General features: G+C 46.4%; 6 protein-coding genes across 13 annotated transcripts; 3 read left to right on the top strand and 3 right to left on the bottom strand.

Annotated features, from left to right (window-relative positions):
* Positions 1-53,581: 53,581 nt before the first annotated feature.
* On the top strand, positions 53,582-58,159 carry zc3h15 (zinc finger CCCH-type containing 15). Its single transcript, XM_086175420.1, has 11 exons — positions 53,582-53,793; positions 55,046-55,147; positions 55,219-55,330; positions 55,402-55,554; positions 55,995-56,086; positions 56,227-56,412; positions 56,581-56,661; positions 56,751-56,816; positions 56,903-57,013; positions 57,143-57,275; positions 57,363-58,159. The coding sequence occupies exons 1-11, from the start codon at positions 53,719-53,721 to the stop codon at positions 57,557-57,559; spliced, it is 1,308 nt and encodes a 435-aa protein (XP_086031546.1). The 5' UTR covers positions 53,582-53,718; the 3' UTR covers positions 57,560-58,159.
* A 1,882-nt stretch (positions 58,160-60,041) lies between these two features.
* Positions 60,042-65,719, bottom strand: LOC147236889 (uncharacterized). Of its 2 annotated transcripts, none has more exons than XM_086175345.1 (7): positions 65,408-65,719; positions 65,114-65,201; positions 63,958-64,077; positions 61,261-63,870; positions 60,994-61,048; positions 60,764-60,885; positions 60,042-60,184 (listed from the first exon to the last, which is right to left on the bottom strand). In XM_086175345.1, exons 1-7 carry the CDS (start codon positions 65,450-65,452, stop codon positions 60,156-60,158), a joined length of 3,069 nt encoding a protein of 1,022 aa, XP_086031471.1. In that variant the 5' UTR covers positions 65,453-65,719; the 3' UTR covers positions 60,042-60,155. The 2 variants fall into 2 exon arrangements, with proteins under 2 accessions (XP_086031471.1, XP_086031476.1); XM_086175350.1 differs by having other exon boundaries at positions 63,979-64,077.
* Positions 65,720-66,605: 886 nt separating this feature from the next.
* On the bottom strand, positions 66,606-110,315 carry itsn1 (intersectin 1 (SH3 domain protein)). 5 transcript variants are annotated; one of them, XM_086175373.1, is made up of 46 exons: positions 110,175-110,315; positions 102,916-102,970; positions 102,108-102,200; positions 97,150-97,213; positions 96,902-97,062; positions 95,004-95,180; positions 94,714-94,792; positions 94,527-94,627; positions 94,389-94,452; positions 94,147-94,284; positions 93,969-94,063; positions 92,086-92,225; positions 91,866-91,988; positions 91,644-91,793; positions 91,420-91,560; positions 91,221-91,308; positions 90,998-91,137; positions 89,843-89,926; positions 86,326-86,462; positions 85,949-86,244; positions 85,703-85,857; positions 85,504-85,518; positions 84,144-84,397; positions 83,860-84,034; positions 83,675-83,761; positions 83,396-83,571; positions 83,236-83,315; positions 82,983-83,155; positions 81,456-81,501; positions 81,259-81,380; positions 81,010-81,133; positions 80,627-80,821; positions 75,339-75,460; positions 75,122-75,228; positions 73,931-74,114; positions 73,759-73,857; positions 73,591-73,674; positions 73,426-73,509; positions 73,089-73,220; positions 72,947-73,027; positions 71,467-71,588; positions 71,308-71,390; positions 71,126-71,209; positions 69,736-69,800; positions 68,885-68,993; positions 66,606-68,796 (listed from the first exon to the last, which is right to left on the bottom strand). In XM_086175373.1, exons 2-46 carry the CDS (start codon positions 102,941-102,943, stop codon positions 68,648-68,650), a joined length of 5,406 nt encoding a protein of 1,801 aa, XP_086031499.1. In that variant the 5' UTR covers positions 102,944-102,970; positions 110,175-110,315; the 3' UTR covers positions 66,606-68,647. The 5 variants fall into 5 exon arrangements, with proteins under 5 accessions (XP_086031499.1, XP_086031514.1, XP_086031524.1 ...); XM_086175388.1 differs by lacking the exon at positions 85,504-85,518; XM_086175398.1 differs by lacking the exon at positions 89,843-89,926.
* Positions 110,316-111,303: 988 nt separating this feature from the next.
* Positions 111,304-120,931, top strand: cryzl1 (crystallin, zeta (quinone reductase)-like 1). 2 transcript variants are annotated; one of them, XM_086175321.1, is made up of 13 exons: positions 111,304-111,536; positions 112,024-112,101; positions 112,410-112,482; positions 112,577-112,621; positions 114,024-114,092; positions 114,178-114,311; positions 116,414-116,525; positions 116,663-116,683; positions 118,631-118,729; positions 118,825-118,937; positions 119,100-119,205; positions 119,306-119,351; positions 119,820-120,931. In XM_086175321.1, exons 1-13 carry the CDS (start codon positions 111,471-111,473, stop codon positions 119,917-119,919), a joined length of 1,062 nt encoding a protein of 353 aa, XP_086031447.1. In that variant the 5' UTR covers positions 111,304-111,470; the 3' UTR covers positions 119,920-120,931. The 2 variants fall into 2 exon arrangements, with proteins under 2 accessions (XP_086031447.1, XP_086031455.1); XM_086175329.1 differs by lacking the exon at positions 116,663-116,683.
* setd4 (SET domain containing 4) lies at positions 119,555-126,978 on the bottom strand. Of its 2 annotated transcripts, XM_086175300.1 has the most exons (13): positions 126,925-126,978; positions 126,071-126,148; positions 125,749-125,844; positions 125,264-125,301; positions 125,080-125,168; positions 123,433-123,669; positions 123,296-123,355; positions 123,096-123,225; positions 122,850-123,024; positions 122,680-122,758; positions 121,248-121,328; positions 120,670-120,793; positions 119,555-120,588 (listed from the first exon to the last, which is right to left on the bottom strand). In XM_086175300.1, the coding sequence occupies exons 1-13, from the start codon at positions 126,974-126,976 to the stop codon at positions 120,445-120,447; spliced, it is 1,383 nt and encodes a 460-aa protein (XP_086031426.1). In that variant the 5' UTR covers positions 126,977-126,978; the 3' UTR covers positions 119,555-120,444. The 2 variants fall into 2 exon arrangements, with proteins under 2 accessions (XP_086031426.1, XP_086031435.1); XM_086175309.1 differs by lacking the exons at positions 119,555-120,588; positions 120,670-120,793 and having other exon boundaries at positions 121,305-121,366; positions 126,925-126,971.
* Positions 126,979-127,011: 33 nt separating this feature from the next.
* On the top strand, positions 127,012-134,965 carry cbr1 (carbonyl reductase 1). Its single transcript, XM_086175287.1, has 7 exons — positions 127,012-127,129; positions 128,831-129,053; positions 130,291-130,460; positions 130,957-131,064; positions 132,467-132,675; positions 133,299-133,352; positions 133,424-134,965. The coding sequence occupies exons 2-7, from the start codon at positions 128,941-128,943 to the stop codon at positions 133,595-133,597; spliced, it is 828 nt and encodes a 275-aa protein (XP_086031413.1). The 5' UTR covers positions 127,012-127,129; positions 128,831-128,940; the 3' UTR covers positions 133,598-134,965.
* Positions 134,966-141,847: the final 6,882 nt, after the last annotated feature.

The raw sequence follows: 141,847 nt of genomic DNA, 5'->3' as shown, positions 1-141,847 counted from the left end.
TAATGCTCAGCGAAGGTTACCGCGCGCTCGGCGCTGACTTTGTTTATGCAGAGCGGCAGAGCTAACGCGGCGAGCTAATGCCACGGCGATCTGAGTGTGAGAGGAGCTAACGCGGCGAGCTAATGTCACGGCGATCTGAGTGTGAGAGGAGCTAAAGCGGCGAGCTAATGTCACGGCGATCTGAGTGTGAGAGGAGCTAAAGCGGCGAGCTAATGTCACAGCGATCTGAGTGTGAGAGGAGCTAAAGCGGCGAGCTAATGTCACGGCGATCTGAGCTTGAGAGGAGCTAACGCGGCGAGCTAACATCACAGCGATCTGAGTGTGAGAGGGGCTAACGCAGAGAGCTAACGTCACAGCAATCTGAGTGTGAGAGGAGCTAAAGCGGCGAGCTAACATCACAGCGATCTGAGTGTGAGAGGGGCTAACGCAGAGAGCTAACGTCACAGTGATCTGAGCGTGAGAGGAGCTAACGTGGCCAGCTAATGTCACAGCAATTTGAGCGTGAGAGGAGCTAACGGGCGAGCTAATGTCACGGCAATCTGAGTGTGAGAATAGCTAACGCGGCGAGCTAATGTCACAGCGATCTGAGCGTGAGAGGAGCTAACGCGGCGGGCTAACGTCACAGCAATCTGAGTGTGAGAGGAGCTAAAGCGGCGAACTAACGTCACAGCAATCTGAGTGTGAGAGGGGCTAACGGGCGAGCTAACGTCACAGCAACCTGAGCGTGAGGTGTTAGCTTGCCGGTGGAAGGTGGCGAGGGTCGGGGTCGTCTCCGTCAGGAAGTGAACGGTTGGACGATGCGTGATGGACAAGCCCCGCCCCTTTCACCTCAGCGTCAGCCGTGATTGGCCGATTAACGTGGAGCCGCCATCGCGGTGGGCTCCCGGAGAAGCTGAAGTGAAGAAAATAAAAAAGGAAAGATCAAATGCTCCTGTTTCCACTGGAGGGTTGAGAACAGAAGATGATTGAAAGATGAAGAACTCTGCACGGCTTCTCTGTGGAGAACATGTTCTCCTGTAATGAAAGCTCTTTATTTATTATCGACATCGTTGTGTTTCTGGAACATCCAGGGTCTTTTCAGATGCCGCTACGCTTAAGAAGACATAACACACACACACACACACACACACAAAGCGGATGTTTTAAGGAAAAGAAACCGGTCATCTTTGAATTTGAAAATGAAAAACGGGGGAAAAAAAAAACGCAGCTAACACTTTCTTTTTTTTTAAAAGTGTAAATTTGAGCTAAAAAGAAAAAAATAACTACAAATCGCTCTGAGCGCTTAAATGTAGTGTTGAAGGTGATCCCCGACCCCCAGGACCTTCTGGCAGATCTTGGTGGATGGGAGGGTTTGGAGATGAACGTCCTGCAGCTCAAACACGTCTGTTATCCTGTTTTAAAACCTCCCCGAAACAACATGAATTAAATCTTAACGTTCAAAGTAAGACGGCTGGAAACAAGACCCTTCACGGAAGTGAGCGCTACCCTGGTGCACTGGGACAGCACAGGAGCCACGGACAGAAGCTTCTAGAACCTTCTTCTAGAAGCTTCATTGGAACTCATGTGACGTTGGTGGAACTCAGAAGCCAAGATACTTGCATTGGCCTGGTCACTGGTCAGCTGATTCCTTGGAACAAGATGGAAGGTCGTAGCTCCTCTGGCCTGCTACGCCTCAGAGGGACTTCCAGGGCTCGCAGAGAAACATCTACATTTTGGACCAAATCAATTAGCTAACGGGGTTCTTCGCATGGCGACGCAGTGCAAGGTAGGTTCACGGTTGTTACTCCATGAACTCTCCATGATGTTCGTGTCGTCTTCCTGTTCTTCTTCTGCGGTTTGTTTTTTGAGTGTGAAACTGGAGGCGCCTGCCGTCACCGCAGTCCCTGCCGTGGTCCCTTAATGCTATGTGGGAATTATCTTCTTCTGGGCTTTTCCTTCCAGGCGTCACCACAGCGAATCAACATCCTCCATCCAACCCTGTTCTCTGTGAAACAGCATACGACCGGATGCCGAGAAAAGAGCTCTGGCATTGTATGAGTAGTAGCAGAGAGGTATGTTAAATTGGTGCAGGACATGTATGCTCACTGTGAGACAGTAGCGAGGTGTGCTGTAGGTGTAAAAGAGAAGTTCAAGGTGGAGGTGGGACTCCATCAGGGATCAGCACTGAGCCCCTTCTTGTCTGCAGTGGCGATGGACAGGCTGACAGATGAGGTCCATCTCCATGGACCATGATGTTTGCAGATGACATTGTGATGTGTCGAGAGAGCGGAGAACAGGATGGGGAAAATCTGGAGAAGCGAAGGTATGCTCTGAATCCTTGCTAAAAAGGTTCCCCTGGAGGTGGAGGCTACTTCCTGGAACCAAACTTGAGCTGGGTAGTCCTTAAAACGGAGTTCTTGGAACCGTTCTGTCCAAAAGTATCTTCAGAGAGGGATCATTGCTTCCCACCCACCGCCGGTCATGTCACTGTGATTCTCCCTCCCGACAGAAAATAAAGCCAAAGTCTAACGCAACTCCAGAAGGTGTTTGGGACTGAAAACCCTTGCAGGTCTTTGGCGGTCTGCTCATTCACCCCATTTCTTTTTGGGGATCAGTGGGTTGACTTTAAGGGGAATCGGACGAGCGGCCACGGCTCCGCTTTCCATCCTCACCGCGGAGGAAAAAAAGGGAAACAAATGTAACGACCCGATTAATCCAGATTAAATATCGGTTTCCAGAGGCCGGCAGGAGATTAAGACGATTCCTGGTTTGACAGGCGTCTTTGCGACGCTTCAAACACACACTCATTGGGGAAGAAAATCCATCAAAGACCAGGACGGGTTGTAAAATCCTCCTGTGGCACGCCAACTCAAAGCAGGCTACGACGCTGCCAGGAAACCACTTAAGACTCGCTTTTGGACATAAAAAAAAAAATAAAAAAAATAGAAGAAGAAGAAGAAAAGCCGCTCTGTCTTGCTGCTTTTTTAGCCGCGGAGGCTAAAAAAGCAACAAGTTCACTCCGTTTGCCTGGAAGTGCTGGCGGAGCGGCTGAGGAAAGCGGAAAAACGCGAAGCGCAGCCTGACGAGGCAGATGGAGAGAAAATTAGCTCTCTAAAAGTCTTTTGTTGTGAAACGGCAGTATTGAATTTTTATGGGGTGACATTTGGTCGCGGGCGCAAAAAAAAAAAAAAAAAAAAAAAAAAAATCGCGCTCGTAACGCAGAGGAATGAGCCGACTGCCATCACAACTCACCCGGCTTTCACTTTTCTCAAACACACACACACACACACATTTATATATATAAAAGAACCAGACCCCTGAGTGGCAGCCAATCAGATTCCTCGCTCACATGCACCAAACCGGTGCTCTTTCCATGGCAACCGTATCAGTGGCTGTTTGGCAGCCGCCCGCCGTGTACCAACCAAATGACAAATCAACAATGTTGATTCCATCGTTTCCACATGAGATGCCTTTCATTCTCCCAGCGAGCTTCCCGCGTGCAGCCGCTGCCGCTCCAGATAGAGCCCGGAGAAAATAAAAAATATAAAATAAAAAAAAAAAAAAAAACATCACAAAGCCAACACGGGCCTGGGGATTAAAAAAAAAAAAAGAAAAGAAAATGTTCTTTCGGCTTCAGGAGGAAGATAGACAGGTTAAATGCATCTTTTCAGCCAAGAAAATATCACAAGAGTGCTTTTAGAAAAAAATCCACAGCCCACCTTCTCATCGTCCGGGTCCAAAATCACGGCTAGCATCCCTTCCAGATTCTTTTTCTTTTTCTTTTCAAATGAAGAGTTCTCTCTCAATAAAAACCTGGATGCCGCCGCCGTTTCCATCCCCCGTCTGGTGAAGTACGACGCCATTAAAACAGGATGCAATATCGATACGTCTACTCTTTACCTCCGCAGAGTCACAACCAATGTCACCGGTGGCTGTTTGCTGTGATTGACGGCGCAACATGCTACGTGTCAGACCCAGTCAGACCTAGCGGAGGCTAACACCTGGTCCGATCATCGGGGAATATTAAAGCACATATTAATTCATTTCATAATAAAGGGGACGTTAGCGAGGCTTTGCTCGTTGCATGTTTTGCTAAGCTGATGTTTGTTTCACAAACAAGGGTAAATACAGCTAGCTATTTATGTAGAATAGTCCGTTAGCGCGCTAATGCTCTAAACCTGAACATAGAGTTGTAGCATTTTGAACTGGCGAGTCCAAGTAAGACAAATCTATTGTCAGTGGCGACACAAAAACGTACGACAGACCTCTAGTTAGCTTCAGCTGCCTCTCCAACCGATGCCTCATTGCCACCTTTCAGGGTCCCCAGACATACTTTTCCGCTGTAAACAACAATCTGGTGGACAAAAAAGAACAAACCCAAACATCCAGCCGAAATAACACGGTGTGAAAACCGTCTATTTCTTGCGAGTGGGTACGTGCAAACATCAGCTGCATTTGAGGGATTTTTTTTTTTTTTTGGGGGGGGGGGGGACCCCGCCGAGCCCCCTGCCGCTCGTCTTCTGCCACCGCGCCTCGTCTGCAGCTAGCGCTTTACGCTACGTTGACAAAGTTGCGAAAAAAAAAAAAAAAAAAGTGATGATTTGCTAAAAAAAAAAACCCTCACTTTGGGGAAAGTTCTCGTTCCCGGTTCTGTGTTTATTTATTTTTAAATATATTTTCTCACCAGCGAACACGGAGGTGGTGTCAAAACGCTGAATCACCGCCCGGCGTCCTCGGGTGCCACGGCGAGGACGTTCCGGGCGGAAGCCGGCGGCGCCCCGAGGCCGACGATCGCAGCGGCGGCTCATTAGCCGGAGAGCCGGCGATGTGAGACGACGCTAGCGGCGGCGGCGGCAAGCCGGGAGGCGGCGAGTCATTAAAAAACCCCGCCGCTGATGGACTCGGGAAGAGGCCGGACGCGTGTCGTTCTTCGCTCGGCAGGTAATTACACGGCGTGAAGCGGCGGGGCGGTGAAGCCGCCCGGCTCTTTGATGAACTGTAAAAACCCGGCGGATCGGCAGGTAAAGTGCTCTTTAAGAGACGCGTGAGAACAGCATTTAAATGGCTGGCAGGTGACATTCATGTCTAGATGATTGTGAGGAAGCTTTGTGATACAAAGGCGAGTTCACTTGTCTCCTTTCTTTCTCGCTGACAATCTGCATTCCAGGCGAGGGGGAAATTACAGAGTGGGCACTTGAGATGACTTTCAGCAACCAAATGAAGGTACAAGGATAAATGTGATATGGTTATAAAAAGATCAAAATCTATAGGGGGGGGGAGAAAAGGAAAATGTGGCCTCTTTTATTAGTGTTATCAGATAAAAAGATTTTCCTCTGTTAGCAGCGGTTAGCGCTTCGACCGCGCAGCAGGGATCGCCACTACTGTGTGGAGGCTGCATGTTCTCCACGTCTGCGTGGGGTTCCTCAGGGTTCTCCGGGTTCCTCCCACAGTCCAAACGCCTGGCAGAGGTTCTTTAGAGGCCGTTGATTGCCCGGACATGTGAATGCGAGGGTGTCCGTCTCTATGTGCGGCCCTGCGATCGATCCTCGAGAAGGTCAGAGAAGTCCGACTGAGATGGTTCGGCCCTAAACGGAGGAGGGGTAGTGAATATTTTGGTAGACGGATGCTGGAATTGGAGCTGCCGGGCAGGAGGTCTAGCGGAAGACCAAAGAGAAGATTTATGGACGTAGTGAGAGAGGATGTGAAGGCAGATGGTGTGAGAGACGAGAAAAGGGTTCGATGGAGAAGGTCGATTTGCAGTGGAGACTCCTGGAAAAATCCAAAGGAAAAGAAGAATTTGTCACAGGGGTGCAGGACATGTATGACCGAGACAAAGTGATGACTAAGATGGTTTGGACATGAACACTCGTCTGTTCATGTCCAAACCATGGAGAATAGGGTTAGATAGAGAGGGTGGATTAGCTGTGGAGACCCCTGAAGGGAGAAGCCCAAAGGAAAAGAAGAATTTGTCACAGGGGTGCAGGACATGTATGACTGAGACTTAATGATGACCAAGATGGTTTGGACCTGAACACTCCTCTGTTCATGTCCTATCCTTGGACAACAGATTAAGATGGAGGAGGTGGATTGGCTGTGGTGACCCCTGAAGGGAGAAGCCCAAAGGAGAAGAAGAATCTATGGGACACATACATTAGCAAAAAATTTGCATGAGAACGAGCAAGAATTGCGAAATCGAGGGTGAAACGGTTGAGAAAATTATAAAAAAAAAAATTAAAATGCAAAGAAAAAAGATGACGCAAAACGAAGCGGCGCGACGTCAGCAAATAACTTAGTTTTCAAAAGTAAAAAGTACAGATCAATTTGCCGAAGGAAAAAAATAAACGAATAAGCAGCGGGAGGCGAGTGAAAAGTGACCGGCGGTTAATCTGGAAGCGAAAACAATAAAACTGATGCCTGATGTTTCCAGGTAACCACCGAAGCTCATCTTTTCTATTTTCATCTTCCCTCCGACGTGACACATCGCCGGCCCCTGAACGCCCCGCGGCTCCTCCCCTCCTCGTTAACTCCTAACGAAAGCTAATTTAGAATTTGGTAAGTTAATTATTTTTCCCTCTGTGTGATCCTCCGTGTTTGCTTCTCCACGCCGGCGGCGCCGCGCCGCATCACGCCGCGCCGCTCCTTCTCCGCCGGCGCTTTCCGTTCGCGACCGCTGACATTTTGCTTTTCGTCTTGCGGCCGATTGCTACCATGGCAACAGCGAGGGTTCAAATCCCGCCCTCCTCCTCCGCTCTGGATCCAACCTTCCCTCCCAGTCAAACCATTATGAGCTCAAAGCCCCTCTGGGTTGTTGTACCGGCCCAGCTCACATTATACACACACCGAGTCCCAGGCCTAACACACACACACACACACACACACACACACACACACACACACACACACACACACACACTTGTATACATTCACAATAACAATCAAGCACTAATAGCACAGATGCTAGATAACTTACACACAAAACTTAGCGTGGACACACACGCAGTGACCAAAACACACACAGAGTAACATGTAAACGCACACGCAACGTACGCTTATGCATGATAGTATACCTGCACACACACACACACACACACACACACACACACACACACACACACACAGAGTGCCTGGAATATCAACACACAGAAACAATAACATACACACAGGAACACAGCGACGCATATGCAGAATAACAACACACACACACACATTCACACCTCCACCTGGCAACACACACACACACACACACACACACACACACACACACACACACACACACACACACACACACATATACATTCACAATAACAATCAAGCACAAATAGCACGGATGCTAGATAACTTACACACAAAACTTAGCATGGACACACACGCAGAGTAACCTGCAAACGCACACGCAACATAAGCTTATGCATGATAACATACCTGCGCACGTGCGCGCACACACACACACACACACACACACACACACGCACACACACACACACGTATACATTCACAATAACAATCAAGCACAAATAGCACGGATGCTAGATAACTTACACACAAAACTTAGCGTGGACACACACGCAGAGTAACCTGCAAACGCACACGCAACATAAGCTTATGCATGATAACATACCTGCGCACGTGCGCACACACACACACACACACACACGCACACACACACACACGTATACATTCACAATAACAATCAAGCTGTAATAGCACAGATGCTAGATAACTTACACACAGAACTTAGCGTGGACACACATGCAGTGACCAAAACACACGCAGAGTAACACGCAAACGCACACGCAACATACGCTTCTGCATGATAACATACCTGCGCGCGCACACACACACACACACACACACACACACACACACACACACACACACACACACAGTGCCTGGAATATCAACACACAGAAACAACAACATACATGCAGGAACACAGCGACGCGTATGCAGAATAACAACACACACACATTCACACCTCCACCTGGCAACACACACACACACACACACACACACACACACACACACACATAGACGCTGACACCAACACACACACAGTGAAACAAGAACACACACGGAGCGAAATGGACATTCCAGCTAAATGAGTGCAATTGAACTAACAGTCCCTGCTGACTGCCCTGCTCCTTTGGTGTGTGTGTGTGTGTGTGTGTGTGTGTGTGTGTGTGTGTGTGCGTGTGTGTGTGTGTGTGTGTGTGTGTGTGTGTGTGTGTGTGTTACACTGATAGCGGGCTAGCAGGCTGTCCCTTCAGGTAATGTCATGCTTGACTAGAGAGACAGCGAGAGAAAGAGATGGGAGGCAGAGGGAGAGAGATTGAAGGAGTGGGAGGAGGAAGACATGGACAGACAGAAGAAGAGGGAGGAGAAGATGGAGAGCAGCATGGAGAAGATGGAGAGCAGCATGGAGAAGATGGATGGCGCTGGAGAAGATGGAGAGCAGCATGGAGAAGATGGAGAGCAGCATGGAGAAGATGGAGAGCGCTGGAGAAGATGGAGAGCAGCGTGGAGAAGATGGAGAGCAGCATGGAGAAGATGGAGAGCGCTGGAGAAGATGGAGAGCAGCATGGAGAAGATGGAGAGCAGCATGGAGAAGATGAAGAGCAGCATGGAGAAGATGGAGAGCAGCATGGAGAAGATGGAGAGCGCTGGAGAAGATGGAGAGCAGCATGGAGAAGATGGAGAGCAGCATGGAGAAGATGGAGAGCGCTGGAGAAGATGGAGAGCAGCATGGAGAAGATGGAGAGCGCTGGAGAAGATGGAGTGCAGCATGGAGAAGATGGAGAGCAGCATGGAGAAGATGGAGAGCAGCATGGAGAAGGAGAGAAAGCGACGAGCTGGGGTGGAAATAAAGGTGGAGAAGATCCGGGTTCTCCAAGCTGAGATGTTTCCACGGGTTCTTCTCACACACACAACTTTGTGAAATCAACCGAACCCTCCATCCCTGCGGATTTTCTAATATTTTTGCTTTCTTTGTTATCTCTATCACATTTTTGATTAATAATTATTGTTTTTTTGTTTTCTTAAATGATGTTTCTGGCTAATCTGATGATCTTTTTTTTTTTTGCTGTTATTTTTTTATAACCCCTCGCTCTCTGCAGTCGCTTTCATTTCCTGTCATGTATGAACCGGCAGGAAATCACCGAAAAATATCCACCAAAATAATAATTACAAAAAAAAAAAAAAAAAAAAATCAGAAAGAAAGTAAAATATTAAAGAAAATAACCCCATGTACAAGAGGAAAAAGAAAAAAAAAAAAAATCGCAAGAGGCCGTACATCTGATGCGTCCTGCTCATCCTTCTCCATCGGCGGAAAACAATATGGCGACGAGCTGCAGGGGCAGGGAAACACATTTAATACAACACTTTTCGGTTGCACACAGAAGTTGAAGTCAGTTGCTTTACCCTGGTGCATAGACCATAACAACAATGGTGGACTACGGAGTACTCCAGGGTACTCCAGAGTACTCAAGAGTACTTGGACTACCATGACTCCCAGAAGAACAATGGCGGACTCCAGAGTACTGCAGGGTACTCCAAGGTACTCAAGAGTACTCGGACTACCATGACTCCCACAACAACAATGGGGAACTCCAGAGTACTCCAGAGTACTCAAGAGTACTTGGACTACCATGACTCCCAGAAGAACAATGGCGGACTCCAGAGTACTGCAGGGTACTCCAGAGTACTCAAGAGTACTCGGACTACCATGACTCCCACAACAACAATGGGGAACTCCAGAGTACTCAAGAGTACTCAAGAGTACTCTGACTACAATGACTCCCAGAAGAACAATGGCGGACTCCAGAGTACTGCAGGGTAATCCAGAGTACTCGGACTACCATGACTCCCACAACAACAATGGGGAACTCCAGAGTACTCCAGGGTACTCAAGACTACCATGACTCCCATAACAACGATGGGGGACTCAAGAGTACTTTGACTACCATGACTCCCATAACAACAATGGCGGACTCCAGAGCACTTGGACAACCATGACTCCAATAACAGCAATGGGGGACTCCAGAGTACTCCAGGGTACTCCGGAGTACTCGGACTACCATGGCTCCCAGTCCATATGCTCTTGGAATTGCCCTCCTTGTGGTTCAGGGTCTCCAAGCAGCAACTCTACCTCGCTATTGTTGATGTTTCCACTCTCGCCCAGACAGGAAGCGTCTCTACACTTAGCACAGTCACAGCGCCACCTACTGGTCTGGCATCATGTACTGCAGCATATGTGGCGGTTGCTATGGAAATGGTGTTGAAACGTTAACACAATGACCAGGACAGACCAGGACCTGGAGGAGTGAGATCCCTCAGATGCAGGCTGGAGCAAAAAGGAGTTGCAAATAACACAAATTCAACTGGGGATAAAAAAAATCAGAGTTGGAGAGAAAATAAAAAAATAAAAAAATAAAAACAGGGGAGATAACAGGAAATAAAGCTACCATTTTAATATGAAGAAATCAACTTGAGAAACGAATGATTTGGTAGTAAATCAGGTAAAAAATGAAGAAATTGTAGCCTTCTAACAAACCCTGCATTCTGCGTCTGGTTAGCAGTTAGCTCTGGGACGAACATGTAGCTTGATTGCGTTCTGTACATTCTGCGCGCGCACACACACACACACACACACACACACACACACACACACACACACACACACACACACACACACACACACATTAAATGGTCCAGTAACAAAGGGAAAGCCTGACTCTGGGCGGCACCAGTCACATGTGGAGACAGCCATTGCGGTGGGAGGATGGTGGAGTGAATATGATATCTCAACATGTTTAAATATTTAAATCCCCAATAGTTTCACAGCTGGTGCCAGCAGATAGTGAAATCAAACACACACACACACACACACACACACAGATTCATCTATATATCCTTTAGAGGAAATTACAGAATGTTTGCATCAGCAGGCTTTAATGAATATTTAAAGGCGTGGCGACCTATAGAAATGGTTTGTCACAAATAAAAATAAAAGCTGGAACAAAAAAAAAAAAAAAAAAGAAGAATTATCAGTCAGATTAAAGAGGAAAGTTGTCTTGAAGACAGAAATGATTTTATTCCCTCTGTTCTTTGTTTGTTTCCCTTTCAGGTTCCTTTTATCGTCAACTTCTTTGTGACATTTTGCTCACGGCGCTAATGTGATTCTTAAACCTCTGCGATGAATCACCCGAAAAGACCTGCGTGGAGACGGCAGGTCGCATCCCGCGAGGAACCTGAGGAAACCGCCCGACAAGCGGCGAGAAATCGCTTCTGAACGTCATCGGAGTCGAGACCGAAGAAGTCCAGAAGTCCTGGGAACGGACTGGATCAGCGTAGAAACCCAATGCACGTCCTTCAAACTGAGCTTGAAGGACACTCATGACGGCTAGAAGACAGTTACATGTTGTCCAGTCAAGTCTTCTTCTTCTTTCGGCTTTTCCCTTCAGGTGTCGCCACAGCGAGTCACCTTTCTCCATCCAACCCTATTCTCTGGATCCTCCTCTCTCACACTAACTACCTTCATATCTTCTCTCACTAAGTCCATAAATCTTCTCTTTGGTCTTCCTCCAGACCTCATGCCTGGCAGCTTCACCTTCAGTAACCTTCTACCCAGATCTTCACCATGGTTTGGACATGAACACTCCTTTGTTCATGTCCAAAACATCTCAATCATCACTTTGTCTCGGTCATACATGTCCTGCACCCCTGTGACAGATTCTTCTTCTTCTTTCGGCTTTTCCCTTCAGGTGTCGCCTCAGCAAGTCAACTTTCTCCATCTAATAATAATAATAATAATAATACATACGATTTGTATAGCGCTTTTCACGGTACACAAAGACGCTTTACAAGTTGACGACAGAAACCCTGATCTAACCCTATTCTCTGTATCCTCCTCTCTCACACCAACTACCTTCATATTTTCTCGCACGACGTCCATGAATCTTCTCTTTGGTCTTCCTCCAGACCTCTTGCCTGGCAGCTCCAATTCCAGCATCCGTCTACCAATATATTCTCTATCCCTCCTCTGTCCATGACCCAACCATCTCAGTCTGGCTTCTCTGACCTTCTCTCCAAAACATCTAACATGTGCCGTTCCTCTGATAGACTCATTCCTGATCCTCTCCATCCTGGTCACTCCCAAAGAGAACCTCAACATCTTCATCTCTGCAACCTCTAGTTCTGCCTGCTGTCTTTTGGTCATTGGAACAGCTTCTAGTCCAAACATCATCGCTGGTCTCACCACTGTCTTGTACACCCTTCCTTTTATTCTGGCTGATGTTCTTCTATCTCTTGGTACCCCTGACACTTTTCTCCACCCATTCCAACCTGCTTGGACCCGTCTCTTCACCTCTTTTCCACACTCTCCGTTGCTCTGGACTGTTGACCCTAAGTACCTGAAATCCTCCAGCTTCTTGATCTCCACTCCCTGTAGCCTCACCGTTCCACCCGAGTTCCTCTCGTTCACACACATATATTCTGTCTTGCTGCGACTAACTTTCATTCCTTTCCAGAGCATACCTCCACCTCTCTAGATGTTCCTCTACCTGTTGTCTGCTCTCACCACAGATCACAATGTCATCCGCAAACATCATGGTCCATGGGGATTCCTGTCTAACCTCATCTGTCAGCCTATCCATCACCATTGCGAACAACAAGGGGCTCAGAGCTGATCCCTGATGGAGTCCCACCTCCACCTTGAACTTCTCTGTTACCCCTGCAGCACACCGTACCACTGTCTCACAGCGAGCATACATGTCCTGCACCAGTCGAACATACTTCTCTGCCACTCCAGACTTCCTCATACAATACCAGCGCTCCTCTCTTGGCACCCTGTCATATGCTTTTTCTAGGTCTACAAAAACACAATGCAGCTCCTTCTGGCCTTCTCTGTACTTTTCTATTAGCATTCTCAACGCAAATACTGCATCTGTAGTACTCTTCCTAGGAATGTCCAGTAAATACTCACTGAGATATATGCTAACAATTCCAAACAAATGACGAATCTAGACAGCTTAGGATCTCCAATGACTGTGGCAGGAAACCAAAGAGCCTGGATGAAACGTGCAGGCATGCGGAGAACATGCAAACTCTTGGAATCCAACCAGGGACCTTCTTGCTGTGAGAACCATGTGCTGCCCTGGTGTTAAAAATCAAGAGAAAAGAAGCTATAATAAAGTCCAACAGCTAGGTCCGAAAAAAAAAAAAAAAAAAGGAAAGAAAAATCCTGAAATTAGCATCGGTAATGCTAAACAAACAAGAAAACACATTTAATTCGGGAAAAAATCATAACGATATTATTTTGTAATCAGTTCGGAATTTTTTTTTAACCTCATGACCCCGCCTGAACAATCATAAAAAAACAAACAAAAAAAAAAACGAGAAAAACACGCAAGAAATGCTTCATAATTAAGCTAGTGATGGTTTTGAAATTAGCAGCAAAAAAAAAAAAAAATCCCTATAAAAACCTGACAATGTGTGAAAACACACACGTTTTCCGACCCGTGTTCTTCGTCTTCTTCCTTTTTCTCGGTGACATTTCGTTTCCGCTCGCTGATTGGATTCCAGGAGCTCGGCCGGCCGACAAGGTGATTATTCACGGCGACAGTTTGATGGGCCGAGTCGACGGCGGCTGTTTTCAAACATGGCAGATGACAATTATGGTACAAACAGCTGGGCGGGAGGCAGCTGTCACAACCGGCAGGGTCGGGGTAATTTCTGTCACCGCGGGGGTGGGGGGGGTTCGGCCCGTGCGACGGCCTCGGCGTAGACGGGTCCGAGTTAATTACACACAAAATGCTAACATCCCCGCTAAGAGCGCGGCGGCGCGGTGTTCCGACTGCGAGCGGCGCCGTGACCATTAACCCCTCGGGTGGCTGTTCGGGGGGAAACTGCAAGAATTATAATAAAACAGAGATGAATGTTAGCTTTGAAAGCCTTCGTTTATTTAGTTGCTCCAGAATCGGCGCTTTTAACCGACAAATTTTTGACGGCGACCGCATCTTTTCTGGATCAGGATCAAACGCCGTACGAGGGCGGTGGCAGAAGCGAATGCCCGACGGCGGGGGCCGATGGCGGACAAGCGAGGGGTGACGAGAAGATAAGTGACCATCAGGACGGGCGGTGACTTCACCGCAACACCCCACGGCTGCGGCGTGACAGGACGCCGAAGGCAAGGTCAAACATGGCCGCCGCCGCCGCCGCCTGAAGAAAGCCGCTTGGAGAAGCTCCTGGCAAGGCAAACCTCTAGGCTTCCCCTGTCAGTGCCGTCCTCCTTTTTTTAGAAACGTCGATGTTGGATAAACCCCTTTGAAACGACCTTAAACTCAGAGGGAAATTGTCCAAATACATTTAACTTTAAAACGGAGGAGCAGAAAGTCCGTCTCGGACGATGTTTGTGAGGTGGCGTGGCGAGAACGGCCTGCTTGAGGAGCAGGTGAGGACATGGTATCCCAAGCATACAAGTCCAGTATATGGACAAAAGTATTGACTCATCTGTCCAAATAATGGGAATCAGGTTTTCCAATCACTCTCGTGGCCACAGGTGCATCTCGGCATGCAGAATGTTTTCACAAACATTTGTGAAAGAATCGGTGATAGGATGCCACCCGTGCCACAAATCTAGTCGTGAAATTTCCTTGCTCCTGGCCACGTAAAGTGACGGAGGGGGGTCAGCAGATGTTGAGTGGTGTGAAGCACCCCAACACCGGACTCTAGAGCAGTGGAGACGCCTTCTCGGGAGTGACCGATCACGCCTCACCATCTGGCGATCTGATGGACGAGCCCGGGTTCGGCTGTCGTCCGGAGAACGCCACTTGTCTGACCGCATTGTGCCGAGTGTGAAGTTCGGTGGAGGGGGGATTATGGTGCGGGCTTGTTTTTGGCCCCTTAGTTCCAGTGAGCGCTTCAGCATACCGAGACATTTTGGACAATTCCATGCTCCCAACTTTTTGGGAGCAGTTTAGAGTTGGACCCTTCCTTCTCCAGCATGACTGTGCGTAAGCAAGAGTCTGACTGTCCTGCACAGAGTTGCCGCAGAACACCTTTGGGATGAATCAGAGCGGAGACTGAGAGCCAGGCCTTCTCGTCCAACGTCAGTATGTGACCTCACAAATGCGCTTCCGGTCAAAAAACCCCATAAACAGAGTCGTGAACCTTGTGGACGGCCTTCCCAGAAGAGCTGAAGCTGTTGGACCCACGACATACTGAACCCTACGGATCAGGAATGGTTCATTTGCGAGTCGAGGCAGGCGAGCCAATCCTTTCGGCCGTACAGTGTATCTATAGTGCAGGCTTGGTGCTGGCTTTACTTCCTGAGGAGGCATCATCATCTTCTGTGCCGTGGATCTTCAGGGCTTCTAGGTGTTGGGGCAAACAGACTGAACAAGCCGGTGAAGACGGCAGAGTTCGCGGATGCCTCTGAGCCTCCCACCCCTTCCAGAAGACCACAGCTTCAGCAGCAGACTCTTCTGACACCACAACGTCACAGGGTTCCTGCCTGGTGCCTTCAGACTCTTCTGCCAGAGCTGGAGCACCTTCATGAACTCTACCAGTTTTGCTTTTTCGGGGAGGGAAGTTACACTTTCTGACCTTATTGTTTTCTATCTATCAACGTTGAGTACTTTATTAGCTAACAACTAGCGCTGGATGCTAACCCCGCTCCTCTCCAGGGGCCAAAGACCGGTTTTAGACCGGCTTTATTTGCATTTTTTTTTTTTTTTTTTTGGCTGTACTTGTTTGGGCCGTGACGCCGGAGACAAACGCTCCCCCCGAGGTGGCGCTTGAAGGGAAGAGTTTGAGAGCCGGCTCGGCGTTGAAGTCGGCCGGCGCCTGTCACTCCGATCGCGGAAAGGTTTGAAAATCCTGCGGCAGCTCCAGACATTATTTGTCTGACATGTTTTACTTTTTGGTTTGTTTGGGGGTTATTTCGGCGTGGAGGCGAGAACGTCTTCTCCGACTGAACTTAACGTTGATGTCTGGCTGTCAGCGCGGCCTGACGGTGTGTGTGTGTGTGTGTGTGTGTGTGTGTTACAATCAGACACATCAATACGTTGAAATTGATGCACAAACATAGAGGAAAGATTCAGTATCCCGCTGATCGACGGCCACAAATGACTCTTCTTCCTCTACGACACTTCAAGATAAACAGAGGCGGGGAGGGAAGGGGATTTTGACGGTTACCAAGGTAACCTGTCCCGCAGCATCTCCAGACCGCGTCGTGATATCGCAAAAACACACCTCCCTATAAAGTCCGGGAACACACACACACACACACACACTTGAAACAAATGCCGCGGCGCCTTTTCTCGCCAAAAAAAAAAACGGGTCTCCGTTAATTGGAAAAAGATTGAATTTCGCAGCGAAACGTCTCAGGAAAATCGCCCGAACCGACCCTGTCGATTACGATGCCTTTTTTTGTTTTTTTTGAGTAAAACCGTGTTCATTTGCCGTTTTTGTGACGTTAAACAGATCCGTCCTCGGGAATAATCATCATCCGGACGAAACCGCGGATCCGCGGGTTTCGACCACGAGGAGCGTTTGCCGGAAAAAGGCGCACGCCACTTTACGAATCAACCCTTTTTGAATTGTTTATCCATAAACAGCGGCGGTTCTGAACGGCCGGCGTACCGGACGTCCCCCCTCCTCCCTTAAACCATTAGTAACCGGCGGAGGCTGTAATGGGAACCATTAAAACCCGCCAGACGTGGCGAAGACCGAAACCCAGCCGCAAACCCCGGGATCCGATCGGACCAAATGGGCTCTGAAGGTTTTTAGCGGCGAGGGCCCGACTGTTTTAGTAACCATGGCAATGGCAAAAGTTCATCTAATGGTTCTCCCAGGATTTTTCCCTCTCTTTCTACCGCCTTAAATTTAACCGCAGCGCTGCGAAGTAAAGAGGGGGAGGACAAAGCAGGCGGCAGACTGGCATTTAAGAGTTAAGGAGATGCAAATGTCTTTTTCTCTTTTTTAATCCCTCGACTGGAAGTTCCGCCGCTAATGCACATCTGACACCTGGAAACAAAGCGCCGGCTTCTGGAAACATCCGGCCAGACAGTTTGGATTATCCATCCCACTTTGTTTAAGTTTTTTTTCTTCCCCCTCCCTCGTCCTCGCCGCCGCCGCCGCCGCCGCCCCCAGAATGGACATCCAAAGTTAGAGATAAAGCACTCTGAGTGTCACTTCAAGGTAGAAAAGCGCTTCGTAAAAGGATTCCATTTAGCTTCTAAAACAGCCAGTAACTTTCTTTTTATTGCTCTTTTTTTTTTTTTTCCTTGCAGGTGTTTACCGAACTGGGTTTCCTCGGTCATCGGCCGGCGATTTTACAGCCTAATCAGATGTCGCACTGGCCGACGCGCGGGATTTCACGGATCGATATTTTATACGTTTAGCATCCGTTTCCCCCGTTAAAACGGCTTGCGTTATTTAGATTTTAGCATATTTAACACCGTCATAAATGAATCGCTTATAAGCTAAATAATGCGGAGATCATTTTGAAAAATACAATCTGACTTTTCTTTTTTTTTTTTTTTACACATAACATGGATGAAAACAAAAAAAAATGAAAAATTCTTTTTCACTCCAAACACAGCAGCCTAATTCTTCAATACGGCGCAACGTTGTTATGATTTTGGCCTTAAGTCGTAATTCACGGCGGTAAAATCTGCAGAAGGTAAAAACAAAGCTGTCGCGCGGCGTATTCGTCCGTTTCCGCTCGCAAACAAGCTGCGGCGCGAAACTTGGTTTAACGTCGCAAACGGCAGGCGTCGGAATGACGGAACGAGACTTTAAAAAACCACGGTATGCATTTTTAGAACGGACTGCCCCGACGTAGAGGTTCGATCACCCCGAGACGGTCGGGTCGCCGCTCCAACGTGCCAATTCACCAGCGGGATTCGCCCAATGAATGATGTTTGCTAATCGACAGCGCTAAAATGTAGCATCTATACTTGAACGTTTCCTCCAGCTGCAGGGAGCGGCGGGTCATTACAAGCGCCGCCTGAAGATAATCTGCCCTGCATCCGCTAATCCAGTGTTATCAGTCGCAAGCTAACAAACGCTAATGATTACAATCTATCAACGACAGGGGGGGTTCTCGTAGAATGGCCGTTGTTTTCTGGATGTTTCCGTGCCGCCGGTGGAGGCGGAAGATTTAGAGGCCGCTGCGGTGCTAAGGGACGAGGCGAGGGGGGCCAACCCGACTTATCGTGCCTCTTCAAGACAAATTCTGGGGGCAGAAGGTCACGGCGTAACACACCGACACGCCGCAGGGAAGCCAAACTCCGGTTTGGGAATGTCGGTGTAACACACACACACACACACACACACACACCTCCTCATTCTTTATTCCTGCAGCCTGCCGTCTGGAAGTTATCGATGGCTGATCAATACGCTCTGATCGATAGCCCCTATCACTATGGCAACCACCATTTAGACCACCATCTTTGGCCATTCATTAGGAAAGCCATTAAGCTGAGAATATGCGTCCGTGTGTGTGTGTGTGTGTGTGTGTGTGTGTGTGTGTGTTTGTGAGTTATTGGGACCATTAGAGAGGACAGCGCCGATGCTTACAGAATCACAACATTGAATTCAGCAACTTCCTGCTAAACATGCCGTTTTACACACACACACACACACACACACACACTAACCAAAGTGTGTCACACATCTCCATCAGCCGGTCGGATTCCTAACGAGCATTAATGAATCTGTCTTACCAGCCCCCATCATCTGAGCTCCGCTGCTGCTTTTCTTACTTGTTTTCAAAAATTACATCACTTTTCTCAGAGTGGGAGAAAAAGAAAAAAAAAAGAGAGAACAAAAGGTTTTCTCATCGTCTGTTAAACCGAGGTATTAATTTCACTTGTTACAGGAAAATGTCCGGGCGGGTTTGTCTTCAAGTCACCACGTGGTAACAATCCAACCACAACCGTCCGATTGGACGTGAGAATCCCGAAGGTTTTGTTTCCATCGAAGATCCGACTGTTGTTTTCTGGTGTTTTTGTCGTTAACTAAATTATAATATCTTCCATCTCTGCAGAATATTTGTAATATTACCCTGGAGCTGGAGACGAGGGTCCCGGCTGATTCCGGTGCGCCAACATCATCAACATCCGGTTCTGTCCAAAGGTTGCGTTTTAAAATCCCATCTCACCAGGACTAACCGGCGGGATAAACCGGTCAAAGTAGTAGAAACCGGCCTGGAAGTCGAGGGTGTGATTTGGGGGTTTGCGTTTTTTTTAAAAAAACAGCGTCCGTTGATCCCAGAAGATCCAAAACAGGAAGTCGATTTCCATAATCAATGTGACATTTGCACTTTTTCCTGCAGGGCGGCAGGTAATTGGCCCGCTGACCCTTTTGTCAACCTAAGATTTAAGGACAAACACTGAGACGGAGCTCCGCCGTCTTCATTTTCCAATTCAGCCTTGCTTTGTTCGACTTATTTTCGGGGATCGTTTGCAGAAAAAACTTTTTTTCTTAAGCTTTTGGCAACTTTAGAGGCGGAGCCAATGACCCGTCAATCACAACATCTTCCACGAAGCCACCTTCTTGTACCTTCTAGCGAGTGAGAACCGACCGCAGGAGGCCATTAAACCACCGCGCTAATATTTCCACTTTTTCCATTAAAAGTTTTTAATGTCACGCCCAGATTGCTGTGACATTTGCTCGGCACGTCCGCGGCCGCCAGGGAGGACGGAAGCTTCCGGTTTCCTGCGGCTCCCCTGTTGTCTCTTCACTTACCGCGGGAATATTAGCCGCTAACGTTCTAAACAAAGTTCAGGCTGATCTTTATTTTCGCCGGAGTGGAGAGAGAACGTCCGTAACCTCACAGCGGGTGAATTTTATCGACCGAGACGCAGGGTTAGCTTGAGCAGCGCATGAAAACAGCAGTAACGACAACAACAACCAAAAAAAAAAATAAACCATTTACTTCAGTTCTCTGTTTTCACAAAGGGGACATTTGATGTTAAACAGACGCTGGAAAAAAAGAACTTGAAGAGAAACGGACTCAAAACAAAAAACAGGCACAGCTGAAATTGAAAATTGTGTTATTCTAGAGTAATAATGCTATTAATGATAATACCTGCATAATATCCTGACTTTTCTGATGCTAAGTAGGAAAAAGAAACAGCACATCTAGTAATTGCTAAAATTTGATAAGATTATTCCCAAAACATATATATAATTCATGCAGCAGAAACTACACAAAAAAACTAAAAAAAATACATCAAAATATCTCTCAATCCGCCAGAACATACCAGAAAAAATACGAAGCAATTACCCCCCCAAAAAAAAACCTCTGAGTATAAAACCTCTGTCCTTTTTATAACTTTGACGGAAATATTTTTAAAATTCACAACTTCTACGAACTTCCGTCGCAGAGGATTTTTGTAATTAAATGAAATGTACTTTAATTGCATTTCGATGACACGAGAAAAGCTAGAAGTCGGGCTAATGAGTGAATCAATACACATCAACTCAAACGTCAACAACTTCCTCCTTTTTCCAAGTTAAACACAACAGCGGCGATTCTGACTGCCAATGCCAAAGTATTGATCGGCTGCAACTTTCTCAAACATTGACGAATGGAGAGAAAAAAAAAAAAAAAACGCCAAATAATCTTATTCGGCCTGAAAACTGCCTTAAACATACCCTGCACAAAAAAATAAAATAAACAGACGAGCAGAGGTCGAGTGATTTCCAGTCCTCACCAGAACTTCTTTTCCTTCCCTTCCATCCTCCGACAGCCTCTGGATTTATTTGACAGACTTTCTGGGCGGCGGTTGGTGATTTGCACCTGTTCTGATACCTTATCTTCTACCACGGAGAAGAGAGTAGCCTACAGTCCTTGGCAATCCATCTCTCCAGTGAACCGGTCAAGTATTTTCCCCCCTGCCGGGGATTTGGACGTTTTATTTCTGAATTTGAACCCTGGCATGTGGCTGACGCCATTAGCTTTCGCGGCAAAGTAAGCGCGCTTGCGCCGATGCGATTAGCGTAGAGACGCTAACACAGAATTAGAAAACAACGTAATCTGTACGTCTGGAATTTGTGCAAAGATTAAATTTGATCAAATTTTGTTTGTGATTTAATGATGAAACACAAAGTTAGCGCGCTTGCGCCGACGCGATTAGCGTAGAGACGCTAACACAGAATTAGAAAACAACGTAATCTGTACGTCTGGAATTTGTGCAAAGATTAAATTTGATCAAATTTTGTTTGTGATTTAATGATGAAACACAAAGTTAGTGCGCTTGCGCCGACGCGATTAGCGTAGAGACGCTAACACAGAATTAGAAAACAACGTAATCTGTACGTCTGGAATTTGTGCAAAGATTAAATTTGATCAAATTTTGTTTGTGATTTAATGCTGAAACACAAAGTTAGCGCGCTTGCGCCGACGCGATTAGCATAGAGACGCTAACACAGAATTAGAAAACAACGTAATCTGTACGTCTGGAATTTGTGCAAAGATTAAATTTGATCAAATTTTGTTTGTGATTTAATGATGAAACACAAAGTTAGCGCGCTTGCGCCGACGCGATTAGCATAGAGACGCTAACACAGAATTAGAAAACAACATAATCTGTACGTCTGGAATTTGTGCAAAGATTAAATTTGATCAAATTTTGTTTGTGATTTAATGCTGAAACACAAAGTTAGCGTGCTTGCGCCGACGCGATTAGCGTAGAGACGCTAACACAGAATTAGAAAACAACATAATCTGTACGTCTGGAATTTGTGCAAAGATTAAATTTGATCAAATTTTGTTTGTGATTAAATGATGAAACACAAAGTTAGCGCGCTTGCGCCGACGCGATTAGCGTAGAGACGCTAACACAGAATTAGAAAACAACGTAATCTGTACGTCTGGAATTTGTGCAAAGATTAAATTTGATCAAATTTTGTTTGTGATTAAATGATGAAACACAAAGTTAGCGCGCTTGCGCCGACGCGATTAGCGTAGAGACGCTAACACAGAATTAGAAAACAACGTAATCTGTACGTCTGGAATTTGTGCAAAGATTAAATTTGATCAAATTTTGTTTGTGATTTAATGATGAAACACAAAGTTAGCGCGCTTGCGCCGACGCGATTAGCGTAGAGACGCTAACACAGAATTAGAAAACAACATAATCTGTACGTCTGGAATTTGTGCAAAGATTAAATTTGATCAAATTTTGTTTGTGATTTAATGATGAAACACACGCAAACCTTGTATTTAAAAACATATATAAATAAAAATCCACACGCATGGATATGAAAACTACATTCAGGGTGATTTCAATACCGTCGGTGTTGAGGATTTTGTTTTTCAGAGTTTAAAGGTGCTGGAAAACAAACTTTAAATGGAATTAAAACGATGATGGAGAAAAAATAATGTGTGAAAAGTTAAAAGTCAGCGAGTGCGCGGGCTGCAGAGGAAGCGAGTCTGAGGAAAGTTTCTGAATTGAGACACCAACTGGGCTGGTTGGTGGAGGCGTAATCCTGGTTTAATCTGAGTGCGAAGGTAATAATCTTCGGAAGCGAAGCTCCTCGTCGCCTCGGGGACGATTCTGTGCGCCAACACACCGGAAAAAAAATAAAAAATCTCATTTCTCGCTCGCGCAACTAGTTTCACAGCGAAACACAACTCTACCCTGGCTTCGGCTGAGAGGTTCAGGCACCTTTTAAAACAATGTAAACAAATACCAAATTTCTTTTTTTTTAATGCCACTTTCCTGATTAAATTGTTTGCTCATGATTTGAAAAATTTCTCAATTTAATGATATGCAACTAATGAAACCAGATTGCGCTGATCAAACCCCGCTGATGTATAAATAGATCATCGCTGTTATTTTGATTGATATTATTTCATTTGTGATCATAATAAGTGCGCAGCTCTTTGAAGTATTCCATTTTTTTTTATTTTTTTTTCAGGGGAAAATACAATTGTAAGTAGAGGATTAAACTAAAAAAGCTCGCGTGACATTAAAGGGATGAAAAAGTGACAAAATTGTGAGAGAACAGGATGTGTTTCTGCATTTATCTCGCATTGTTCTCCCCAAATAGAGCCTTCTTTCAACCCCAAATACGATCCTGAGAGAAGTGATTTTTAAATATGGCTGGGAGGCAGGAGAGAGTGATTCACAAGAGAGAGAGGGGGAGGTGGAGAAACTATGAAAAAAAAAAAAAAAACGAGAGAAAAGCCTGGATTGGCCTGTTTCTCTGTCTTTCTCCCACACACACACACACTAACACACACACTTTCCATGTCCTGATAAACACTCGGGATGATGACTTTTGATTCGGGTCATCAAACCTAGAAAAAAAAAACAATATTTGCAATCATTTCCTTGTTTTTTTTTTTAAAAAAAAAACACATCCGTCGGTCCAGCCGAGTGTAAATACGAGATAAACCGTGCGACTTCCTGTTTGTCGGACGGTTCGACGCTGACATTCAGGTTGAAACCCAAGTGTTAATCTGTGGAATAATAATAATAATAATCTCTCCGGTAAAACCAGACGCAGCTGGTGGACGGAAGCCGGCTGGAGGCTTTCACCCCGCGTCCTTGCCGTTTAAAAAAAAATAAACAAAATAATATATATATATAAAAACACCCAGCTGCCGTGATGTTTTTATACCGAATGAATATTTGTGAGGTGGCAAATACGACGTCGTGTGACGGGAATTCGACTGAATTCATGAAACGCTGACATGAGGACGGGATGGCATTTAGTCTCTGCTGCAGATCAGGCCAACTGGACAAGCTGGCAGCCACCCAGCGGGGGGAGGAAATGTGTGTGTGTGTGTGTGTGTGTGTGTGTTATTGCGCAGTGGGAACACAAATCAGTCCGCATACTAACTGCCGTCTCTATTTTTGGTCCGAAAAGCCACGGTCACAATTATTTCAAGGGTTCGGCTCAGGTGAACTTTGTCGCTCGCAAACCGAATAACATTTGATATTTATTTGTTTTAGTTTTTTTTTTTTTTTCCCTGCACATCAGCGGAGAGATATTAGTCGAGTCCCAGTCCAAATTTCAAATTAATTTTCAATCGACCAGCGTGAGATAACGTCCGTCCGCTGATATGAAGCAGGAGAATAAACAGCGGGCGTCGCGTCGCGGTGTTAAGATCTATTTTTCCCGCCCGTATGGGTGATTTTCGCAAACTGAATCAAGCACAAAACAGGTGGATCGAATGCTGTAAGCCGGCATGCCAATTCTGCAATCAACTTGAATACTCACACACACACACACACACACACACAGAGTACAAATTGGTAATCCCGCTAATGTAGCGTCGGGTGGGGGCTACGCCGCCATATCCACTGTGTCCAATCAGACTCACTTCCAAATGAAAGGAACTTGCAACTCGGAATTATCGTTTCGCATCATCTGGCGACCGAACGCCGAGTTTCCCGTGCGTTCTAAACCACAACCGCGCAGGAAATTAAAAAAAAATATATACAAACAGCGACGTTATTCTCTCGAGACTCCGCGATAATGCGCGTATTATCCGACAGATGGGAAGCATCGGGATGCTAATGCGGCTCATATCCTTTCGCGTACGCTCGCGTGGCGTCCGCCGTGCGACGGGTAACGTGAGGTCGGCGCTTGATTAATGTTATTTGTTTCGTCGACACGTCAGCGGATCAGGGTGACGTGGGAAAAAAAATCAGAAATCCAGATTTTCATGTCGTTCGGCGGGAAAAAAACGCAGGAAAAGCCTCCGCTGTGATTGACAGTTAGCCGCTAATCTCGATTTCTGCAGGTAGCACTGGTTACCACGGTAACAGGATCACTGTGGCAAAATATATGTGGTCACATTTCTTTTTAAGCGCCCGGGTAATTTTCCAAGCGGCGGGTGACGTTTCACCTGCTGGTTTGGAACGGCTGGAGATGATGGTGATGGTGATGATGGGATCTTCTCAGACTGGACACCACACTAGATCTGCTGCTGCTAAGAAGTTCTCGCTCCATCCTGGATGTTCTGGTGGCTTTTGAGGAGGTCAAACACGGGTTGAGAGGTTTGCTCGAGACCGAATGTGCGTCTTTGACGTTATATAAAAATATTAAAGTGTATATAGTTCAAATGTGTGTGTGTGTGTCTCAGCGGGAGCTTGTCATGCCCAGTTGTCTGTCCAGCAGATTTTCTCCTCCTTGCAGGGCAAACACACTGAGGCCTGCACGTGTACGTACATGCACGCGCGCGCACACACACACACACACACACACACACACACACACACACACACACACACACACACACCTGCTGACACCGCTCTTTAATATTTCATTGCATGCAGGGATAGCCATATGCTGCCCTGTTAGACACCACACACACACACACACACACACACACACACACACAGACACACACACACACACACACAGACACACACACTTGCACGAGGACATGCGACCAAAGGTCTGAATGGCGGCTTCGGTGAAGACACTTTGCCGTTTCGAAATCAGCATTTTTACATTGAATTCGATTTAAAAAAAAAAACGCTTTTTAATTCAAACAGGAAAGAGGACGGATGCACGTTTGGATGCAACTTTAAACAAATCTGCATTTATTTCAAAGCGGTCAATGAATTTAAGAAAAAAAAAAAAAAAAAAAAAAGGCCGAATTGTTATTAAACTGCAAAGAAAATGGGTAAACGATGCGAGAGGAGGTGTTGTTATGTCATCTGTCAGGCATCATATGGCGGGGCAGATGGTGCGTCCGCGGCTCTACGAGGCCGGCGGTCGGTCGGCTAAAGTCGCCCCTTTTTATTTTTCCCTCCCCGAAGCTAATCTCCGGCGTCCCGAGGCCAAGGTGACGAGCCCGAGCGCGGACACGCGGCGACATTGTGCTGTCGCTGCATCTGCATCTGGGCTCGCTTCGCCCCGTCGCCGGCTGACTCAGCAGCGTCTCTTAACCCGTGGGCCGGTCCGGAGGGCTCAGCGCCTTCTTCCCTCCCCCTCCGTCTCTTAAAGCCACGGTCGGAGGAGCTCCGGCTTTCGTTTCCGATTGATTCGGGCGACCGGAGACATCCGGTGGTGTCGTTACGAATTGCAACCCGGTCCAGTTCTGGGTTTGAGAAAGATTGACCCGGACGTCGTACTTGTAGTTCCCCCATCCGACCACCGGGGGGCGCGAGCGAGCGGCCGAGGCGAACCGAGAAGTTCGTTACGTTTTCGGAGACGGAAAAGCCATTAAAAACAACGAGGAGCAGGCGGCGACGGTTAAAATTTCATCTCGCGAAAAAAAAAAAAGCGCAACTTGTGCATCAATTATTGATAGCGGGTCGAGTCAGTTGGAGTTTGTAGCTAAAAAAAAATATTTTTTTTTTCTTTAAAGAAGCAGCTGTTTGCTTCTCCTTCTCTAAGCCTCAGTAGAGAAGCTGAACCCCAATAACCTGAAGACAAGCTCCTCATCGGCGCTCCCGATGAAATAAACGTAATCAATCGTATTAAGGGGATTACGATCGCGGCGCTTGTGGACGAGGAGGAGGAGACCTGCTGCCGCCGAGGTCAGCTGGAACTGAATTATGTTAAAAAAAACAAAAAAAAAACCTGGTTCTCAGAGGATCTCGGAGGCGTAATTCGCTCCGGTCCGTCCAGGAAGGAGACTATCTCCTCCATCGGGTCAGAAGATACAGGATGACGGACAGGAGTTCAATCTGGAGATGTCTGCAGTCGATCCCGATAGGCGGCGGGTTCGAGAAAACACACGATCACTCCGACAAAAACAAACCTTGACTTTCGCATTAAAAGATTTAAATGTGCAACTTTTCTCCAAATGTTCACTTTGTCTTCCGGAACCCGGCAAAGGAGGAGAAAGGAGACAATCGGGAGACGGAAGATTGAATTCGGTTTTAAAAGCTTGTTTGTATTTTGAATCCGATCCAATGTGACGACGGCAATGACAGATGATCTGGGACCTGCTGGGTTGCAGGTCTTTGAGGAGCCTCCAGCAGGTGTTTCTGGACTACTGGAGAGCACCGGAGAACCGGGAGGAACCCCACGCAGATACAGGGGAGAACATGGAGGCTCCGACCAGAAGTGTCGGACTGACCCAGGAAAGGCGGCGAGATGCCTTCAAGAAATGCACCTGAACCTGACTTAAGAGAGTCTCCAGTAATCACCTTGAAGGAACCTCTGAGGAACCTGAAGGGTTTCCTCAGAGGTTCAGGTCTAAAGCTTGGGTTATACTGCAGCGTTGAAGCTGAAGGGCGGGGAGGGCCTTTCCGCAATGTGTGTGCGTGGAGCAGAAATGACGTCTGCGAAAGATGAGCTGGCAGCGGGACTTAAACGACGCCATGTTGAGGTTCTTAATGCAATTACAGCGCAATCACCGCTGAAACCTAGAGGACCGTTCGGGAGTCGAAGCTCATAAATTGTGATCGCTAAGGAGCTCGGCCCGGAGACGACGGCGTAGAAGCGTAAGGAGGAGGAACCGAGGAACCGACTAGCGTGTCGCGCTAACGGCAACGGTATCCCCGATAGGGTCGCCGAGCGGCGGCCATGTTGAAATCCCGGACGAACCGACGCGAATTTCAAGCGGAACCTCGTCCTGGTTCCCACCTGCCGTTTGCGCTTCTGGAATAAGACGGGTTTGAGCTGTCAGATTTTTTTTTTTTTTTAAGCTTTTTTTCCACCGCCGTCCATCCGGGCTCGATGGGAATAAACGGGTCAAGCAATCTGATGATGCAACAACTTCAACCGCATCTAAATTAAAATCTTCCACGCCGTTGGCAGATCCATTTTCTCTTCCTCGACACGGCGTTGACTCTTTTTCGTCACTTCCATTCGCTTTCCTGCGTTCTCTATCATCTCATATCTTGCCTATTATTTTGCCCTATTATATACCAATCAGTTCCGCTTTAATTGGTTTTATTTTCCGCGTCTGGGTGTTTTTAATTGTTGTTCTTGTGTACTCGGGCTGCAAAACCAGTGATTGTTTTATTACAGATGATCTGCTGATTACATACTTGACTAATCATTTGTGAATGTCCGGGAAATTACACGTCGTCCCGACGATTTCCTAAAAGGCGACGCCCGGCTTTCGGCGAACCGACCTTCGAAAAACACGCGACGCGTCGATAAAAGTCAGCCGAAATGGGACGATAAAACACCTGCGATGATTGATGTTTAGGACGGTTCCTTTATGTTGATGACGTGAACGTCAATCTTGGCGATTCTATTGACGGACGGACTTTGACGGCTTCCTATAAATAACTAAAGCTTCTTTTGGGACGGCAGGTTGATTGCTTTTAAAAAAGAAAACAGGAACGTTGCTCCGATGACACAAACCTTCATTCGTCCAAAAGTCGGGACATTACGTTTGGAGAAAATAACTGATTTTACATTAAAATGCATGTGAAATATAGGGTTTCGTTAAATCCCCGTTGAGTGGGTCGGCCACTTAGATCCTTATATTTTGATTTAAACGGCTCAAACCTTGACTAATTATCGATATTAATAAAAATAGAAGTGATAGAAGTCAACTCCGACAACAACGCCGGACCATATTAAAGCTGCAACTCCGCAGGAAATCAACATAAATATGAGATTTAAAGGGGCAAATAAAAAAAACAAAACAAATATTTAAAAAAAAAAAAAAGGAAATCGGCGAATAAAAAATGGTTCGGTTTTTGCTGCTTTCCACCCCGAGACGCCAAGATCTTTCCGCTCGGACGCAGGAGTTTTACGGTCACATTTCTGAAATGGCGAAACGTGTTTCGGTGCATTTTTTTACGCGACGAGTATCGAACGACGTCTAAATCGTTATTCCCGCGGTATCAGCAGAAAGATATTTCCAGCTATTGTTATTCACCTGCGGAAACTGGGCGAGAGGCGTTGAACTCTGATCGATTTCGTCCGTCGGAGACGGCGCCGCGCATCTTTCACGGACAAAGTCTGGGAGAGGTTACGTCATGCTAATATTTGGGGTTTTATTTTGAAGGATCGCCGGCGTGAGGCGAGGTGAGGAGAGAATTCACCCTCTCCAAACACTAAATTCTTTTTCCGTCAGTCCCGTCATGCTCCGTCTTTTTTTATCAATCTTTCATTGAGTCTCCCGAGGTTCTCTTTTATCTGCCGCTTTCACAGCCTCACTCTAAAAGACAGAAACAGCCCGAACAGCATCGTTAAAAATCTGCTCCGAGATCAAACAAAGGGACCTGAATTCTTTCTGCAACCAACAAATCCTCCGGAAAGCCGCCGGTGTTTTGTCTTCTCCTGTCCCTGCCGGTGGATTCTCCCTCTGCTAATGTTGCTGTCATCTGGAATTTGATCTTTTATTTACAAACCCCGTCCAGTTTGTGTATTAACTTGATTTCCCGGAGACCTTTATTGCGTTAACCTCCCCCACGTATACGTCTTTTATGGTTTTCCGTGGATGACGGGCGACGACGCGGGATTCACAAAATTGTCTTTTTTTTTTTTTTTTTTTGGGGGGGGGTCTTGGAAGGAGCGATTCTAACTGTATGAAGTTGTTTGCGTCCCAGCCGTTCGTTCGTTTATTTGGAGCGAGAACATGCTAAGCGCCACGCGGAAATCCAACCGGGGACCCAACAGCTGCTCGGCGCTAACCGTTACATTTTTTTACATTCCGGTCATTTAGCAGACGCTTTTATCAGAAGCGACTCACAAAAAGTGCATCGAAGGTCCGAAGTATCAGTAGTTGGAAGTCAGAAGCGACCACTCTACAGAATGGCCATCTCAGAATCATGTACACACATTCATTTCTTCGTTGTTTTTTTTTCCAGGGGCTGGGGGCTCAGTGCGATTAGTAAGGTGGTGCGAAAGATGGGCGGCTTTTTCTCCTTTTTCGGGAGTTCGTTCCACCACCGAGGAGCCGAGACCGGCTGGATCGGCGGCTCTGAGTGACGGGGTGGACGTTCGCCGAGAGGTGGCGGGTCGGAGGGACGGGTCGGGACCGGAGATAGGATGGGGCTGATCTTGAACTTGATGCGGGAAATACCGGGAGCCGGTGAAGGGACGTAAGAAGGGGAGTTGAACGGTTGAACATCAGGCCTGCTGCCGCTTTCTGCAGAAGCTCCAGAGGCCTGATGGTCACCGCTGGGGAACCGGCAAGGAGGGAGTTGCAGTCGTCCAGACCAGAGACGACTAGACACTGGAGGAGTATCTGCACTCCATGAGGAATCTCCCCTGATCCGCTAAGAACGACAGTCGGTTGTCCAGGACCGCACCCAGGTTTCTCGTGTTGTTGAAGGTGACGGCCAGGTCTCTAAGAGCAGCTCAGAACATGCTAAGCGCTACGCGGAAATCCATGGGAATCCAACCAGGGACCCGCTAGCCGCTCGCCGCTAACCACCATCCCTTCCAATAACCACACTATGCTGCTAAGTTGCTAAAAAGTAGCGTAGCGTTGCTTCGAACACCCACCGGGTTTTGCGTCCGGTCACCAACCCTCCACGGAATATCAGCCGTTGTTCCACCTGACGGCCGCGGCTGGAGAACATCATCTCCGAGACGGTTGGAAAGCCGCGGACGCGAGCATTACTTAGCGCCGCTCAGCTATGTGTGACCGACGGCTACGCTGGCAGCGGGTTGGCAGGATAGAAGGGGGGGAAAAAAATGTTAAACCGGTGTTTCAAAGTAATTTGTTGGAAGGACTTTAAAAAAAAATAGCAGCAAGAGATTAGCTACATATGCTGTGAAAATATCCGCTGGTAAACAACCCCCTACAATAAGCCACAAGACATGACGTCAAAACAAGCGGCGGGTCTTAAAAAAAAAAAAAAAAAAAAAAAAGGGGAGAAAAAGCCTTATCTCTGTAACAAAACACCACCAAGAGATCTGGAATCTTCAACATTTATATAGATGCCCAGGGACTTGTTGGCAAATTGCAGTTTCAGTTGTTCGGCATTGAGATGTGTTTTTTCCAATTATTCATGACAGTCAGAAGTAATAACCTCCAGCAGAATGCGGCATGTGTTACTACAGTACAGGAAATAAACATACAACCCAGAACTGTCAGCCTCCTAAAAAAAGACCTACGCAAGGACGCCTGAAATAACCGAATGCGACGTGGCAGCTTAAACAGCCTGTTTATTGAGCGTTTCCTCTCGGCCTCGCCGCCGCCGCCGCCGCCGCCGCTTTGACTGATGGCTGTACAAATGACGCAGAAAGAGGATAAGAAAACTCCCAGCTTGCCTCCCGCTCTCATGCCGAGGCCAAATAAATCGCACAAAATGACATGAGCTTGTCATAAACTTGACTCTCTGCCTCCTGTCAAGTGCGTTTAATCTGATTTTTTTTTTTTTTTTTTACACGCCTCCCTAATAGCGAGTGGCCGCAGAGGGGGGGACGGGGAACAATAATGGCTCCCGCCGTCACAGCGTCGCCTCCCGTCAGGTCGCGCTGTTTTCATCCTGGTTAAAATTCACACGCTGGTTCTTGACGGCGCCGACCGTTTCATCGGACTGTTAATAAAATTCCAATCAATTTCTCGTCTCTCATTGTTGCCGTCAGGGGCGGCTCCGCCAGAAACAACACAGGATATATGGATTTATTTGCGGCGGCGTGCAGCGGAGCGTTTATTTGGGTTTTTACGGTGAACTCAATATGCGGCTGCGTATTCTTTTGAAACATTTTTGTTAAACACTGATTTGCTTTCATGCAGCGAGTGCACGGAAATCCATATCGATGGCATTTACTTTGCTGTAAACCCACACGCACGTTGAAAAAACAACAACTAAATGCATGCACATGATAGCAGCGACCAGAATATCTGAAAGGGAAAACAAAAAAAAACACTGGCTTCAAAATCGAGAAAATCAACACCTTCTTAAAATCCGTATTCAACATATGGCTCCGTTTTTTTGAGTTTTCTGAAAAGCTAGAAGGCGATGAAATGTAAGATAGAACCTGGAACCTGGGTTACTCGAAAATTCTCAACAAAGCGCCATAAAATCGACGGGGGATCAAAAAAGGGAAACAGCACAAATATCCTGGGGGCACATTAATGTGACAATTCGCTACTGATATCTCCAAAAAAAAAAAAAGCATTTGCAAGAAATATTTGTAAATTGGTTCCACTATTTTTTCCAAAAGCGGGGAAACGTCGTCATGATTGTCACAAACAGGGTTTACAAACTAACGCGCGCCGTATTGATTTGTCACGGCACTTTTTTCGGGATCACAGAGTAGAAATACAGTAAAACCTTGACATACGAGTGGAATTTGTTCAAAATTCAGTTCAAAATTGAACCCGCTCTTATATCAAATTAAACTCCACCCATTGCAATGAATTGAAACTCTGCTAATCCGTTCCAGGCCCGCCGAGTCTGGTTAGCTGCTTTTAAATAAGACAAAAAAAAGTACTTCATAAATCACAAGTACTGTATAAAAGCTAATGTTGTGCGCTGTTCTACTCTAGCCGAGCTCGGGGCACCATATGTGGGCGGTGAGCGGACCTACAACTAGTTATTGATAACTAACAATTATCAGTGATGATAGATATCGATCAAAGTTCTTGGTCGGTATCATTATCATTAACTCAATAATGATACCAACCTTTGTTGGGGGCAGCAAAATAACTAATGAGTCTCAAGAAATGGGTATTTATCTAAAATGTCAATATCTAACGATGACATTTTAGTTGAATAAGGCACGAGTCATGCAGTCTTCACAATATTTCCCACACAAAATACCCAGAAACTCCCCTTCTGAAATATAATAAAGTTTATTTGACGATCCGAGACGCGGGTGTGTGTGTGTTGAGGGACTACAAAAATGGCGGCAGCCTCAGAAAACTACCAAAATGGTGGCGGTTGTAGTCTGAAGGCTACCACCTGGTGCGATGGCGGGACCAGGGTCGGAGGGCAGAGAGAAATGAATGGAACGCCATTATTTAATGTCCCGGATGTGCGTTTGTGTTCAGAAAAGAAAGTTGAGAGTTGGACGAGCAGCAAGTTGACAAAGAAACGATAGCGATGGCGTTTACCATTTCCACGCGGTGCTCTATCACAACTCAGTGGCGACATGCTAATGCTACCACGTGTTGCTAAATGTAACTTATGCTAGGCTACTCATCCCAACTCAGATCCAGCTCCACTCGCTGAGCGAAACTCGTAAAAACTCCTTCGCCGACGCACTCGTAAGTCGAGGTTCCCGCGTTTGAATTCGGCGCCCCGATAAAAGACGCTTGATGATGCGTTCCGCTTCACCTGCGCGCCGCCGCCGTCTAAATTTACAGCCTATATTTTATCATATTTATCACACTCATAACACTACGACTAACCTCGGCTGACTTTGATAACTCTGCGTGCTACTCCAGAGTCCGTGTGTGTGTGTGTGTGTGTGTGTGTGTGTGTGTGTTTGACTTTCAGAGCATCTGCTGGCTGCGGACATGGCAGGGGGGCACAGGTGGTATATTGTTTGTACCTGCGCTCTCACTGACGAGGCTCACAGATGCTGACCTTGTACTCGGCCGGGGTCTCCCGGACTGTCAGCGTTTGTCACGTAAACGCCGAAACACTGACACACACACACACACACACGCCTCCCATCGGAGTAGGTCTAAGTGCGCGGAGGTGGGCGTACTGATGAATAATACTGCGAGTAATGAGATGGGTGACAATGGGTGCCGACAGACAACAGGGGAGGTTGTTTATAGGTACTTTTTCGGGGGTTGGAGGAGGGAGGGGGCACCACGAGGGAGACAGCGCTGAGTCAAAAAGGGAAATCACTCACACACACCGAGCAGGGGGTTATGATCTTAAAAGCGCTCTCAGATAAGCGCCACATTACACCGTGACAAAAGCTTCCCGCGTACAATAGCGGGAAGGCGATCAAGGGGAACGGCGGGATTCGAGATTGCGGTATTTGCCGAGATTTCCCTCTCAGGAAGACGATACATGTGCCGAAACAAGGATGATTAAGTTTTTGAGCCAGCGGGTGAAAATATCAGCACCTGTGTGAAAACTTTCTTTCAAATGTGAACAATGGGGGAAAAAAAAAAAAAAAAAAAAAAAAAAGGCATCAGATCAGTTTGAAAGAAAAGAAGTTGCTGAAAGACGGGGTTTGTCAGACACAATACAAGGACGGGGGAAGTTAAGCGGCGGGAGCGTTCGTCTTCTCGCCAAATGGATTTTTTATTTATAAAGGCCAAAACTAAGAGCGCGTTTTTCCTCACAGGGGTTTTTGCGAGTAGTTTCGTAAACGCCGGCCTCCGTCCTCAGACCCTCCGCGGCACCGAGGAAGAAAAAAAAAAAAAAAGAAAAGAGATTGTGAGTAAAACCTCGAGAGGAAGCAGGACAAACTCAAGATCGACAAAATATCGGTGGGAAAAATCTGATACCGACAGCGTGGAGCGTTAAAAATACACCCGAGTCCAAACACTTTTACATTTGGGGTGAAAACGTTCACATCCAACTCAAATCCGAGATGAGAAACATGAACTAGAGCATTCCTGCAGAACAGCTGAGCGTCGCGGCGGCTTGCTGCAAATCTATTGTTCCTGCGGGACTTTTTTTTTTTTTATTTTACTACGGTTGTTTCTTGGCGACTTGTGTTGCCACGGTTATTTTAAATATTCAAACAAAAGTCGCGCAGACACTTGTCCCGGTTAAGAAGCACATTTTGTCGTACAAATTGTCCGGCTCCGTGGCGAACCCCAGGGGGAGCAGATTATAATAAATACGGAGAACAACAATATGCGGCTGCGCTGCTTGATCACTGCGGGTACATAATTAATGTGGGATTAATGTCAGAAAACGCTGCTTTCTCAGACAAATGAGGTTTTGAGGGGACTCAAAAAAATAAAAAAAAATGCAGACAATGGTTAGAAACATGCTGAAGTAGTTTGGGATTTATCTTCATTTATATTTATGTCACTTTAAGCTGCGAACACTGCGAGAGTTGGCGAAAAGGATAATCAACAACAACTTATTGGACGATTTAGTGAATGGTTAACAAACATCAGTTCAGCAGGAATTTAGCTGACGATCAATATGTGACGGCATGATTTAAAAGACAACGGTTGGGAGAGATAATCATTTTTACACCACGTCTTCTCACTCCTCTGACAGACCGACACTGGATTTCTAAAACGGGATTCCAAGAAGACCCTAAACAGTCAGAAACATGAAATAAAACCCGGCCTGCAGCAAAGCGGCCGCAGCCTTCGGCGAAACCTGAGCCTTTCAATTACACACCATCGGGTAAAGCAAGCCGTCCTTGCAGACGAGAGTGAACTTTACAACCACTACACATTTATTAATTTACAAGCATGTGAGAGAGTGAGTGAGTTAGTGAAAGAGTGAGACTCAGACCTTGTTAGATGTGCACTACTCGCTCTCAAACACCCACGTCACTATTGTTTTTGTGCCTTGGTACTGAACCAGAACTTGCCCGGTTTGGCCTTGTAACCTTTAGTGTGTGTGTGTGTATAAACACACACATATATGTGGGATTATGTTTCATTGTTTATCTTTCTATCTCGTGTTCCGGCGGAGAATAAGCCTGTATTTATACAGGACAGGGGAGGCCGGTCAATGCAGAGGCCCTGCAGTGTAGACACAGCACAGACAGCATCATGTACAGACACATGGATTTATCATTAAAACAGTGAGCCGATGTTCCAGGCAATTCTAAAACCACTCTCTCTCTCTCTCTCTCTCTCTGCTTTACGTTTTCACCGATAACACTGTCAGACCCCGGTGAGATAAAGAGTAAAAATTGAGGCAGAAGGAAACCAGAGCAGGAAACCCAGCAGCACAAGCAGAATTATCAAATGGTTTGACATTAAGTGATGTTGGACAGCTAAACAGACGCGTCCCATGACTGCAAACTACACTTGAGTTTAAAGGATTAAAAGATAAATGAATATCAGCAAACCGGCAGCAACGCAAGTAGAAAAACAAGTAACCTACTTTTTAAAAAAGCCAGTACGTCAATCTAAGAAAAATATCGTTACAAGGGTTTGACTTACCCAGGCGTCACTCAGCAGCTGTTAGCCGGATAGTTGTTGGTTAGCAAGTGTTGCTCCATCCAAAAAATGATTGTTTTGTTTAAAAATATAAAAGGTCACGGAATACAGTGTTGCAAACAAGAAGCGTCTGAGATCTGTTATCTTCATTCGCGCTCATTATCTTCATCACCATCCTTTTCTTCATCTTTATCCTTTGCAGCTAGGCTAACTGTAAAGTTTAGCGAGCATCTTCCTGACGCGCAGCTTTGCCGCTAATTAGCTCTGATTAACAATGCGGCTACTTAGCTAGCTAGCTAGCAAGAAGGTAAACGTCTAGAACAAATTTGTTCCGGCGCGGCGGGCCGACACTTCCCCGCGGTCTCCCGCGGTGCCCACACCCACGGCGATGTGTTTTCTCACGGCGTGAACGGATTGAAAACGCCGCCGCGACGTAACTTGCCGGCGGGCACGTCGAAGACCGAGCTAGCGCTAGCATAGCGTACACCTGTGTGCAGCACGACCCAGCGACATTGAATGAGACATGCACTGACCAATCGGGATTCAGAATCTAAACGCGCGGGTCTCGAAGACAGTTTCCCATTGGTTAATCGACACAAGAGTCATAACACGGAAATAAATTAATAATCGATATTGCAAAGTATCGATTAATAGGACATACTTTAGTATCCATAATATATGTATATGATTACATTATGAAATGTCTATTTTTGACCAATAAAAAATTTTTGCAAACAACACCAACTTTATTTTACCATTATTTTCATCATCTGCAGTGTCATAACAGGAATAAAACACTTTATTATATTTCAATGAATGAATTGATTTTTTTATATCCATATTTTCGAGTCCAGGGGGAACCTCGCCCCTCGCCCGATGACATCTGGGATTGTCTCCAGCAACCCTGACGTTACGATCAGAGTGAATGAATAAATAATTGCTTTTAATGACTGAATTTTTCACACTACATTGTAAATATGTTTATATACTTTTTAATACAAAGTGAGACCGCAATAAGCCTGAACAAATATCAGCACTGTACAATCGCTCTGTAATATCTTTATCCGCTGTCATTTATTAAGTGTTGCCATTGTGTAAATTATAATAGGCATCTTCCAGATTTGTGATTTTCCCCCCTTTGAGGGTGTTGAAAAAAAAACAAACACATCCAGTTCATAAAAAAAAAAAAAAAAAAAAAAAAACTGACAAATTAGTCTTTTGTCTTTTTACTCACCTCAACAGCGACTATAAATGATTAACGAAAACAGGAGATCAGAATTTTCCGCACTGCCTCAGCCGAGATTTGATGGCTTCCATTCAAGAGAGAAACTTACATTTATAGTTTATGTCAGCGAGCAGAGGCCGGCTTAATGCAAGGTCATTGTTTGACTTTAATTACGGGAGCGAGGGAGAATACACAGTCGTCAGCAAACTCTGACCGAGAATGAATATCCCTGAGAAAATGTTTTACAGGCGGCCGGTGTTTCGGCCGACCCTGACTCATTCATCTGCCAAAGACAAACTTAACTGCCATTTCCCTCCTGATGGGCTCTAATTTGATCCTCCCCTGTAACCAAGAGTGTAATTAACGCGTCTGATTTACATCCCGCGCCGTAAAAATGATGTCCGCCGCTCTGGTGGTATTTCGGATAAGGACGCGGATCGATGGGTCGTTAAAACGGCGGTTGCGTGGCGCTCGCATGGTGCACCGGGGTGACGTTAAATCCTAATTAACTTAAACTTGTTACTTTGAAAACAAACACAAGAAAGTTTCATCCGCACAAGGCGGAAATTGCACCTCGAGGACCACTCGTGGTTGTCCCGGTAGGCCGGGAGGAGCCGCCGAGGGCTTGCAAACTGAAATACGCGTCGGCTAGCGTTCGTTAGCGGGCCATGTTAGCGAGGGTACGCTAGGACACCACAAGGGTCTCAGCTGCATTTAAAAGGGAACGATGCTACTCGAAGCTACTTCACGGTGGGGTTTTCTGCAGCGGTATCGACAAAAACGAGTCGTAAGGAGTCCTCCAAGATGGGATACCTCCAGTTGCAACGAGCTCAGGGCTCCACCTGGTTCGGCGTTATGGTAGGTAGATATCGGCGCGATCATCCTTCGGGAGTTATTAAAAGTGAAATTGGTCTCTGGCACTAAAAAGGTCAGGGACAACTATCTCTCATTACTATTGGGCAGATGAGATCCGGTACAGCGATGTTCTACCCGTCTCCTTCCTCGGATCATGGCTAAAGTCCAGGGGACATGTTGGATGGGGGATGGAGACCTTCCTTACCTGGAGAGGTTAATCCTTGAGCACGAGTAAAGACACTCCATACTGATGGCTGCGGAGGCATTCATGCCCTGGCTATTTTGCATTTTTTTTGTAAGTCAGTTCTAGCGATTTATCTTTCTTTAGCGTTTTTTTGCAGTATTTGATTTTTTTTAGGTGATAAAATAGTCATATTCCAGCCTGGGAAGAAAAAAAAAAAACAGTAAAAATACAGTAAAAAAAATACAGTAAAATTCAAAAATTATAATACAATATAATATAGTAAAAAATACAGTAAAATTTGTAAAAAAAATACAGCAAAATTCAAAAATTATAATACAATACAATATAGTAAAAAATGCAGTAAAAATTAACTAAAATTCATTTTATAAAATCAAAAAAAATATAAGATCTCCTTTGCTAAACAAAGATACCCATCCTTACACGTGTAATGACGATAAAGTTGAATTTAATCTAATCCAAGAGGAAGAAATCAAGCTCCAACGACTTGCAGCCACGACAAAAAGCCCGGCGAAACACGTCGCGAGATCGGGCCGACGATACGGTTCGGTCGGTCCATGTTTGTAACTTGACGGACGGGGCCGTGGCGGTTTATAAAACCATTTTTAAACAGGAAGCAGAGGCAGCAACTGCCTATAACCATGTTTCTGAAGAATAAAACGGCAGTCAGGGAGGTTCATAAAGTGTTGGGTTTGAGTTATAAATCTGTAAATAATATCGAAATTATCTATTTTGCGGAAATTCACTTTTTGCAGGGGATCTTGGAACAAAACTCCAGCAAAAAGTGAGGGTCCACTGCACAGTAATCAAAGGAATGATCGATTCATCGCTGATACAAAAGCGCTGTCAACATGACAAACCGATCGGTATATTGATCGGCGGGGCAGGTATTGGCGTTTCCCCTTCCAGCAGCCTCTGTGATTCGTTTCCTCCTCCAACAACATCCTTGAGCTGAGTCTCCCACTTTGACTGGGAACGCCTTCAATAGCGTCGCCACACACACACACACACACACACACTCCGACTGCGGTCTGCACTGGGAGGCATGAAGTAACTTTAATCCCGACTATAAATTATACATCGGCCCTGGCGTTTCATCACAGTACAATGAAGTGTCGGTGACAGCTGTGCCACTTTGAGCACGACCGGCTTCCAATCAACAAATTACTGGAAATGGATTTGGCAGCCCTTCGGTCAACCGATAGCACTTAGTGAAATGCAGAGATCGGCCCAGATATTGACCCCCGGGCCGATCATATCTGGGTTTGAAAGCCCGGGGAGCCGCCCCGCGTCGCCCCCCCGCCGGGCGGCGAGCAGCTTCGGAGCAGCTGGAGGTGAAATGGCCTATTCGAGACAATCCAAAACAATTTACGAGGGACACATAAACAAGGGGATCGAGAGGGCGGGGAGGGGAAAAAAACAAAAAAAAACAAAAAAAAAAAAAAAAAACAGAAACCCCTCCCCTTCCACACACATAATAGATTTAATGTTGTGTCTACCTTTGGTGCTGAATTTCTACATTTCTCTCCCTGGCTGGCCGGCGTTGGAATAATCAGCAGCTGGAGTTGCTCCGTAGCCCCACGGTGGATTGGATTGATTTTTTTACAAAAAAAAAAAAAAAAAAAAAAAAAAAAAAGAGGAGTTGCATTTCTAGGACGTGCAGTCCGCCAGGGGTTTCGACGCTCCGGACGCTGGAGTTAACCTTCAGCATGCTCTGCTGAAGCGGAGGAAATAATGTGCTTGTACACCAACGGCTAGCGGGGATTTTAGCTCAATTATGCTAGCTAGCTACGACACCTATATGTTTTTTTTTTTTCCCGTTTTTCGAGGACGTTTCCGGTCAGATCCGGACGGGGGAGTCATGGCAACCACATTGACCCGCATCACCTTTTTTTTTTTTACCTGTTTCTAACTCCTGTTTGGTTTGGAGACGCCTCCGTGTGCTCGGGCCAATCCCCCATTTGTACACATTTCTGTGCAAATAATCCAGATGAAAATGAACGCTTGGCGTGAAACAGCTTCAAGCGTGTTTTTTATTTATTTTTTTTCCAAAAAGCGCTTTGAGAGGATCACGGAATTCTCGCACGTCCTGCTATTTCTGTGACGGATATCAATCAATTGCATTAAAATATCAGGGCCGATCAGTGATTAAAAAGCTTCTGATAATAATTTCCATGCAACGTGAAATAAATCGCAGGACGTCGCTCCGCTCGAGTGTCTCCGCGCATCACGGAGCTCACCTTCAGACGTTCTCCTCGTATGGAGTCTTCTCTGCCCTGAGGGGGGATAACACTTAAGCAGGAGAGGGGCTGATCATTCTCAGAAAGACCTTGATTTCAGCAAATTTCCCCCTGCGGGAATATAACTTTGACTAATGAAATCCTCTCCTTGCAGAGTTTGCCGTCTCTCTGAAAATCATGCAGGACAAACCCCAACGCGTGGAAATCCCACCTTTTCTCCTTCAGCGAGAAGCTATAAATACCCGCGGAGAACACACACATCCTTGTGTTTTCAGGGCTGAAATCATTCACGCTTTCACAATCGGTGATCTTATACCCGCCCATTCACACTCGGTAAAAGCACGCGTGAGTGTAGCGCCCAGAAGCTAACCGCGGCTAATGCTCCGGTTGACATTCATAGAAACGGGTGATAAGCTAACGCTAGCAACAGCGCTAAGGTGACTCGGAACATTCATTCATTCATTCGTCCTGCGCTCAGGGTTTATAAAGAGGCACAAAACCATTCACGTTTGGAATAATTTCGGATCTCTACTGAACCTCCAGCATGTGTTTGGACTGGCGATCATCTCAAAGGGTGGCGGTCCAGACCAAATTAAACAAAACTCCCGTGGTCTCAGAGAGGCGCAAAAGGAAGTAACGATGCGGCTCCAATGTTTTGCAATCAAAGAAATGTCGGGGAAGTTTAGAAAAATAATTGTAAGAAATAAGAGTAATCAAAATATCAGCGAGAAATCGTCCTAAAATGGAGAAAGAATAAAATAAAATAAAGATTTCCAGACATACCCCGCTCTGTCCGGTTGCTGTAGATCGTCTCCGAGGGCGACGGTCCAGACCTGATCCACATGGAAAGGGTCTTCGGACACCTGGGTCGGGATTTGGTACCAGATAAATAACAACCGCCTTAATAACTTAGGCAACAGCTCACCATGTATTTTTAAAATTGCAGCAAATTGGATGAATATTAGCATAGCATTACCTAGAAATGATCAAGATGAGATGTTTCAATTTGGACTGAAAAAAAAATAACAGCTATAAAAATAAGAAATGATGTGAAAATGAGCTGAAAAGTCCATCCGAACAAGAATATCTTTGTATATCGTGAAAATAAACGCATAAAAAAATGTACCGGAAAATGTTCATTCATTCATTCTTCATGTGGTTCCTCCCGCTCTGAAGGTGGCCAGGGGGCTGCAGTGATTGGCCGAGAGGCGTTCACCCTGGACCAATCACGGGGCCACATATAGAGACATCCAGCCATTCACGTCATGCGGAGATTCAAATATTCACCCTCTCGTTCCAACATCTGAACGACGTAGCGTCTCCATGAAGCTCCCGCTTGGACTAGCGCTAACCGCTAACTGCAAACCGCTAACATCAAGACCAGGATAGCTAATATTCCAGAGCTAACATTCAACAAAGGGGGCTAGCTGCTAATGTTAGCATCCAGCTGATTAGTATTGCTGGTATTAGACTTGCGGACACGCTCTGTCTGCGCAGACGGACGCAGGCGGGATCGTAATCGAGTGCACGAGGCTAAATTTGCTGATTTTTCCGCGCGTGGCTAATTCCCTCGCGGCTCTTTTATTTTTATTTTTTGCTGACGCTTTTAAATGTCTGACGTGGTGAGTCGGGCCGCAGGCGCCGCCGAGCGCCCTCGACACGCTAGGCAGCAGCGACGGGGGTGCCTTGCTAAAGGACACGCCGTAACTTACCGTGAAGTGAACACACACACACACACACACACACACAAGCGCTCAAACGGCGAACTTGCAACAGAAGCGGAGGAGATTGACGAAGGCCTCTCACACATAATCGATACAGCGGTGTTCACAATTGCACACGGATAGGTGAGCGGCTCACACACACACACACACACACACACACACACACACACACATGCACACACACACGCACACATTCCCACAGTTATTCAATGGGGTTTTGATCGCCTCCCCTTTGTCAGATCAATGCATCCCTTATTAAAAGCCTTTTGCTTCACTTTCCTCCTGTTTCCTCTCTTCTTTTTCCCTCCATTTTTTTCCTGGCTTCCCCCCTTCCTCCTCCTTTCCTCTCCTCCTCTTCTTCTTCCCCCCTTCTTCCTCCCACTCCTCTGTCAGAGAGCAGATCTGCCTGAATAATTTCTTCCCCTTGGACCAGCTCTGCTCTTTAATTCATGAGCCAGAGTGCAAGCGAGTGTTTCTGTGTGTGTGTGTGTGTGTGTGTGTGAGAGTGTACGTGCGCATGTTTGTGTGTGTGTGTGTGTGTGTGTGTGTGGCCTGCTTTCAACTGCACTTGCGGGGTCCGACGTAAAAGCGCACGTGAGCGCGACCCAACTCACTCAGTTTAGCCTTTCAGTGTTTTGAGTTTGTGAGCGAGTCACGATGGCGGGGGTCAAGTGTTCCGGTCTGCGATGTGTGTGTGTGTGTGTGTGTGTGTGTGTGTAGCCCTGATTTAACTGCACCTGTGGGGTCCGACGTGCACGGCAGAGCCAAAAAGTCTCAACCCTCGACTTTAACCCCGATTTTCTGTCCGTGGGTTGAGGTCAGGGATGAGAGTTTCAATAAGTGGTCCCCATGTGGATAGGAAAGTCTACTTGTGGATGTAGAGGGGGGGTGGAGGTGTGTGTGTGTGTGTGTGTTGGGACACACACACACAAGTGTGTGTTTGTGTGTCAGCAAGTGACAAGAACAAAAAGGAGAGCAAGTGACAGTTTTCCTTTTCCTAAAGTGGAGGGTTTAAAAATGCAATTTAAGGTCCTTGCATTCCTGTGTGTGCGCGTGCCTGTGCGTGTGTGTGTGTGTGTGTGTGTGTGTGTGATCCTCTTCAAGCACAGAAAGTCTATTTTTAACCGCAGGATGAAAGTAGCTCCGAGTCGTTTGGAAGCGACTCCTTTTGAATGAATCTCCTGCTTCCATTCAGCGCTAAGCTCCTTCCCTCCACCTCCGATCAGATTTATCATTCACATCCCAGAATTAATCCTTCGGGGGGGGCCTTCTAGCTGGCCTACTGGCTGGCTTGGGGTGGGAGGGTTTCTTTTCTTTTTAATTTTTTTTCCCCCTCAATCGCCTCCGAATGAATGCCGTGCGTTCGGGAGGGACGGGCTGCAAATTGAGCCGTCTTAGCCGACGGCGTTAAGCGAAAGCGTCGGATCAATAACGCGGCTCCACGTGGACCTTCTTATTTATCCGGGACGCGTGCGTGAAATCATCAAACCCCCGGCGTGGCGGCGTGAGACGTTCACCTGTTTTGTTTTGTTTTTATAGCCAATAACATCAGCCGGTCGTGAAGTCCGGGGCTGATTTACAACTTTCATTTCAGCCGCCGATAAATTCCTTTTTTTTTCTCCTTCCCCGGCCCTCAACTGTCTCAAATTCACCTGTTAATATTTCAGAGAGCGTTTATTAAGTCCTTAAATCGTGACAATTTGCCGGGAGAGATGGCGACGCGACCTCGCCGGCGCCGCTGACAGCCGGAATCGCCCGCCGCCGCGGGAGAGAAAACGCCGCCCTTTACTCCGGACCTCATTTCCGATTCCGGGTTTTTATAATCTTTTTTATTCCATTCACTCACCGGTGACGTGACGCAGACAGGAGGAGGAAGGAGGAGGAATCAAACCGCCAACCTTTCCGGCTCAGTATTTGAGTAAAAGGCTTCCAGCTGCTTTAAAACAACTTCCTTTCATCTAAAAGCGTATCGAATAAAACTCCCGTGGTCTCGGAGAAGCACAAAAAGAAGTAACGATCCGGCTGCAATGTTCTGCAAACAAAGAAATGCCGGGGAATTTAGACAAATATTTGTAAGAAATAAGAGTAATCAAAATATCAGTGAGAAATTGTCCTTAAATGAAGAAAGAATGAAATAAAATAAAGATTTCCAGACATGCTCCGCTCTGTCCGGTTGCTGTAGATCGTCTCCGAGGGCGACGGTCCAGACCTGATCCACATGGAAAGGGTCTTCGGACACCTGGGTCGGGATTTGGTACCAGATAAATAACAACCGCCTTAATAACTTAGGCAACAGCTCACCATGTATTTTTCAAAATTGCAGCAAATTGGATGAATATTAGCATAGCATTACCTAGAAATGATCAAGATGAGATTTTTCAATTTGGACTGAAAAAAAATAACGGCTATAAAAATAAGAAATGATGTGAAAATGAGCTGAAAAGTCCATCCAAATAGAAATATCTATTTTTATTGTGACAGAATTGGATAATAGTCGTGAAGAAATGTACCGGAAAATGTTCATTCATTCATTCTTCATGTGGTTCCTCCCGCTCTGAAGGTGGCCAGGGGGCTGCAGTGATTGGCCGAGGGGCGTTCACCCTGGACCAATCACGGGGCCACATATAGAGACATCCAACCATTCACGTCATGCGGAGATTCAAATATTCACCCTCTCGTTCCAACATCTGAACGACGTAGCGTCTCCATGAAGCACCTGGTTGGACTAGCGCTAACCGCTAACTGCAAACCGCTAACATCATGAAAAGACCAGGATAGCTAATATTCCAGGGCTAACATTCAACAAAGGGGGCTAGCTGCTAATGTTAGCATCCAGCTGATTAGTATCGTTGGTGCTAGACTTGCGGACACGCTCTGTCTGTTTGCGCAGACGGGCGCAGGCAGGCGCTAACCGCTAACTGCAAACCGCTAACATCATGAAAAGACCAGGTTAGCTAGAAAAGACCAGGAACCTTCTAGCTGGGAGCGCTAACCGCTGTGCTGCCGACAACAATTTTTTTTTTTTTTTTATTTGGTGAAAAATTAGCAATAAATTCCCCCCAAAATCTGGCTGGGAAAAAAAAAAAGTAAAATTATGCAGAAAATCCCCCAAAACGAGGCGGAAATTAGCAGGGTTAGCGATGATTAATCGCGCCGCCGCCTCCGTCAGCAGCCGCAGATCCATCATACCTGAGCGTCCACAGCTGAATGGATTTTACCGCCGGGCTGAAAGGTTAGCAGACAAAACCCGCCGCACGCGAATCACAACAATCCCATCAATCCCCGGGTGCGGCTCGAGGAACGCCGCGCCCGCTGCTACGCTGCCTTTTTATCATTTCTCCTGCAAACAATATAGAACAGCCGCTCTTATATTAAAACGCTGCGCTATTAATGTTCCTGCGCGCCCTCCCTCAGATGGATTTGCTTAGCAGATGGAATTAACCATAAAAAGCAAAAAAAAATGGAAGAACAGGAAACAGAGGAGGCGCGATAAAAAGCTAGGCAATAAAAGACGGATAGCGAGAAGCGGAAGCCCGACCGGCGCTAACGGCGGCGGCGGGCCGGAGGCCGTGCGGGGAGCAAAGGCTCCCAGGCGACGAACAAGGTTTAAGATCGGGTTTTAAGTCGAGCGGCAGACGTGGCGCGGTGCACCAACCCATAAACTCATAGCCTTTGTAGCGCTGTAGCGTAGCAACAGTCGGGCGTGCTACGATTCATTCATCTACTGTTATGGCGCTTTACGTCATTTTTTTCCAGTAAGCTAGCTGTCATTATGGCTCCCAAAAAGGTTAAAAGTTAAGAATACCAGTGGATCTGAAGAAGCTAATATTAGCTAAATGTGAGAACGGCGTTGGCGTTACAGATCTCGCCAAGTACTTCGAAACGGCTAAGCTAATCAACTCTGTACCATCCTGAAGGACAAAGATGCGCAAAAGACGGCTAGTGTGGCTAAAGGGGCGACTATGTTAACCAAGCAAAGGTCTTAAGTGTAAGAATAAATAGAAACGTGATTGTTGGCTTAGCAGACAGCTAGCTGGAGATAGCGTTAGCGTTAGCGTTAGCGAAGGACTCATCGGCGAGAAGGCTTTACTTTTGCTGATTTAGAGAAGGAAATGCTAAGTACAAGTGCTAGCAAGAAGAGAAAGAACAGACAACACTACACAACACTACACCGCCAGACACAAACACACTACACAAACAGATGGAAAACTACACTGCAGTGCAACACACAACACAAAGATATAACACAAAACAACATTGCATAAACAAAAATGTGGAGAACACAACGCTGCACGACACAACACAACGCAAACAGAATATAACACAACACTGAACAACATAACACAAACATAGAGAGCAACACAAACATCTAGAGCACTACACAACAGAAACATATAGAACACCACACTGCACTGCACAACATAACACAACACTGAACAACACAACAAAACATAGAACGCAACACAACACAAACATTTAGAGTACAATGCGACACAAACAGACAGAACGCAACACAACACTTAACGTAACACAAACACAGAACGCAACACAAACAAATACACCATAACACAACAATAACTTACAGACGACTTGAAACTCTGGCATGACAATTTCCTTCGGGATAAATAAAATTGTTCTTTATTCTTATTTTTACTACAGTAAGAATAAGAATATAACAACACAAAAATATATTATATATATATATATAATAAGAATAACAACACAAAAATATAGAACAGTACACTGCACTGCAAGACACAAAACAAACATTTAGAACACACATGCCACAACACTACACTACAGCGCACAACACAACACAAAAATGTAGAACACTATACAAACAACGCAAACATTTACAACGCAATGCAACACTGAACAACACAACATAAAATTTATAACACAGCACAAACATCTGAAACAACACAAAACAACGCAAACAGAACATAACCCTATACTACACTGTAACACAAACAAACAAACAGAACACACACTAGTGGGACACACAACTTTTAGGATGCTCCTGCGAAAAAAAAGAAAAAAAAAAAAAAAAAATTTCAAAACAACCAAATCGTAAAAACACCGACCTCAAGATTACCTAAAACCTTTGTCATAAAAATAAAAATAAATCTATTAATTAGAACGAAGCATTTAGAAGACGGTGCGCTTTTGAAGAGGAGGAGAAATAAATTGTAATAAAAGGGTAAAGTAAGTGATTAATGGCTGGCGAGGAATCGCTGTTAAATAAGTGATGCTGATATAAATAATACGGCGGCAGAGCAAAGGATAACATCAGGAATAAAACAGCCAACGCTTTAGTTCGACTACTGCTAATTAGGGCTGGATGTGTGTTCTTCCCCGTCTGCGGGGTTAGAGGTGCGTGTGTGTGTGTGTGTGTGTGTGTGTGTGTGTGTTTGGCGCAGATCGATGCTCGTATGAATATGAAGGAGGTGTAACAGAGAAAAGGTTCTGGCAGCAGATATAGTGATTTATTATCTTGCCCTGGATGATGGGGGCGGGTTGGAGGGTGTGTGTGTGTGTGTGTGTGTGTGTGTGTGTGGTGGGGAGGGGGTCAGTTAGGAGAAACTTTTTGCTCCAGGCAATGTTTCCCACCTCTGTTGTCTTAAAAAGTGGTCCTCGGCCGAGCAGCCGGGACCTGCGTGTCAATAAAGGTTATTACCTCGCAGAGATGAGGAAAGTTTATTTCATCAAGTAAGTAAAAGTTCAAGCGGGTTTTTCCTCCGCCGACACTCATCGCACCTGTGGAGGGATGTTACTCTTCGGAGCTGAAAAGCCGTACGCATCCAGAGGTGGAACTGATCAACGGGGTGGAAATTTTAAAAATATCGATGTAAGTGTCCTCAGCCGGTGATGTCATGAAAATCAATATCATACTGCGTTTTAAGGGACAATATCAATGAACGGGTCTATTTTCACACATAAACCGCCTGCGAGGGTTTAAGATCGAATTTGAATCGAGCCGCGAACGGACACACAAACTCACAGGCTTTGTGGCGATGTAGCGTAGCAACAGTCGTGTGCGCTGCTATCCGTTGTTCGACGGTGAGGACGCTTTTCCGGTAAGCCGGCCCTTATTATGGCTCCGGAAAAGGTTAAAAGTGCACGAGAAACAATGAAATAATAGCTAAATGTGAGAGGAACACTGGCGTCACAGAGCTCACCAAGCACTAAGACATGGCTAAGCTAACATACTCCGTACCATCCCGAAGGACAAAGATGAGCTAAAGACGGCTAATGTGGCTAAATAGGTGAATACATTAACCAAGCAAAAGTCTCACGTCTCAGAAGAAGTAAAAAAGTGATTGTTAGCTTAGATGAATGACAGACAGCTAGCTGGAGATAGCATTAGCATTAGCATTAGGGCGGAAATGAGTACAGATGCTAGCAAGAAGAGAAAGAACAGTAGAAACAGTCATTATAAGGGTTTGCTTTAATTCCTCTCAGTATTTTTGCCACAAATAAACCCATAAAAAGGTTTCAAAGAGTGTCCCACTTCACGTCACAATTACATAGAACACGACACAACGCTACGAGACACAAACACACTACACGATGCAACACAGCACAACACTGAACAACACAATCATATAGAATCCAACAGTCATGCGTGCTACTCTTTTTCCAGTAAGCTAGCCTTCATTATAGCTAACCAAAAGGGTTAAAAGTGCTAGTGCTAATGTTGCAAAGAAGAAGCTAAGAATTCTAGTGGATCTGAAGAAGCAAATATTAGCTAAATGTGAGAGCGGCGTTGATGTTGCAGATCTTGCCAAGCACTACGACAATGCTAAGCTAACCAACTCAGTACCATCCTGAAGCACAAAGATGCGCTAAAGATAGCTACTGTGGCTAAAAAGGTGACTCTGTCAGCCAAGTAAAGGTCTTAAGTTGGAGAAAAAGTTTAAAGGCGCATGTTTTAAGGCGCAAATACTGCAAATTTTGCAGTATTTGACGCTTTTTCAGGATGAAACAGCCATATTCCAACCTAGGAAAAAAAAATAGCAAAAAAATATAGCAAAATTAAACTCAAATTCATTTTGCAAAATAAATAAAATATGAGATACCCGGCATCGCCAACTCTCGCTGTGCCGTTGTACCCACGCCAGATTTCGTACGGAACAACAACACGCTCTACGATGCCTCCTAAACGCCCGGCATCTGCACAAAAGTCTGCTTTAGACCCCGAGCGTAGCGGGAAGTGTTTAGCGTGCTGTATAAGAGTGTGGGAAGCGTAATCCAGTGGATGGTGGGTTGATTACAGTTGGTGGGAGGTTGGGAAAGGGTTGAGTGAGGTTGGTTAAGGGTTCATATATCTGGAAATACCATCAAAATTATAATGTCAACTTTGCAGAAATTCACTTTTCGCGAGGGGTCTTGGAACGTAACTCCCACGAAAAGTGAGGGTCCACTGTAAGGCTAGCGAAAGTCAGTTTAGTCAAACTTTATTCATCTCATTCACCGGTTCATCTTCTGCCTGAGTTTGAATTCCGCTTCTCTGATTGGTTTACGGTCGCCAGCGATAGCAGACACCTGACGTTAGCGTGAAGTTGGAACAACGTTGTTTTCCAGCACCACATCTAATTACCTTGCGACCCATATTCAACCAACGAATATGGGTCCGACAGTCAAACTAAAATATTTTCCCAGATGTTTGAGCGCAGTGTGCCACATAAAACTGGTTGGAGGTCAGTAAGCACAACAAGAATTCATACAAATCCTCAAAAAAGAGATTATTTCCATGGTGTTCAACAGTAGATATGATGACGGTGCATGTGATTTCTGCACAAACGGATGGTTGGATGGTCCAACACAGGAGAGCCACCACTTCAGGACAGGACTTGGGGATCCACCTCCACCTGAAGGACAAGACCACGTCCGTGCTCTGGCCAGAGAAGTCAGATGCTTCGAGTCGAAAAACCAGAAACCATCTCTGAGCAGAGGAGGAAGCCTCAGACACCAGTTTCCACAAACGTCCGACGCCGTACCAAAACCATACCAAGACGGACCGGGACCTTCTGCACCCTCCAAACAACCAGGAAGGACCCACCACCAGAACATACAGGTTTCACTCCTTTGTTTAGCTGCACCTTTTCACATCCCAGTCCAGGTAAATCCCCAAAAGTTGCTCCTTTGTCCCCAATGAACGACACCCCATTAGCATAGCGACCCTCTTGGACCTACAGCAGCTTCTGCACATCAACTCTCCCACCTACACAACAAGCCACCATCACCTGGACCTGCACAAAACCCTGGCAGTTGTTTTGGAAACACTGAACGTCTTCGAGTAAAGAAGTCCAGATGCCACGACAAGACAATTTGGACAAGAAAATAGGATTAAAATGAGTGTGATAGTCTAATGCCGGGGTGTGGAGCGTATGGCCAATCCGGCCCGTGGAATAAAGCTACAATTTGAAAAAAAATACATAGAAATAGAACGACTCTTTTAAAAGAAAACGCAGTTCCTATATGGTATCCGCCCCTGTTTGGGGAGAGCGGTTCCTTAGCGGGACGCTAACACTCAGGTGTCCTGTTGGTCCGGTAAACCGTTCGTCTCGCTGTGGGACTCATTAAGACTCCTGACCCGTCGTGTCATTAATCGCCGTCCCTTGACTTTATGGGAGCTCATGAAAACACATGAGCGGCCCGAGGGGACGCCGCCTGACCTATTTGTGCTTCTTCTTTCCCCGTCCCGGGAGCGATGGGGACGGGACGTGGACGAGAGCCACGCGCCGTCCAACGCGCCAGATGAAATCACATTGCGAACTTAAGTGAAGTCTAATTACATCACATTGAATCAGCAGCTGAAGCGGTGAAACCCCTGCTGGTTGGATCGACGCCCGGCGACCCAAAAAAAAAAAAAAAAAAAGGCAGCGCCGGCTTCTGGGTACGAGACCGGGTCCAGACACAAAGAAACAAGCGGGAAGGAAAGCGTTGCAGAGCAAAATGTAATCTGTCGCAAGCTAGCAAACATCCGCCGCGAATAAATAAGGGGAAAAATAGGTCAAATATAGAGGATGAAATTAAAAAAAAAAAAAAAAAAAAAACATTTAAATGCATACAAATCAACATTTGCGGAAATAAACAAAATGTATTCATTTGCGTGATTCTGCAAACAATAGATGCAAACGAAGCACCCGACCATCTCTTCGACCGACCTGCTGATTGATTTGAAAACTGAAAACGTGGACGCCGCACCGCAACGTGGCTCATTTAGCCCGAAACGACAAGGTGAAAACAGATTTCCATCACACCTCCAGAAGGTCTACGCGGCCCCTCGCCGGATCCCGGGGGTCTCACAGTCCAGACACTCGGCTAAACGGGAACCTTCTGCTCCTCCGAATCAAATCGTTTAACGGAGGCAAAATGTTAATAGAACAGTCGTCCGACTATCGGCCAGATGGTGGCTTTTTTTTTCGTGTGGGGAGATGAATTCCTTTTATTTTCCACCAGCGACAAGAGAGCGGTAAATCTGAGGTTTTTTAAAAAACACCTCCGGTTGACAAGCGGCATCAGTGCGGGGAAATAAAAACATAATCTGGCCGTCCGGTTTCCCCGCTCGACTTGAACCGGTGACCGAAGACGCCGGTCCACTCGTTTTCACTCGAGCGGTTTACTCTCCTCCGTTTGACCCCGATTATTATTTTTTTCATGTATATCCGAGTGCTTGATCGCTGCCACTTGCTTTTCAAGGCGTTACTTACCCTTGTTGCCATCCTGACACTGAACTGCCCCTTGGCGGAGAGAGACCGCAGAACTCTGGTGAAACACTGACACCTACTGGTCAAACCTGGAACTGCAAGTCGGTGCAAACAGCTGCGAAAAAGGATGAGAGATGTTATTCTGCTTCTCCATCGGGGTGTCTGTCAATCTCCATTAAATGCGACATTTTTTCGAGCTAGTAGCTTTTATATGGTCAGTGCTGCAGGGAATCTCAAAATCTTAAACCTTAAAAAAAAAATAAAATAAAATCTCACCCACTTACTGTAATTTGTAATAATTATCTGTACATATATTCCTAACTGTGCAATATTTCATTTCATAACAGCTCCATGTGCAATTATTTTTTCATACTCTTGTGCTCTCCTTATCTTTATCTTGGTACTTAAGACCTTAAGACACTTTATAGTCTTCAGACACTTTATAGTTTATTTAATTTTTTTTATTTTTTTTGACTGTTTATACAATTTTCTACAATATTTATTATTGTAATGTTTTTCTTGTAACTCTGGCACAACAATTTCCTTCAGGATAAATAAAGTTGTTCTTGTTCTTGTTCTCATTCTTATTCTTATTCTTATTCTTATTCTTATTCTTATTCTTATTCTTATTCTTAAGAACCCAGACCTGAACCAGGAGAACATGGAGACTCACCCCTGGATTAGAGACAGAAATAAAAACAAAAGTTTGTCTAGATAGGTAGAAATGATGTGCCTTCATTCACATACAGGCTATATAAGAATAAGAATTAGAATAAGAACAACTTTATTTATCCCGAAGGAAATTGTTGTGCCAGAGTTTCAAGTAAAACATAACAATAATAAATAATATTAGGAAATTGTAGAAAAAGTAAAAAAATAAAAATAAAAATGTGCTATATACATGACATTTGTTTTCATATATTTTTATTTTGATATATTTTTACATCCCTTTAACTTTATTGATTTCCTTTGCTCTTTACTTTTTTTATTGTTATTATTCGAAATTCTTTTCTTTGTTTTTATATAGAGTTCGATTTTGATTCTTCCCCACTTGACTCAGTGGCAGGAGCTGCTTTCAATGAAAAGCAATTTCTCCCTGGGCGATCAATAAATGATTCTGATAACAAATGAAGGAACTAATGTTTATGTGCAGAAAGTAAATGTTGTATCCAGGCAGCAGTGTATAAACGATAATATCGACACATTCATGTATGGAAGATAAATTTAGACATGAATGTACTAAAAAAAAATACTGCTAGTCATTCATGCTGGGTCATGCTGTGAAATGACAAGCTGTGATGTAACAAAGGGAAAGCGTGCCTGATGTCATTATAGTTGGACATTGCACCTCGACAAGTGGGTGCTTTTACAAGTCCAAATAAATGATTAAATATCAAGTATTTTCCTTGCTACATATACATTATATACACACGCATATACAAGTTTCTTTTTATTTTGACAAAAAGGATTTTATTTTTTATTTCATACAATAAATAGATAAATGCATGACTGAGCTCTAATCAGTCAATTCAAGAAATTTATTTTGGTATCTATTTAAGGATTCCGACGATTTTTTTGACTAGTCAGTTTACATGCGTTCAATCATGGGAATCGGCTTTCTGGGGCAAGACTACACTACCCATAATGCACCGCGAAATTACGTCAGAAACCGACAACCAATCAGATGCGTCCCTGCGCTGCCGCCGATGCTGACTGTGCCGTGTTGCTAGCAGCTGGGTTCTGTGGAGCTGAGCTCACGGCTAAAAGAGAAAAAAACCCCTGCATTAAACTAAGTATTTCACACTTTTGTGCGTCTTTCTGTCAAGCGTAACCTGAGCCACCATGCCCCCGAAGAAACCCGCTCCGACCGGGGGGAGTAAAAAAACCCAAGAGAAGAAAAAGGAAAAGATTATTGAGGTAAAAAAAAAAATGAACACGAGTTAGCATATCGACACCTACCGAGACACGCCGCGAGTTGACCCAGTCCTATGCTAGCAATGATACTGGAGGTAACACTTGTAGAGAAAAGCTGTCACTGCTTCCTGAATTATCTAGACATGTTTTGAATACTATCCTCCAAAAGGAAACATTTATGTTGCCACCAGTCAAACGTTAGCCTGCTTGCTAACCATCAGGCCCACTCACAACATCTCGTACGGGACAGTTAGCTTCCGCAGTCCAGCTGCTAGCAGGGCCGCGCCGGTTCCGTGAAAGACCGCCTTGGGTCTTACTCGTCGTATTAAATCTGCATTTTCAAATAGAAGTCAACGAGGTGAAGGGCTCCTATGTGACTTTTCACAGTGTCCTACTTGCGTGCTGTGGTTGTGTTAGTATACAACGTGTATTGAGTGCTGACGGGCCTGTCCCAGAGGCCGCACACACCGGAGGCTGCACAGATTTCTGTGTTTTTGCAATGTTAAACTCTTAACACTAACATTAAGTAACCCAACATCAAAACAAATGTGATGTTCGTTAAACTTTCCCCTGCTCTTAAAACGATCCCATCAGCTGACGTACACATTCAGCTCCATCAGCACTGATCTTACAACCATGCTTATTCTTTTTAATCTTTCTATCTGCTGGTTCAACTGGCGTTTTAGCAGGATTGAACCCTTGTTGACGTGGAATCTTTGATTATTTGACCAAGGTTGTGGAGTCAGAAGACCAAACATTTAACTCCAGGGAATCAAATCCAATGTAGTAACACAGGAATGAAGAGGCTAGTTGTTTTAGGTTGTCCTATAACATCTGCCAAACTTTGGAATAACGTCATGCTTTGTCATGTTTACTCTTTACCTTATTGATACTTTGAAGGAAAGTTGTCTATTTCCATGAAGCTGCGTTTGGTTTTAAACCCCAACCCACATCGAGGGTCAGTTTTCTCTGAGCATTGCAGAGGATTTGGCAGGATGTCGCACCCTGTGAATTCATAACAAACTAGATCACTAAGTGAAATACTTTGGGCCGACATGAATTGGAAACATAATGGAAGATGAAAACAACTTTCAGCCCATAAACCCGATGGAGGTGTTCATTTTTCCGCAAGCCGCTGAATTTGTCGCATAAAATCCAGCGGGCGTTTTTTAAAAAACGCATAAAAAAATAAACCTGCTGCGACGGTCAAAGACCAAGACGGCTGACGGGTGCGAGGGGGACGGTTGTGTTCCAGGACAAGACGTTTGGCTTGAAGAACAAAAAGGGGGCGAAACAACAGAAGTTCATCAAGAACGTCACTCAGCAAGTCAAATATGGACAGCAGAGCGCCAGACAGGTCAGCGCCGCCGCCATCCGCCGCTATTCTGTGTCCGAAATTAGCGTCTAAGTCGGTGTTTGTGTTTATAGATTGCACAGGCCGAGGCAGAAAAGACCGGTAAGAAGACGGATAAGAAGAAGGAGTTGGATGAGCTGAATGAGCTTTTCAAGCCCGTCGTCGCCGCCCAGAAAGTCAGCAAAGGTTAAAGCTCGCCGGCGTGGAGTGTTTTTGTTTTTTTCTCTCAGAGAGGCTGACCCGTCTTTGACCCGCAGGCGTGGACCCCAAGTCGGTGCTGTGCGCCTTCTACAAGCAGGGTCAGTGCACCAAAGGGGACAAGTGTAAGTTCAGCCACGACCTGTCCATGGAGAGGAAGTGCGAGAAGAGGAGCGTCTACGTGGACGAACGAGACGAAGACCTGGAGAAAGGTGGGTTGAACTCGGCTACGAACGTTTTTCAAGCGAATCCTCCGAGCCACCCACCTCTGCAGCTACCTTGACAGCAGGACTCAAATCATTTTTGTTGTTTTGTTTAAAAAAAAAAAAAAAAAACTATTTCCTTTTCACTGATCCTGCTTGCACTGATTCTTTTCCAAACATTTTGAATGACGGACTTATTTTCAGAGGCAGGAGTGAAAGAAGTGGGTTATTTGTGTCACCCATTCATAATTGTTTCGTGCGGTTTATCGGTTTAATCTAGTCAAACAATGAAATGCAAACTTATCGCCAGTTAATAACATAACGGCCAGTGTATTTTCACGGTTTTTGCACCAGTTAAGTTTTCTGAAATGCCTGCTCGGAACAATCGGGGGGACCAACAGCAACATTTAGCGGGGATTATCCCTTTTTCATTTTGCTGCTGTGTTTAGACACCATGGAGAACTGGGATGAGAAGAAGCTGGAGGAGGTGGTCAACAAAAAACACGGCGAGGCCGAGAAGAAGAAGGCCAAAACACAGATCGTGAGTCGGCCTTGATGCGGGTGGTGGAAGGAGGATCCATAAAAATTTGATTTTCTTCCAGAATAATCACGTTATCCCCCCCCGATACATGCACGTTTCCCATCTTTCCTCCGCATTGAGGTTGCGTTTCCCCCCTGCAGGTGTGCAAGTACTTCCTGGAGGCCATAGAGAACAACAAATACGGCTGGTTCTGGGTTTGCCCGGCGGGGGGCGACACCTGCATGTACCGACACGCACTGCCGCCCGGCTTCGTGCTGAAGAAAGACAAGAAGAAGGAGGAGAAGGAGGAGGAGGAGATCTCGCTGGAGGAGCTGATAGAGAGCGAGGTGAGGACGGCCGCGCGGTCGGAAGCAAACACATAGAATACGCGGCAGTAGCCGTTCGTCAGAATTCATTATTTAATCCAACAAATCTAAAAACAAACGCGGTCTGGTGCCGTCAAGCGTACCTAGATGTTCACTGCACGGCGTCCTCTCCTTCTTCTTCTCGCTCAGCGGGCGGCTCTCGGTCCAAACGTGACCCGGATCACCCTGGAGACGTTCCTGGCCTGGAAGAAAAGGAAACGGCAGGAGAAGGTCAGAGAAGGTCGCCCGGCGGTCGCCGGTGAATCCGAGGCGCCGTGAAATGATCTTGACAATGAGGCGTCTGCCGCCGGTGCTTTCAGGTGGATAAAGCCAAGGAGGAGATGGAGAAGAAGAAGGCCGACTTCAAGGCTGGAAAGTCGCTAGTGGTCAGTCTGGATCCTCATCTGAGACGGGGCCGGTGTTTTCTGTCTTTGCGCCGCTCGCTGATCCGGTCAACCTCCCGTCCCTGCAGGTCAGTGGCCGCGAGGTGTTCGAGTTCCGCCCGGAGCTGGTGGACGACGACGACGACGAGGCCGACGACACGCGATACAGCGACAACGAGAACGAGGAGTACGAGATCGAGGTAGTCCACGTTTCAGTCGGGGTATCGACGGGATCGGCCGGAATACCTCGACGTATCAGCCCGACAGAGCCAGATTCGGGGCGGGGGTGCAACGGTGTCGGGTGTACTTGACTAGTTCTCGTGTTTCAGATCGACACGACGGTCCAGGACATAGACGTATCCCGCTTCGTGCCGCAAGAAGTGGACGACACTGGCATCACCGTGGCGGCCGTGGACCGTTTCACCTCCAGGAACAAGACCAGGCTCGCGGACGGGGAGAGCGGTAAGAGAAAAACACTCTCCGATCCCCGTTCCCGAGCCGGGAACGAACGTCGGATATTCAATGTCGAATTTCCCGCGCGGCCCGCAGGCGATCAGCTGAACGGAGCGTGCGGCGGCGACGAGGCCAACGGTCCGTCGGGCGCCGAGGGAGGAGGGGAAGACGGCGGAGGGGAGGACGAGGACGAGGAGGAGGAGGAGGAGGTGCCGGTGGATGAGAACTTGTTCACGGGTGAAGACCTGGAGGAGCTGGACGAGGAGCTGAACACACTAGCACTGGAGGACTGAAGGACGGACTTTTCCGGGGAAAGACGGACTGAGCGGATGCGTGGAAACCCCATGTTTGAATGATTCGACTCTCAGAGACTCTGCTAATAAAGCCTGATTATATCATGACATCGCATCCCGCCTGTTGGCTCCACGTCCCAGAGGAGGCGAGGGGCGGAACGTCAACGCCGACCATCAGAATCTTGATAAAGACACTCGTGCTGCAATTTTTGACTTTCCGCCGTTGGCCGGAACACCGATTTGGGCTTCTCACAAAATTCTATTTTAAGCGCTAAGAGATTTGTACGCAAACCCTTGAATAAAGTTGACGGCCGTTTGAGAGACAAAAGGAGGGAAATGAACAGGATTCTGTTGTAAGAAGATGTCTGTTCAGTCTAAAACCAAAATAAATTGCTCCGCACTTTTGTGAAGTTCTACCATTTCCTAATTTCATCCAAACTGAAGTTTAAATGAAACTTGAATCGCTTTTTTTTCTTCTTCGTTTTGAGACATTTCTGAAGACTTAGGGGGAAAGAAAAAAAGGTCCAGATCAGCCCAGTACTGTACATATTGTTGTCATAAACTGCCTTCAGAAGAAATAAAATATTACTGTGCATCCTCCATCTTTGTCTTTTTTTGCCGCCCCCTACGTGGAGATGTGGGCATTACAGGTCGCTTAATCCAATAATAATGAACTTTAAATCACAATATTAAAATGGTTCTGTTGATTTTTGGACCCTGTAGAAGGATATCTTGCCACCCAGAACAAAAAAATACTTGTAGCCCCCTGTTGGCGTGCTTGCGACATGATCTTCCGACAAGAAGACACGTTTTCAAAGGTCATGTTTTGCTGTAAACAAGTAACAAAACGTCCAAATTCAGAATTTGAACACGACGATGAGCAACCTGAACACCGCGCTTCTACTTCGCACCGCTTGGTGTCAATATTTAGTCGGAACGTCGATTGAGCTCCTCCAGGTAGCGACTCAAGATTGGATTTCTGTCCGGACAAATAAGTGTTCCGCCAATACAAAAAACTTAAGCGTTGCACTTCAAGAAATCAACCGCGCTTCGTCTTTAGCTGTGAAATTTATTTGGAAAGCAGTAAATGGGGTAATCAACCATGGTGTTGAAAAGTCCCTTAGCATTCAGTGGCTCCTTAAATATAGATTTTGACAAGAAAAATAAAGCGTAGACTTTGAGAGGTTGTCTTCATCTGCTGACCAGACTCTGCTGATTTATCTGCATATGCTTTTTAACGCTACAAACAAAGCTACAAAGTTGACAGACTGCCTCATATTAGCATACTGAACAAATTGTGCTCCAAACCACTTTGTTTTCTTTATTGGAACTAGATGAGCAGTGGGCTTAAAATGAATGTCTCTTACAACACTATAATAAGGCTGTATAACAAACTATTCTGAATCTAATGCGCCTAAACACCAGAGCACTTTGTTTCCATGGACTTTTTCCTGCAACTTTATTAACAACAAACCCCGCTCACCTGCTGACCTTTGACCCGGAAAGGGAAGCCGCTTCGGCGCAAACAGAGCTAGCGAAATAGCTAACTAGCATGGATACTACTCGGCTAGCACACTGGTGGTTACATTTCCCCTGAGTTCTGACAGGCTTTGCCGAATTAAAATATATTCACCTGTTACAATAAATTGTGTAATAAGTCATCGCGAACGGGACTATGGGTGAACTAACTGTAATCGTTAAGCTACAGTAACATATGCTAGGTAGCTAACAGCTAGCGTGAATGAGAATGAACTTGACTCCAGAGGAAAGATCTGTAAATAAATACCTTTGTCGGTAAAGACTCACGGCTGAAGACCCGGCCCCACCTCTTCCTCCGTGTTAGAATTTTACATCAGCTTATCCCCGTTTTCGTGAACATTATCGTTAGAATTTACAGCACTTTTACTCCCTTCGGCTAGCAACTTGGCTATCCCCCATAGCAAAAGGACTGTACCACTTTGATGAGGGGGGGGGGGGGTTAATGACACGATCTTTTAAAAAAAAAACATTGAAAAAAACAATACCGATAGTTTCGGATAATCAAATTTCCTGTTTAATAGTGATTCTTTTTTATTTCATTTTGAGGATTATATAAGTAATGATGGCACTTGGTAAATGTGCGACCGTTTGAACCCGCCTCCCCGCCATGATTGTAGTTTTTTGCTAACCATTTCAATATCCGGTGTTAAGTGATGATCATTTTGTTGCTTTAGGATTTCTGCAGAGAGGGCTGCAAAAGAATTTTTAAAAATGATTAATAATAGACACAAGACAAAAAACAGAGTTCAATAAATAATAAAAGAGCAAAAGATGATAAAAAGTTGACTGAAAAAAAAATGAAAACAGGACAAGGAGTCACCTAAAATGACATTAAAATGAGGGAAAAAAAGAATAATAAAGAGTAAACGAGTACCTCTACAAACACATCACCAGACGACAAAAAAAAAAAAAAAAAGATGAAACCCAGTTGACACGGGTCTTATTTGAGTCCCAAGATGTTTTTAATAAAATAAAATAGGGTATTGCATAGTTCAAACACTCTACTGGCACAACATTTGTCTTCACTGTCAAACGAGAAGGTCGGTTCTCCAGGGCGTCACCAGTCGTCCTGCTCCGCGTCGGGTTCTGCAAAGAGAGTGAGTTCAACTTCCATTTCACACGTTTCAATCTTCTGGACAAAAAAAAAAAAAAAACACACATCGGTCACAGCCGCCCGTTAGGAAAATGACACAACCGCGGACCAGAAGCGCCTTCATCAGATTCATCCTGTTACCATGGAAACGGCGGCCCGGTTCCTTGGAAGTTTGGCGACGGAACCTGTGATGCGTGATGAGCCGCCGGAGGCGTAACGGCGCCGAGACTTTTTGTGAGGGAGGAATAAAAATGAAGCGGGAGTTTTCATTAGTTTCTTCTACTGAGTGAAACACTTTGGTTTGTTAGAGTTTCTTCCTCCCGATTCTTTAAATTATTCAAGACTTAATTCCAGCTCCGAGTGCGAAAAGTTACCAACTTTACTTTTTCATTTTTTGGTGCAAAGCAGTCAAACCTCATGGGTGATTTTATGAAAATCTTTTTTTTCCTATTCAGGTAATTTAAAACTTAATATTCCATTTATTGTGAAATTGTATTAAGATTAATATTAAATATAATATCAGCTGATTATTGACATTTTAATGCATTTTGATGTATTTGGGATGTGCTCACCTCTGAAGGTGAACCTGGGGAAGCTGCTCAGATCTCCTCCTCCGTAAAGTCTCTGGAGCTTCAGCGTCTCCTCGGACAGAAGCCTCCGGAAGGCCGGGTCCTCGGACGCTCCTCCGCTCAGACTAGGAGATCCAGAGGAGGAGATGGAGGTGAGGTCATGTCCTTCAATCCAGAATTTTTTTTTTTCCTGTATCTCAGAGGAGGAGATCTTCAGTGGATCGGTTCCTTACTCGTGTCTGTATTCCCTGATCTTGTCCAGGAAGAGCTTCTGGACCGGATCCAGACCTGAAGAAGAGGAAAACATGAGAATGCTTCCACTGAAAAACCAAAACAGAAAAGCTCTCTGGTCTGAGGACATCTGGCCAGCTTTTAGAAGGCGCTCACTGCAGGTCTTTGCTAGAAGGTTTGGACCAGGGTGGTTGGGAGTCACATGACCGCAAGGTTGATCTTCCCTTCTGATGACGATCAACGCAGGGTCTACAGGAGGTTTCACTCACCGTCCAGGACGTTCTCTTCTTCAGCCTGGTCGTCTGGTGGCTCTGCAGCAGGAAACAGCAGCTCCTCCATCACGGTTTCTGTCTGAAGAGATTCCAGATCTTGGGCTTCGATCAAGAGGTCCAAAGCTCCAGCTTCGGGCTTCACCTCCCTCTGGGCTTCTTCTCCGACCACTGGTGTCTCCTCCCCGGCGAGGAGCACGGCCTCCTGCTCCAGGTAGTCCCTGGTTTCATGCAGGGACTCGGACTCGAGGGTCCCCAAATCGGTGGTGACTTCGGCCAGAGTCACCGACTCCAAGGTCATGGCCTCCACAGGACCTTCTTCCAGATCTTGTCCACATCCTTGGATGGGGTTTGAAGTGTCAGCCTGAAACTTCAGGCCTCCTTCACAACCAATCATGGACCCCAGAAGGGCAGATGTTTCTGCTTCTAAGGCATCTGTAGTGTCAGTGAGGCTCTGGAGGGTCAGAACCTCAGCTTCTCTTGGTTCCCCAAAGTCTGCTACTTCTTCTGGATCCATCTGAACCTCCTCTTGTACTTGTCCACCAGCTTCCTTCACAAGGGCACTCTCAAGCACAGCCTCCTGCTCCAGGTAGTCCCTGGTTTCATGCAGGGACTCGGACTCGAGGTTCCCCAAATCGTTGGTGACATTGGCCAGAGTCACCGACTCCAAGGTCATGGCCTCCACTGGACCTTCTGCCAGATCTCCTTCGTGTTCACTTTCGATGGGGCTTGAGGTGTATTCCTGAAACTTCAGGCCTCCTTCACAACCAATCATGGACCCCAGCAGGACAGATGTTTCTGCTTCTAAGGCATCTGTAGTCTCAGTGAGGTGTTCCAGGGTCAGAACCTCAGCTTCTCTTGGTTCCCCAAAGCCAGCTACCTTTTCTCGATCCATCTGAACCTCCTCTTGCACTTGTCCACCAGCTTCCTTCACAAGGGCACTCTCAAGCACGGCCTCCTGCTCCAGGTAGTCCCTGGTTTCATGCAGGGACTCGGACTCGAGGTTCCCCAAATCGTTGGTTACTTCGGCCAGAGTCACTGACTCCAAGGTCAGTGCCTCAGCGGGACCTTCTGCCAGATCTCCTTCTGGTCCCTGAGCGGCACTTTCACCTTCGATGGGGTTCAAAGTGTCGGCTCGACGGTTCAGGCCTCCTTCACAAACAATCATGGACCCCAGAAGGCTAGATGTTTCCGCTTCTAGTGAGTCTGTGGTCTCAATGAGGTTCTCCAGGGTCAGAACCTCAGCTACTGCTTGTTCCTCAAAGTCTACAGGTCCTTCTTGAGCCATCCGAACCTCTATTTTCTCCACTCTCACTTGTCCACCAGCTTCCTTCTCAAGGGCATCCCATGTTTCTTGAAGGGCTTTGCTTTCAAAGTTCCCGATCTCCGCCTCCACGCCCGCCAGTGTGACAGATTCCAGTGACATGGCTTCCTGGACGTCGCTCTTCAGCCCGTCTGCCGTTTCAAGACGGGGGTTCTTGACGGGAACCACGGGAGCAGAACAGAGAAGCTCTTGGACCAATGTGGCGGTTTGACCTTCCAGCTCCCGGAGGTCTTCAGACAGATATTTCTGCTCCCAAAGAAAGGTACGTGATGCTCCACGGTCTGGTTCTGCAGATGCTTCCGAACCGGTTCTTGCCTCTGACCGGAGGAACCGTACCTTCAGGCGTTCCTCCACCCGTCCATCGAGGGAGGACTTTGTTTTGAGGAGCTCGAGGAGCTCCAGAGCCTCCAGGATGAGTTCTCCAGACTCCTCCTCGCTACCCACATGCAACCACGGAGGTTCTAGTTCTGCAGATCCATCCTCAGCTGGGTCGGAGGTGGCGGACGAGAACCCGCCGGCTGCTGATGCTTCTGCTGAAGGTTCCACGGATCCATCAGGAGATACGCCGGTGTCTCCGGATGCTTCCCATGGAAGCTCTGATGGAAGCTCAACTGGACCTTTAGCAGGAGGAGCTCTTGTTTCATGTTCTACACTGTGAAGAAAGCTGCCTTCTACTGGAAGTTCTCCAGCAGGATCTGTCAGGGGTTCTGCGAAAGGTTCTTCTGTGAGAAAAGTCCTTCTTGTCCCTGAAGCCTCTGACGGAGGAGGACCTGCTCCTGCTGGTGATTGGAGATGTCTCATGGAGATGTTAGTTTCTTCCCCGCTTACTGGAGGTTCTGCTGAACCTTCAACCGCAGCAGTTCTTCCTTCTAGGTTTTCTACATGAGGAACGCCGTCCTCCACTGCTAGGTCTCCTGTAGCTTCTACTGCTGCTTCTCCTGGTGCCTCTCTCGTCTCACGCTTTCCCGTTGGATGATCTTCACCCGAAGGCTCTGCTGGACCTTCAGCGAGAGCGGGACCCGCTTCTATTGGTTCTTCCTGAGGGACGGAAGCCTCTGCTGATGATCCAACAGCAGGTTCCACCACCGCAGATGGAGTGAAGGACGGCAGGTCCTCCAGAGGAGACGGCATCTCGCCGCTCGGAGGCGGTTCAGAAGAAACTGAGGTCTTTGGATCCGTAGAAGAACCAGGTTCGGGCTGAGAGAAGAACCCGGCGCTGGTCTTTGGACCGGCAGGAGATACAGAGGCCGCAGAGAAGGAGGAGGGAGGAGGTCTGGCAGGTCGAGCTGGACGATGAAGAAGAGAGGAGAACGCTGAAGGCCACAGAGACACTCCAACATCTCTAATTACCTCCTGCCCGATTAAAAACCAACCGATGGCCGCGGGTCGCTGACCTCTTCCGGCAGGAGGCGCCGCCGCGCCCGGCCTGCTGTGGGAGAAGATTCTCTCCAGGAGCGTGGAGACGTCCGGCGGAGGCTCGGGCTTCACTTTCTCTACCGAAAAAAAGTAAAATAAAACAACATAAACCGGTCCTTCGACATTTATTATTTATACACGATATGAAACAGAATGCATTAAACGCATCACATACTGAAAACAGGAGTTAAACGGCAACAACTTTCCTAATGAACGATCGCCATGTCCATATATGGACGTGTGAATGAATGAATGAACAAATGAACGAGCGAATGAATGAACGAATTAATGAATGAGTGAATGAATGAATGAACGAGTGAACAAGCGAATGAACAAGCGAATGAATGTGAGAACGAACATTGACTGAATGAACGTATGAATGAACGAAGGACTCAATGAATGAATGAACGAATGAATGAATGAGTGAACGAAAGAATGAATGAATGAACGAACAAATGACTGAATGAACAAATGAATGAATGAGTGAACGAATGAATGAACGAATCAATGAATGAACAAATTAATGTGTGAACGAACAATGACTGAATGAACGTATGAATGAACGAAGGGCTCAATGAACAAACAATGAATGAATGAACAAATGAATGAATGAGTGAATGAACAATGACTGAATGAATGAATGAGTGAACGAACGAACGAATGAATGAATGACTCAATGAATGAATGAACGAATGAATGAATGAGTGAACAAAAGAATGAATGAATGAACGAACAAATGACTGAATGAACAAATGAATGAATGAGTGAACGAATGAATGAATGAGTGAATGAATGAACGAATCAATGAATGAACAAATTAATGTGTGAACAAACAATGACTGAATGAACGTATGAATGAACGAAGACTCAATGAACGACTCAATTAATGAATGAACAAATGAATGAATGAGTGAACAAACGAACGAATGAATGAACAAATGACTGAATGAATGAATGAATGAGTTAACGAACGAATGAATAAATTAACGAACAAATGACTGAATGAACGAATGAATGAGTGAACAAACGAATGAATGAATGAATAATTAAAAGAATGACAGAATGATCTCAGCAGGAGATCCATCAGCGACTTCACACATGCAGACGTCTTACTGATGTGGGTTCTCCGAGGTTCCTTTCTGTCTGACGTTCTGGAGCTGAAGGGAAAAGGTTTGGGCCTCCATATCAGCCTGTGAACACACTACACGCACACGCACACACACACACAGACACACACACGCATACACACTTATGAGATGCACTTTGTGCTGCAGCCACTTGTCAAAGTTGGGAAATACCGCCCCCTTCTGGCCATATATGGAACTGCACCCAGGATAAATCTAGCCCGCACACACACGTAGGTGTTATTTCCATAAATCACTGAAAAATATGAAATCTAAGACATACTCTGGCACAGAACCCCGTCCATCCCCTGACAACCACAGCCGCCATGGATTACAGGTTACAAATATATATTGTTGTCTTTTGGTGAGGCGTTCAGGGACGTCCTGGAACTGAATGTTCCGCACCACTGCTCGGGGGTTGACCGAGCCTCCCGCCGCGTTTCGAACACACTTCCGGTGAAGACGGTCACGACAACAAACAAGAAAAAGAGAGAAAAATCGTGAACTAACTCAGTAAATAACTAGATAGCGCCGGCGGCGCCGCTCCGCTAGCTTCCAGCCGCATCTATATCATGTATGTTTACCCGGAGCAGGTGTCAAGTCACCGTCAGTCAAGCCGTTTCCGGTTTGGATTTTCAAAATAAAAGCACCGGACGTCTGATTGCGTCACGGAATTTCAAAACTACACGAAGGAGGTTATTGACCACCGTTCAGAGGGAGTATTATAAAGTAGAAAAAAAAACATATAAATATATCTATATATTTTTTTCTGGTGAATAGTCTAAACTTCACCTTCCAAATGCGCTTGCTGTGAAAGCACTTCCGGGGATTTCTTGGTTAAGCATTTTAACTTGACTCTTGACACACGCCCTCCAGCTCCAAGTGAGCTGAGGTTTATCAACTTTTCTCTTTTGATTAAAAGAAATATACGAAATTATCCAGAAGACGTCCTTTTTTTTTCATGTGAAATGTATCTGAGTAAGCAGAGGAATTCAAGGAAAACTGCAGAGAGCTGCAATAGGGAGACATGACCTGGTAAAGGGAGAATACATTTAAAAATAAGTAAGTATATTAACAGTTAAAATAAAAAAATAAAAAAAAAGGAGAAAAGTAAATAAATAAAATGGCTTTCTGATCTGCATTGCAAAAAAAAAAAAATCCGTATTCTGGACTAGAATTAAACTAGAATTAAACCCTACAATATCTAATTCAGCATATATTGCCGTTGTTCGTCATCCTCTATGACAAATGATTTAGAATTATTTGTACTTTTAGATTAATGCTGTTTAAATACTCTGTATGTGTGAACATATGGCTGTATTGAAAAAAAAAAAAGTTCTAAAATTAAGTTTTAGAAGAATGAGGATTTCACTTATTTTGTTTACATCAGGAACATCCTAACATTTAAATCCCCTCACCAAGGGAAAAAAAAAAAAAAAAAAAAAAGTCCAGCAATCAGAAACAACATTAGCGGGCGAAGCTTCTTGGTCCAACTGAAGTTTATTCCGAACACTGAAAGACAACAACGTACATCATCTTCTACAGCGGTGGTCCACAGCGGGCCGTCGGCGCTCATATATTAACTCTCGGACAGCAGAAGTATTTTACACAACCTGGAGGTTTAACCGCCGGGACCGGCTCAAACTGGATTAGCTTGGTTTTAGTACAGTGTGGGGAGAATCGGGGACGGGGAAGGTGTCGTTATCGTCATCATCGTTTCACATTCACAACTTTGCCCCCGCGGGATGCCGGCTCGCCGACGTCGGATTGGACGGTGAAGCTGGCGAGTTTCCGTGACCGAGGTCAGGATCTGCGTGAATGGTTATGATATGTCAGGAGGCTAAAAACAAACGGTATATCGATATTGGCATAATAGCAACAATAATAATAATAATAATAATAATAATAAAAAATAAAACCTTCAGAGAAAGGAACAGCCGTGGGCAACCGACAGTACAAAATATAAAAATATGTGACAGAGCTTACGTTACGATTAGTTAAGCTCAGCTTCAGTCCCGGGACGCGTCTTCCCTCCTGATAAATCTCTCAAAACGGGGTTAAAATTTAAAATCCTGCAAAGCCGGTCCAGACCGGCTGCTTTGATTTCAATCTGCAAGAATTAAAAAAAAAACAAACTTCCACTGTTTCCTTTGTGGCCTTTAACCTCCGGCAGTGTGGTGGCAGCTAACGTTAGCGCCGCTAATCTAGTGGGAGACTCTGACCTTTGACCTTTGACCTATTGACCCATAGCTGCGGGGGGACCTGTGAACCGAGAACGATCGAGATGATTTAGCTTCAGAGGTATTTTGCGGACGCGAGCAGCTCCCGGTCAGTTCATGAATGATAGCGACATGCGAGACACACACACACACACACACACACACACACACATATATACACACACACACACACACACATTTACTCAAAAAAAAAACCAAACAAACAAAAAAAAGCTAAGACGGTGAAATAAAAGAGGATTGTAGGAATGATGTGTGTTTTCCAACGTGGCAGGATTTCGATCGCACACAAGAGCGTCCGTTTCTGTATCAGCGAACCCACTGGCGCCCCCTTGTGGCGAAAGTGTGGAAATGCACCCACAAAAGGCCGACGTTAAATGATAACAAACACAAATAAAAACGTTCTTCGTTCAAGTTCCTCGACTTCCCTGCGATACAACTTTAAGACGTTATTATTATTATTATTATCATTATTATTATTGATTGAAACACCTGATCGGTCGCCAGACTGGATGCACGAATCCCAACCCCGATAAATCTGTCTTGCCAGTGCCGCCGTTCCAACCCGCGGACGGCAGGAGGTCAGGGGTCACACACACACACACACACACACACACACACACACACACACACACACACACACACACACACAGGTTCGGGGTCTGTCAGGCTGAAGGATGAGGGCTGGGATTGTCACTAGAGAGTCTGTTTGACCAGGACCAGGACCGGACCAGGACCGGACCGAACTGGCCTCGCGACGGAAAAAAAAGCAGCATTTTAAACAAAAAGAAAAAAAAAAAAAAGCGTTAAGTTAATCTGCTGGAACAGATTCAAATTTTTTTGAAGGAAAAATAAAATGTTAAGAATAAAAAAAAAAAAACAAAAAAAAAAAACACAATTTCATGAAGCTTTTTTTTTTTTTCATCAGTTGCTGCGTTTTTTTTTGAATGAAAGTCTTTCAGGGGCAGGAAGTGATTTTTTTTTTTTTCTTTCCTTATTATTTAATCGTCCAGATGCAAATCTCCAGTTTTTCCTAAAAACGTCTGCGAACCGGCACGTCCTCTTCGACCTCCTCTAAATTTGTACGGACTTCCCGTCAGATCTCCGGGCGTTTTGCTAAAAACTAATAAATACGTGTGGGCGGACGAATCCGCCGCTTCGTAATAAATAATTCTAGATTCTTGTTTTTTTTTTTTTTTAACTTCACGCGAAAAAGACCGGCGGCGTCTAGAGGGTCCGGTCCGGTTCTCCAGCCTCCCGGTCCTGGTCTGGTCCCGCCCCGGGTCTCAGGGCTCCTCGAAGAGCTGGAGGTCGAGGCGCACCACGATCTCCCCCGTGGGAACCTCGTGCAGCAGCAAGCGCTTGGTGATGGGCCCCTTGGAGCCCTGGTCCTTCTTGATCTCCGCCAGGCGGATCTCCGTCCTTCCCAGGAAGTCTGGGAAAGACACGGGAGAGTGAGAAGGGGCGGATCCGCCCGGGGTCGGAGGTCGGAGGTCGGAGGTCGGAGATCCACGGCGACTGACCGTCAGGGGAGAACTGGTCCCTCTCGAACACAGTGACACACAGGACGTCCTGCTCCAGGTCCTTGATAAAAAACTGGCAGTTGGAGTTCCACTTGGGGTTCAGCGTGTCCTGAGAGACGGGACGGGTGGGTTTCGACTCACGTTCTGGCTTCCGAGATTGTCGGGACGTTTTTGTTTACGGCCACGAGAGCAGGGGTGTCAAACCCGTTCTGGTCCGGGGCAACAACTGGACTAATCGGATGTCAAGTAGAATCATACCGTAGTTACCTAGAAGTAACACTAAGTCCAAATGTTTCCTTTGTTTTCGTGTAAATAACAGGGAAATGGTAAACATCTTTCTCTGTCACGAACTGTTCCGTCAAAAAATTCATGACCAACAACATGAAGGAACGTAGCAACGCTTGCGTCTTCTCAGTTCTCGCTGCATCCACACCAAGCATACAAGTTTCTTATCAACAAACAAATAAGAAGCGGTCCATGTTTCTTGGAAAACCCTGCACTCCGTGTCCACTTTTCTGTTTTTTGACAACGACATCTTGCCGACGAGGGCGTCGGGTCCGACGGAAAAGCGGCTCCTTTTCTTACAAGAAGTAAAAATGCTATTTTCAGACCCGGAAGCTGTATTCTGAGTCAAATTCTGAGTGTTGCTAACACTGGCTAAACAGTGCAACCCTAGCAAGCAATATAGGAACAACATTTTTATTTTAAAACAGTAGTTCGTGATTTTTATGTATTATTTTTTTGTAGATTTATTCCATGGGTCGGATTGGATCCCCTGGTGGGCCGGTACCGGCCCGCGGGCCGTGCGTTTGACACCCCTGAACTCGAGTGTCCGGCGGAGGAGGACGTACCTGCAGGGTTTTGGTGATATGGCACTGGGAGCCCATGGTCACCTCGCAGTACGGGTTGCTCTTCCCTGGAAACACCGGACAGACAGATGGCAGAGAGTCCGTGGAGGTGGAGGGAGGTGATCCAGACGTGGAGGCGCGTTCAACGTTCTGACGTGAAACATCTCTGCTGCCAGTCAACTCTTTTATTGCCAACCTCCTGGAGCCAATCACAGATGTCTCTAGGGGTCTCTAAACCTCTGGAGTTTGACAGACAGGTCACTGTCTAGGTCACCAACCCTCCCCCAAATCCTAATTCCCATCCATTTCATTGTCATCCTTTGGGTAAACTAGGGCAAATCTGCAAGTGAAAGTAGCACAAACGTGGAACTGGTACCAAGAGAAAGGCCACACAGACCCTACTCTGACTCTATCCCTACCCTTGCCCTACCCTGACCCAACTCCTACCTCTATCCCTACCCCAAGCCTACCCTGGCTCCTTTAGATACTTCAAAACTACAATACATCTGCAAGTGAAAGTAGCACAAAGGTAGAACTGCTTCCAAGAGAAAGGCCACACCAACCCTACCCAAAGCCAAACCCTATCCTGACATTCTCCCTACCCTACCCTGACTCTTTACCTACCCTAGCCCTACCCTGACCCAAACCCTCACCCTACCTCTATCCCTACGCCGGCGCCTTTAGATACTTCAAAACTTGAATACATCTGCAAGTGAAAGTAGCACAAATGTGGAACTGGTACCGAGAGAAAGGCCACACTAACCCTACCCTGGCGCTAACCAACACCCTTCCTTGACTCTATCCCTACCCTAGCCCTTCCCTGACCCAACTCCTACCTCTATCCCTACCCTGGCTGCTTTAGATACTTCAAAACTGGAATACATCTGCAAGTGAAAGTAGAACAGAGATGGAACTGGTACCAAGAGAAAGGCAACACCAACCCCACCCTGACCCAACCCTTTACCATGTCCTGACCCTGGGCATTTCAGATACTCCAAAATCCAAATAAATCTGCAAGTGAAAGTAGCACAAATATGTGACTAGTAACAATACAAAGCTCATGTTAACCCTCACTCTCAGCTAATCTCCATGATTTTTTTGTAACCCATCAAAACTAGGCTAAATTTACAAGTGAAAGGAGCAAAAATTTGGGACGAGTCCACATTCAGCGAACCTCTAACCCTAACCTCGCTCTGGCTGAAGCCTCACCCAAAACCTGTGATGGTTTTAAAACTACTCAAGAGAAGGTAGCAAATTTGGGACAGTAACCAGTGGAAAGCCCACACTAACCCTAAACCTAAACCTAAACCTGACCCGCGTTCTTCTCGTTCCAGATCATTTTGGCTCCAGGAAGTCAAAGACGGCTGGAAGTGGAAGCGGCAGCGATCGGTACCGTGAGAGCGACAAGGCTTGAGCTCGATTCCCTCCACGATGTTGACCATCAGCCGTCCGATGCCCGTCGCTCTCTGGGACCGAACTGGGGGCGGAGAGGAGACCAGGTTCAGGTTCAGGTCCGGGTTCAGACACCGGGTCCGGGTCTACTTCCGGGTTTCGGAAAGAAAAACAAACCCTAACCCAGGTAGGCCTTCTCCCTCTTCTTCTTCTCCGTCTCGATGAAGAGCTCGGACGCAGCCTTGATCTTCTGCACCCACGCCGTCCTGAACACATAGACGAGTGTCATGCCTTTCAGTGTGTGTGTGTGTGTGTGTGTGTGTGTATGTGTGTGTGCCGTACCTCTCGTTGATGCTCTCCGCTCGGAGTGTGTAGACCCGGTCTATGTGTGAGATGTGGAACAGAGGCTCGTCTCCAGACGGGTCCGTCGGCAGCTTCACCAGCACCTCGTTGAGGAAGATGGGCTGCGGCGGAGGGCGGGGGTCAGAGGTCACGGGGGTCAGAGGTCACGGGGGTCAGAGGTCACGCCGGGTTCCGGACCAGAGCCGCAGAGATTCAACGCCACACGGCGTTCATTCCACTTTTCTTCTCAACGTTTCCTCAGAACCCTCATGTAAAAGTCAGAGATCAACCACCCGCTCGTTTGTTCATCTACCGCTTATCCTGCATTTTGGGGGCGGAGCCTATCCGAGCCGAGAGGCGGAGCTTACCCAGGACCAATCACAGGGGCCACATAGAGACGATCATTCACACGTCTTAAGAGAACCGCAACCACTCACTCTGTCGTCATTCACATCATAAAAAGATATTTAACCAATATATCTTTCACTCTTTAAAAAGGGACTCATAATATTATTCGCGGCTCATAGACACATAAAACCAGCTCTACCACATTCATATCTTATATGTAGACATAAAATCAATCACTCATTAACATCTTATGATCAACATCATTCACATCCTATATATATATATATATATATATATATAGCATATATGCATAAAATGGATTAGCTTTGTCACATCTTATATATACACATAAAATCATTCACCCTTTCATTGATATCATATATATATATATATAAATCAGTCACTCCCAAATTCACCTCTTATAGACACAAGATTTAAACCATTCACCCTCTCATTCACATCTTTATATATATATAAATATATGTATATACATACATACACATAAATCCCTTCACTTTCTTATCCACATACCGTTACAACATTCACATGTTACATATCCACATAAAACCATTCAATTTCTCATTCACATCATATATTTATATAGACAGTGTCTATCATAAGTATTCACCCCCTTGGATGATAAATATAATAAAATAAATAAAATTGTTCAATTTCACTGAAATAACTTTGTAGAAATCTGACTTCAATTTGACATTAAATTTCCAATACATTTTTGCGTTAAAAAAGCCAAATTCTATTGACCATGATTGAATTATAAAAAGCACTAAAAGGGTGAAACATCCAAGGGGGTGAATACTTATGACAGGCACTGCACACACACACACACACACACACACATCATTCACTTCGTCATTAACATCTTACATATTGACATAAGACGTAAAAACATTCACCCTCTCATATATATATATGAGAGGGTGAATGGTTTTATGATATATATGTATATATGTATATATATGTATATATATATATCATAAAACCATTCACCCTCTCATCCACGTCATATAAGACATAAAAATTCACTTCATTTCTGATCAATGTAGGTTCTCCAATAAACCTCCTGCATGTTCTTGGACTGTGTGTGTGTGTGTGTGTGTGTGCGTCCTCTCACCGTCTTGTACATGCGGTACTGCAGGTGTGTTTTGGAGGAGAACACTTTGTCCGAACCCGACGAGCCCAGAGGTTTGGTCACCTGAGGAGAGGAGCGGAGGTGTTGTTTGGTCCTCCGGCCGGCAGGGGGCGCTGTCGCTCACCTGAGTCAGCAGCAGGAAGTCGTTGAACAGGAAGCCGTAGAGCTCCTTGCTGCTCTTCGCTTTGAAGAGTTTGCCGCTGTGGAGGAACTTCCTGGGACCCAGGCAGTTTGTGACCGAGTTGAAGACCAGTTGCTGCACACGGAGGGTCAGGTTATTGATCGATCGATCGATCGACTGATTCTGCTGAACTGCAATCACATAGCGACTCTATCAAGTACTAAATCTGCGAATCCCCGCATTAAATCCGAACCGTGTTTTTTTTTTTAAAATACGTTTTGTCACTTCTCAGCTCGTCCCCCCCGCGTATTGATCGCGCCGATCGGTCGCCGATCGATACCTCCGACAGGCCTTCGCACTGGACGTGAGCCTGGATCCACTCCAGGCGGTCCGAGTTCTCCTTCTCCCGGACGCCCTCGTTCACCTGAACGCACCGGCATGCACGTCAACAAGGTAAATCGTTTCACCTGTGTGTGTGTGTGTGTGTGTGTGTGTGTGTGCGCACCTGCGAGCACAGTTCCTCCGCCTTCTCCAGAGCAGCTTTGAGGTGACTATGATCTGGATGAGATTCTGGGGTGTTTTCTAAAATCTGCAAAGCAAAGAAACACAGTTTTGGAGACGGTGCGTGCGTGTGTGTGTGTGTGTGTGTGTGTGTGTGTGTGTGTGAGCGTACGTTCTTGATGATGAGCGGGTAGCGTGTGACTCTCTGCATGGGTTTGAGCAGGAAGCTGGACAGCGGCATCCCTTTACACCTGGGATCCATGGCCAGCCTCTGCGGACGGACAGACGAGATGGTCGTGAGGAGACGTCGGCGTCGTCGTGGAGACGGCGGGACGGATCTCCACCTTCAGGAAGTCCTTGATCTCGGGGTTGTCGTCGGTCTTCTGCTGGATCAGCGTGGCGCCGTTCAGCTGGCAGGAGCAGAAGCGGATGTAGGGCTGCATGTGAGGCAGCTGGTTGGTCAGGATGTCGCCGATCATCTTCACCGGCATCCGGTCGCCGGACATCTTCTTCCTCACCCTCAGAGCTCTGAGGAGGAGGAGGAGATGGAGAAGGTGGAGGAGGAGGAAGAGAAGATGTAAGAGGAGAAGGAGGTGAAGAAGAGGGAGGACAGGGATGAGGGGAGATGGTGGAGAAGGTGATGGAGAAGGAGAAAGAGGAGAGGGAGATGAAGGAGGAGGAGGAGAAAGGGGTGGAAAAGGAGGAGGAGAAGGAAGAGAAGGTGTAGGAGGAGGAGGAGGTGATGGAGAAGAAGAAACAGGATGAGGGAAGGAGATGTTGGTAGAGAAGGAGGAGGAGAAGGAAGAGGAGGTGGTGATGGAGAAGGAGATGTAGGAGGAAAAGGAGGTTAAGGAGGAGAAGAAGGACGAGGGGATGGAGGAGAAAGACGAGGAGATGTAGGAGGAGAAGAAGGTAGAGAAGGAGGAGGAGAGGACAGGGTGAGGGGAGAAGATGGAGGAGGAGAAACAGGATGAAGGGAGAAGGAGATGTTAGAGGGAGATGAAGAAAGAGGTAGAGAAGGAGGAGATGGAGGAAAAGGAGGTGAAGGAGGAGAAGGATGAAGAGATGGAGGAGACAGACGATGAGGAGATGTAGGAGGAGAAGAAGGTGGAGGAGGACAGGAGGACAGGGATGGGGGGAGAAGATGGAGAAGGAGAAGATGGAGAAGGAGAAACAGGATGAAGGGAGAAGGAGATGTTAAAGGACAAGGAGAAAGGGGTGGAGAAGGAGGTGGAGGAGGTGATGAAGAGGGAGAAGAAGGAAAGGAGGATAAGATGGATGAAGGGATGGAGGAGAAAGAGGATGAGGAGAAGGTAGAGAAGGAGGAGGACAGGAAGAAGGTGGTGGAGGAGAAGGAGATGGAGGAGGAGAAAGAGGAGAGGGAGATGAAGAAGAAGAAGAAGAAGGTGGAGAATGAAGAGGAGGTCAGCAGTGTTTGCATTTACAGGTCATTTGAGATCCTGGAGAAACTTCACATGCTGCAACACCAGTAACGTGTGTGTGTGTGTGTGTGTGTGCGCGCGCCTCCTCCTCACTTGAGCAGCTTGATGTTGCACATGATGAGCTCCTTCCAGTTGACGAAGATCATGGCCACCTCCTTCTCGGTCAGCAGCTCACACTCCAGCAGGGGCTTGTGGAAGATCTGAGAACATCACGCAGAGAGAAGAGTGTGTGTGTGGACACTCAACTGGAGATACATTTAAAACCAAGAGAACATCTCATCTGATCTCATCGTCCAGAGAAGCTTCCTACCTCGGTGACCAGCTGAAGGTCGTTGACGTAGTTCTCCTCGGTGACGATGAGCTCGTGGATGTAACCCTGGCGCTTCCTCTCCATGGGGCTCAGCATGTCCAGCAGGTGCAGGTCGGCGCACCCTGGACCACCACAACCAACGCAACGTGGAGAAGAACCCAAAAAAAAAAAAAAAAAAAAGGGACACACACACACACACACACACAACACGACATCTCCGTCACACACGCTGAGGTGGACCTTCACGCCGAAGACCTCCGGAGGAGCTTCACATTGTCTCCTGCAGATCAACGTCCACGTGTGTGTGTGTGTGTGTGTGTGTGTGTGTGTGTGTGTGTGAGTAACGAGGCCAGCCGACAGCAGTTCTGTCTCAGAGCGTTTAATCATCAGGACCAATCAGATTCGCCGCTTCATCCCAAAAAAAAAAATCTCCACCAATTAAAAACCGTCTCTCTCAGCCACACGTTCATGCTCTCATTCTCTCCATTCATTCGTCCATCGAAGAGCCACGGCTCTATTTCACCCGTGTGTGTGTGTGTGTGTGTGTGTGTGTGTGTGTAGCAGCCAGAGTTGGAGATTCGCTCTGCTGCCGAAAGTTTTTCTTGTTTTCGTTTCGACTTAAAAAAAAAAAAAAAAAAAAATTCCGTCCCGATGGCGAGGAGTTCGAGACCGTTGCCATGACGACATGATCTGATAAAAACTCATTTATTCATTAACGCTGGAGGAGGGGGCGGGGCTTCCTTGATTGACAGGTTCGGTTCAATCCGGGTCATCCGGGATTCTGGTCCGACCCGAGAAGATCCACAACTATAAAATCATCTTCTAGAGCTTCAGCGTCTTTGCAAGGTTTTCAATTCGAGCCTGATTTTGTGCGACAAACAAGCTGTCAAACATGGAAAGCGTAAAAATAAAAAAAAAATTAAAAAAAAAAAGGCAAAAAAAAAAAAGATAATTAGTGAAAACTGCTCTATTTTTAAAATTCAACCATAATCCATTTTGATTTTTTTTGGCTATATTTTTTCCTCCCAAATTCCCCTTTTTCCCTTCAAGACTGAAAAAAAACATGTCAAGAAAAGGAGGAGGATTGGAAAATATCGAAATAATCAATACGTTGATTGGTTTTAACCAGCTTTTCTTTCCTTCTTTTGCTTAAAGTCTCATTTAAATGTTAGTGTTATCGTTTTCCAGCCCTTTAGCTGAAAAAAACAAACAAAAATAATACACGAAAAATAATAAAACGGCCGTTGATCTGGACTCCTCAGCCAATCAGAGAGCTGATCGGTCAGAGGCTCGTCAATAATCGAAGTAACCGTATAAAAAGTCAATCATCACGTCATTGTGTGTGTGTGTGTGTGTGTGTGTGTGTGTGTGTATTTCTGAGGGCAAACAAAATGAAACAAAAAATAAAGAAATAACAATACTGTCATCTGGATAGACAAATAAAACAATGTCGGATATGGCAACCGCTATAATACTAGTCTGTTGCTATGGGAACAGGTAGAAGGGGGCGGGTCCTGGTGCGGTGTGTGTGCCGTCAGTGCAGAGGGTGAGTGTTTGTGAGCCTCACAGTCGATACTTCACGTGTGTGTGTGTGTGTGCGTGTGTGTGTCCACTCCTGTATCAAAGTGCTGACAATTAGGAGGTTAAGCTTGTTTTAAAAATTAAAATACTAAAAAATTTGACACGCCACCAGGAAAAGGTAAAACAGTCACGTAGAAGAACAGTCTGTGTGTGTGTGTGTGTGTGTGTGTCTTGAAGACAAATCCGCACACAGGTACACACACACACACACACACACACACTTCCTAATGCATCCTTTTCTCCTAAAAGACATCTGAACTGGCGCTCAACCCGACGCCCCGTCTGACCCCGACATTCATCATTCTGACACTTTAAGCAGATTATCTTACACTAGTGTGTGTGTGTGTGTGTGTGTGTGTGTGTGTGTGTGTGTTTATTATTTCTGAACGCGAAGCAGAGCGAAAGGGAGATCAGCAAAAACCAGTGTTATGACACACTAACGACAAAAAAAACCTCTGGAGAAATTAGAAAAAATATAATTTCTTTCTTTTTTTTTTTTTTTAGCAAATCTGTGGAAAGTTTTTTTTTTTTTTTAAAACACAGAAAAAAAGATATTTACACATATTTATATGACAAATGTTTCTGGTGGAAGAACGATTGGTTAACACGGTTTCCGGGGTCAGAGCGGGGCTGCCGGATCACATCCTCAGCTTGGGTGATGCTAAGCTAAGCTAAGCTAGCCACTCGCTGGCTTTGTACCGACCACAGACATGTGAGTTGTATCGACGCGAGTCGTCACGCCCCCCAAAATATGACACTATTGCGTGTGTGACTTGAATGATCCTCAGCCCTCCACAGTGTGATCGTCATAGCAACAGACAAACCGTAAACATGTAAACAAAAACAACAACAACAACAACAACAACAGCGACACGGATCAAGTTAATGCATTTTTCAAGATGTAAAATGACTAAGGGTCAAAAACAACGTTTGTGTGCACTTTAAATTCAAAACACTGTACCAAGCCGTGTGTGTGTGTTGTGTGTATGTATATGTGTGTGTGTGTGTGTGTTTTGGTTAGCAAGCATAGGTTAGCCCTGAGCTCCGCCCACTCCAGCTGCTGTGGGAAGCATTTCAATCCCGCCTGTCCCTCCGTTTCCTGCCTGTTAGACAGCGGGACCCCTTTCACACCTGGTATTAACACGACCGGCTGCTTTGCATGGGGCGGAAACACACACACACACACACACACACACACACACACACACACACGCAAACACACACACGAAAGGTATGAGCATGCTCTACTTGTACCGGTTCATCCATGCTTCCCACGTTCACACCTGGTGGTAACACATGTAAGCCTGGTATGAAGATGCTCTTATGGACACCTATAAATGACTTGTATGCTCACATTCACGACTGTCCGGGCGTGAACACACTCCTTCACACACCTGCGTGACAGGATCTGAGCACACACACTGTTAATAACCTGGAACCGCGACTCCTCGGTAGCAACTTTCACCAACCCGATTCTGGCAACAACTTTAAGCCTGGTTTTCATTCGCTCACGACTGATAGGTAAAAAACAGAAGTTCTGGCACTTGTTCACACCTGGCGTTAAAGTACAAACCCAATCCCATCTGCTCCAGAGACACACACACACCTTAAATTAACCGGTTCACACCTGGCGTTAAGGTACTTACAGCTAGTACGACCTCATTCACACCTGCCCCGAAGACGCCCCACGCCAGAAATGAAGTCGCTCACACCTGCCGTGAGGATCCCGCCTTTGTCCAAGTCACGCGCTCAAGAATCCGGCGGCCAAATCTGGAATCCGGAGACCTTCCGCTCTCGGGGAGGGGGATCTTCACACCGGCGCGAACGAGGTCAAAACCGGCGTGTTAATACCGGGTTGGAAAAAGCGTGAGGAGTCTTTGGCTATGAGTGGAGGGAAGAGGGCAGGATGGGAAGGCGGGAGGAGGAAGAGGAGGAGGAAGGGCGGACATTGAAACGTCCTCCAGCAGATAGTGGGTCTTTCTGTGCAGCTGTGGGAGGGGAAGGGGTTAGTGCAGAGGGAGAGAGAGAGAGAGAGAGAGAGAGAGAGAGGGATGAAAGAGAGAGGTGCTGAAGTGATAGAAGCCGGGTTAAGAAAAAAAAAATAGGAAAAGAAAGAGGGGATGAGCAGAGCGTCTACGGACAGAATCTCCCACAAAGCCACAAAATGACCCACTATCCACTTTTCCCACACCAGGACGGGGCTCAGCGTGTTTGGTGTGTGTGTGTGTGTGTGTGTGTGTGTGTGTTGTGGAGTCATGTGACGTGAATCAGTCCAATCGTGGGAGGGAGAGGAAGTCTTCGCCTCCCGCCTCTCCACCTATAGGAGGACAGGGACAGTTCGGCCTCGTCCAGCCAGACGCCTCGCCACCACTGGGCGTTTAAAAACAAAACGTTACGGCCTGTCTGTCTCGCTCTCTCTCTCTCTCTCTCTCTCCGGCCTCTATTGGTGGAGAGTCGCCATGTCCGGGTCATGTGACCTCTTGCTGCTGTTCCCCATTGGTAGAGTGGCCTAGTGGGCGTGGCCTAGTGGGTCTCTTTGAGGGCTTTGAGGAGAGGGGGGTTCTGGGTAATGATATGATCCTAGAGAGAGGACGACAACAACAACATCAACAAAAACAACAAAAACAAAACAACAACAACAAGAACGACGACGACGACCAATCGGGCGCTAGGTGGGTGGAGCGTGCGGCAAGACACAGGAGTGTGGAGGTATGAGCTAACCTGGCATAGAAGCGGAGCGTCCGGAGGCCGGACGGACGAGACGCGTCGATTCGGTCGGGTTCCTATCGCAGCCGTGACCTCTGACCTCCGACCTTCGGAAAAGATCTAGAGCTTCTCTTGAAGCTCGCGGCCCGCAAACCTGTTTCGGTATCTGAGTATTTCGACTAACGGTGAAAGTTGTTTTTATTTCAACGCCAATTTGTTGGTTTTAAGCCGGACATTTTTCGCATTCGAGCCCTTTCGAGTCTCGTCTTTTCACACGAGCTCTCCGCTTTCGAGGGCTACGTTAGCGACGGTTAGCTTGTTCAAAGAGAAACCTAACCTCGGACTGCGTCACGTGCAGGAGCGAGGGGGGATTTTCAAAAAACTAAAAATACCCGAAACGACTTTTAAACAGCTTTATCGTTTCTCTGCGGCCCGGTGGATGGGGAGGACCTTTCGATTCAGTTTTTAGCAAACGTCCCTCTGCGTTCTGTGCAAAGTGAAAATCCAAAACTGTCGTTTTCATGAAAACGTCGAAAAGGGTTTACGGAACGACCCGCCTCGCCAATCCAGTCCAGAGACTCCGCTTCTATGGGAAGGGGGGGCGGGGGGGGGGGGTGCACAGTTACACTCACGACGTGCACACACACACACACGCATGCACACACACGCATGCACATGCACAAACATACACACACACACATACACACCATAGCAAAACACAAACACCACCCAGAGGTGGTGCGTGAATGGGAGGTTCAAAGAGACCCAAAGGAGGTCAAAGGTCAAACCAAACCGACCCCGGGGTCAAATATCGAGAGAGGGACGGCATCTCCACACCTGGCTCTGGGGTGTGTGCGTGTGTGTGTGTGTGTGTGTGTTAGCAGGAGGGGGGCTTCGGTGTGAGTGTAACTGTGTGTGTTTTATGTCGGTGTTGTCTGAAATGCGCATTATGTGTGTGTGTGTGTGTGTGTGTGTGTGTGTGTGTGCGCAAATGCACTCACACTGCGTGCTCGGATCCGTGTCTGTCGTCAGTTTGACGTAGTTGCTAGGGAACAGCCCCTCCCTCCCGTTCAGCTCCCCTTTCCACCAATCGCAGTCGTCCTTGTTGAGCACCGTGATCACCTGACCCTTCTGGAAGGCCAGCTCGTCGTCGTTCTGGGCCACGTAGTCGTACATGCCGATCACCTGACACACAGCTTGACACACACACACACACACACACACACACACACACATGCCATGTTGATCATGTCCAGAAGTTTGGTGTTGTGGTTTCTCAGGTATTGAGAAGAATCTGTGATTCAATTGTCTTTTCTTTAACAGCGAGCTAACAATGCTAACAGCTAATCGTGTGACCTGTGTGTGTGTGTGTGTGTGTGTGTACCTGCGCTGGCCGCAGCCAGTTTGGGTGGGGTGGGCTCGGTGGGCGTGGTCTTGCTGGTGCTGGGGCTGAGCAGCTTCACGTAGTTAGCCGGAAACCAGCCAATCTGGCGCTTCTTCCCCCGGGCCTGGGCCAATCAGAGGACAGAGTGTCATCGGGCGCCACGGACGCCCGGAAGACTCGCATTTCTGGGTTTCGCCAAGGAGTCGAAAGGAGGCCCTCCCTGGATCTTCTCCCCGAAGCGGAGCGTACCTGCAGCTCGCCCTCCCACCAGCCGCCCGGGTTCTTCTTCCTGATGAGGATCAGCTGACCGGGCGCCAGCGTCAGCTGCTCGGCTCCGGTGGCGCTGTAAGGTGCGATCACCTGGGCGATCTCTGCGGGGTTCGGGGAGGAGGACACCTTCAGGACGGGTCGGCGAGAGCGAGGGCCGGTCGGACCGCCGAACCCACCTGGTTTCTTGCCGAGGCTGCCCGTCTTCCCCGCCGGTCCTAAAGACTAGGCACAGAAAACGGGGTTTCAGCCAATACGGGGTTGGTTTCTTGGAAAATAAACACAAATCCAGTCCACAGAATTCCAAATAAGCTCTGCGGCTTCTTTGAGAATAATCCAGTATTTAATCCGAATGCATTTCATTTTAGTTTTTTCATTTTTCATTTGAAATTTCCAGATGATAGCGACCTTATTGCATCTAAATCAGGGGTGTGAAACTCATGTCTCATGGCGCCACATTCGGCCCGGGTAGATGTCAAGAGGGCCGGACCATTAAAATAATAGCATGCTCAGCAATAAATAACCAAAATATCATGTCTTTCCTCTCTTTTGGTGTAAAGAAGTACAAGGACATGAGGAAAATCTTGGAATTTAATGAACAATCCTTTTACAAAACATTTCATGAAACACCTCATATTTCCTTCGACAAAAGTGCAATTTACTTTTATCGTTCACATGTTTGCAGTGCAATCATGGGATCATGAGATCCCACTGATCGTACAAAGGCACAAAACTTTAACAAGTAATTGGTACTGAAAAATATAGTAATGCACTTTAAGATTAAATGAGACATATAAAGAAAGGGGTTTTTAAACCATTTCCACATGTGCATATAAAATCTAAATTGAATCCCTGCCTTTACCTTACAAACTAAAAAGAGTGCTATTAAATGTGTAAGGAAGAGAATATTCACCTGTAAATGTGTAAACTTCATCCATGAAACATGCAAACACACACAATACATACTGAAAATGTATGGAGTTGCATGAACAGTAGAATTCCAACATACTCGTTAGTAGTGAAGCTGGTGACTAACGTTAAATTGCACATTTTCACCAGCAATTAGCTCGCTGGCTTTTACCGCTGCTTCGCTGATTTCTCATCTCTGGGTGAAAGTGGACGCTGTTTCCTCAGACCTGCCTGTGATTGGTTGATCTTTTCTCTTCTCAGTTTCCTTGCAAGCTGTCATATTTTTGATGAGTCTCGTCGTGGCGCCGAATATTATATTCCTTAAATAACGAAACTTGTTGCAAACACGCCGAGCACAAAGGTGCGTCTGTAAATAAATAGGACGTAGTCCATTTTTCTTTGAAAATTCTACGCTCTTTATCTACTTTTCTGTTTTGATAACGACATTTTGGCTAATGAGGGCGTAGCAGGAGGTGGAGAACAGGGTGGAAACGACGTCATAACAAGCAGCAGGTGGTGCATTGATACCGTCTGCTGATTGGTCCGTCTCAGTGATGCGGTTGTCGTCTACTCTGACCAAAACAGCGCCCCCTAGTGGAACATCCTTGAATTGCATTTAATAAAAAAAAAATCCTTGTCTTTTATGCATTTTTCCACTTTCAAATTATCCTGCGGACCCGCGGGCCGTATGTTTGACACCCCTGATCTAAATAAAACGTGTTCTAATATTTTTGTCTCACACAGAGAGAGACGACATTATGTGCAGGATGACGCCGTTATCTCCAGGACAACCTCACCTCCGCCGCGCCATCCCTGGGTTTGACGTAGTTGGACGGGAAGACTCCGGTCTTGGCGCCGACGGTGCCCGTCCACCAGTCGCCCTCCTTCCTGGTCACCGTGACGACGTCTCCCTGCTGGAAGCTGAGGTCTCCCTGCTCGCTGCTCTCGTAGGTGTACATGGCCACGTACTCTGAGGGGAGAAGGCGGCAAGAGGGTGGAACCCGGCGCGCGGACCCGACTCGGATAGCGAGCGCTCGTCCGGAGGTTTACCTTCTCCCGCCTCCGAGGGTTTGGTCGGGGACGGCGACGGACGCTTCCCGTTCGGGGGGCTTTCGGAAACTCCGGACTCACTGCGGGACAGAACGTTTGACGTCGTGTGACATTCCTGCAAGCGGCGAGTGGATTTGAACCTTCACGGCACGGGACTCGCCTGGCGTTCTTGCTGCGGGCCGTGATGGCGGCGGCGGCGGGGGCGGCGGGGGCGGGGCCAGGGGTCGCCACGGTGGCGGAGATGAGCTTCACGTAACTTTTGGGGAACCAGCCTCGCTGTCCGCTCTGCAGTTCTCCTAACCACCACATGTCCTGCTGCTCCAGCACCGTGATGATCTGCAGCGGCGAGACAAGAGCGAGGGTGTGACACACACACACACACACACACACACACACACACACACACACACACACACACACACACATAGATAATTCCCACCTCATTTTTGTTGAAGTTGAGGTGGTTGTCCTTCTTGGCTCTCCATGGATACAAAGCCTGAGCCTGGAGACCCTCCACCTTCTCCCCCTGGACACACACACACACACACACACACACACACACACACGGTGTAAAACGATAAAGGCCAGGTTTGTCCATGTCGTCCACCGCCTCCTGGAGGTTACCTGTCCCAGCACGGGTGACGGGGACGAGCCGGTCGTCATGGTAGCGGGCGTGAAGGCGGAGCGTTGCCGTAGCTGCGCCGAGGGGACGCTGAGCGACGGGTTCTGGCCGGCGGAGGAGGTGGGCCAGGCGTCCCAGCCCTCGCTGTCCAACTGGCTGGACGTGTTGGACGGCCAGCTGGGAGTACGGGGAGTTAAGGTGGACATGAAGAGTTTCGTTTTTTTCGTGTTTTATGGGAAAATAAAGAAGAAATGACGGATGACGGGAGCGTTCGGGTCCGACTCACGTGGTGCTGAAGTCGGCCCAGTTGCTGTTGCCGGAGGACGCGGAGGACGAGGTCTGGCCGGGCGCGGGGGGAGGCGTGCCCATCGGCTGCTGGGCCGAGGACGTCGGGGCGGCGGCGGCGGTCGCCGTCGCGCGCAGGCTGACCGGCGCCTCGCCGTCCGGCATCCGCTCGGCATAGTTGGCGGGGAACCAGCCGGTGCGACCCCGCAGCTCGCCGCCCAGCCAGCCGGGCTCGCCGGTCTGAGACTCGTCCACCTGGTGGGGGGGGGAAGGGGGACCGCAGAAGAAGACTCGATGAAGCCTGAGGATCCATCACACGGTTCTACAGAGCTGGATGCTAGGAGAGCCGGAGGGAACGGCACGGATCTGCTCTATCTTCCAATCGAAACAAACAAAAACAAACATCTGGAATCCGCAGAGGTCTGGTGGGGTGAGGTGTGTGCCTGCGTTTCCTTCTGCACGGAGGTCGATTTAAGACGTACTCTTGTATTATCATTTTCCTACCACTAGGGGAAGTCAGAGGCCAAGACAAGAGACGGCGGGGTGGCAGCTGTCGGCCGAAACGCAAAGGAGACGTGGATTTAAAAGGGGAATCCCTGTGATGACATGCGGATGGCGGTGACAAATGCAGCGATCCCTGGCTATAACGCCGTTTACTTTTCACGGTTTCGCTACTTCGCCGATTTGCGTCGTGCATTGTGTTCTGCATTCCGATTGGCTAAAAAGTCACTCCGCTTCTTCTCTACCTGTGCGTCAATAACGTTGCTGTTTAATATGCACATGTACGTAAAAAAGCTTGCCGAATTTACATGACGTACGTGCAAATTCTCTCGCGATTTCGAGTTTCTCTAAAAGCCATCATGTTGACAAAACGCTCTGGAGCGACAAAGATGCTATCTATGGCAGATAAAGTTAAACTTCTGGACATGCTAAGGGAAGCTAAAAACTATGCGGCTGTAGGTCGGCTTTACGGAATGAATGAATCTTCCGTTCCGTAATTGTAGAAAAAAAATAAAGGTTTCTACTTCACGGATTTTGCCTATCACGGGTTCTTTTGGAAAAATAAGGATATACTGTAAACATCATGTGCAAAGAAATGTTTGCCAAAAAATACCAAAGCAGAAACTGGTGAACACATGAAATGAGGTATGCGTAGGATCGCTCCCGCCGTCTGCGGCGTGTCATGTTTACGACAACATTCGCAAAAGACGGCACACACACACACACAAAAAAAAAATCAGATTGCACAAAAAAAACAAAACAAAAAAAAAAACAAGCGACAACAAACACTCATCCTGGCGTCAGATGAACGAACGTGAGACACGCCGAGTCTGCCGGCTTGTGATTGGCTGAGAACTTACCCATTCCCCCTTCACCTTCAGTTTGCACGGCAGAGGAGAGAGGAAACAGTTAATACACACCGAAGAGCAACCGCACCCGCACGCGACGAGGACTCGTCGGCGACTCGACGCAAGAAACCGTCCCGGCCGTCGATCCCTCCTCAAACACGAAACCTCGTCTTCGCGCCAGATGTTGGCGTCCGGCGAGGCGGGTTCATACCATGATGACGTCTCCCGGGGTGATGCTGATCTCGTCATGGCTGCGTGCGTCGAAGGGGTAGAGGGCGCGGTAGTACACCACCTTCACCGGCTGCTGCTGGTCGAAGCCGGACGCCGGGGCTTTCTGGTCGAACAGACTGGGGACCGGAGCTTTTTCTGCACAACGGAAAAAAAAAGGGGGCGCCGTGAACACGCCGTCCTTCCGCCGTCGGCGCTTCAATTTACCGGGCGGGTCGGGTTTTGTGACCTGTGGCGGCCCAGGGGTCGGCCGGCTGGCCGAACAGCTTGCTCAGCTTCTCCTGCATCTCCTTCTTCCCCCTCCCTTCCTCCTCCTTCTCCTCTATCGATCCCGCCGTCTTCCGACCCCCGTCGTCCTCCTCCTCCTCCTCCTCGTCCTCCTCCTCCTCCTCCGGGCCTCGCCTCTTCCGCTCTTCCTCCTCCTGGGTCACCCGGTTCAGCCAGGCGTGGGGGCCGGGGCTGGGGGGTTTGGGGGCGCAAATCCCCCCGTCTTCCCTCCAGGACAAACCTTCATCTGAGGACAACCTGACGGGAGGCGGGCGGGAGAATCGGACGCGGGAATCTTCGCTCCGTCCTCGAAACGCCAAAACGGCGGCGGTTTCTCACCGGCCTTCCTGCAGCTCCGCCGACTTCCTGTCGATCGGGGCGTGCGCGTGAGGGTGCGCGTGGGTCAGCGTTGGCGCTTCCCCCTCCAGCTCCTTCTGCTTCTGCCGCTGCTGCCGGCTGTGGATCTCCCTCAGCTCCTGCGAGGCGCCGCGGGATACAGGAAGGAAACGTCGGTGAGGAGGTGGGGGGGGGTCGCGGGGGCCGGTTGCTACGGGTGACCGATGACAACGACGACAACAAAAACAACAGCGGAGCGGCGACGACGACGGCGGCCATTTGTTAGTTAGCTGGTCGAGGCAAGCTCCGCCCCTTCTACTGGCTGGTAACCATGGCAACCACCAGAAGATGTCAATGGGGAAAAGTGTTTCCGGGGGAGTGTCCAAAACTGGTGTGTCGGAAAAGAAAGGAAAACTCAGGGGTCGCAAGGAAGGGGGGCTGTTTATCTGGGTAACACGTCGCCATGGTAACAGCAGTTACCCTCCAGCAGGTAAACAATGTTTCTGGTGTAAGTGCCTGAAGGTGTGGCGGAAGAGGGGTCTGAACCACCGGACGTGGCTAGATGGGTGATATGTGGGGGGGGGGTTGTTGACATCCGTGTTGTCATGACGACCAGCCGCGCCGCCAGCTAGCGCTCTTGTAGAGCTCGACGCGTTTCAGCCAGTCAAGCACGTGTAGAAAACCGCAAACAGGTGGAGCGAGCAAACACAACAAACACACTCCAGATGGGACATCCACCTGGCGCAGGAAGACGAGGCCATCGTGAGGGAGTGACACACACACACACACACACACACACCAACACACACTTTAACCCTTCCTCTGCTCTGACTGCAGTGGTGAGAAGCCAGAGCTTAGAGCTAACAGTTAGCAGTCATACGTTGCACTATCTAGCGACAGGTCGCACACGCTAATCCAGGTTAGCATCGCAGGTGCGAGCAGCCTCAGCGGGAGCCGCCTTTTCCGAAAATCAATAAACGGACGGCGCCGGCACGATTATCTTCCTCCGGGTTCCCCGACGAGGACCAAACTCCAGGTTCTTCTGCAAGTTGTTCTGATCATTTAGCGGGATTTGTTAGCCAACTCACGTCTAGCATTAGCCAACTAGCTTAGCAGGCTTGGGGGACTCAAGTCACACCAGCTCGGAGCGACCAGGAGGGTGGAGGACGACAAAAAGTCGTCCCCTAGTTGCGTGTTGGTCCGGTGTACATCCTTGGGCGCCGTCTTTGAGCCACATTGTTCCCTCCGGAAAAACAATTGCATGTTTTTAATCTCATCTTTATCTCACTGTGACCAGGATAAAAGAGATTTACGTGTTTTTCTCTCGCCGGATGATCCGGTTTCCTTCTATCGTACGACGCGATCTTGCAGATACGACAGAATCCAGCTGGAGCCCGGCTTTCTTATCTGGAAATGGACGTCACGCTTCCAGCTAGCTGCCCTGCAGTTTTGCGCACCTGGTTTTCCTGACCTCCAGACAAGGAGCGGCGCAGCGGATCAGCGCCGCTGGTGCCGAGGCTCGGGAGAATAATCCGAACCAGGGGCGTCGGCGACCCGCGGCTCCCTGCGGCTTTGGAAAATAATCGACCGGTATTCCATTAAAATGTATTGTATTTTTTGTTTGTTCATTTTTAAAAATGCGATTTTAAAATTTGGAAATTGTGGCGATCTTGTGACAGTTCAATAAAACGTGTTTCAATATTTTTTTGGTCTGCTGGATCGTTTAAGTTTGTCTTATTTTGTTCATGAATATAAGAAGGACTCAAATAGACATTAATTTGCAACCCAATGTCCTTTTTTCAGAGTTCAAAATGTTTTGTTGCATGCAGAAATGTCCTTTCCTTTTCTCTGCCGTTGATTCAAAAGAATGCAACACATATTGTTTTTACATAGCATAAAGGTTAAAAAAAAAAAACTTTACGGGACTGTCTCATAAAATTAGATTATTGTGATAAAGTTCTTTATCTTCTGTGATGCAATTAAAAAAACAAAAATGACTTTTTTCATGATATTCTAATATTTTGAGTTTTCTTAAGATGTAAGCCATAATCAGCAATATTTAAGTAATAAAAAGCTTGTAATATTTCAGTTAATTTGTAATGAATCCAGACTGTATGACATTCTTGTTTTTGTAATTGCATTACAGAAGATAAAGAACTTTATCGCAATGTTCTAATTTCATGAGACAGTCCCGTTAGTTTGTTTTTTTTTAACCTTTATGCTATGTATAAACATAGCATAAAGTCCTCTATATGCCGTGTTCATTTATTTTAAATTTAACAAGGGTTGTGTGCCTTCCGGTGTTTTCTTTACTGTGGTGAAACAACTCCAAATGGCTGTTTGACCGGTAAAAGTTACCGACCCCTGGGTTAGACCATAGCCCACCCTGGACACTTTTACCACATTTGCTTTACGGGATTAAAATACGGTTGCAATTATTATCATTCGACAGCAACGTTTCGTGTTTTCTAGGAAATCAGTTTCAGAGGAAGGAAATAAAGCAGAGAATAGGATGCAGGAAGCAGGAGGCCTGACGTGGAGGAGCCATTATTCATGGTCGGATGGGGAATGATGCTTTTCCCTTCACACACTCTGAATATGTGACGCTGCCATCAAATCATCAATTTACATTCTGCAAAGTATTTGGTTCGGATGTCCTTCACAGGCGAGGAACACCGCGGGTCTGATCCAGCGTCACGGATCTAGCAGTCCACCAAAAGGCTTCCAGTTTGGAGTGTTAGCATCTTGTTTTACAATTCTGGAACAAGAAGGCGTTTCTCTAGCTTATATCTTAGCTTCTTTTCCATTGTTTTACATTTTATACGCCCCTTTTTTAGTCTATAATTTAGCATCTAGTCGCTTCCTTAGCCTTAACTAGCTAGTTTTAGCCTTCCAGTCCTTTAGCTATTATTGCCTATAATTCAACCTCTAGTTGCTTGCATAGCCTTAACCAGCTAGTTTTAGCCGACACCATCACTTCTAGTCCTTTCGCTAATATTGCCTATAATTTAGCTTCTAGTTGCTTCCTTAGCCTTAAATAGCTGGTTTTAGCCTTCACCATCACTTCCAGTCCTTTAGCTAATATTGCCTATAATTTAGCTTCTAGTTGCTTGCATAGCCTCAACCAGCTAGTTTTAGCCTTCACCATCGCACCGAGTTCTTTTGCTAATGTAATCGCCGCTGGTTCCTCACTTGACGTTTGGGCTTTTTGTTGTTCCTGCTCGCTTTACTTTTAATAACTAGCTTGCATTCCTCCAGATGGCTGTTTGAGCGGTAAAGGTTGCCGACCCCCGGTCTGCACCATCGCAAACATCGATAAACCAATCGCTCGCTTTGATTTTCATGAAAAATTCTACCTTCTCAGCCAATCTGGTGATTTTAGATTTCAACGGAAACCGGGACGGTCGAGACCTCGACGTTCTCGTCTAATCCGCCAGATGGAATCAGAACGCTAGGCGGATCTGGCCGAGGCGGTCCTGGCAGCAGCACCACCGGGTCCGGCGGTGGCAGTGTGCTCTACCTGTCTCCCTCTCTGATCCTGGTGAAGCCGGCGTCCCAGCGCTTCTATCCCGGCACAGCGGCTGCCATAGAACTCACACAGACACTGGCGTGGGGGTGGGTTGGGAGGAGAGGTGGAGCACAGAGGCGGAGCGTGGGAGATAAAGAGGAGCAGAAATTATAAGAGGAAGGGGGTCATCGGGAGGATCAAACCAAGAAGACGGGGTGAGGGGGCAAACCATTGATGGATGGGGCGGGGGGGGGTGATGGTTCACACTGACAAGACAAACTCCCCCTGCGGGACAGACCTTCTCGTCTCCGAACGCGACCCCGCTAGGTTAGCAGGGTTAGGTTAGGTTGGCGATGAAGCCGAGGACGCGGATCCACATAAAAACACTCACAGGAGGGACGAGGGGGACGAGAGACGGCGGGCAGGATGGGAGCGCGACGTAGCTTAGCTTGTTAGTGGAGGTTTAGCGGTGACACTAAACGGGGGACGGACAGAGGAGGAGGGAAAACCCGCCGCTGGATTCCAAACTTCACACAACTCAAGTGGAAAATACAGTAACACCTTGACTTAGGAGTTGAACTGTGTCCGAAAAGGGCCTCCGCGGTTTTGCGATGCGATTTTAAACGAGTGAAAATAACGGATTTTTTTTTTCCCCCTCTTTCAGCCGATGCAGAACTGAACACTTTACGACACGATAAAAGAGCATGTGAAGAAATACAGTGGTTTTAGAAAGTGTGTTTACCTTGGAGATCATGAATCGCTCTATCCTGAACTTACTGGCCGCACACTTAATGCTGCTAAATCTAACTTCTGCTACACTTTACGTCTAAATGCCATTTCCCGCCGTCTGCCGCACCAGAACCCGGTAAACATCTCCCGCCTTCTCACAGCAACGCTCTTCTTCATCGTACCTCACCAACAACAACAACTTCTCCATCACGCACAGCTCTGTTGTGTTTTCCGTGATGCTCTAGGCTAGCTAGCTAGCTAGCTAGCTAGCGGCGGACGCTTTGAGACGCCGCTTCTCGGAGCTAAACATCCACTGGGATCTGGGAAAACTCCTAAATCGATGCTCTCGTAAGTCAAGGTTCCACTGTACGGGGTTTTGACAGTTCATTTTGCTGGCAAAAAGTGTGTGTGTGTGTGTGTGTGTGTGTGTGTGTTTACCTTCAGCTGCGTGTTGAAGGCGTCTATCTCCAGCAGCTTGGCCCGGGTCTCTCTCTCCACCGCGTCCAGCTGGTCCCGGAGCTGCTGCCGGCTGGACTCCTTCTGCTCCACGGCCTTCTGCAGGGACGAGAGGCTGTCACCTGAACACACACACACACACCCAGATTAGTCACACACACACACACACATTTGAGCACGTGGGCCGCTTGCTGCTGCTACTCACGGTGGAGGCTGTTCTGCTGGACCTGCTTCAGCTGGTCGTTGAGACTCTGTTTGTCAGGGATCAGCCTCCCCAGCCACTGCTGGGAGTCCTGCCGCGGGACGGAAGAGGCTGCTGAACATCTCCGAAGGACGAGCGGCGGACGAGCGGCGTCCTGGCGCAGAAGGTGCGGCGGCGGCGGCGGCGGCGGCTTCCTGCGTACCTGCAGCTGCTGCTGGAGCAGCGTGATCTCGGCGATGCGGGTCTCCCTGGTCTGGTTGGTCTGCTCCACCTCCCTCCGCTGGGCCAGCAGACGGAACCGCACGTCCTTCAGCTTCCCCTCCAGCTGGGTCTTCTTGTCGTTCTAAACGGAGGATGCGTTCACATGCGTGTGCTGAACTCCTATTTGTGTGTGTGTGTGTGTGTGTGTGTTTGTTTTAGGACTACCAGGGCTTCCAGCTCAAACTCCAGCGTCTTCTTCCTGGCTTTCAGCAGGACGATGCTCTCCTGCTCCCGGTTCCTCTGGGTGAGCAGCTCCTGGCGCCGCTGGCGTTCCCACTCCAGCTGCCGCTGGCGCTCCAGCTCCCGTTTGGCGGCCTTGCGAGGGGTTTCCATGATGTTATGACGGGCGGATTCTCCTCGGCGATCCTCCTCCGTCCCGTTCCCTACCTCTCTCCTCTCGATCTCCTTGCGTCTCTCCTCCTCCCGCTGCCTCTCCAGCTCCCGCTGCTTCTCCAGCTGCTTCTCCAGCTCCTGCTGGCGCCTCCTCTCCTGCTCCAGCCTCTCACGTTCCTGGTGGGATGCGAAAAGGTTCGGCGTGACTTCGAGGAGGTCCGAGGAGGTTTTTGGAAATGCGCGGGGGAATCCGGCGGGCGGCGAGGCCGGCGACCTTCCTCTCCTGCTCCTCGCGCTCCAGCGCCGCCAGCCTCTCCTGCTCCTTCCTCTGCTGCTCCTGCAGCGCCTGCCGCCTCTTCTCCAGCTCCAGGTTGCCTCGCTCAAAGTTCTCCCGCTTCTTGTCCTCGAAGGTCACTGCGGCGCAGAGGGAGGCCTGCTTCACCGACCGCACTTTCTTTCTTTACATCCTGCTCATACTGTTTCCACTGGTGCAGTGATATGATGATTATTCATCGCTAGCTATCTGGCTTCACTGCGGACCTCAGAGCAAGAAGGTCATCTCACGGCTCTGTGGAGGTTCTCGGTCATCTCCTTCTCCTTGTCGTGACAACCGGTCTTCAGTTTCCTCACTTTGAGACGTTTCGGTTCCGAACCGAAGCAGCTTCTCGGATGAAGTGAAGAAGTACGAGTCCGAAAGAGACGGTGACAAGAGTTCATGACAGGAACTGACCCGGGTGACTGAGAACCTCCCAATCTACTTGTTGGTTGTTTTCAAAAGCCGCAGGGCAAAAAGAATCTTGGCAAAAAGAGCTCTGGCATTTCTTCTTCTCCTTCTTCTTCTTTCGGCTTTTCCCTTCAGGTGTCGCCACAACGAGTCAACTTTCTCCATCCAACCCTATTCTCTGGATCCTCCTCTCTCACACCAACTACCTTCATATCCTCTCTCACTACGTCCATAAATCTTCTCTTTGGTCTTCCTCCAGACCTCATGCCTGGCAGCTTCACCTTCAGCAACCTTCTACCCAGATCTTCACCATGGTTTGGACATGAACACTCCTTTGTTCATCTCCAAAACATCTCAATCATCATACATGTCCTGCACCCCTGTGACAGATTCTTCTTCTTTCGGCTTTTCCCTTCAGGTGTCGCCACAGCGAGTCAACTTTCTCCATCTAACCCTATTCTCTGTATCCTCCTCTCTCACACCAACTACCTTCATATCCTCTCTCACTATGTCCATAAATCTTCTCTCTGGTCTTCCTCCAGACCTCTTGCCTGGCAGCTCCAATCCAGCATCCGTCTACCAATATATTCTCTATCCCTCCTCTGTCCATGACCCAACCATCTCCGTCTGGCTTCTCTGACCTTCTCTCCAAAACATCTAACATGTGCTGTTCCTCTGATAGACTCATTCCTGATCCTCTCCATCCTGGTCACTCCCAAAGAGAACCTCAACATCTTCATCTCTGCAACCTCTAGTTCTGCCTGCTGTCTTTTGGTCATTGGAACAGTTTCTAGTCCAAACATCATCGCTGGTCTCACCACTGTCTTGTACACCTTTCCTTTTATTCTGGCCGATGTTCTTCTATCTCTTGGTACCCCTGACACTTTTCTCCACCCATTCCAACCTGCTTGGACCGTCTCTTCACCTCTTTTCCGCACTCTCCTTCGCTCTGGACTGTTGACCCTAAGTACCTGAAATCCTCCAGCTTCTTGATCTCCACTCCCTGTAGCCTCACCGCTCCACCCGAGTTCCTCTCATTCACACACATATATTCTGTCTTGCTGCGACTAACCTTCATTCCCCTCCTTTCCAGTACAACCTCCACCTCTCTAGATTTTCCTCTACCTGTTGTCTGCTCTCACTACCGATGACAATGTCATCCGCAAACATCATGGTCCATGGGGATTCCTGTCTAACCTCATCTGTCAGCCTGTCCATCACCACTGCGAACAAGAAGGGGCTCAGAGCTGATCCCTGACGGAGTCCCACCTCCACCTTGAACTTCTCAGTTACCCCTACAGCACACCGTACCACTGTCTCACAGCAAGCATACATGTCCTGCACCAGTCTAACATACTCACACACTAACTTCATAGCTCTGGCATTTCTAGGTCAGATTTTTTTGGTCCCGATATCAGGTGGCTCTCCCTCACCTGGAAGCTTCTTCTCCTGGTTGCTCTCGGCCTCCTCCTCAGCTTCCTCCGGGACGCTCTTCTGGTCCGACTGGACGCTGTCGCTGCGCACCCGCCTGAGAAGCACACGCACTCCCGATGCTCAAAAAAAAACGTACGGTCGTCGTTCGGCGTGGATGCCGGGACGCGAGGCGCTCACCTGAACGTGGGCGGGAGGTAGTCCGGCGGCAGCACGGGGGGCAGGGGCAACCCGGACATGGCCATGTCTATGAGGTGCATGGCCAGGATGAACTCCTCCGCCGTCAGCTTGCCGTCCTGGTCGATGTCCGAGAGGCTCCTGGGGGGACGGACGGTCGGTCGGTCAACAAAAAACCGAGCCGATACGACAACGCTCCCGGTTTCAAGGCGTCTAAAACGAGGCGGAGGCGTTTGGGTTCTGACCATATGGTTGCCAGCTGGCCCTGAGGAAGACTGGACTGCATGAGGATGGTGCGAGCTTGAGGACCTGCCGGGGGGGACAGGAGACATCTGAGTCCACGCCGAGCGACCCGAAGACCACGGCGGCGGAGCTTAACCTACCGGTGAGGTGGCCGCTCATCATCTTGTCGTGGGAGTTGAAGAGCTGGCGGTACTTGAGCCGGGACGACTGTGGGACGGCCCAGTCGGAGGGAGGCGCAGCCCTGCCGCCGGACACAAGCACATATATAAGACACGGAGAACCCGGGTTCTACATGCTAGCGGCGTCTGCGGGGAAGCGTGGACCCACCCGGCGGCCTCGAAGGACGACCCCTTGGGTAACTTGGCGCCGGAGCGGTTGAAGGACGACGACTTGTTGACGGAGGACGCTGAGGGAGCGGAGCAGAAACACGAGGTGAGCATCTTCACCCGGCTCGTAAAGACCTGAGCCGCTCGGAGGTCAACCTGTCGGGATTTCTTGCTTGATATCTGAATCCCTTAATACTTGAGTCGAATTTAATATTTGAGTCGAAAACTAAGAGAGGGGGGGGGGGGGTTACGCGAATAAACCTTTTTTAAAAAAAGAATCGGGTGCAGTACCTGGGTGGGAGAAGCCCGAGATGGGCGGCATCATGGCGGCGGGCGGGGCTCCGTTGGCGATGGGCTGCGGCAGAGGCGGGGGCGCCGACGACACCAGCGGCGGGGAAACGCCCACCGGCAGCGGGAGGGGGGGCACGCCTGGAAGCGGCGCCGCCATGGCGGGCATGGGGGGCATGCCTGCGCAGGAACATATCCAAAATGAATATTCAGAACCGGAGCAGACCGTTTTTTTTGGGGGGGCGATTGATGCAGGAATTGTCTAAAAGTCACGGCGGAGATTGACAAGGAGGCGTAGATATGGTAGATATCAGACGTCCAACAGCCGGTTTCACACGCCACCGCGAACAAGGTGAAATGGAAAAAAAAAAAAAAAAAGCTTCAAAATAGATTATTAAAGAAATGCCATTTATACAAGAAATTAAATTATTAATTAATTATGAATCCATTTTAATTGATTTTAATTAATTAACCAATTATTAACTAATATTAAATAATTTTAATTGATTTTAATTAATTCTTGATTAATTTTAATTAATTAATTAATCGATTGATTAATCTTAATTGTTTAATTAACTAATTAATTGATTGATTAATTAATTAATACAAGAAATGACATTTATACTCCACTGAACGCCACAGGAGGTCTTTCCTACCTGAAGCTATCAGACTTTTTAATTCCTCTTCCTTCAGCCCAAGGGAATCTTCAAATCTTTGTACTTAAGACCTTAAAACACTTGATAGCCTTAACCTTGACAATTTATATTTTATTGTATTTCTTATTCTCCCTCCTTCCTGCTATTATCTATTATTGTTATGTTTTTGCTTGAAACTCTGGCACAGCAATTTCCTTTGGGATAAATAAAATTGTACATAAAGTCATCTCATCTCATTTATTCTGTTGTCTATTCTTATCCTTGTTGTTGTTGTTCTCTCTGTCTTTTTAATCATCTTCTCATTGTCTCTCTATTTAATACATAATAAAAATACATAAGATTTGTATAGAGTTATAAGATTTGTACACAAAGACGCTTTTTTATATTTTTTATATATTTTTTTTAATTTATATTTTTATTCAGATTTATTGATACTATAACTGTTACGCTGCTGTGACCAAAAAAAAAAAAAAAACCCCAATCTGGATCAATAAAGTCCATCTTATCTTAAAACTGCGGTTAAAACCTGATGAAAAGGGGAAGAATAAAGTAAAAAAAAAATATATCAAAGAGAAGGTGTTCTTTAGTGATTTAAAATGACTCAAAATACCCACTTTTACTTGCACCAGCTGTAAAAAAGCAAACGGCAGTGATTCTTTTCAGATTATATCCATAATATGTGCTTCTGACTGGGAGCTGCAGCTGCGTTTCCTTTCTCCGTGTCCTTACAAGTGTCATGACAATAAAGATGAACGTCATCTAATCTAAATTCCTCTCCATTCAGCCGCCGGCAACCATAAAAACCTATCTTTAACCTAAAAAAAAAAACAAAAACCGTGCAATATTTCATTTCACTGTGCAATATTTCATTTCATAACAGCTACACTACAAGTTTCTCTTCTATCATACTATTGTGCACTCCTTACCTCACTGTTTACTAAGACACTTTATAGTTTCACTGAGACACTTTATCGTTTATTTTTATTTCTAATTCTGCCTTTTCTTTTATTATTTATTACTGTTATATTTTCTGTAACCCTGGCACAGCAATTTCCTTCGGGATTAATAAAGTTGTTCTTAATTCTTATTCTTAAAAACAGGAAGAAGCATCATCGCAATCAGGTGAAATCCTGTGTCCTGTAAACACACCGTCCTGGGGGACGGACGCTTATTTTGAAGGTCGGCTGCTGATAAGAGAAAAAAAAAAAATCCGTCGTGAAACCGAAAACGCCGTGTGTTTCCTACCGAAGCCGCTCTGCGGGGGTAAAGGCAGCGGGGGCTGTTTCATGCTGGGGGGCAGCGCCGGGGGCAGCGGGTGACCCTGCAGCTTCAGCTTGATGAGCTTCATGGCGATGGAGAACTCGTGGATGTCCATCCGCCCGTCGCTGTTCATGTCGGCCAGAGCCCTGCGGGGGAGGAGCCCGATCATCCACGCCGTCCGGGAATGATGTTTTTAAAAAAAAAACAAAAAAAAAAAGCGGCGGCGGACTCACCAGATCTGGGCCAGGATGGGCGGGGGAAGTCCTGATTGGAGGAAGAAGTTCTTGGCCTGATCCCCTGATGAAACAGACAAACAGGACGTGATGTACGACCACAACTCAACGTCGGAGGAGGCGAGGAGAACGATCCGGAAGGTGGAGCTGCAAAGAAAAGTCGATTTTCCCGCAAAAGGTGGTATTTAACCCTCGATGAACATCGCCCAACCCTTTCTGAACCTCCTTTACTGGCGATTTATTCTTCCGAAACATCGTTATAGGCGGTTCCCGCGTCCGTCCGGTTATAAAAGAGCAACTGCATTTGAATTTCTTTTTTTCTTTTTCACTTGAAATTCAAATGCAGTTGCCAAGACAACAAGATTTCCACCAGAATTGACCCGGATGACTGAGAACATCCACAGACTGCTTGTGATTGAATTGAAATGTGGTCTTTTATTTTGGATGTTCATTTTCAAAAAAATGTCATTTTAAATTTCAAAACGATGGCGATCTTGCAACATCTAAATAAAACGTTTTCAAATATTTTTTGTCGCTCTTAATAAGCGAGTGCGTGACTGGTTTGCTGCCCGTGGATAATTTACATTTTATTTTTGTTTTTTTTCGTGAAGACAAGAGTATTTTGCTTAAAAGTAACCTTCAATCCAATTCTGAGTTCAAAATGTTTTGTTGCACGTGGAAATGTCATTTAGTTTTCTCTGCAGCTGTTGATTTATGTATTATATTTTGTTTATACATAGCATAACGGTAAAAAATATTATATTATATGGTGTGTTAATTTATTTTAAATTTCAAAAGGGTCGTGTGGCTCCCGGTATTTCATTTTAATAATCGTTTAATTTCACTATATTTTTTAGTGTTTTTTTTTTCTTCTTATGCTGCAATATATCTATTTCATCATGGAAAAAAAATTCAGGTGCTGCAAAAAAAATAAATAAAAGAACGATAAATCGCGGGAACCGAATTCCAAAAAACCCCCACAAAGCAGCCAGGATCCACCTTGCTCAGACCATCAGGGCCTCCAAGACTTTAAGCCAAAACAGAAGAAGCAAAATAAAAATAATCGACCCGTTAGACCAGGGGTGTCCAACATCTGCCCGCAAGGGGGTTCGACCAGGCCCGCAGGATAATTTGAAAGTGAAAAAATGCATAAAAGACAAGGATTTAATTATTTTAATTAAATGCAATTCAAGAATTTTCCACTAGGGGGCGCACTATTTTGGTCAGAGGAGACGACAATCCGCATCACTGAGACGGACCAATCAGCAGACGGTATCAATGCACCACCTGCTGCTTGTTATGACGTTGTTTCCACCCTGTTCGCCACCTCCTGCTACGCCCTCATTAGCCAAATTGTCGTTATCAAAACAGAGAAAAGTAGTTAAAGAGTGTCGAATTTTCAAAGAAAATTTGACTACATCCTATTTATTTACGGAAACGCACGGGAAACCTTTGTGCTCGGCGTGTTTGGAACAAGTTTCTGTATTTAAGGAATATAATATTCGGCGCCACGACGAGACTCATCAGAGCGAAAAATATGACAGCTTGCAAGGAAACTGAGAAGAGAAAAGATCAACCAATCACAGGCAGGTCTGAGGAAACAGCGTCCACTTTCATCCAGAGATGAGAAATCAGTGCAGCAGCGCTAAAAGCCAGCGAGCTAATTGCTGGTGAAAATGTGCAATTTAACGTTAGTCACCAGCTTCACTACTAACTAGTATGATGGAATTCTACTGTTCATGCAACTCCATCCATTTTCAGTATGTATTGTGTGTGTTTGCATGTTTCATGGATGACGTTTACACATTTACAGGTGAATACTTTCTTCCTCACGCATTTAATAGCACTGTCTTTAATTTGTAAGGTGAAGGCAGGGATTCAATTTAGATTTTATGTGCACATGTGGAAATGGTTTAAAAATCCCTTTCTTTATAAGTCTCGTTTAATCTTAAAGTGCATTACTATATTTATCAATACCAATTATTTGTTAAAGTTTTGTGCCTTTGTACGATCAGAGGGATCACATGATCACATGATTGCACTGCAAACATGTGAACGATAAAAGTAAATTGCACTTTTGTCGAAGGAAATATGAGGTGTTTCATGAAATGTTTTGTAAAAGGATTGTTCATTAAATTCCAAGATTTTCCTCTTGTCCTTGTACTTCTTTACACCAAAAGAGAGGAAAGACATGATATTTTGGTTATTTATTGCTGAGTATGCTATTATTTTAATGGTCCGGCCCACTTGAGACATGAGTTTGACACTCCTGATTTAGCTTTCGCTATCGATCGCAACGCCATCCGTGAATATCCGAGTCCGGGTTGGTTCCCGCCTCCCCTCGCCTGTCACCGTGTCCGTCACCACAGCAAACCAGGAGGAGCTCAGAGCTGATCCTTGAAGGAGACCCATCTCCACCGTGGACTCCTGCCACTCCTTCTCTGGCGTCCTCCACCAGCGCTCTCCCAGCAAACAGCATCTGCAGTGCTCTGATGCTGCCGCTCACAAACTGAAACCGCTTTTCTTCTCCCGCCTTCTATTTACCGTCTGCCGGAGTGGCTCGTCAGCTTCACGCCCCTGGAGCTGCTGCAGCTCTGAACATCCCCCTGGCTCTAGGAAGTACCTCAGGCGTCCTCTCGCTCTCCGGGAAACTCTCAAAAACCGTTCTAGCGCCTCTCCGAAACACTTCCAGCATCATCATGAAGACCAACTGCCTTTACCTCCTTCCTTCCCGTCAAACCAAAGTAGGGGACGTCTTCCTCATCCAAGTACGATTTTATCTCTGCACATTCCCATCTTCATCCCTGACCTCGCAAACCCACTGTAGATCCTTCACACACCCCTTGGCACATTAAAAATGTGTGTGTTTGTATTAAATGGCAGCGGACGTATCTAGCGATGTATCAAAACCGCCATCTGGAGCCTCGCTACTTCGCATTTCGCATTTTTTTTTCCTGATGAAATAGGCATATTCTAGCCTAAGAAGAAAAAGACTGTAAAATATATACTGCTCAAAAAAATAAAGGGAACACTTGAAGAACACAATGTAACTCCAAGTCAATCCCACTTGTGTGAAATCATAGTGTCCACTCAGGAAGCAACACAGATTCATTTTAACTTGTTTTAAGGACATTACATCAAAGTTGGATCAGCCTGGAGTTTGTTTTTACACTTTAATTTGGAGTGTGATTCCTAATCCAGACCTCCATGGGTTGATACAATTGATTTCCATCGATCATTTTTTGTGTGATTTTGTTGTCAGCACATTCAACTGTGTAAAGAGCAAAGTATTTCATAAGAATGTTTCATTCATTTAGATCTAGGGTGTGTTTTTTAAGTGTTCCCTTTATTTTTTTGAGCAGTGTATATTAAAATGCCACTCAAATTCATTGTATGAAACAAATCAATTACATGATCTCCTTTGCTAAACAAAGATAGCCAACATGGCCACCTCTTGCTCTACTGTTGTTTCGCCATGCCAGCATCTACATAAAACTCTGCTTCAGACCCAAAGCGTAGCAGCAAGACGCTGACTATCGCTGAAAAGATAAAACTTAGATGTGATAAAGGAAGAAGCTTTGCTGAAGTTGGCTGCTATGACAGCATGAACGCACGAAGAAGACGAAGCTAACGTTCGGAGGACGGCGACCAAAAGCTTCAGTAAAACGGCAAAACAGGTTGCACAGCAAATTCATCATCGCTCAAGTTTCGGCGCCGCAAACTATTTTCAACGGCGAGGTCCGGGGGGAGTTTGTGGGAGGTTGGTTGAGGGTAAATATATCTGAAAATACCAAATTCACTTTCCGGGGGGGTCTTGAAACGTAACTCAGGTGAAAAGAAAGTGGATTTCCGCTGTACTTTATTGATCTAAATTGCTTTTCATTGAAAGCAGCTCCTGCTGCTGAGTCCAGTGGGGAAGAATCAAAAAAGAACTCGAAGGAAAAATAAAGAATATAATGACGCATAATAAAAATAAGATAAAAAGAAGAGTAAAGATCGAAACAAGTAAAGATAAAGGTATGTAAAAATATATGTGATGTATTTACAAGTACATAGATATGATTACATGTAGTAATTTGGTGTATAAGTTGGGGTTGTAGTCCAGATTTCGGCCTGCCGAACTATTTTCTTTGTATATTTCAATAAGTATTTTCAATCCATATTGAATCTGGAAACTCCTTATTTTTTCCTTTTGTTTAATTTTGTACGGATGACTCCATACAAAATAATGTCGGTATATGTATGGGATCTTTAAGGATTTTAAAGTTGAAATCAAATGACGAAAAAAATGTAAGGATTTAAATCAATTAAATGGATTGATTTTCATTTTGTTCAATTTACCTAGTTGGCCCGCGCATGATCTCAAAATTCTCAAAATCTTTGTACTTCAGACCTTAAAACACTTTATAGCCTTGACTTTGACACCTTATAGTTTTATTTGTATTTCTTATTCTCCCTCCTTCCTACTATTATTTATTATTGTTGTGTTTTACTTGAAACTGGCACAATTTCCTTCGGGATAAATAAAGTTGTTCTGATTCTTATTAACCCTCATATTATGTTAAGGGTCAATTTGACCCATTTCACCCATTGACCCAATGGGTCAAGTTGACCCTTAACATAATATGAGGGTTAATAATTAATAATTAAGTAAGAAATGCCAGACAAATGACTGTGTTAAAGTCTTGCTGAAGCCGCCGCCATGACAGCATGAGGGATCTCCAGCTAGTTAAATGAAGAAAGACCAACAGCAAGACGGCGATCTTAAGCTGGGTTCCTGGAACGAGGGTGCACTGTACTTCTTCCTGTAAGAGGGTTCCAGTTGCATCCACCCGCAACTCCCTTAATTCAGATCCAAACATCCCGCAGCCGCCAGCGACCTCGGCTGACCTCGGCTGACCTCGCCGCCGCCGCCGCCGCCGCCTGGTCTCACCTTACAGACGGCAGAGGACAATTACCTGTGATGAAACCGCCGGCGGTGGGGGAGAGACTGTGGAACTGCTGATCATGTTTGGCTCTTTCATCCACCGAGATGAGGAACACATCTGGACCTGACACACACACACACACACACACACACATTAGACACAGAGGGGAGGAATGGCAGGAATTTGTGAGTCATGAGTTTCACTTCCTGCGTCCAGAGAAGTGACAGTTGCTGAAAGCGCTGGTGGTCCGGGGGAGCGTTGAGCAACTAGTTTACAGCTAAAACTGGAAGAAGGCGTCGCCTGATTCAGTCTGGATTCCCGGCGGCGGCGGTGGGGACGGGTGTTTTTCCTCAATCTGCGGCTCATTTCCAAAGAAAAGGCACGGACGCATCTGCTGCCGGTAACACTCCGGTGGAGTTGGTATGAATTTTAAACGTGCTTCGTCTTGTGCGGCGATGAAATAAAACCGAAAGAACGGGAGGGAAGATGCAGGGGAACTTTACCGAGGCCTTCACCTCGTGAATATTAGAGAAGATAATAAACTGGCGGAAAGAAACTGGAAAAACAAGCGGCGGGTTTCCATGGAGACTGGCTTTTGATCACCTTTAAATCAACTCGCACAAATGGAAGTTTGGGCTGTTTTCTGTCGCCGCGGTTACTTGAATCATCGCAAAAGACCGGCTCACAAAGATACGCCGCCCGTTGAACTCATTTTAACCGGAGCAGAAATTTGGAGAAGTTTGGCGGAAGGATAAACAACCAACACGTTGGTGTCCGGCTGATGAAATACAGCACGAAAAACACACCCGGCGGTGAAAACAGGAAGGTCAGTACGGACCTGTGAAGGCGGTGGGGAACTGCGCCATGGTTCACTCAGTCTTCTTCAGCGACACCTGAAACAAACCAGACCAGCGGGTTAGCGGCCTGCACCGGTAAAGGCTGCGCGTGGAAACCAACCGGCCCTGGTCGCCCTGCCAGATCCTACTAGATCCATCTAGGAATCCATGGTTTGTTTTTTTTTTTTTTGCACGCATCATTGCTGGTATGTGAGAAATCACTGGTGTGACTGCATTTACGGAGTGTATTTACCGGCGAGTGACGTCCGTTTACGAGAAAAATAGGGAAATTATACGACATTTTTTTAATATTACATTACATTACATTGCATTTGGCAGACGCTTTTATCCAAAGCGACTTACAATAGAGGACATAGGGACTGCAAATACACTTGCAAATACAAGATGCACAGGAAATATACAGAACAGTAAGCTGGGGTTAGTGAGGTTTTTTTTTTTTTTTTTAATATTGTATCATTTAGGTTTTTGTTTTTTTTTTGCCATTTAAAGCACACTCGCTGCCGCTTTGTGACGTTCATATTTCTAATAGTGTTTACACAACCTATTTGTTGTTTATACAAATCCAAACACACCGTGGACAGCAAGTAATAATATCAGTGTATAAGGAAGCACCTTTCCACACCGTACATATGACAATACACACTTTAAATCTTGAATCTTTTTGCGTGTGTGTGAAATTATAGATGCAATAAAACAGCAAACTGAAGCAAGGAGCAGTAAACAGCAACCCGATGCATAATCGCATTTTAATATTTGCTTTCACTTAGCTAGGAGACCCATTTCCAGATCACGTGATCCGGGCAAGTTTATGGAATAACTCCTGGAGTTATTCGTGCATGTGTGTGTGTGTGTGTGTGTGTGTGTGTGTGTGGAACTCGTATCACAACATAAGCATGCGATTCAGGAAAAATCCAGAAAAAGGCTAGGTATGAAACTGCTATTTCTGTGTATGTGTGATGCGTACGATCTTGCGCAGTGTGAAGAAGGCCAGACCTTTGAGCTCCTCGCCAGATCGGCCGAGCTATTCTCATTCTGGTCTTGCAGGCCTCCTCCTCCACCTCCTCCTCCTCCTCCTCCTCCACCTCCTCCACCTCCTCCTCCGGCTCCCCGCCGAGACACCCGGCCGCCGGGGCCTAACAAGCTTTCTGGCCGAGACCCCGGACAGAAGAGCCCCATGTGACCGCTTGGTAGCAGCGGTTGAGCATGTCAACGTAGCCAGCAGACCCTTATTTATACATGGCAGGATGCCTGGGCAGGCTGCTTTAACACACACACACACACACACACACACACAGAGACAGAGCGCCACTTGTGCACTGCTAGGCTCCTTCTGTTCCTTTCAAAGGCACTATTTTCTCCGCACACCGAGGAGCAAACACGATGCTCTTCTGTTGCATTTGATTGACGGCACAAAGCCGGAGCCGCGGAGGGACTGCGGACGGTCCCGGACGGGAAGAAGGGCCTGGCGGCGGCGATCTCTGCGACGGCTCGGGCCTCCGCCGCTCACTTGTGTACAAACTGCAGCGCGCTTTTATCACAGTAAACAATACGTTGCGATTGACATTTCCGGCGGTTTCCGGACGCTCGCGCCCCCTCGGCGTGAACTGACAAACGTGTCGTAAAACCTTTGGCCCTTCGGTTTTTATAGCGGAGCCTCCTCCTCGTCACATTTTATTTCCAGAGCGCATCATTGGGCGCTCCGGCTCCTTCACGGGACGCCAGGCTGACTTGCAGCGCGGCCTTATAAACCTATAAGCCAACATCCTGATGTTTGCAGGGACGTGTCCGAGTCCGCTGCGACTCCTAAACAAAAAAAAAAAAAAAAAAGATGATGGAAACTCAATGTAAGGTGTGTGTGTGTGTGTGTGTGTGTGTGTGTGTGCGCGCGCAGAGGTATGTTAATCAGATCCAGACCTGCCTCCCCAGCCAGCTGACAGCCCCCTTCGCAAGAACGAGAACAATCCCGCGCCAACTCTGAGGGAGTTGTAAGAGTGTGTGTGTGTGTGTGTGTGTTTGTGTGTGCGGTGTGTTCGCCGTCACGTAGGCAAACACACATTGCGGGGGGGGGGGGACGACTCGGACTGACAAAACTCCGACTGGCAGAAACAACCCACATCCGAAATTCTGCAGAACAAGACTGTGCTTCGCTCACTGGACTCAGTGTGTGTGTGTGTGTGTGTGTGTGTGTGTGTGTGTGTGTGTGTGTGTGTGTGTTATCAGAGCAGGAGGACAAAGTAACCAGCTTAACTAGGTCACAGGAACAAAGCCCACCCGACACACAAACACATGTACCCCAAGCATGTGGGCTGACACACACACACACACACACACACACACACACACACACACACACACACAGAGGGAAGAGTGAGGCAGCTGAATTACTCAGGAGGGTCCCGGCCTGCTCTGAACCCGGGCGTCCGCTGCTGCTCCGCCACGCCGCCGCCAACGTGCAGCAAATGCAGCACAAACTCCACGCGTGTGCGCCTCGTCACGCTGCGTCTGGTTAAATATTAACGTTAGCGGCGCCGGTCCTCGCACGGGGCGGATATCGCGCGGCGGGGGGGTTGGTGGGCGCCGCTTAAAGGCAAACTTCTGGTGGAGCGCACCGGGCATAAAATGATTGTTTGGGTGATTTGGAAACGGGGTCATGACACAGTTTATCCGGCATTATTTACAGCGGCGGCGGCGCCTGCGGGGAGCGGCGGCGCTGCCCATCGCAGACGGCGAGTTAATCGCACTTCTTAAAACAGGAGCCGGTAATTTGTCGGCGGGTCGTATCATGCCGAGTGTTTTGCAATAAAGTTTTTTTTTTCTTTAAACACTGTGAGATTTCCACAAAATGTTTCTTGGAATTGTGACTTTATGTCAGCCGATGTTAGCGTTTAGCTCTCCACCAGTTTGAGCTAAAGCTAACGATAGCCATCGTGTCCGTCTCTGCTGTTTGGGGAAATATTTCATCACAAAATCCCCCTCCAAAGAAAAACCCTGAGTCATTCCACAACTGGAGAGCGGTCCGTTCACCGTCGCGACGTCCCGGTCGCTTCTCCGCTGTCATTTTCCGGACAGCGGGCGACACAGCGACGCTAATGAAGAACGGGGGCTAATGAGCGCGGGCCCCGCCGCTCGCTGCAAAACAAACGGGGTTTGGAAGCCGGGGGCTTCCGATGCGGAGAAGAACCCCGGGCTCTTTTGTGCTTTTGTTTGCGCCGCTGTGTGAACACGTATTGTATTAGTGGGATTAGCGTGTATAATTAGAGCGGCGGGATCCGCCCCGGTGCCGACGCTGGCGACAGATGCCTGGCTAAGCCGCAAACACTCGCCGTGGCTTCCTGCCCCCCCGACACCACCTCGCCGCTGACCCTCTTTACTCCGCTTTGATGCACCGCAGACCACCTCCTATTGTTTTGATCACACACACGCTTTACTGCCAAGGACCGGAGACGACGATCCCGTACGTCACATTCATTGATCCGGGGGCCAATTTATCCTCCATTAAAGAAAATCACCTGACAGATTTCGGTTCTATTTAATTGCGGGGAATTTCTTGCTGAATGTGCAATGATTTCCTTTTCTCCCGAGTGATTCTTTTCCGTTGACTATTTCACATTTTCTTCCAAAGGTTCATAAAATGTTTTGATTTTGCCCAAACGTCTCGCTGAATAATGAAGTATTTATTGATAGATTTTAATCAATGTAATTTGAAGAGAATTTTCTGGCTCGTTTCATGTCATCATTTTCTAATTATTAAAGCGCGCCAATGGAATTGCGGACGTTCAAATTGTTTTTTTTATACATTTTTGAAACGATATATTTTTACTCGCAGGTGGCTGACTGGTGTTTGTCTTGTGAAGTCAAGGTGACAATTTATAAATCAATCAATAAACAAAGGTCCAGATACCCTGCCTTCACACCAGATAGGGTTTAACCACCACAATCTACAGACTTGGTCACAAGCAGGTTGTTATGAAGTTGTAAGTCCTTGTCTGACTGCTGATAATGAAGTGTTCAGCTTATCTTTAGCGAGCGGGCCTTGAATGGTGCCTGTAAATCAGAATGAACCGGAATCACGGCGGCAGATAAACCCGTTGGGTTTAACGGCGAGTGTCTCTTTGACTGAAAACTGATTCCCTGAGCCGTCATGTTCACTCCGGTCCACGGCCTGGACGCTGAAGCCATGACGGTGCTAACAAGCGTAGCTTCTTCACATCAGCATTCTGTCGGTTCGCATTACCACCCAGGCTCTCTCTCCTCACACACACACACACACACACACACACACACACACACACACAGACAGACAGTCGGTCAAAACACACACTGATGTAGCTGTTCCTCCAACACCGCTGCTCTCACGGTGGTGTAAAGTGTTGCAGCCGGAGAGGCGACACACCCCAGCACACACACTTTCACCGCCAGGACTGCAGTGTGTCGGTGTCATCGCCTCCCTCCGCTTCCCCTCCATCCGTCTCCTCGTCCCGCCTCCGCAGACGATGACCGAGGCGACGCGCCCAGAACCGGAACAACTGGAGCCCGGGTGCCTTTCCATGCCCGTCGAGTGTTTACACAAGTTCGGGGAAAAGGCGCTGACACGCACGTCGGGAGGCGTTTCTGATCGGCGGGGCCTCCGTCCTGCCCGACCAGCCTGAGTCTGCTTCCTCAAAGCAAAGACGTCAAACCCTGAGTCGACAGATACGTATCCTCCACGGCGGGAGCTTAACTCCGTCCCGACCGCCGTTTAGCCGATCGGGCCAGAATAACACCGAAAGACTCAGACGAATGCAAAACAGCCGCGATGAGAAGGTCCGCCGGTAATAAGGGGTCACCGACCGGAATCAGAGTGACTTTAAATGTCGGCGCCGCCGAGCTGAAGTTACGTGGAGGCGCAGCGACGCACGCGTTGTGTTTCGACAGTGACAAGGGAGGACCGGAGAGACAGTCGTGCTGTTGTTTGTCGTTGGGCGAGTCAAGGCCGTTGCTGAAACCTCGCCCAACTCTCCAGCGATGCCAGCTAAAATGAGACGTGATGACATGAAGATGGCGGGGAAGGACTGCGCACGGACGCTTTACTCCGCACACCTTCCTGTCATGTATTTTCTAGAAGCGCCCGACCGCGCCGGCCTGCACGTGCGCTTTCGGGACGGCGTTCTGAAATGCCCACGTTCCCTCGCACAACAAACCCATTCACAACTCGCCATTGATTCTGCTTTTAGGGTTCACGCAGGGACTCTCATTTTCACAAAAAGGGATAAGAAAACAACAAAACAGGATGTTGTTTTCAGACTGCTGTGCAAATTATGGAGACGCCCGAGGAGGAGATTGTTGATTATTCGCATAAAATGACAAGCTTGCACATTTTTCCGTCGTGTAAAATTGTAAAAAAAAGCATTTTGATGCCTCTCATTTCTCTTTCATGAGCTGTAACGTGAATACTGAACTGATTTTTACGGCGAGACTCCCGTTGGAGCCGGTGAAGGTCTTCATCAGGGGGAATAAACATGGGACGTCGGGGGAAAATGTGGGTTTCGGAGCATTTTGTCTCATGAGTTGGGAGCATCTTCAGGTGTGTGTTATCCCAATCTGCACGTCGGTGTGGATTTTTTTCAAAGAAAAAGGTGCGGGTAAAATCGCGAGCGTCCGAGGGTAAATGAAACACGTCTGCGCTGCCATTAAAGGAGGGCAATGTCAATAAAACGCAAAGGTATCGCGCGCAAATGGGCCGAGCCGTTTTGCATTTTCACGCCGACATGGAGAAGTAGTCATGCGGTGAGGACGAGGCGCGAGAGGTCACGTGATTCACTGAGGAGCTGTGTTGCAAAGCATCCGGCGTCTGCAGAACCTCAAGGATCTTATCTTGAAGAACAGCAGCTGCAGCGCCGCTCACCCTGTCCATCTGACAAGCTGAGAAACTTCACGAAGACCTTCTGACGAAACACATCGGGATCAGTCGGCTCGGGAAAAGCTAAAAGCCGCCGCTCTTTCACACTTTGGCTTCGTTTAGATCAACGTTTGGATACTCCAGCTGGCTCATTCTGGCTCCAGAGCCAGAGTGAAAGGAAGCGTGTCCAAAACAGCGGTGAGACCGTGGTTTGGAGACAATGGCATCAGGGAGAAGACAGGAAGCAGAGCTGGAGGTCGCAGAGATGAAGATGTTGAGGTTTTCTTTGGGGGGCGCAGGGGATCGGGAATGAGTCCATCAGAGAGAGAGCATATGTCAGACGTTTTGGAGAGAAGGTCAGAGAAGCCAGGCTGAGATGGAACAGAAGAGAGATATTGAATATAGGAGTAGAAGGATGCTGAGGTTGAAACTGAGGACTAGAGGAGGACCAAGGAGAAGATGCAGTGACAGAGGACATGAAGTGAGTTGGTGTGGGAAGAAGATACAGACGATCGGGTTTAAAGGAGGAAGTCGATTCGCAGTGGCGACCCCTGAGGGGCGCAGCCCAAAGCAAAAGGAGAAGTAAGATAAAATAGTTCCTTTCCCAACATCCAGCCGAACATCACCTCCGAGGTGTACTTTCCTCCTAGAAAGCCAAAGCCCTTCCTTTCCTGCAGACTGGTAGAGGAAGCGCTTTGCATGTGTAGGCTTATCAGTTACCCCGCTTTGGAGCTTCATCTCCTCCGGCTCGGATGCCGCTTTTTGTGGGGGTTCACGGCTGACGGTTCCCGGTAAAGCACGTCATTTCACCAAAACCATTCCCTGCAGCATAAACAACACACCGGGTACCGATGGCACGACGGAGCCGGTGGGGAGGCGGCGGACACACGGAGCAGATGTGATTGACATCTGGCGTTGATTTGGACCCGGGCTAAGCTAAGCGGTGGACCGGGGCCGGGACGGCCGGGCGTCCAGGCGTCCGGACGGCGCTCGCTGACCTTGTCAATCCGCGTTGTTGTTGCGAAAGTTCCCGGTAAACACCGACCGGGGCGACGGTTGGGTCACAGGCAGTGCAGATGCACTGATTTCACGTTAGCATAGGAGCTAGCATGGAGACGCGGACGGTGTAGCGAGTGAGGCTGGTATTTTGTGACAGTTTCGTCGGGGAGGGTAATAACACACACATCCCGCGGATGGATGCGTTGAAGGGCGGACTGACACCGGGAGAAAACGGCACGACGGCGGGGTTCATCCTGGCGGAGGGACCGTCGCTGCTAGCATGGAGGCTAGCCAGGGAGAAGCTAACGTCAGCCCGCTCAGGGGACATTCTTTCGCATCACACACACTCCGCTCAGCTCTTACCTCATAGTTCACTTTCCATCTTGGAATACCAAATAAACTGGATCATTATATGTTTATGTGACCATATAACGTGGTATCTTCTCTCTGGGTGTCTTGTTTTAATTGGCAAAAAAAATCCCTTCCCCGGCGATCCTCCCGGCGGCTCTGAGATCCCGACAGACTGAGGGGCAGTTGGAAAATGGGGTAACGCCGCCGAAGCATCGCGAGATGTCAGTGTCGCACAGGGGCCCGGCCGCGAAATCTCGCGATACGTGGAGCGGGGGACCTCCCCTCCGACAATAAATATAATAATATTAACTCTTAATATAAATATTATACATTTTTTTTGAAAGAAAAGCTACAAAATCGCTAAATAACCACTTTAAAAGTAACTGTTAGTTTTTATGCGTTGTTCCGTGGATGATGCTGTTATTCGAGACGCTCAAAGGTTGATCCGGTCAAGTAAATATGTATATTATATTCTTTTTATTTACGTTGATAGAAGGTCTGTAAAACACTCATTAACAGTACTTCATATTGAGAAAGCGAAATAAAGCCAACCGTTTCTGAGTGACTGTGTCCCTCAACTATACTTATCCGATACCCGTGGGCTGTGATTGCATAAAATTTCCCCGTAAATCGAGTTATTTAGATCCCCTTTATTTTTGCATGATTTTTTTGCCCCTTCCATGCATAGCAGATATAAATGGTTAAACGGATTTACAAATGTTGATGCTGCGATGAGTAAATATGTACAAATAAAAGCATTCAAAGAGCTACACTGAGAGAACTGTGCTATTGTGAAACGTATAAACACACTTTCACCAATTTTTATCCAAGTCTATACGAAACTGAAACAACTACAAGAGACACATTTGCATGTGAACGATTTCTGTTCAATGATTATCAATCGTGTCCTTGTCCTCTCTTTACTTCTGTGGCTCTTTTTCCCATGAGAAGGGAAAATGGATTGTGTTCAAGTGTATAATTACATTCAATATGGTTAAATAAGACGGAAAATCACTCTTTTGTACTTTTAAAACCTTCGGCTGTCACAATCAACGCTCGGAAATAAAAACAATTGGAGTTGTCGTTATACATCCCGGCCAGTAGGGGGCGCTCGCATTTCCTGCTAACAGCGAACATCTCTGTGTAATCGTAGAAGAAGAAGTGGTCACCTGACCCTGGCTAGTTCGTCCGGTGCTAGCAGAGAGGAGAGTTTTACATTATCCTTAAGAATTAGATTTAAATTTGATTTTTTTTTTTAATTTATATTGTTTCACAACCGTGTTTAAACAAACCCTCCGGGTGAAAAGAATGAAAGGTTTGTTCTGCCAAGCCGGTCCGGATGATGTCGAGCCCAAGTTCGTCATCCAGGAAACGGTGAGATTGGAAACCCGTCGACTGATCGATCGGATTATCGATTTTAGGATCTTTAAATCGAAACTGACGGCCCGTCGGTCTGCTTCCAACGCCCGACAGCTCAACAAAGCTAAACAAATGATTTTTTTTACCATGTTATATGATTTAAAATCAAGACATGATACGTGCTAACAGCTCCACCACACTGATATAAAGCAACGCTTTGTTTACATTTACTTTTGTATTTATTAGGAGGCAGACAATAAAATGTGCCAGAATATCCGCCTTAAAATATTCAATGTAGTGTTCATTATTGTTTTTATTATTTATTTGAACGATTTTATCCATTTTTATTGTGATCATTATTGTTTTTATTATGCCAGGCTAGTTTATCGTTACACTGGTTGCTCTGTGTGTGTGTGTGTGTGTGTGTGTGTGTGTGTGTGTGTGTGTGTGTGTGTGTGTGTGTGTGTGTGTGTTTGTGTGTGTTTGTGTGTGTCTTCTCCAGACTCTCCCTGAGGTCGTAGGAAGGCACCAGGTCAGAGTCCAGGTGAAGGCATGTGGACTCAGCCTGCTGGACCTCAAGGTAAACACAACGTGAACCTTAAAAATCCACTTCATTTTACCAACATATGCAAATAATGAACCCAAAAAATATCAATAACACATGATCTAAAAATCAAGGGTTTCCCAAAACAGCAAAAAAGTCTTTCCAAGAAATTCTTAGAAAGTGAGGTTGACAACGAAAGCTGTATTTTTTATCGGAAATGAATTTTTTGAATGATTTTAATACAAGGACACGGATAGTAATCTGTAAAGTACACCACCTCAGTCGTCTCCTGCCGGCCAGACCCGATCTCACACCTCCTCCTCCTCCTTCCTCTCTTTCTGCAGCTGCTGGAGGACATCGGGCTGCGGCGAGATTCCATCCCGTTGGGCCGAGAGGTGGCCGGCGTCGTGCAAAAAGGTGTCCTGACGGCTTTGGTGGAATGACAGCAGTGATAATAATGACCATCGTGGCCGCTGACACGTCTGTTCACGTTTGTTTTCCCCACCTGCAGTCGGACCAGAGGTGTCCTCCTTCCAGCCGGACGATGAGGTCGTAGGTAGGAAAGTGTGCGTGGGAAAGCGGGATTATTTGATATTTGACCTCTGCAGGCTCACGCCGCCTCTTGTTTTGGTTGTTTTGCTTAAAGCATTGCTTCTCAAATAGTAGGGTGAGATGCAGAGTATTAGCTCAATAATTAGCTCCTCTACGAGGAAAGACCGGTGTGTTTGCTGAGAGCTGAGCGATGCGGTTTCAAATCGTTTCGAAAAACTGTGCACGGCAATGCGTGCTCGTTGTGTCAATCATCCCGACTTCATCGTTTTGATTTAAAAAAAAAATTTTGTTTGTAGTTTAAAGTATTTTATATGGTGTGTGTCTGAGTTAATGTTGTTTATCAATTTGAATTTATTGTTCTTATTTTATTTTTCAGTATAAAATGGTCCAGTCAGTCCAAAAATGTTTATAGTTTAAATAAGGATTGAAATTTCTTTTTACATTTCAGGCAAGTTGATGCACTCTAAATTAAAAAAAAAACAATGGTAGTAATTCTTTGATCTGTATTTCCTTTTTCTTTAATGAAAATAAGGATGTTGTACAATGTTTTATGGGGTTTTCTTTTTCCTTGGTTGGGGGCGTATCACAAAATAATTGAGAACCACTGATTTATAAGGCAAGTAGATTTGCATTTGCATTTTGATGAGTGTGTTCTCAGCAAAATGAGAAACTCGATAGAACACAATTTTTACCACCATTTAGACATATGACACCATCTCATAATTTACATATATTTATAGTTTCCATAAATAAAAGTAATTTTTCCTTTTTCTTTCACCCTGCTTTTAATTAATTGATAATTTTCAAGATATTTTTTTAAATGATTTTTTTCTATATATACATATATATATTATAATTTTTTTTTTCTTTCTGCATGGGGTTCCTCCAGGCTCCCCTGCTATAACCTCTACACATGCACAAAAGACCTGGCAAAAACCCCTATTTATACACAAAATTGCTACATGCAGTCATATACATGTATATTTTTACATATATTGTTATTTTCATTCTTTCCGTATTTACTGTTCTTTTTGTTTTTATTATTCGCTGTTCTATTCTTTATTTTTCCATAGAGTTCTATTTTGATTCTTAGCTTCTTCCATTAACATATCCAGAAGTTTTATCTTTGTGGGGGTAAAAAAAAAGACACTTTCACAAACGAAATAGCACAAAGTGGACAGTATTCACGCTTTAGCGATGATGTCGTTGTTCTTTCTGCTTGTCTATTTATTTGTGAATGTCTTTCTTTTAATTTTTTATGTCTATATCTATATTGACATTCATATTTTTAGAGACTCATAACTTTTACGCCGCTGCGACCAAAGAATTTCCCCTGTGGGAATCAAAATAAAGTTTCATTTTCTTAATCAAATGACGAAAGGGTCCACTGGTTTCTGCTTCTCCAGGAATCCTTCCACTGGACTCCCCTTCCTCCGGCCTCTGCGACCTCGTCGACATAGATGAGCAACATTTAGGTGGCTACACACACACACACACACACATTCCCCTATGATACACATCACATGTAACATCCAATCTGTATGCGTGTGTGTTCTCCAGTTGAGAAACCGGAGAAGTTGAGCTGGGTGTGTGCGGCCGGAGCCCTGCAGGATGGCGTGATGGCGTACACCGCTCTGCACACCCACGCTCGCATGGCGGTCGGACAGACGCTGCTGGTGATGGACGGCGCCGGCGTGAGTGACGTCCGGCTGCCGACGCACCTCGCGGAATATTTAACACAACAGAACTTTATTAATCGCGAAGGAAATGCCAACATTACATCCGTTCACTTTAAACGTGATGCTGATATCGGTTTAAAAAAAGAAAAGCATCCGCTACCCATTTAAGTTTGGCTGCCGGATCCAAAAAGTCGACAAAGTAGAGTTTGAGAAAGAAGACAGAAAGATGACTTATTTTACATAGAACACAAAAACATATCCTCCTCAGATGCTTATAACATTAAATTCACCACCTCTTTAGATGGTACTTTTTTCACATATGTACAGATATGAGGACCAAAAACCTTGGTGTAATTTCATGCAAACCACATTTAATGTCCTTAAAACAGGTCCAAATGAATCTGCTTTGCCTTCAAAGTTGGATTTCACACAACTGTGATTGACTTGGAGTTAAATTGTGTTGTTTTATGTGTTCCCTGTATTTTTTTGAGCAGTATATTTATACGTATATGATATACAGTGGGGTAAAAGAAGGATTTAGTCAGCCACCAATTGTGCAAGTTGTTAAAAAGATGACAGAATAAGAACAACTTTATTTATCCTGAAGGAAATTTTTGTGCCAGAGTTTCAAGTAAAACATAACAATAATAGATAATAGTAGGAAGGAGGGAGAATAAGAAATACAAATAAAATATAAAGTGTCAAAGTTAAGGCTATAAAGTGTTTTAAGGTCTTAAAAAGTGCAAAGATTTGAGAGGCCTGTAATTTCCATCCTAGATACACTTCAGTATGAGAGACGGAATGAGAAAAAAAAAAAAAAAAACAGAAAATCACACGGTCTGATTTTTAATGAATTTATTTGCGAATGATGGTGGAAAATAAGTATTTGGTCAAGAGCAAACGTTCATCTCACTACTTTGTCATGTCCCCTTTGTTGGCCATGAAAGAGCTCAAATGTTTTGTGTAGAAATGTACCGTCTGAAGCAGGGGGACACGTCTGGCGCCGCAGGGTTGGAGTCGGAGCCCCAGATGGAGGGAGATTATCAGCGGTCTGATATGTCTTCCATTTTCTAATTTTTCTGCCCAGCTGTTTACGGCGTGGACGATAAGCAGACTTAATTATAGACAAGGTTTCATATCAAATTCCTCATTCAATCGGGTTTGTGTCCCCAGCGTGTAGATCCAGAACAACTCTGGTTTCAGGACCCTTTAAGGCCTCCATCCCCAGGTATCTGAAGGTCCAGACATTGTGTTTCGCTCCCTTGAAATGTACCGTGACCGGACTGGAGGTTTTTTGGAGCGTTTTTGGGGTGCAGATTTTTTCGTTGCCGTCCGGCTTCCAACTCCCGGGAAGGAGCCGGCCTTCCCGATGAGCTTATACGGCGTAGAACAGGGGTGGGCAAATGTTTTGGCTCGGGGGCCGCATTGACTTTTGCCGGGCACAAGATACGTATAAAAACATTTAAAAAACGCACTTGTCAACCGTACACATCAGACTCGTCCGACATTTGTTTCGAACATACAACCAGCTTGGTTTTGAAGTCTCTGACGTTTGCTTGCATTTGATGCATAAACCAGTTTTTCCGTTGTAGCTTCATGTCCAGCTCATTCGTGTGTGTCAGTTCGTCCACAGTAAAGGCTAAATCCCAAAGCCAATCTGTGTCATTCAGCTCTGGAAAATTCTAAAGTAGCTCCCAAAATGAAATAATCTCCCGTTTGAGCTCCCACATTCATCGATCCAATCATTCACGTCAAATATGAATTCTGTACCAACCTTTGGCGGGCCGGATTAAAAGGACCAACGGGCCGGATGTGGCCCGCGGGCCGTAGTTTGCTCGCCCCTGGCGTAGAAGATGACGCTGGATGCCATCAAACATCTGCAGCATGGCTCTGCAGACGTTTGAAAGAGTCTCCTGAGAAAGAACAGCTCTGACCTTTCTCGTATACGACGTCTGTGTTTTTAATCCAGTCTAGTTTATTGTCTCCATGGACCCTCAGGTGCTTGTACTCGTCCAAGAGTAACTAAAAATCCCGAGACTAACTCCGGGGGTTTCCGGGCTTTTCTTGACAGGATAAAACGGTTGAACTACTAACATGTTTTGTTTATTTTCTCCCAGACCCTGGGCCTGATGTGCATCCAGCTGGCCTGTTACCACGGCGTCAAAGTTCTGACCACGTGCAACTCGCAGCAGCAGAAGAGCTTCCTGGAGCAGCTTCGGCCCTTCGTTGGTCCGTGCACGTACACACACACACACACACACACACACACACACACACACACACACACACACACACACACACACACGCTTCCTCTGCTTGATCTTTACCTCCTTTCTGTACTCCCTCCCTTCTCCACTCGTCCTCAGGCGTTCAGGATCCCCTTGTTGGTGAGACCTTTTTCTACCTTTCTGTTTTTTTCTGGCAAAGATGGACAAATGTTTTTACCAGATTTATAAAATCAAAAGGGGGAAATAAAACATGTACATTGAAAGAAGATGATTACTATTTATAGCGAAGCCAAAACAAATGAGCTCTTTTTAAGCTAAGCTAATGGAATCTGGCCATGAGAAAAATAGCTAAACTGAGGCAAATGAGGGAAAACCCTCTTGTTATTTGTAAAATAGAAGGTATTTGGGGGTAAAAGGAGATAAGCTAACCAAAGCTAAGGACACACATTACAAGGTAACAGAATCCACCAGAAGGTTACACAATATCATGAATTACAAGCTTGGGTGTAAAGAACTAGCCGCTAAGGTAAAGGCTACAGAACTATATGCTAAAAACACTAGTTATATTACTAGCAGCTAAAACACAAACCTAAGGACAGAAGCTAAAAAGGAGGCTAGCGGGCAAAGCTCGTAACTGTTACTGAGCTAAACAAAATTATATTTGAGATGAAGCTAAAATATAGGCTAAAATCTTATGAACAGCCAAAAGGAATACAAGCCAGTTATTAAAAGTAAAGCTAGCAGAAACAACAAAAAGCCCAAACGTCAAGTGAGGAACCAGCGGCAATAACATTAGCAAAAGGACTCAGTGTGATGGTGAAGGCTAAAACTAGCTAGTTAAGGCTATGCAAGCAACTAGAAGCTAAATTATAGGCAGTAATAGCTAAAGGACTAGAAGTGATGGTGTAGGCTAAAACTAGCTATTTAAGGCTAAGGAAGCAACTAGAACTAGACTAAAAAAGTGGCGTATAAAATGTAAAACAATGGAAAAGAAGCTAAGATATAAGCTAGAGAAACACCTTCTTGTTCCAGAATTGTAAAACAAGATGCTAACACTCTAAACTGGAAGCCTTTTTGTGGACTGCTAGATCCGTGACGCTGGATCAGACCCGCGGTGTTCCTCGCCTGTGAAGGACATCCGAACCAAATACTTTGCAGAATGTAAATTGATGATTTGATGGCAGCGTCACATATTCAGAGTGTGTGAAGGGAAAAGCATCATTCCCCATCCGACCATGAATAATGGCTCCTCCACGTCAGGCCTGCTGCTTCCTGCGTCCTATTCTCTGCTTTATTTCCTTCCTCTGAAACTGATTTCCTAGAAAACACGAAACATTTCTGTTGAATAATAATAATAATTGCTACCGTATTTCAATCCTGTAAAGTAAATGTAAAAGTGTCCAGGGTGGGCTCTGGTCTAACCCAGGGGTCGGTAACTTTTACTGGTCAAACAGCCATTTGGAGTTGTTTCACCACAGTAAAGAAAACAGTGGGAGCCACACAACCCTTTTGAAATTTAAAATAAATGAACACGGCATATAAAGTTTTTTTATTTATTTTTTACCTTTTTGCTATGTATAAACAATATGTGTTGCATTTTTTTAAGGCAACCGCAGAGAAAACAAAATGACATTTCTGCATGCAGCAATACATTTAGAACTTCAAAATACTGGCAAAATACTCTAATGTGTATTTGAGTCCTTCTTGTATTTATAAAAACAAGCCAAACTTGAATTATTTGGCAGTAAACCAGAAATGCCGTCCTCTCTCTCTCTGTGCTGTCATCCTTGGAGTCGCTTATTAAGAGCGACAAAAACATTTAAACACGTTTTATTTAGATATTCTAAATTTGAAGATCATGGTGATCGAATGAACGAAAACAAAATACATTTTAATGAAATACCCGTAAATTATTTTCAGAAGTCACAGGGAGGCGCCCCCTGGGGTGAACTCTGCTGACACCTAGTGGCCAATCTGGGAACTGCAGCTGCTCATGGTTGGATTTGCTGTGAAAGAACCATCTGATTTTTATTACTAAGCAACCAAAAATGACAGCGTGTGTGTGTGTTTGTGTGTGTGTGGGGGGGGGGGGGGGGGGGGACTCAGCCAGGGTGATTCCGACGTACGACGGCCAGTCGGAGCTGCTGCCTGTGGTCCTGGAGGAGACGGGAGGCCTGGGAGTTGACATCGTCATCGACGCCGGAGGTAAGAATCTTACTCCTTCCCGTTCAAGCCGCTATCATCATCCAACGGCAAGTGATGAACCTCATCCACGCTTTTTTTTTTGGATTTGCAAAAAGTGCGTTTGCAGGAGGAAGAGTCGGAGGAGGCCAAACTCCTTCCGCACAAGCACGACATCATCAGTGTGTTAGGAGTCGGGGGTCACTGGGTCACCTCCCACCAGGACCTGCAGGTGAGACGTCGCAGATTATTTTCACAACCCGATTCAAATCCATCGCTTTCGGCGAGTAAGGGATTAGCGCTAGTGATCGATCTGCGGGTTCCCCCCGGCACGGAAGGGGACAGGAAGTCGTTTTATTTTGATCGGTTTAAAACCAGCCTCTCGGATCTCCAGCTGGACCCTCCGGACTGCAGGATCATGTTCCTCAAGTCGGCCTCGGTGTCGTTCCTGAACCCCGAGGTCTGGACGGCGTCATCGGCCCAGCAGGGACGATACCTGCGTATCCTGACCCTGCGGCCGTGTGATCGGCGTCACGCCGCAGTCCGGATTATAATCTGACCGCAGGTGAACCCTGAAAATCTTTAACTGGCCGTTTGCAGATATTCTGAAGGACGTCATGGAGAAAATGTCTGCTGGGATCTTGAAGTACGTCTCTCACACACACACACACACACAAGCACAGGCAGGGATATGTAAAAAAAAAACAACTTTTAATTAACAAGGAAATTAAACATGGGCAGCACAGACATGAATTGAAACCAGGAATAAGTCATTTTAGATTACTTGTTAAACAGAAAATTGATATTTAACCCCGGTAAATGAAATAAAAAGGGAATATATTGAAGTGATTTTTCATCCGGCACACGAGGTCAAAACAACCCCGAGGACCAGCGTTTTATTTATCTTCCCGAGGGCGCCGTTGAAAAGGAGAGAATTATTATTTTTTCCCTCTAAATGGATTATTTTGCTGTGAAATGAGATCACGTTGTCTGAGGCCTGAACAAAACATATTATTTTTATGAAACTCCAGCATGTTCGTTTTTTTTCCGCGTCTTTCGGTTGGCTGTTTTTTTATTTTTGTTTTAACCGGTCCCGATCCGTGCGCCCCTGCAGACCCCAGCCGGAGGAGGTCGTCCCGCTGTCCGAAGCCACGGTTGCCATGGAAACAGTACAGCGCGGCCTAAAGAAAAGGAAGGCCGTGGTTGAGCTGTGAAAAAAAAAAAAATCCAGCCCGGTTGGAGCGCCGCTGCCGACACGATGACCATTTATTTGTTTTTTTCCTTTGGAGTGAAGACTTTTCCCAGAAGGCAGAAGGTCCAGAAGGTCGCCCTCGGATGAGCCGTCAGATCTAGCAAGATCAGGACTAAATAACCCCGACCGGAACTTAAGGCTCTGAGGACGGAGCTGCAGCGGGAAAGCTGCTAAATTTAATTTCCCAGGGACTTCATCAGAGGTTTGCACACGTCGTGTGTTTCACATCTAATTAAAGATCTGAACTCTGATTCCAGATTTATCCGCCCTGGTGATGCGAATACAGCAAAAGTCAAGCAAAACGCTTAAAAACGACTGAAAAAAATACACGTTTAAACCAGTTTTTTTATCTTGCGTTCTGGTGGGAAGTCCTTTAACTTCCTCGCCGCCTCGCAGCGCTAACAGGCTCCGCTCTGATCCAACCCGGGGCTTCTGGAGCCGCCTCGGTTCTGCAAGCAGGACGGAAAGCGTCCGGCAGGAACCCGGCTCAGCTCGGCCACGGGTCCGAGAAAGAGTCCCGCAGCCCGTCCAGGCAGTTTCCCAGGATGCAGCTCTCCTCCAGACGCAGCGACTGCACCGCCGCCAGCTGCTCCTGAGCGCCGGGGTCGCACTGAACCAGGAGACGGGAAATCTACAAGCACGCATTTTTAGATTCGAAGTTAATACATTCTGTCCTGTGTCCACAACGACAGCTGACTGGGAGTTCACACACCTCGTCCAGAGCGGAGTGTGTGTCTCGCAAGAGCCTCCGACACACACGCTCGGCCGTCCTCGCAGCCCAGCGGTCACGCTCCTCACACACCTGCTGGCCGAGCGCCGCTGCCTTCCACTGGTGACTGAAGGGGGAAACACCGACCAAAAACCGTAATTGCAAATATTTTTTTTAACCGTGCTCATTCAAACAGGCTTTTTTTTTTTTTTTTTTTTTTGACAGAAATTACTTGAATAAGGAAAATAAAATGGCGAAAATTAAACTGTTTCGTTTTGCACATTGCATATTAAAATTTGAAATGGAAAAAAATCATTTCAGTCGGTAAGTCAAAGGAACGTGTCTTGCAACAATCTAAAATGAATATTATGAAATGCAACAGCAACAAAGTGGAATTCAAAAATATGCTTCATGATCATTCCATATTTTTTTAATTTTTCAAGGATTTTATTGAAACTTTTTAAAATATTGTTTTAGATTTTTTTTTTTGGTCTTATATTTCTACACGCAGTTCCATGTATGGCCACTAGGGGGCGCCAGTGAGTCCCCATCAAGCGTAAACTGTGTGTGAGACATCTTACTACAGCGTCTGAGGCAGCGATAGCATTCTGAGGGCCGTCAGCAGCCTCCAGCTCGGGCCTTCACTGGAAACCGTCAGATTCCTGCCACAGGTATTGGACGGATGAAGGTCATGTGACACCTCCGTGTTAAAACAAACAGTCCAGTCTTTGAGATCAAATTGATTACAATCGCTCGGAAACCTCGAATACAGGTGTCAAACTCAAGGCCCGTGGGCCAAATGTGGCCCGCCACATCATTTTAGGTGGCCTGCAAGAACATCTTAAAAGTTCTGATTGTCCTAAACAAGTCAAACGCGTGCGTTGACCAGAAACTACATTTCCAACAATTTATGCGGATCATTTTACCCGATTATAAGGCAGTGAATCCGCATCAATACCATTTTCAACAAGTCCAGGAAGAGAAAAGTCGATGCAGATGGAAGGCTGTTTCAAGAAAGAAGGGAGTGCATATGTAACATTTTGGATTTGAATGAGTAAAATAAATTCAGTTACTTAACATTAAGGAGTAGTTACATATATTTTACATTAGGTTACCTTCATACTGCTAGCGTTACATGTGGCCTTTTGAGGGCAATCATTATGCTGATGTGACACCCCTGGACTAATACACTTTTAATTCTTGGACAATTTGTTATTTTTCTGGATGCTAACTTTGGCATACTTAGCTCTGTGTTCGGTGTCAAAATGCCGACGTAGATTGTACTCTTTGACGACCGACCTTCCTGTCTTTCTTGAAGCAGCCTCCCATCTGCATCAACTTTTCTCCTCCTGGACATTTAGGGTTCATTTGTATTTCTCAGTTCCACTTGTTAAAATGGCGTCAATGTGGAAACATGATTGAAATGTAGTTTCTGGTTCATGCAGGCGTTTGACTCGTCTGTAGAGGTTCTCGGTCATCACGGAGAATTCTTGCAGAAATTTTCTTGTCTTGGCAACTGGACTTGAATTTCTTCAATCGTAGACGTTTCACCCTTCATGAAGAACCAGCAAAAGGCTAGCAAGAGGCTTCCTCAGTTCAGAAAGAACTGAAGAACCTCTCGGGCGAGGGGTGGTAGGTCTTCAAGTGAAGAAATTCACCTGAAGTCCAGTTGCCAAGACAAATATGCTTTTCAATCATTCAAAAGACCAGGTCTTGCAACAATCTAAAACGAATATGAAAGTGGAATCAAGAAATATGCTTTTCAATCATTACATTTTTTTTTTTCCAGCATTTTATTTCAACTTTTTTAAAGTATATATTTTTTTTATTTTATTTTTTTTGGTCAACTCTCCTAATTCTACCTGAAGTTCTATGTATGGCCACTAGGGGGCGCCAGTGAGTCCCACCAAGTGTAAACGATGTGTGTGTGCCTTGAGTTTGACACACATGGTCTCTGGGTGTTTATCATTTCGTTTGCTGTACATTTTTCTGCATCTAAGAAGAAACACTCACTGATGGAGGCCGTTCTCCCTGAGGAACTTCATCTTCTGCTCCAGAGCTCGCTCGCCTGCCAGCACCTCGGAGAGGAGAGCTGTGCACGCCCAGACTCTGGATTAGATCCGTGAAAGGATTTGCGTTTTGTTTTTTTTTTTCCCTCATCGTTACATGCTGACGTGCCTCACCCGGGTCGACGTAGACCACGCTGTGAGGGTTGCCGGCGGCGACGAAGCCGTACTCCAGCAACAGGCGCTGGTTGTCATGGGAACCGTAGTTGATGAAGGCCTGCCGGCGGCGGAGGGTCCCGCCGACGCTCCTGATCTCGTAACATCCACTCACGCTGTCGAAACCCGCCTCCACCTGCGGCCGAAGGATCGCACAGGAAGTGGACGACAGGAAGTAGAAGGCGAGCGAGAGGAAGAGGCTCCCACCTGCACGTCGGGGCGGTGGTTGAGGAGATCCAGGAAAGGCGCCAGAGCGTAGACATCCTGTCCAGACAGGAAGCTGCTCTGGGGGCGGGGCATGAAGACGGAGCGGGTGTTGACGCTGCACCAGGCCCACCTGGCCAGGACACCCAGACCCTCAGACCCACTTCCACCTGCAACGTGATGCTTCTCACGTGGAGACATACCTCAGAGCCTCGTAGGTCATCACCTCCTCCACGGGGTTCTTCAGCAGCGGCTGGATGGACCTGGATGGACCACATGGCGTTCACTCCTCAGCAAGGAGGAAAAAATAATCAAAAAGCGCCTCGGCGCAGGTTCTGACCTGAAGAAGCTCCGGCTGGACGAGTGGAGATCCCTCACCGCCTCCCTCTGCTCCAAACCCTGCGCCCTCAGCCCGGCGGGAAGGAGGGCCATGACGTCGTCGGCGAAGTAGGCGGGGCAGGTGTAGGAGGCCGGCAGCACGCCGATGTAGGCCGACCAATCAGAGGCCTCTCCTCGGTGGCGCTCCAGCATCAGGAAGACGCAGAGCGCCAGCAGGGGGGAGAGGACGGGTCTCCAGCTGTGGAAGATGAACAGACAACATTTCAATATTTGTTAGTTTTTTTCCCCCTGATTTTAAGTTTATTTTCAGCTTTTTGGTGTTTTTTTTTTTTTTTTGCTAAATTCAAACACGGTATGGCTGGTGAAAAGTGTCAGGGGTACTAGGAGAAAGAAGATCAACCAGAATGAAAGGAAAGGTGGAGGAGACAGTGGTGAGACTTTATGGACCAGAAATAGTGACAATGATCAAAAGAAAAGACAGGAGGCAGAGCTGGAGGTCGCAGAGATGAAGATGTTGAGGTTCTCTTTGGGAGTGACCAGGATGGAGAGGATCAGGAAGGAGTCCATCAGTGGGATAGTACATGTTGAATGTTCTAGAGAGAAGGTCAGAGATGGTTGGCTCATGTACAGAGGAGGGATACTGAATATATTGGTAGAAGGATGCTGGAATTGGAGGTCTAAAGGAAGACCAAAGAGAAGACTGATGGATGGAGTGAGAGAGGATATGAAGTTAGTTGTGTGAGAGAGGAGGATCCAGAGAATAGGGTTAGATAGAGAAGGTGGATTGGCTGTGGAGACCCTGAAGGGAAAAGCCCAAAGGGAAAGAAGAATTTGTCACAGGGGTGCAGGACATGTATGACCGAGACAAAGTGATGACTGAGATGGTTTGGACATGAACACTCCTCCGGTGAAGATCTGGGTAAAAGGTTGCTGAGGGTGGAGCTGCCAGGCAGGAGGTCTAGAGGAAGACCAAACAGAAGATTGATGTCTGGTGAGAGAGGAGGATCCAGAGAACTGGGTCAGATGGAGAAGGTGGATTGACTGTGGAGACCCCTGAAGGGAAAAGAGCAAAGGAGAGGAAGAATTTGTTGCAGGGGTGCAGGACATGTATGACTGAGACAAAGTGATAACTGAGATGGTTTGGACAAGAACATTCCTCTGTTCATGTCCAAACCATGGTGAAGATCTGGGTAGAAGGTTGCTGAAGGAGGAGCTACCAGGCAGGAGGTCTAGAGGAAGACCAAAGAGAAGATTGATGGACATAGTGAAGGAGGATATGAAGGTAGCAGGTGTCAGAGAGGACACAGAGAATAGGGTTAGATGGAGAAGGTGGATTGTCTGTGGAGTCCCTTGAAGGGAAAAACATAAAGGAAAGATGTTTTCTTCTGCGATCCAGTGCGAATATGATTGTACAGTACTGTCCAAATCCTCTTGTCATGGCAACTGGACTTGATTTTCCTCACTAGAAGCTGTTTCACCCCACATCTGAGAGGCTTCTTCAGTTCTGATGCCCTGCGAGGAGTTTCCCAATATAACTGCCAGGGTTGTGAGCCGCCTTCTAGCCAAGAAATTTGAGTCCAGCTGCCACGACAAGAATTCATGGGGACCCGGGAACCTCCACAGACATTATACTGTACTCTGCTTTGACCTTTTGACAAAGGGTCCCAGGTCGCTGTCCAGGACTGTGGATGTGGTGAGGAGACACGACTCCGGCAGGGAGATCAGCAGCTGGCCGGGCTGGAGGACACAAACAGACACATCTGTTTCATCTGTTTCATGACACGGATTGTGTCGCTGTGTCTGCGTTTTCCTCCCGACTGACGACAGCCTACCTTGACCGTCCTGACCGCCCGCAAACCTCGACCTGTGTCTGAGGAGGCCAACACACATCAGGGCGTCATCGGCCAACGTCAAAGCAAACCCGCTGCATGTTGACAAATTGAGCTACAATCTGATATTTAGAATAAGTAAGGGGAGGAATTTGACAAAACATACAGTATATAAAGCCAAACAAACACTTATTTTGTCCAACTTTATTCATCTCGATTGTTTCCACGGAAACTCTGGTCTTCTTTACTCGGCGCAGTTCATCTGCTTGCTTCCTCCACTTCCATCCCATTGAAAATTTAAGGATTTTAAGTGCGCCTTATAGTGCGAAAAATACGATAAAAGAGAAGGTTCAAACCCACTCGGCAAAACATTTTCATCAAACCAGGTTTCTGGTTGCTCTCTCTTTATGGTTTTATCAGTTAAAAGTGGATGAAAAGTCAATCGAATCACGTCGATTGAGTGTGTAGGTGAAGGTCAAAGGGAGTACCGGTAAAGAGAGTCGGCTGCAGCAGATGGGACCTGAAGCCTCGCTGGTGAAGGAACTTCATCAGCTTCACGTAGTGCGGCTGCTGACTCAGAGACACTGGAGTGAGGACAACAGTAAGTCCACAGGTAAGAAAGGTCAGAGGTGAGGGCAGAAATAGAACCGCTGGAGGGCAACTAAACTACGGCGAGATTTATCCGCCTAACCAAAGTCCAAGTTTATACCACATTTGATGGGATTTACCGGAAGCCGGGAAGTAATGACACCTTCACTGAGCGGACGGACGGATGGATGGATGGAAAGGGAAAAGAGAAGTTGTTCGTACCCGACCGGATGTCGTTTTCACGTTTCCGCCTCCTCTTCCTCCCAACCCGTCCAAGCTGACGGCCTGTCGTCATCCCACCTGTGAGACACAAACACACACAATTAACACAGTTTGGCAAAGCAATCACACATCATCCACCTCTCGACACATTTTACACCTTACTGAATATGGCAACTTTCATCGACATGCATGAAATCACAAACTATCATACTTGAGTGCAATAGAGGGCCTTGAGAGAGAACACGATTGTATAGAAATGGATAACGACTCCAACATGCAGCCCCCGCTCCGACGTGAAGAGTCCGATAACAACGGGTAAATCTGAGGGAGCTTCATCCTGGGAGAAGATCCTAACAACTGTCAACAACCAATGAGAAAATGACACCTACAACTGTACATAAAAACACTGTGTCGGGGAAACATAGCCAGTCAGACTTTGTGAACAGACACACTTTGTTACTTTTCTAGGAATGGAAGATCAGACCCAGAGCTCTGTATGCTTTTATTTTGACTTCTCAATTAAATACTGATTGAAACCTAAATAGCATCTATTCCTTCATCAGCGAACACCCAGGATCCACACAGACATCATGTCGAGGTAGAATGGAACAGTATCCAGTACTGTTAATGTCTTTCTTCACCCTATCATTTGAATAATTTCTGCCAACACATTTTCTTCAAATGTCTTACTCAAAACTACTCCCCATATAAGACTTGTCTCAGAGCCTGCAACATTCTACCAGAGCAGGAAGACATTCAGGAAAATTTACTTACAAATTGCACAACTATTAATTATAAAAACAGATAAACATTAATGGTGGGGTTTGTTTAAGTTAAAAAGTAGCTTTTTTAACCTGGTTGATGTGAAGAGTGGTGTTGTATCTGCACTCTGCTCGGCGGCTCCATCCCAAACCACGTGATTACCATGTTTTTCCGGGTCTGCGCACTGGAGCTGCGCACAAACAAGCCTTACCCTCCTTTGCGTTCTTTTTTTGTGCAACAAATATCTTTGTCAGCTTCACTTTCGCGTCTTCTCACCTGAGCTGAGAAAAGTCACAGGTGAGCGGATTTTCATCCTGCCCGTCATTTGCAATTTAGCAACACGACGACCGCCTAAAACATCTAGATTTTGCACAGTTTCACGGCAATTTCGCGCAGAAAAATGGATTTAGCATGCGTTTAATGGTCGTTACGCAACACGACTCCGGCGAAAAGTCCGCGGTTCGAACTAAAATTGTAGAAATTCCTTTTCCTTTTTTTATGTATCGACCTTGCCCGTTTTAAAAACTGTTTTTGAGTCACTTCTATGTTACCTTATTGTGCCGGTTTCCCCCAAATGCAATCAAATGGGGGTCAGAGGTCATTGCAGGTGATGCTAGCATGACTGTGCACTTTTCTGTTAAAAACTAGCTAGTTCTGCACGGAAGTGGCTTATCAGCATCTCTAAACAGCGAAAACGTCGGTTTAATAACAGTTTACTTTATTGACATTTTACCCAGAAATGTCTATTTGTTTAAAATTCCGCATCCTAACAGTGTGACTCTTTGCCTCTGTATGTTTCCGTTATTTATCACTAATCCCATTTGTCTTCCCAACAGTGATGTTTAACCTGATTAATTGACCACCTCGCCAAACTTTTGTATCCGGTAATCTGCAAGGTTAAAACCAAACTGTCTGTCATTCCGTTTCAAATATTCATTTTCTCATCGGCATAAAATTTTTTTTTATATGAAACAAAATTGTAGACACTGCCTCCTGTCAATCGTCCTTTGCTTTTACCTTTAAATGTGAATAAAATGTCTTAAATTTGGCTATAAACTCCAAGTTTGGAAATTTAATCTGCAGGAATCAGGATTAGTGAACAGTGTCTATTTAAGTCAAATAAACAAGGAAGAAAGTAAATGGACTGAGGAGGTTTTGGAGCCAGAGGATCTTTGGAGGTAAAATTTGAGCATATGGGATAAATGTGATCCAGTCCGAGTGGAAGCAATTTGATTTTTTGTTGGTTTTTAGAAGCCAAAAAAATAAATCTGCTGATTTATAGTCTCCAGTCGAATCCTCAGTTCCAGTCCACATCACCATTACTCTCACTGAGTTTTTCCCCTTTTTCTTTTCCACCTGAAAGGAGATTCAAAGTTTCACAGTTCCCAGTGGAAATCACTGATTATGATCTCCACCAGATAAAAACCAAAACAAATGGATTTAAAAAAGTAAAAAATAGACCTTTTGCTTTCTTCGAAGACATAGAAGAGCAACAAGAATTTCTAAATAAAAGCAGATGTACTGTAGATTACAGACTATAGAGCGCACCTTTGTATAGACCAAATCGACAAATTTTTAAAAGAAAAAAGAAATTGTACATGCTTGTCTATAACTCACAAGGTGTTCCTATAGAAACACGCGAGTGGGTTTGACGAATCATTTGTCCACTGTGATGGTGTTGGTGGAAGAAAGCTACCGTAATTACCTTAAAAAAATCCATAAATTAGCCGCATTGTTGTAAAAGCCACAGTTTTCACAGCATGCGAAAAAGTATTGTGTCATATACCTCAGCATAACTTGTCATTGTTCGTTGTTCTCTGTGACAAATTATTTCTAATTTTTTTTGTACTTTTGCACAGTGGGTTTTATAGTCAATGCTCGGTATGTGTGAAAATATGGCAGTATTGGCAATTAAATTGACTTTGACTACAGCTGAAATTTACGACAATTGCTTTTCTGCATTGGCAATGTTTTGAATGTTTGTTTATTTTCACACAGATCGGCTTTACTCGCACGGGAGTCGGTGGACCAGAATCTCCGTCGTTTCATTTCCGTCTTCATCCAGCCACGTTCGTCGTTGAGGTTCGGACATCTCCTCCCAGACAGCCATGTCTTCCAAGGTTGCCGTGGTAACGGGCAGTAACAAGGGCATCGGCCTGGCCATCGTGAGAGCGCTCTGCAAGCAGTTCCAGGGGGAGGTCTACCTCACCGCCAGAGACGTGTAAGTCCGCGTGATCGCCGACACGGCGGTGCCATTCGCTGCAGGACACCGGGGGACGCGTGGAAAACCTGAAGGGGCGGAGCTTAGACCCGACAGCCAATCACAGGAGAGGAGTGACCCATCTATGATTAGTCAAGATAGAATATCGTCTGCTTATTTAATTCAAGTCTTGCGTTTAGTCCCATAATGCACTGTTGAGTGCTGTGGCACGTCAATCGAGTACCTTGCTGAGTCACCTATTGTCTACTGTCAGCTTGCACTCTTCCCCCCAAAATCTTGTTAAACAGGGTTTCAAGACAGGTTGGAGGCAGGAGAGAGCAGCGATGGTTCTGATACTGCGCTGCTGTCGATTTTTATCTGTTGAGTGAACTCTGTACATGGCACAACTATGGGAAAGGAGATCTTTGAAGCGGTATGCGGATCGTAAATATAACGTGCCTGCTTTGGGATAAACTTGTGACACTGACAACAGATGTTCAGCCAAAAGAGTGGACTGGTGTGCAGGATCTGGGAGAAAATGTGGCAGGATTTACTGCTTTTCACAGCCCATTCTCATCCCAATGTGTCAACCTGCCTGACAAATGTTGAAGGCTTCCTTTCACGTCACGTACCGACCCATTAGGAACTCCTTTCTTGTCATTTTTTGACGGACCTGGAGCGTCATGTCTGCGTCAACACTGCTATTTCTCTCCAGTCCTAACCAAAATAAAAACTGATTTAGTATCTTGCATGTTTCTGTTCTAAACAAGAAATCGCGTTCCTCCACCGACGTGACACCCGACGAAAAGGGGCGCCTCATGTCGAAAAATGAGGGAAAAAAATCAGACGCTTCTCCAGGTTTGTCGAAAATGACAAAAAGGGGCGTCTAATGCATCAGTATGGGGCACCGGGGGAAGCGTCACCTTTCACCAAAAGCTTTGGAATTTGCAACAAGTTCATTTCAATAAACATTGAACCACCTCAGCCCTCGACTTGTACCGATTTTTACATTTTTACCCCCCTGTGTTGTTGAGTTTGAGTTTCCGTTTTATAGTATTTCTTAAGAAGTATTTTGCAAAACTAATTTTGACAATTTGTGGCTTCTTTGTCAGAATTCTCTTGCTAATTTTAGACAGTTGCTTTCTCCTCATATTCTGATTCCCCGGACAAAAGAAAGGACATCAGTAGAAGCGCTACGGGACTGAAATGTTTGGATTTGTTGATTTTTTTTTTTTTAATTTTGTGATTGTTGTCTCAGGGGTCGAGGGCAGGAGGCCGTCCAGGCTCTGACCTCGGAGGGTTTGAAGCCCAAGTTCCACCAGCTGGACATCAACGACCTGAGCAGCATCACCGCCGCCGCCGCCTTCTTCAAGGACACCTACGGAGGCGTGGACATCCTGGTCAACAACGCCGGCATCGCCTTCAAAGGTCACAATCACATTATTATTATTATTTATATCAATCAACTGTAAGATTCAGAAAACTACAAAAAAATTATGATTTAATTTAGACATAAAATAAATAAGCAAAATTAGACTTTATAATTGGCAGCCAAATATAAAAGGCAGGAATTCAGAGTTGTTTTATCTGATGTCTTGAAATTTCCATCAGCAACGAGAAGGCGGGAAAATAGATCTGCGCTGGCATCAACAAAATGAAAGTATTTTTCCATTCCTTTTTAATTTGGAAGTTATTTATTCCTGACACCTTGAAGTGTATTGATTTGTTACTTCAGTGCAGTTTCGCATCGCTCTAATCGGCAATTAATTTGAGCGCGTCAATCAAACAGCCCTCAGTGCTGGAAATGGGTGTAAAACAAAGAATAAATAAATTCGAGCTGGCCTCCTTCTGGAGATTTTCCAAGTTGAGTTTCAGGACGTTGAAGATTAAAATGTTTTTTAGTTGCCGCTCTCTCGTCCTCCAGTGGCCGACACTTCCCCGTTCCACGTTCAGGCCGAGGTGACCCTGAAGACCAACTTCTTCGCCACCAGAGACATGCTGACACACTTCCTGCCCATCGTCAAGGCCGGAGGTAGGAGCCCCGCGGGGAGGGAACCTGACGAACAGCCCAGATTCATTAGCATTAGCATTACAAGAGCTATCAGATACTTCCTTGCACAAAAAGATCCAGAAAATTTTTTTTTTTTTTTTTTTTTTTGTTCTTCTTCCAAAGACAAAAATTAAGAATATATAGAATAGATCAAATAAATTTTTTATATCTATATATATATATACATATAAAATCTATTTATTTATTTTTAATTACTTTTTTTTGGCCTTCCCCTTTTTTCCTCTCCATTTTTGGCTGTTTGGTGGAGCAGCGTTTTGGGGTGAGAAGACAGACCGTTAAGAGTTAGTGACATTGACTGCTACATCGAGTTTGTTTCGATTGTGATCTCTAATTTGTAGTCACGTTTTTGTTTTTACGGAAATGTTCCATCTAATATCCGTCAACGTAAATCACTGTCAAAGTTAAACAAATCTCCTACCGTTTTTGCTCAGTTTTGGTGTAACTTTAACCAATTTACAGATAGTTATTCAATGTCATGTTCATGTTTCAATTTTCGAAGATAAGGCGCACCTTCAATGAATGGCCTTTTTTATAAAAAAAACAAATCATATAAGGCGCACCGCATTATAAGGCACATATAATAGAAGTGACAGTAGTGGCTGGGGTTGTGTTATGCATCCACTAAATGGTGCTGCGCTAAAAGGGAAGGTCAGATAAGTCGGTCAAACTTTATCCATAGAATACAAACCAACGTTCTGACAACTCCGTTCACTCCCAAAACAAGTTGTTGCATTCACACTAAGGTACCGTACGTACGGGTAGCTCTTATCGGAATTTGCGCCGCCTTTGTTCAAACAATGTATTTGCGTCTGTATTTGTATTTGCAAACAATGTATTTGCGTTGCGTCGTAAGCGTGTCTCTTGAAAGGTGCCATTTTGGGGTCTTCATACACATACAAATATGGAACTGGGATTCCCCTTTACCGTTTTTACTGCTGCTACTTCGGCGATGCACACACACACACACACACACACAAAGGGAAATGAAAATGCATGCTTCGCGCAGTCATATATCCCCGCATGCACCGCGCGCTACTTCTTCTACGGGAGAAAATGGAGTCGGCAGCTGCATCCCGTAGTTGCGAGACCTCTTGCGGCTCAATATTGATCCATATATAAGGCGCACTGGATTATAAGGCGCACTGTCGATTTTTGAGAGGATAAAAGGCTTTTAGGTTCGCCTTATAGTGCGGAAAATTGTTTTTCTGGTACATTTTTACATTATTTTTAAATGTAAAAAAAGGACTGGAAAAACACTTAATGCAATTTTTTTATTTATTCATTTTATTTTTTTAAAGAATTGTGAAAAAGGCAAGCGATATATCCCTGTGCCATCTGATGACCCTACCCTGGTTTACCTCAGGCCGCGTGGTCAACGTCTCCAGCTTCGTGGGCTCCCGGACCTTGAACAAGTGCAGCGCGGCGTTGCAGGAGCGTTTCCGTAGCGACGACATCACCGAGGACGAGCTGGACGGCCTCATGCGTCGATTCGTTGACAAGACCAAGGCGGGCGAACACAAGCAGGACGGCTGGCCAGAGACGGCGTACGGCGTGTCCAAGACGGGGCTGACGGTACGTGCGCTCCGCGTGCAGGCTGGGAAACATTTATGACACGTTTTAAAAATATGTTCAGTAATTGCTTCATCCAATAACAAAACTGGGCTTTTTTAAAAACATTTGTTGACATTGTTTTACCCAGATTTTTGAACGTCTACAAATTTATTTGGAATTAATATCGGTTAGCATCGTATTTATTTAAACTGCAGAGAACATAAACGAAGTCTCTGGTGAGACTGATATATATTTAATTAAATATGATTAAAAATATGCTTATTGGAATAAAAAAAGCTTTTTTTACATTTTGTGGACATTATTTAGACCCAATTTATCCGAATACCTGCAAATGTAATCCGATTTATATGTATTGGCATAACATTTCTTAAAATGACAGGGCAATATTTTACGTATGTATATAATAATTATTTATTTTTCTTTGTGTTTATGGGAACAAGTGGAATAAAAGATATAAATAAATAAAAATAGATCTTTCAAATTTTCTCCGTAATAACAAAACAGACTGCTTTTTTTTTTTTAAATTTTGTGTTTTAATTTTGATTATTTTTGCCCAAGTTTTGTATAAAGTGTGCGTGTAGAACCGCTATCCTTAGAGGCTAACGGTGTGTTTGTGCATTCAGACCCTGTCCATGATCCTGGCTCGCCGTCTGTCCAAGGAGAGGCCCGGCGACCAGGTAACTGTCGTCGGTCGGCGATATTCCGAGTGTTTGGATGCGTTACCATGGTGACCGTCTCCGCCCCTCAGATCCTGCTGAACGCCTGCTGCCCCGGCTGGGTTCGCACCGACATGGCCGGACCCAAGGCCACCAAGTCGCCGGACGAGGGCGCCGTGACCCCGGTCTACCTGGCGCTGCTGCCCAGCGGCGCCGCCGAACCCCACGGGAAGTTCGTCTCGGACAAAGAAGTGCAGCCGTGGTGAAAGGGGCGCGCGTGTGTGTGTGCGTGCGGGCGGGGAGGCGTTCTAGGGGTTAGCTTCAGCGCTAACTCACACGTTCGGGCCAGAGGACACCCCCGCTGCATACCCGTCGCCACGGTAACGTAAGCAGAGGGGGACCGTTCCTCACCTCTTCTGGTGCTCGACGCAAAAATCAAAGAAAGCTCTTCATGAAACCTCGTCACCGTGAGCTAATTTACCTGGACGTTTCTCCGCCGCGCCGCTCAATCAGGCGCAACACCGGACGCGGCCTCTAGATGGCGACAAAGCTCTTGCTCTCTCGCTGTTCAAAGCGGCCTTTTTTTTTCTTCTCAGAACAAATCTGCCTTTTCAAGGGCGGCGATTCACTAAAATAGGACAGTGGAATACATTATGTCAATGAATGCCCTCACTCTGTGAGCTGTTCAAGTAAGTGTGTGTGTGTGTGTGTGCGCGCGCGTGCGTGTGTTTCGCCTCCAACACTAAGCTGATAAAAAGATCTCCCGACCAAATAGATTTATTTTCCAGAAATGAACTTGTCTAACACTAGAAATATGAACCCGTTGAAAGTGTTTGAAATAAACTGCCCTCTTTTTTTTTTCCTTCTGCTTCTTCTTCTTCTTTCTCTTCTCCTAGCTATAACTCGTCGTCGTGACAATGTTCCAGCCGCAGGACAAGATCAGATAACCGTCTTGTCGGATCCGGTTGATCCGTGAGATGTTTTAGGTGGATCCATCTCGGCCTGAGATTGTTTTAACCCTCAGTGTCCTTCACGTTCGGCTCGCTGAGCACCCTAGAGGCTGTCGCCGGTACTGCGGGTTGTGATTTGTCTCATTAAAAACGCTAAAAAGAAAAAAACAAACTCAAGAATTGTTTAGAAGTCGCCCAAAACTTGAGAAAAAGCCATTTTTAAAACCGTTTCGTTGCTCAACTTGAGCAAGAAAGAGCAGAAATTGATGAACGGTTGGACGTTGCCATGTGATTGAAACCCCGCCCCTCGCCAGCCGGGATTGGCTCTCGGCGAGTCGATAGCAGCATATCAGTCAACTGTCTTTAAAAAAAAAAAAAAACTTCCATTATTTCGCGAGTCACGTCCGTGACCGCTAAATGAAAATCTGGCGTGTTGTAGTTAGAAATCTGCGTGTGTGTGTGTGTGCGTCCTAACTGCTGGCTAAATGCTGGTGTTTTTCCATGAAAGCTGGCCGTCACCGCATTTGAAGTTGCCTTTGGTTTTATGAGCTTGTTTAAATTTTTTACAACGGCGGGGGGAGAAAAAAAAAAAAAAAGATAAATAAATAAATCGAAAAAGGGGAAAAGGCGCCCGTGGGACGAATGTTCGGCGTGTCAAAGGGAATAAAACCAGTTTCTGGCAAAGAATGTTTTATTCACATTCCAGTGCTTTTACATCAAATACACTCTGTCGCCGTTATGTAAAAAAAAAGGGTGAATAATAAATGCATGTGTGAATTAAACAAATATTAATGAGCTCTGAATTTCGCACATCTCTGAGCCTGGAAAGCAAGTGGAAACGCAAGGAATGATCAGATGGAGTCGGAGCCCTCGGGTTCCACGCTCGACAGACGGGTCGAGGAGGTTTTAGCTGAGTCAATAACGTCTCAAAAAACTTCTGAAAACAGTCGATTGCAAAATGAATATTTGTTTTTACTCGTCAGTCTTTCTTCCCCATGTCCTATTTTTAAGTTTGCAAATGAAATGGGAATGAGTGCGCTTCTGCTTCGCAGCCAGAAGGTGTCCGGTTGGATTCCCGCCGGAGGCCTTCCTGTGTGGAGGCTCCATGTGGGGTGCCTCATGGTTGGACGTCTCAGTATGAGGCCCTGTGATTGGTCCAGCGTGAATAGCTGTGATAGGCTCCGCCCCCTGCGGTTCTTACAGCAGAGTGAAAGAATAAATTCTACCAAATTATTTCCAGGTATTTTCCAGCAATGGTGATTTTTTTTTGTGAAACATCTTGCTAGTTTTGATTGATTTCTATTTTATTCTTTTTTTATCTTTTTTTGGCATATTTGTGTTTTCTCGCCAGATATTCAGCTGTTTTTTTAATTAGAACTTTTACTAATATTTTGTAATTAACGCACCGCACCTTTTTGTTTTATTTGTCTGTTTTGGGCAAATTTCACTGTTTGGTTTATTTATTTTTTTGAGGGGGGGTGATTCTTGTGATTTTTTTTTTTTTTCCTTTTAATTTTATTAATTATTGGTTAGATAGTAGCCAAATCAAAGTTCAGAAGAAAACACCAGCTCAGACAAAAACAGGTTTTTCCCTCATTTTTTCTTTATCATTTCTCAACATCTTTGTGTTTTCTTTTCAAAATGCATAAATAAAATCTTCATCTTTCCATCTGTGTCTCACAAACCCAAAGAACCGGCGCTCAATAAACACCCCGCCGGCTCTACTCGTCCCGGCAGGTTCCCCGCCGCCGCCCAAGAGCAGGAACCTGAAAGCGAAGGCCAGGATTATCGGAGCAGATGGCGGTACTCCTGCAAACCCCATCCCAGGGCCAAAATGTATAGAAAGTATCAAAGTAAGTAAAAGTACTCCATCCGTGGCATCTGCGGATTATAATCCAAGGCTGTGTTATGTAACAAAATCTGACACAACGCCAGATGTTTCTTTTAATGACGAATAAATGGAACGGCGTGGCGATCCTCACCCGGGGCCGCGGGGCATTTGAGTGCCTGAACGTCAACACGGTCACAAACGCCGTCAGAAAGAGCGTTCTTACTCGTTTTAACAACAAAAGTTGAGCGGATTCAGTGACGCGGAGGTGTTTTATGATAAAATATCAACCCCCGTTATCAGTAATCCCCACCAATCCCACCTCCTAATCTCGCGGGATAGTTTCTGGAGTGTGTAAATCCGGCCGCGAGGCGACGCCCCGCAGACGTCCCTCTGACAAACCCGAAAAGTTGACCTAGATAAGATTAGTTTTTTTTTTTTTTTTCCTTAAATTTCCATCGCGAACAAAAAAAAAAAAAAAAAAAAAACAACAAAAACGCAGATAAAACCTGAAGCCTCTCAGCCGCTGAAAATCCAAGTGGCTTTTAAAAGCTAAATTCCTCTGCGAGCGGCGGCGTCCAGGAAGCCGGAGATGAAAGAAAGCAGACCCGAGTTCCTCGTCGTGCTGAGGAGATAATCTGGCACCGCTTTAATCTGGTTAGATTAGACGGAGAGCGTCCCCAGCCTCCAGGAGCGCAGGGGAATTAGCATAGAATAGAGAAGAGAAGCCTGAACGACGCGTTCCCGTCCGTCTCGGGCTCGTGGGAACGATTTCGACCAACGGACCTCCTGGAGGGGAACGTTCTCCAGCACTGAACCCATCCCTTAATCTGCTCAATCCCACCTCCGGGGCCGATCCCTCGGAGCCACGTTCCTCCAGCTTCTTACCACTTTGGGAACACAGTTCAGGGAACAAGAGGCTAAAAGCTAACTGCACATGCTAGCTGGTTGAGGGAGGGAAGATCTGATGGGAAATGGGAAAGTATGGTGGGGACGAAGGCTGGATCGGGGAGGGAGAACGTTAAACCTGAGGGACCGCAGGAGAACATGAAGTTGGAACAGAGGGAACATGAAGGGGGTGACCGGGGTTTGGGGAACAATAGGGTGGAGTAACATCAAGTCGAAGGAACGTAGCCCTGATTGTGAAAAGGAGGATCAGGCAACCAACACAATTCTAAGAGACATCTGGAGAACAAGAAGACGGAACAGAGGCAACATTGCTGAGGTGACCAGGGGTTCAGGTCACCTCAGGTGGAAGGGGTTGTAGATGTTGAGGGAACAGTATGGCAGAGGAACATCAAGTCAAGGGTATGTAGTCCTCATGGAAACTGCTGCAAAGCGTGGATAGGATATCGAGGTCCTCAGAGAACGTAGGGAGGGTGTGTCAGGGAGAACACCAACCGAGTTGAAGGAACGTAACCTTATGAGGCTACTGGAGAACATGAAGTTGGAACAGAGGGTACATGGACTTGATGGAAGCTGATGTAAAGCATGGACGGGTAGGAAAATAAAGACCCATTCAGGGAACTGGAGGACATGAAGTTAGAGAAGATGGAAGATGAAGTCGAGGAGATATATCTCTGAGGTGACCAGGGTTTTATGGTGGAGAGGCTGTAGATGCTGAAGGAACATTCTCCTTGTGGAGAGCATGGATACAAAAACACTGTATTTGCGGATTATAAAGCACACTGTATTATAAGGTGCATGATAAAACATACGGTGAATAATCCAAACAAAACAGTCACTTTAGTCCAACTTTATTCATCTCATTCATCTCGCTTTGTTCCCTCGGAAACTCAGCTTGGTCTTCTCTACTCGACGCAGTTCATCTGCTCGCTTCCTCCAGGTCAGTACCATTGATTCCTTCAGTTTTTTGGGGGTCCTCATCCACACAAGTACATAGTAGCGGAGGTACTACATACTGTTCTCTGATTGGTTTCTGGTTGACAGCGACAGTTGGAACAACCTTGTATCATCATTAGTTATCTAATAACGTTGCAACCCGTGTTCAACCAAGGACCGACTTTAGCACTTTAGAACGTCTTGGTCGCTTAGCGAAGTCTCAGATAAACATCTGTAGCAGATGTTTGGGCGCAGCGTGCCGCATAAAACTGGTTGGAGGTCAGTAATCGCAACGAGAATTCATACATAAGGACGATTTTTGAGAAAGTTAAGGATTTAAAGTGCGGCTTATAGTGCGAAAATTACGGTAGACAAGCTCAGGGAAGTGGAGGACCTCGAGTCGGACCGTGAAGTCCAGGCGTCTTCCTTGTGGTGACCAGGGATTGGAGAACGGAGAACTTCTCGGTGGAGAAGTTGATTAAAACCGAGGCAACCGGCGAAAACTCCTCGGCCCTTCGTTTCCACTTGGGTCACTCACAAAACACAGATTGTAATGTGGACGCGGACGCGTCGGAGATACTGAAGAAGAGATGTCCTCAGTGACCCCCCCCACGCCCCCCCGTCCCGAGCCAAACCATCTGAAAGAGATTGGATTCCTGTCAGCCGCAGTGACCTTCCTCTCGGCTGTTTGTAGCCGCGAAAAATATTAGAACCACAACGCTACTCTCTTATCATCCGGCCCCCGGGAGGGTGTGTGTGTGTGTGTGTGTGTGTGTGTGTGTGTGTGTGTGTGTGTGGGTGTGTCGGGAGGGGTTTGGGGGGGGGGGGGGCTAATGCGAAGCACGATGGAGAAAATTGAATTCAGATGGTTTCACATTGTTTCTGCGGTGATAAGAGAAGAATTTGTACAAACACTTTCCTGTGGAAATCCAGATTTGTACGCTTTATCTTTCTCTCTCTCTCTCTCTCTCTCTTTGCGTTTTATGTCTGAATCGATACGACAGCTGATGTATGAGCCGCTGTAATGGAGGTACACTATGTGTGTGTGTGTGTGTGTGTACTGTGGGAGTTGTAGTCCTGTCAGATGAGTGTAAAAACTCAGATTACCTTGTAGATAAAACTAATCGACACACACATGCTGAGAGAGAGAGAGAGAAAGTGACGGGCCATAATCCAGTAATCCCTGCCGTCTGCTGAGGGAAATTATCGCTCCGCCTGTGATAATCAGAGTGACCGGCGTTATCTTTGCTCCTAATGGCCGCCTCTGCATTATAATTACTTTATCGACCCGCGTCGGGTGGGAGATTCCCCAGGAGCCGCGGCGCGCTCGCCACTCGGGCCGCGGCGATCAATACCGACGCCGACCAGAACTGGCTTTTGACAGCCGCCGCCGATACTAATCTGACCTTGAGCTGCTCTCTGTGATGCGCGATGTCGACGACGAAGATGATGATGATGATCGTCATTTTTGTTTATCAAAAACAAGCAGCTGGAGAGCGGCGGCCGCGGTCGATCCGGACCTCGGAGAGATCGATCGCCGTGGGATTCGGAGCGCTCGCCTTCCGAGGCCGGGACGTGTTTCGGGCGTGGATTAAAACGTCGGCGCTTCACCCGCGGTGTTAGCTCATGAAATGTTGAATCACAGATTTAGGCCTGAAAATAAATATGGTGCAAACCCGTCACTAATGTGCTGGCAGGCGTGACACGTTTTTGATTTACTGCAAACATATTTCAACAGCTAAAACACTGCTAACTGATGCCAACGGACGCTAATACAAAGCTAACATCAACAAAGGCTTATATCCTGCCAACAATGCCATGAGATATTGTCATGCTAACAGATGTGCACACAGAAAACAGAAGCTAAGATGCTAAACAAAGGTGCTAATACAACAGTCAAACACAGGATGGAACCTTTGTGCTAACAGTAATGTATGCTAAAATATGGCGAGCATGTACCAAACAGCTGAAGCGATCAGTAAAACAGGCTAATATGCTCTGGATATTCAGATAATCACACAGAAAACAGAAGCAAAGATGCTACTCATAGGTGCTAACACAAGCTCATTATGTCTAGATGCTAAACAAAGGTGCTAATACACCAGTCAAACACAGGTTGGAACCTTTGTGCCAGCAGTAATGTATGCTAAAATATGGCGAGCATGTACCAAACAGCTGAAGAGATCAGTAAAACAGGCTAATATGCTCTGGATATTCAGATGTTCACACAGAAAACAGAAGCTAAGACGCTACTCAAATGTGCTAACATAAGCTATTTAGATCTACAGGATGACCACAATTAGGCACCATCAACAGAGGTAATTGCACCGATAACGCAATCACCGCTAACAATAGCAGAAGCTAATGCACCGCTTCCGGGTGTGAATACACTGCTTATGGATATCAGTGCAGCAAACAGGAGCTAAATGTTGGATGCTAGCAGTAACAGAGACCGAATCACTGCTAGCTGATAGATGCTAACCGAGACCAGTGGGCTGCTAAGAGTAAAAAAAGACCAAGACATGGCTAGCATGTACTAAACTGTTAGTAAAACGGGCTAAAAAAACACGTGAGTACTACCGTTCTAACAGATACTAACACAGAAAACAGGCGCTACTGAAAGGTGCTAACAGAGGCTAGTCATCTGGTACACAGGTTCATACACGACCAAATGCTCTAAAACACCGCTTAAATACTTAAGATAGTAACCTGCTAACAGTAACAGAAATGAATATACTGTTGCAAACAGGGGCTAACTCTGTTAGCAACAGCGACGGAGGCCGTTTCACCGGTAACACACACCAACACACTGCCGATAGGTGCTGACCGAGAATAAGGGGCTGCTAATGATAACAAAGGCTAAAACTAGGTAGCTGTGGTTAGCAGCTAACGCTGCAAGTAAAACAGGCTAAAATACTGTGGACTGAAAAACAAAATACAAAGCTCACACACTGGCAAACTATTTGGACTTGCACAAGCTAATATAGTGTTAACCCTAATGGCAGTAGCGGTGCCAGCTAATAGTGACAGAGGCTAATTCACTGACAACCGTAAGGGAGGCTAATATGTAGCCTACAGTGACACGGGCTAACCGACCGCGAGCAGTGACAGAAGCAATTAAAGCGCTAACGGGCCCGGAGGCGAAGCCAACGCTCAGCCGACAGAGGAACAAGAGGAAGAATGATTTAAAATGTCTTTTTTTTTTTCCCCTCCATCCATAAATAACAAGATGATTTATGACTTGATCTTTTATCGTGTCCCTTACGTGTTTTTCAGCGTCTAGTTAAGGGGGACGGGTAGGTTGTCGGTTCACAGGTTTCTGGATTTTGTGATGTTTGTCCCCGCCGGCCTTGTTACACCTGCTCAGCCCTTCCCGGCGAAATGAAAAAAGGGGGTTAGCTTAATGTTTGTGGATGTTTTAACCCCACCCCCTCCCGTGAGGTTTCCCGAATCAGACCGAGAGACTATTATAGGATGTCTGGGGAGAGACTGCCCCCTTTCCCCTTCCCTCCCTTCCCCTCCGGGCCCAGAAGGAACAGCCAAGGTCCAGAAACTCCGAGTTTAATTATCTGTCAAAACTGACTCGGAGTGGAAGTCTGAAGCGTTTCCAGTGCGTGGAGGTCGGAGTCGGGGTTCATTCCAGTGGCCCGGCTCATAACGGATCCCCGCCGGTCCAATATCGGGATTATTTCTTTTTTTTTCGCACGTAAACAAACTTTTTTTTTTTTTTTTTCCCCTCCGGCAAGCAGATCCCGCCCTTCCTCTCCATGTTCCAGGTTTTGTTTGTTATCTTGCCTCATTTATTTATTTATTCATTTATTTATTAATTTTGTGCAAGTCCCCCGTCAGCTAAGAGCCGGAAGCAATTATTTTTAATGCGTTTCTTTTAAGACGCG

Source organism: Fistularia commersonii, chromosome 2 (genome assembly GCF_037954325.1).
Source record: "Fistularia commersonii isolate RoL2024-O1a breed Wild chromosome 2, RoL_Fcom_v1.0, whole genome shotgun sequence".
NCBI classification, from domain to species: domain Eukaryota; kingdom Metazoa; phylum Chordata; class Actinopteri; order Syngnathiformes; family Fistulariidae; genus Fistularia; species Fistularia commersonii.
This window is presented reverse-complemented; position numbering and strand designations above follow the sequence as displayed.

Coding starts and splice junctions, on each gene's coding strand:
- setd4 (XM_086175300.1), bottom strand. CDS start 126,976: ATGGAGCCGCCGAGCAGAGTGCAGATACAACACCACTCTTCACATCAA. Junction 123,226..123,295: donor ATGACCTACGAGGCTCTGAG/GTATGTCTCCAC, acceptor TGTCCTGGCCAG/GTGGGCCTGGTGCAGCGTCA. Junction 123,025..123,095: donor ACCACCGCCCCGACGTGCAG/GTGGGAGCCTCT, acceptor CTTCGGCCGCAG/GTGGAGGCGGGTTTCGACAG.
- LOC147236889 (XM_086175345.1), bottom strand. CDS start 65,452: ATGGCGGCTGTGGTTGTCAGGGGATGGACGGGGTTCTGTGCCAGA. Junction 63,871..63,957: donor TCAGCGACCCGCGGCCATCG/GTTGGTTTTTAA, acceptor TTCATCGTCCAG/CTCGACCTGCCAGACCTCCT. Junction 61,049..61,260: donor AGAAGAGAACGTCCTGGACG/GTGAGTGAAACC, acceptor CCTCTTCTTCAG/GTCTGGATCCGGTCCAGAAG.
- cryzl1 (XM_086175321.1), top strand. CDS start 111,471: ATGAAAGGTTTGTTCTGCCAAGCCGGTCCGGATGATGTCGAGCCCAAG. Junction 111,537..112,023: donor AGTTCGTCATCCAGGAAACG/GTGAGATTGGAA, acceptor TGTCTTCTCCAG/ACTCTCCCTGAGGTCGTAGG. Junction 119,352..119,819: donor ATGTCTGCTGGGATCTTGAA/GTACGTCTCTCA, acceptor GCGCCCCTGCAG/ACCCCAGCCGGAGGAGGTCG.
- zc3h15 (XM_086175420.1), top strand. CDS start 53,719: ATGCCCCCGAAGAAACCCGCTCCGACCGGGGGGAGTAAAAAAACCCAA. Junction 56,413..56,580: donor AGGAGCTGATAGAGAGCGAG/GTGAGGACGGCC, acceptor CTTCTCGCTCAG/CGGGCGGCTCTCGGTCCAAA. Junction 56,662..56,750: donor AAAGGAAACGGCAGGAGAAG/GTCAGAGAAGGT, acceptor CGGTGCTTTCAG/GTGGATAAAGCCAAGGAGGA.
- itsn1 (XM_086175373.1), bottom strand. CDS start 102,943: ATGGCGCAGTTCCCCACCGCCTTCACAG. Junction 86,463..89,842: donor AGGATCAGAGAGGGAGACAG/GTAGAGCACACT, acceptor GGCGCCTCGCAG/GAGCTGAGGGAGATCCACAG. Junction 81,134..81,258: donor GGTGGGAGGGCGAGCTGCAG/GTACGCTCCGCT, acceptor TGATTGGCCCAG/GCCCGGGGGAAGAAGCGCCA.
- cbr1 (XM_086175287.1), top strand. CDS start 128,941: ATGTCTTCCAAGGTTGCCGTGGTAACGGGCAGTAACAAGGGCATCGGC. Junction 129,054..130,290: donor TACCTCACCGCCAGAGACGT/GTAAGTCCGCGT, acceptor TTGTTGTCTCAG/GGGTCGAGGGCAGGAGGCCG. Junction 133,353..133,423: donor AGGAGAGGCCCGGCGACCAG/GTAACTGTCGTC, acceptor TCCGCCCCTCAG/ATCCTGCTGAACGCCTGCTG.